Source organism: Centroberyx gerrardi, chromosome 6 (genome assembly GCF_048128805.1).
Source record: "Centroberyx gerrardi isolate f3 chromosome 6, fCenGer3.hap1.cur.20231027, whole genome shotgun sequence".
Taxonomy (NCBI): Eukaryota; Metazoa; Chordata; class Actinopteri; order Beryciformes; family Berycidae; genus Centroberyx; species Centroberyx gerrardi.
In genome coordinates this window covers 22,611,930-22,756,108 of record NC_136002.1, presented here as the reverse complement: position 1 = coordinate 22,756,108, position 144,179 = coordinate 22,611,930, and the positions used below count along the sequence as shown (strand labels likewise).

At 40.9% G+C, this 144,179-nt stretch overlaps 7 protein-coding genes across 8 annotated transcripts; 2 read left to right on the top strand and 5 right to left on the bottom strand.

Moving 5' to 3' along the window:
* Positions 1–6,532: 6,532 nt before the first annotated feature.
* Positions 6,533–20,992, top strand: lrfn1 (leucine rich repeat and fibronectin type III domain containing 1). Of its 2 annotated transcripts, XM_071912865.2 has the most exons (3): positions 6,533–6,557; positions 16,163–17,501; positions 19,172–20,992. In XM_071912865.2, exons 1-3 carry the CDS (start codon positions 6,533–6,535, stop codon positions 20,070–20,072), a joined length of 2,265 nt encoding a protein of 754 aa, XP_071768966.2. In that variant the 3' UTR covers positions 20,073–20,992. The 2 variants fall into 2 exon arrangements, with proteins under 2 accessions (XP_071768966.2, XP_071768965.2); XM_071912864.2 differs by lacking the exon at positions 6,533–6,557 and having other exon boundaries at positions 16,126–17,501.
* A 1,971-nt stretch (positions 20,993–22,963) lies between these two features.
* nkapd1 (NKAP domain containing 1) lies at positions 22,964–27,404 on the bottom strand. Its single transcript, XM_071912873.2, has 6 exons — positions 27,324–27,404; positions 26,873–26,949; positions 26,408–26,496; positions 26,118–26,258; positions 25,935–25,988; positions 22,964–24,864 (listed from the first exon to the last, which is right to left on the bottom strand). Exons 2-6 carry the CDS (start codon positions 26,939–26,941, stop codon positions 24,402–24,404), a joined length of 816 nt encoding a protein of 271 aa, XP_071768974.1. The 5' UTR covers positions 26,942–26,949; positions 27,324–27,404; the 3' UTR covers positions 22,964–24,401.
* Positions 27,405–33,809: 6,405 nt separating this feature from the next.
* On the top strand, positions 33,810–42,610 carry dixdc1a (DIX domain containing 1a). Its single transcript, XM_071912868.2, has 15 exons — positions 33,810–34,368; positions 36,570–36,727; positions 36,870–37,015; positions 37,721–37,810; positions 38,067–38,120; positions 38,223–38,273; positions 38,544–38,648; positions 38,775–38,828; positions 38,923–39,015; positions 39,126–39,203; positions 39,424–39,585; positions 39,729–39,795; positions 39,999–40,107; positions 40,399–40,507; positions 42,146–42,610. The coding sequence occupies exons 1-15, from the start codon at positions 34,346–34,348 to the stop codon at positions 42,227–42,229; spliced, it is 1,383 nt and encodes a 460-aa protein (XP_071768969.1). The 5' UTR covers positions 33,810–34,345; the 3' UTR covers positions 42,230–42,610.
* Positions 42,611–43,324: 714 nt separating this feature from the next.
* pih1d2 (PIH1 domain containing 2) lies at positions 43,325–45,187 on the bottom strand. Its single transcript, XM_071912859.2, has 5 exons — positions 45,005–45,187; positions 44,427–44,553; positions 44,083–44,319; positions 43,617–43,894; positions 43,325–43,459 (listed from the first exon to the last, which is right to left on the bottom strand). Exons 1-5 carry the CDS (start codon positions 45,185–45,187, stop codon positions 43,325–43,327), a joined length of 960 nt encoding a protein of 319 aa, XP_071768960.2.
* A 484-nt stretch (positions 45,188–45,671) lies between these two features.
* Positions 45,672–51,183, bottom strand: tmprss5 (transmembrane serine protease 5). Its single transcript, XM_071912858.2, has 13 exons — positions 51,163–51,183; positions 49,745–49,892; positions 49,216–49,296; positions 48,317–48,430; positions 47,797–47,932; positions 47,439–47,552; positions 47,288–47,331; positions 47,015–47,177; positions 46,685–46,869; positions 46,496–46,594; positions 46,251–46,393; positions 45,967–46,119; positions 45,672–45,825 (listed from the first exon to the last, which is right to left on the bottom strand). The coding sequence occupies exons 1-13, from the start codon at positions 51,181–51,183 to the stop codon at positions 45,817–45,819; spliced, it is 1,410 nt and encodes a 469-aa protein (XP_071768959.1). The 3' UTR covers positions 45,672–45,816.
* A 7,096-nt stretch (positions 51,184–58,279) lies between these two features.
* zbtb16b (zinc finger and BTB domain containing 16b) lies at positions 58,280–74,067 on the bottom strand. Its single transcript, XM_071912874.2, has 6 exons — positions 72,887–74,067; positions 69,824–69,921; positions 67,291–67,377; positions 60,497–60,667; positions 59,174–59,341; positions 58,280–58,509 (listed from the first exon to the last, which is right to left on the bottom strand). The coding sequence occupies exons 1-6, from the start codon at positions 74,062–74,064 to the stop codon at positions 58,280–58,282; spliced, it is 1,932 nt and encodes a 643-aa protein (XP_071768975.1). The 5' UTR covers positions 74,065–74,067.
* A 5,951-nt stretch (positions 74,068–80,018) lies between these two features.
* On the bottom strand, positions 80,019–119,923 carry ncam1b (neural cell adhesion molecule 1b; the record flags this gene model as incomplete). The annotated part of the gene is made up of 22 exons (XM_071912857.2): positions 80,019–80,139; positions 81,035–82,177; positions 82,991–83,107; positions 84,439–84,637; positions 87,032–87,212; positions 87,351–87,475; positions 89,534–89,566; positions 90,932–90,946; positions 91,925–92,053; positions 92,954–93,124; positions 94,566–94,662; positions 94,993–95,180; positions 95,833–95,983; positions 100,329–100,358; positions 108,770–108,793; positions 109,593–109,735; positions 111,078–111,238; positions 113,830–113,947; positions 114,268–114,405; positions 116,511–116,654; positions 119,327–119,536; positions 119,827–119,923. Coding segments are annotated over 22 exons (3,735 nt in total), but the record flags the coding sequence as incomplete, so codon positions are not given.
* Positions 119,924–144,179: the final 24,256 nt, after the last annotated feature.

The window sequence follows — 144,179 nt, the reverse complement described above, 5'->3', positions numbered from 1 at the left end:
TAGCACTGAAGATTTTTTTTATCTTTTCACTTCATGTAAGAGCCTGGAGAGAAAAAAAGAGAGGTAAAATCTTGCGGCTGCGACAGGAAAATGGAACAGGGGAGTGGAGTGTTTGATACAGTGAAGGAAAGCTGTGTTGGAGATTAAGTGAGACGGGTTCGTCCTGAGCTGACCCCGGACTTATCACACTGGGCCAGGTGATGATGTGATGCTCGGAGACTCCGATAATACTGAAAAATCAGTTGTTAAGCCATTGTGGACAATTGAAGGACATCTTGTTAGAAACAAATTTACAACTTTATGCAGCTCCCAGAGGTCGCTCAGTGTCACATTACACTCACATTGCTCAGTGTCACACATTACAGGCTGACTTGGCTGCCGGAGCGGGCCACAGGACTCCCGTACACACAATTCGAACAGTTAATATGCATGGTATGATAGACTGTGGAATGACAGACCGTGAAATTTGTGACACCTACATTCTTACATTGTTTCCCTCCCTCACTCCTTTAAACCCTGACACGGCAGCCGTGACTCTAACTGGAGATGAATTGGAGAGGATAGGAATGACGTATCAAAAAGAAAAAGCTTGCATCATAAATACTTCATTGGTTGGATGAATAGCTGAAGGTGACAACCCTAAAGTCCTTCTCTGAATACAAATTGATGTAGGACTGGGAGAACCTGAGTGGAGAATTCTGTTTTCATGCATGAAGGCTCTGTGCAGACAAATGACAGCGATATGGTAATCTCTCTTGGATTGCGTGCTACCATACTGCTGGCAGAGCTGTGACATGTCATGTAGCTTGTTTTGAATTTTAAGGACAAGCGAGAAACTGAGGGCTTGTGACCTTGGCAGTCAGCACTCCCCAGTTTAAGAAAACAAGAATAAAACAAAAACGTCGAAGTAAAAATAGCCTCTTAAGTGAGTTACAAAAATGTGTCGTCATGCGTTCTCATCAAGTCCAGATATGTGTATATAAAGACCATAATCTCCTGTTAAAATATGTGGGAGCGATTTGGACGCATTAATCACCTTACGCTCCCAGTCGCAAAATTTCATCACAAGTGGAAGATACGCTGTATTTTGTTTCATACAGATAAATTCCAAAGCTCTGTCAAAATATGATAAATTTTTCATAATGCCCCCCTTTACACTTTGTTCTTCTTTAGCTACAATGATGCAGTGAAATATTAATGACAGGACACACATTCATAGTCATGGTATCTCCAACTCTGTTTTCTCTCGTCTCTCCTGCTGCTTATGCTTCTTTCCTGTTGTTTCATAATCAGATCAGCCTTCATATCGCACCCAAAGCTGCCAAGTGGAAAAAGGAGCAAGCTCAGTCAATGAGATTATGAATGTATGACTGCTCCTCTTGTGTGTTGAGGAATGTTGCACCCCTCCTCACTAGAATATTGTCTAGGGGTAGACGACAGACTTCCCACAGTTTATTTAAGCAACCCCGCTTGTGGTGGGTTAGGTGAGTGAAGTTATCTAACGCACCTCGGCTGCACTGTGTCCTAATTCTAACAGAGGAGCTGCGCGTGTGTCTCCAGGCCTCCAGGTGGCGTTTTCCTCCGATGCCAGTGGGAGTCGCCCTGCTGAAGCTCTGACTGCCAGCTGAACAGGATGCTGATGTGATATCTGCGATGGAGACCTGGGCTTGATATCTGGTGAGTGCGCTCTGCAACTCTCCCTCGCCGTGTTTTCCAAGTCGCTGCATATCGACTTGAGCAGTTGCAGCTGCACCTTACCTGGGGCAGCTCTAACTGTTGCGTTGGCATTGGTGCATTGGCAGATTGAAGATGCAGTATTACACAGATCACAGAAAAATACAATAATGTAACTACAAGTACAGAGGCGTGCTGTCAAAACTCCCACTTCATGACTGCAACTCACTGCATCTCTAACTAAACTGAAACGGGCCATAAAGCGCTCCTCTTCAAAATACTGCAGTGATATGTAACAGCAGTTTTCATGTTTCAATCCTATATTCTATAATGCAAGACTATTAATTAAAACCCGGCGCGCGAGAGGATAGAGTTAATGATCTGTGCTGTGTCTTCGGAGAGCAGTCAGCCGAGAATAATTGCGTGCATCTGAAGTGCAGTAGGCTCTACCTGTATCCCCTTAACATCTGTCTGCTGTACTTGGACTAGGTTTACATCCTGAAAATGTCACCGCACTACGCCTAGGCACTATATCTGAGCCAGTGTGTTGCGAGTAACTGTACTTTGCTGAGGGCGTAGTTTTAGGAAAAGGTCTGGATAATTCCCCTTGGGGTTGGAGGGGGGGTGGAGGGGGGGGGGGGGGGGGGGGGTAGAGTCGGGGGGTGGATGTGGATGACTCTGCTTACCTCTGACCCTCTGTGGTCAGACCCCTGTGGTTTCTGCGGTCAGGGGGGAAACTCACAATGCTGAGAACAAAGAAATATGATGGCTCCCACTTGTCCTCCTCTGGTTCAAAGGGAATGGCAGGGCAATGCTAATTAGCCAGCTTGTGTTACTGAATTGAACATAACTGCTGTTCCCTCCAGTGTTCCCCCTCCCCTCCATCGTATGCCTAACAAGCAACGTCTCCAATAGTCATGCATCCTGCATAACTCTGCATATTTTTTTTTTTTTTGCACTGCGGGACATTCTGATCTGCCTCTGTCCTAAAAATAATGCCCACATTTTAATTAATCCTTTCAAAGGAATTGAATTCACCCTTTCCTGTCAAATAAAAGCAATTTATGCTGTGGAAGTAGAGCAATTTCAGTCCATCTGTATTCTTTTGACATCTTTGCCCAGCTGTTCTTTGGAGTGCAGTTTAATCCAAGTTGTCAAGTTTGAGGGCGATAAGATGCATAACAACAGGGTTCCCCACCAGTCCATCTCTGCGCACACAAAATTATGGTAATAAAACTGAGAAAATAGTGTTCTATAAGTAGGTAGTAAATACATGTGTTTAATCAGGGATCAAGTGAGAAGAAAAGAGGAGGTCAAGTTGTTACGCTGCAACTGTTCAAAATTCCTGCACCGCTGTCCTCCCCTATCTTGTGTTCTGTGGTCTGCTTCTCTTGTCAAAGTAATCTGAGTCTCTCACTCAGTGTTTCCTGAAATACCAAGTATTGGAGGCAGTGGGGAGCAGTGTAGAATAGCAGCTCAGGGTGCAGTTGTTTACATGTTGCCATGCCAAGGTGCTATCTCAGGGCCAAATCCCTGCTATTGGAGCTCTAATTGCCCACAAAATTACTCTGTAAACTAATAGATTTTATAGTTGAAGCTATCAGTAACAATAGCCCAACATTAAAATATGGTGAAGTCGAACACAATTGCATATATGCATACATAAGTCAGACACAATAGACGCGTAGCTCTAGGGGAGCTGCGTTCAGCGTCTTGGTGTTTTCTGTCGCTCAGTCACAAATATTCAATATCTTTTTGTTAGTACAGATGCACTCAAAGTTGGCAAACACATTGAGACTGAGTCACTTAAACAGCCTTATCCGACACACAGGTGACTCACAGTCCATTGATTTCTTCATGCACATATTTTTTTTTTTACTTTTTGTTGTTATGTATAGGGAGGGATGAGATATTTGTGTCCTTTGAGACACAAATATCCTCTATGTCCCTGACTTCCAACAGCATATAATTAAAAATTCAGACGCATGTATAATCACACACAGACACAGAGGTGCAGCCGCATTGCATAAGCATCCTCGCTACCTAAAGGGAACACTGTTGAATTCAAGAATTCATTAATATCCATCCTATGGCCAAGAATAGTCCAATCTGTATTTGTGAGCATGACTAACTTTCTCCCAAAGCTAGAAATCACAGGACCAAGAGAAATCAGAGAACCTCTGATTTGTGTTGTCACGCCAATGTACAGCCTGAGCCGCTTCACTGGCAGTAAATGGTACATTGAATCCAGGGATTCATACAGTAGAATGTCTGAACTTTTACAGTCAAAGGAGCTTTAATCTAAAGTGGAGAGCTAGTTCTTAACCTAAAAAGGTATGCTTAGCCGCAGAAAATCGTCCTACTCTCAGTCCTCTTTTACATATTTATCATTTCCTTCTCTATTTGTGCAGGAGGGCATCACAAATTACAGAGCAGGACAATCTCTTCAGTCTTGTCCCTGGCTATAGGAGACAGTAGTTACTGACCTTAGAGACAGTAAATAAAAGTTCAGCAATGCAGACAGAACTATCCTCGGGCATCAGGATAACATATTTGAATACTGAAATGAAATGCTTCCCCTCCAGGCAACTCAGACCCTGAGTACACCATATCCGGTGTACTTTTTCTGGCCCTAGGCTCAACTTAATTATGCGCAGTAGTGTATATTTTATGAATAGTGCATGAATGCTGTATCTCCCAACACATATGTACAGTTTTGGAAGTGACAGTGGCTTCCCCGGTGCTTTTGTATCCTGCATGTACGACTATTTGGGAAAAACAAAAAAATGGTGTTTTAAGAGAATCACAGCTGTTCTATTAGATTAAAGTAATAACCACTCCAGTGTTCATTGAATTCAGATACGCTGTGTATGCCAAGACAGAGGATGTTAAGTTAAAACATTATTTATGAAATGCGCTCCATAGCTGAAGGGAATGACTTGCTGCTACCTGCTGTGTACAGAAATATCCCGAAATACACCTACTTCCCTTGCTCCTCTCTCGTTACAAGCGAGGATGTCTGAACATCTCATCAGTAGCTCGGTGCCCTGCTCAGCGAGGGGCTCAGTATATAATGTGGGCAGTATCAGTGTCCATCTGTGCATTGGAATAAAGAAGACCATGACAGGAGCCCTCGCCTTTCATATCATTTACCTCATACAGGGAATGGGAGTATGCCACATGATAGTGGCAGACGAATGGCTGGTTATGAGCCACCGCTCCTCCATTGTCTAGCGTGCTGGAGAAAGAGTGGGAGCCCCCAAAGAGGCCTGGCAGCGTCTCCGCTTCCATCTGCCTGTACGCTTCACCATGGAACCCAGCTCGCACCACTTGAGATTATACTCACGTCCAAGCTGTTACTGTAATTTGCATTGGCTCATGGGCAGAGGGGACCGAGGAGGAGGAGGAGCTGCACATGAGGCAGGGATGTTATAAGTGGTGCTGGCAGCACAATGAGCTCGCCCGGATTTAGTTTTATGGACAAGTAGCATAGGCAGAGCTATATTAAAGTGTAATGATGGCACTGAGCAGGTTGCTCTGCTGTTCAAGATTAAGATCTGTGTTAGTGCGCGGGGTAAATTACAGAAATATAGGCGTTTGAAATGTAACTATCCCAGTCACATTCAGGATTGGTCTGGTGTACTTTATTGCTGTATTGTTTTTCTGAGTAGATTCTCCTCACCTGTTTCCTAGGTATGAAAAATAACCTTCAGACAGAGGTACATGAAATGAATAAAATATCTGGGATTTTGAAAGGTCAGATCCTTTGTTCTTATGTATTCCACAAGTTAGTGAGCAATATGTTCATTCCTTGTAATTCAATTGGATGGAAAAAAATGTTCCCCTTACCAGTATTATTAAAACCCAGAACCCAGAGGACAAAATAGCAACGGCCATGATGATCAAAGTAATTAAAAATGGTGAGCTGTCTGTAGGCAGAGTTGCTTGACAATTAATATTGAAATTTGCCGTTTCAGATTCAGGTAACACTTTATTTGGACAGTCCAATGTTGTTATTCAAACTATCAGGTGATGAAAAACAGATGCTGAACAAAGTGTCGCTTGCCTACGTGCTGCATCTCTAGAGACTAGGTAACCTTAACCTGCCTAACATTAACTCTAACCCAGATATTGACTATCTATAAACTACTTTTCCACACTATTGTTGGAATCACAGTGATACATTATAGTCACATAGAGTTGGGTATCAGCATTGGACTATCCAGATAAGACTGTGACCCAGATTCATTCATTGTCGTTACCCGCTTATTCCTATTCAGGGTCACAGAGGGCTGCAGGCTATCCCAGCATGCATTGGGCAGAAGGCAGGGAAACACCCCTACACAGGTCACCAGTCCATCACAGGGCTAACACAGGAAGACAGACAATCACTCACACTCACACCTACGGGCAATTTAGATTCTCCAATTCGCCGTCTTTGTAGTGTGGGAGGAAACTGGAGCACCCAGAGGAAACCCACGCAAACACTGGGAGAACATGCAAACTCCACACAAAAAGGAATCAAAGTGACAGGCAAAAACCACTGAGCCACCGTGCCGCCCTCGCTGTCTCAGATCATACATCAAAAGTGAGAAGTGATCCTCAAATCCTCTGTGAGAATTCAGTCAAATCCAAGACACTGGCTGTATTTACAAACCACTTTCTGAACCGTTTGTATTGAATGTGGCCACGCAGCACCTGTTGGGAGATGTTGAATGTGTAGAATCAGCTAATTACACTCGCTGACTTCTCCTAATAAAGGGAACAAAACCGAACAGCATGTTTGCTTTAATCCCAGCGAATGTTCTCTGATGTCCAAATTACTCAAGCTTAATTTGTGCTTAACTTATTACTACCAATGATAGCTTTTGGACTGCAATTTTGTTCAGCTGCTAATTCATCAAATTTACTAATTAACCAGACAGAAAATAAGAGCAATTTCAGATAATACCACCCCCTCAAATAGGTTGTGAACTAACTATTTGTATTATAGCCACAAGCATAATGAACCAAATGAACCCAGAAATTGAACTATTATCTCCTCTACTCTTCCTCTAGCTCAGATGGGTGGTAAAATCACCATATGTATTCCATATGTTTCCTCTCATCAAACTTTTCATAATCTGTCCCAAGCATCAACACTAGCCATCCTGATCTCTTCAACAAATGGTTCTCAACCTTTTTCCCCAGTTCTAATTATATTCTAGTTACAATAAATGTATTTTCTATAGGTAAAAAAAACCGAAAGAAGTTCAAACTGAGCCATTTATTTAAACTTGTCAATGTTTAGCCTGCAGCTATTTGTGTTTACTTTGACACTCAGTAGTCAGTGGTGTTTGTCTGGCCTCAACCAAATACAACACAGTTTTGTTTTTTACAAAATTGGTTCCACTTGATTATTTTTACCCCCGAGTTGCGCCCTCCAGCAGTCCTCTGGTGCCTCCCCTGGGGGACGCGCCCCACTAGTTGAGAAGCACTGTCCTAAACTCTCGCACAATTATTCATCTCTGCGTTTGTAACATTCAAACAATAATGTTGTGAAGGCTGGGGCAGGGGGTCAAATGTCAGAACAATTTTAATTATGTTTATTTCCCTGTGGCTTGGCTGTGAGACGGCAACAATTTGACACAGCAGCTAATCTTAATTTTTTTGAATCACAGGATTTCCATTATACAGAAAGTAGAATTGGCTGTAATGTCTCTTGCTAATCTATTGACCGTGTTTCACTCCAAGTCAACTATATTAACTCGCAGCACGGCTATGAAAAATATAGATAAAAAATAATTATGTGACAGATAAGAAAGAGCTAAATGTGCCTTTCAGTTTCAAATAACAGGCCTGACAGGTTTCTGATTAGGGACCTACAAAGCGTGGCATGTGCTTGTCTACAGTCATTCTAAACATTTCAATCAGATAATTATTAATTATACTGATAGGATACGGATTAAGTACAGACCCGATTTCACAAAAATTGTAATCGGAGGCAGAAATGGTGAAAAGGATCTGATTCATAGAAATGTATGCACATCAGACTTTCTAACAAATGTGACCCCTATTAAACTTGCTGAGTTTACATTTCAATCAAGACTGATACAGACTTGGGTCATAGCTTAATCCTACTTTTAAAACCCATTGAAGTTGTAAACAATTAATAGATATCAACAAATCATACTGACACATTCATTTTAATCAACTGCATCAATTACAGTCTTTGCAAGATTTTGTTGAGGACATTTTCAAAAACCTGAATTTGGCCTTAGTAGGGTTTATGTTGATATAGAAAAAAGGAATTAAATATATATTTCCATTTTTAATTTTCTGTAATTATCCTCTTGGCTACAACTAACATTCAGGCTACCAGTGTCAATCCAGACATGTTTTTCATGTATTGCTCTCTCCTTACGCTCCCAGCACTCACGAAGCACAAGTAGCTTTAAAACCAATTAAAAATGACATATTGTTGATATTCTAAGGACATATCTATTTCACTTTTCACAACCCTGAATTGGTTTTCAAATGTGAACTGTTGTTTATGAAGGGGTGCCAGTCAAGACCAAGACCTATAATAAAACGTTGACTTAATCTGAAATTGCCCTCTAAAACTGAATGCATTTTTTTTTTTTGGAAAATGTAATAATTCAGTTAATCTCAATTTCAACTTTAACTTTCTACAAGTACACAGTGAAATTAACAAATTTTCTTGGTGTATTCCAAACGAGTAAAACGAGAGCAGGATGATACAAAACATGCAAACAAACAATGCGATGCAGTATTAACAATAGTAATGTAAAAGTGACTGTTGCATAGAATTCAAGTATTGCAGATTTAAGAGAGTCGGATAAATAAAGGAACTGGTATACTGTATATCGATGTTAAAAGTGACTGGTGCTTCAGATGTGAATGACACTGCTGGAAACAGGTAACGTTCCCTAAAGATCAGTAAAGTTCTCAAGTTCAGTATCGTTAAAGCCAAGTGCTGAAACAAAATACATTTTTGATCATCTCGTCATTAAACAGCCCTCATTACATCCCTATTTAGATTTTTATTCTTCTAATAGACCTCCTATAATTTAGTTAGCAGTGCATTGCAAACACCAATCCCATCAACAACTAATCAGTTCAACAATTTTTTTAATACATGCAGCTAACGTCTATTACCAGTCTATTATTACTTACACAATTAGACTTTGAAAATCAATTGAAACTAACTTGATATTGCAATCAGAGACTAGATTAGAGAAGCCTGTAAATCATGTTTGTGTATTTGCCAATTTTCCTGCCAAAACCCACTTTGCATGGGATTTCTTATGCGTGGTGTGTAACATTCTAGCTGTGCAGCCATTTGTTGTGTGGTGGGTGAATAGCATGAAGTCATTTTTGCCTCTTTTTGAGGTTGTAAAAAGGATTACAGCCTCAAGTGAATTTGGACCACTATCTCCTCTCACAATTAGAACTACGTGAATTTTTCATTGTTGCATCCAATTTGTACAGTATATTTATTCATGTGGCTCCAGTGGCAATTAATCTCAATTGTTTTTGTAATTAAATAATACCTCGAAACACATAATTGGGAACTCACTGCATATTTACTTTTGTATTCTACTTTAGAAACAAAATTAGGAATGAGTTAATCAACATCTAGTAATGTCTGGCTAGGAACATATACATAATTCTCTAATTTACAAATTCAAGGTAGATTTTTTCAGAAGAATAACTTCATCATTAATGACAACGAACATGTGCGTGCGTGTGTGTGTGTGTGTGTGTGTGTGTGTGTGTGTGTGTTCATACATGCATGCCTGTATGTGTGTGCATGCAGTCTTGTGTTTGAAGACAGTACAATGCTTTGTCCTGCTGTGATAGTTAAATTTGGCTTAAAGAAAACCCAAAGGGCCCAGTCACCTTCAGCTTGTCTTCAGATAGCAAGGGCTGCATGAAGCCACTATGCTAAGAAACAAGAAGAAAAAACAAAACATAAAACACCAATTTAATACACAACATCTACAAAAAGAGGCGATGCTTTATCTGAACCAAATGGAGGACAATCTGGCATACAGCTGCGGAAAAAAATAGCAACCCCAAATAAGAACATTATGCACATGCAGAACCCACATATAGAATAGGCAATCATGCAGCTATTTGTAAATAAATCTCAGCACTGAACCCTTATTTGAGTTCAAATCGACTTAGGCTAGAAATAGAAATCCCAGTCCATAAGCCGGGTGTCATTCAAAATCACTGTCTGCCCTATAAAGTGTTGTTAGCTCGCTGTTCCTGCTTTTATCATGGTTTGTTTGTGCATATTTTTTTTTTTTTTTACATATATTTCCACCGTACTGAAATTATCTTTTGAAAGGTATTTGTGAAACTGCTACCTGGAGAAAAGAATATCAGCCACACTTTGCATTACTGAAGTATTTGTTTTTCTCAGAATATAGCAGGACACGCTGCCTCCTAAAAGGATGCTGAAAAGAATTAGTTTAGACTGAACTTTTGCAACCACCAGGAGCATCGTTTCTCATATTTGAAAGATAGAGATCCAGTGTTTTGGAGGCAGTATAACAAAAAAAAAATGTATAGGTTCATTTTACACTTTATTGGGATAATGTTTTCTCTTGCATGGGCAGTTTATCCACGGCTTAATATAACAGGGAAGATGAAACAATATACGTAGTTCATGTTTATCATAACTGCTGCAATGTCCTCAGTGTAAAGTGTGAAATTGAAAAAGGCCAACTTCTTTTCTGAGCGCGGAGCTGCACAAAACCTCTCACAGCATATCTAAAATAGGTAAGTGGCCATCCTAAATAAGGGGGTATAGTGCATTGTCCTGTTTATTCCATTAATCATGGCAGCCAGCAGATGGAATGTACTCAGAGGTTTTTTTTGGCTCAGTTATTCCAACAATTTGTGCATAAAGTGGATTGACTGGAACGACACCATATCTAATAATTCCATTACACATCATATGGTCCTTGTGATTAGTGAGACCATTCCAAGGACGGATTTCATGGATCTAGCCAGAGATTTGTGCAGAAAATAATCTGTTTGTGTGGCTGTTATTGTTTTTGTTTTGTTTTTTATATGAGGGAACAATAATTTACTTCACATGGAAAAGTCCTGTAAGGGCAAATCAATATTATTTGATGTTGATTAGAGAGGTTTGACATATTCAGGGAGCGTTACATAATGCATGATGTTGTTTGAGGTATGTTGCACAAATTCTGCTGATCTCAGGAAAGAGAGATTTCAGAATAAATGGTGCATGGCTGTGAGGTAAAATTGTCTCTCTGTGCTGTGAAAGACCAGGCTGGCCAGACTTGAGAGGCTTCCTTCTCTAAGATTGCAGGCCAGTTGCTGCAGTAGACACTCCAGGTTGGCTCCACTAAGAGCAAGCCGAAACTAGCATGAAATCTTTCCTCTAATCCCTCCCATGTAATTTTTCCTTTTTGTGTGCGACTGTGTGAAATAAGTGTTAATTACCATTTCGCAGGTAACACTAAAAGGTCCACTTATAGAAAGTAACAACTAGACTAATTTTCAGTGATTTTAACCGATGTTAATTTATCAAAACACTAATCACAAAAAATGAGTTTTACAGTAATTGTAGCACTTATAGTCAAAGGTGATTATTTCAAGAAGAAAAGGTATTCAAATTAAAAATAACAGCAGTTTGCAGTGATACAAGTCATACAAATTTCATAGAAATCTCATTAAGTATTACCATATTATATCATACTGTCATAAGTTAGAAATCTGAATAAGTAAATTTTAATCAACTAGTGATATTTATGACTATGTGTATACAGTGCAAATGCCATCCTGATTTTCTCTACTTTGTTTAGGGAAGCTGTTTTTTTTTTGTTACAATGAAAGTTTATGGAGCTACAGTAGTTTGCACTTTGCAGTTCTTCTCCATTGAAAGTTTTAAATGGGCTGTAATTGAGAAGACACCTCTTTGCATGCAGACATAATTATACTATGCAAATGCTCTTCTATTTACACCCCCCCCCCCCCCTTTGATGAGATGTGACCAGAAATCCCAGGGGCTGGGGAGCTTGGTTTAGGCATCTACTGGTGGAGACAGAGTTGACTCCAATGAACTCCGGCTGTCAATAATTATGCCCGCTTCCTGACAAGAGTCACACTGGAGCAGCGAACAGTTCACTGCCTACACCGTCTAATTGGCATTTACTGTTTCCTGACAAAGTCATGTCGAGGAAATATCCTTACATTGCTGTAGCTGGGGGTGAACGTGGAAGCAGCCTGCTCTGAAGTGAGGACAGACTGTTGTGTTGCTTGTAGATTATGATTGACCGTTGTCAATGTCACATTCAAAACACGCCCAAGCGAGCTTAAACTATATGACATTTGATGACATCAGAAAATCTTGGCCAAATTAAACTAATGGCACAGCCTCAAAAATAATCTCTTATGAATAAGACTGAAAAGGGGCAATGCTGTTTCTCATAACCAGAAACACAAAGATCAACAGGAGAAAAATATGTAGCAAACTGAACACAAATAATTACTGTTACATATCTCTACTGCATTTTTAGCTGCCCAGTGCAGCTGGGAAGCTATACTCACTCTATGCATGCCATGGTCTCACAGTTACATCAAGTATATTTCACTTTGAATTAATAGAAGTTGCCAAGTAATAGCACATACAGTATTAACAATGAAAGTTTGTAAGTTATTCTCACAGAGGTGAATTAATTGAGGGACACAGTTTGCTTGGTTGATTTCATTTGGATGAATTAAAGTAGGGGGTTTATGTGCCTAATGTGACAATCTTGTGGTTCAGATTGGACAGATAAGATATTCTGAGTTGTTTTTAATTGTTAATTACATATCACCTTTCCATTTCAGCAATTTGAGAATATCCTGGAGAATTAATTGATGCCCTAGTTAAATTTCCATCCAATGTTTGATGTGTGGGTGTAATTGAGCAAAAGAAGAGGCAAGCTTTTTTTTTTTTTGGCTGTTTTTACAACTTTTAAACAAGTTGACTGCAGATTTTCCTTTAACATGACTTTCTCTAAAGTTGCACCAAATTTCAAAGTAATAGTGAGTTGCATTCCCATTCTCTCACAGATGCTAGTGCCATAACCTTTAAATTAAATGTCAGATTTTAAGAATATAGACTGTGAGTTCTTCCACCATCTGGAAAAGCTTGATCCTCTTTGAGACATACAGTGGCATCTTTTAGCTTTCATTTGATTTCTACTGCATTGTTTGTGATGCTCTTCAAGCACTTACTTATGGTCCCACGCACTCATTTTTAAGTGGCTGGCTGATTGTTCAACCTATTGCACAAGCGCCTGCCTCTGTGTCCTCTTCTGTTCCTTTGTGGTAGTAGATTTAAAAAAAAAAATCCTATTTTAAATGTGAGTTTGTGAACCATATAGACATTCATATGAACCAGCCAGATCTTGTTTATCTTTTGATACCAAATTGATGCTTTTTGTCAATATGTTTCAGAACACACGAGTACATGAGACATACCTTCCACTCCCCTGGTGTCTACATAATAAGTTAGTGGCATCACCAACATCAAGCAATAAAACGGAAATAGAAATGTGAGGCGGCGCTGCCCTTTCCTTTGAATTGAGTTGGCCATTCATACATCTGTGCACGTCCCTCCTTATCTTCTTTATATCCATTAGGATTGAAGCCTTGCTTTTCGGGCAGCTCAACATCATCTTAATGCAATTCAAAGACCTACATTCTACACCAGAGTTGCCTTGGCAACAAAGTTTCCCCCTCCCTGAGATGCTGAGAGATCAATAGAGTATCCTCGACGGTGTGGCAGGAAATGCTCTGGCACAGATGGCCCTCTGAGAAACCATGAGCTTTGTGGCCTAGTTACCATTTGAATGCTAACACAATCAAGCAAGGTCAATATTGAATTGAAATTTAACAAACTTGGATAATAAAGGTACATCAATAGTGAACCAAAGATTATAGTATTGATGAAAAGTCTTTCACCACAACCATTAAACCCATTCTATAATGTCCATGTTATATTGGAAATGTGACCAGCACTGCTGTAGCCTACTTTATTGTTGTGACTTTCCCAGCTTCTTAAAAAGGGAAATTAGGGGAATTAATTTAGACAAGCAAGGCACACTGAGCTGCCAACAATAAAGGAGCTTTGCTAAATAAATAAATTCTCTCTGGGGTTCTGAAATTTCTTCATACAGACAACCTCCTGGTGTGAAATTTTTTGCACAAAGAAGTGGCTTAACCTCAATATGAATATGACTGAATACTAAAAATAACTATTGTGCTTTCCATAGCTTGTATGAATTTCAGTCAATAAATTGCACAGTAGAAATGTTTTTCAATTTGAAGAGGTGGGTGATTCTGTTGTGATGATCGAGGTTATACAGTAGATAGCACACAGATTAAAAACAGGGAGGGGCAAAACCTGAACACAAGCCAAAAAGCCAAGCTTTGGGTCCTGCTAAAATACACTTTAAAGGTCCAGTGCAATGAGGTTTGCATTTCCCAATCTCATGGTATTATTTAACAAAGCGCATGTTAATATAAATTTACCCAGAATATTCTATTATAACTGTCAGTGTGGTGTAAATTTGATTAACACCCTTTGAGAAACTATCCCTCTGGTGGTCCGCTCCAAACTGTTGTACTTCCCAGAGAAAATTCCATCATATAAACCCAGGTTTCAATGAATGCTCTGATTGGTTGACAATATTCATAGTTAAGGAGGTGCCCAGTAGTCTGTCTGACAGTGAGTATGTGCTGTGCACCTGAGGGACAGAGCGAAAGAGAGAGAGAGAGAGGGGAAGGGCAACTTAGAAATTGCCTTGGTGGCTGGCAAGAGCAAAGTAGGCTGGTGTAAAATGACAGTAATGCATTTGCAATTTCTCGCTTCTCTCCTTATCTTGAACATGCATATTTCCTTTCATCAGACTACTAAAGTCGGGTGGCGATGATGGACAAAAACAGAGGTACCCGCTCTATGTGCAGGGGTGTGTGAGTAAGGCAAAGACAGAGAGTAGGAGGAAGACAGAGAGACTTCCATGTTGATAATAACCCTTGTACTTACTGCCTGCCATGGAATTTGACATGTGGCATTTAAATATATATAATTTGAAAAATATAAAATTTTCGCTAGGATTGATGGTGCCGTGAGCATTAGATGGTTCTGCTTTGTAAATGATGGCCAACAAAAATGGGTGGTGATAAGCATGTCAGCAGGGCAACACCGAATCAGTCTGCTGAGAATTGGCTGAACATAGAGAACGGGGCACTAAAGCAGTTATAACAAATTAGATGAACTGTCAAAAGCTGTAAAAAAAAAAAAAAAACAGACACTCCTTGCGTTAGAAATCCATAGCAAGCTCTTCCTGACTGAACTAAAACCACTGCACTGGATCTATAAGAGGACACATGGCTGTTGATGGATACATGGGATGTAAGGGGGATCAGAACCGTCACCCTGCGGTTACTGGCTGGACTCTAACCACTAAACCAGTCTTATGTCTTGAAAAGATGGGATTCTTACACAGAGAGTCACTTGTCGTTTCCTTTCTTTATCAGCTTAATAGGCTCTCGAATGAGCAGCGAAGCTTAAGGCATTAGCGATCAAGATTGATGCCAGAGAGGGCAAAACCACCGGCAATATGGCATCAGCACATCACCGATTGTGCTCCGTTGGGGTTCTTATGGTTACTACACGCGAGGATCTCTTTTTACTCCTGTCACCACAGGCGTGTGCTCTCTGAGACTGAAATCAATACTTCTAAATGGGGATCAGAGAATCAGAACATCCTCAAAACCTGAGATTCATGATTCATCCAATAACACCTTCATCGGATGGATCACTTTTTGTTGCCATGATTTACATGACAGGTTGCTGTCTAATTTTGCAGTACATTTCAGAAGCATAAGGAGAGCAGAGAGCATGAAAAGGTCATAAAAATCCTTGAGCAGTGCTGACAAGTGCCCTTTTCTACCTTTATTTCTCCATCCTGATGTGGAGTTCAGAGCAAGAAAAACACACAAGCCTTATTATATGATGGAAATGTACATGGCACAGTTACTTAATATAGAAAAACTATGCTGTGATCATTCAAAAAATTATATGGTTCAGCGGTGATTCAGCCTGGTGGCATATTATCCATGCTGCAAAAAGCATTCTGTTATTTCCATCAGAAGGGTACAGAGGCTGGGGCTTCTGACAGCGTTGGCACTGCCTTTCATCATCCCATGTGCCATTATTTCAGAAAAGCTCAATTTCATTGTGTGATTGATACCTTGCTGGCAGTCTCAATCATCCCGGTCAGACTCTGCATTTTTGCAGCATGCTCTCATAAAAGCTAAGATGTTCTTTATTAAATCAAAGATCTCTATTTTTTGACTCAGTGTCTCTCTTATTTCCCTTTGTCTGTCTCACATGTAGGATCTGGAAAGTGATCAACAATGGACCGGCTGGTTCTGTGTGTACTGCTGTGTGCAGCTCTGGTGAAGGGATACAGCTGCCCCGGCCGCTGCATCTGCCAGCACCTCTCCCCCACTCTGACTCTGCTCTGCGCTAAGACTGGCCTGTTGTTCGTGCCCCCCACCATCGATCGCAAGACCGTCGAGCTGCGCCTCACCGACAACTTCATCACCATCATCCGTAGGAAAGACTTTTTCAACATGACCAGTCTGGTCCACCTCACCTTGTCCCGCAACACCATCAGCCAGATCACGCCCCACGCCTTTGTGGGCCTGCGATCCCTGCGGGCCCTCCACATGGACGGGAACCGCCTCAGCGTCATCAAGAGCGACCACTTCAAAGGCCTAATCAACCTGCGCCACCTCATCCTCGGAAACAACCAGATCCATCACGTGGCTGCCACCTCCTTTGATGAGTTTGTTGCCACCATAGAGGACTTAGATCTGTCCAATAACAACCTGCGCAGCCTTCCCTGGGAGGCCATAGCCAGGATGACCAACATTAACACGCTCACGCTGGACCACAACCTGATCGACCACATCGGAGCCGGGACTTTTACTCTCCTCACCAAGCTGGTCCGCCTGGACATGACCTCCAACAGGCTGCAGAAGCTGCCTCCAGACAGCCTGTTCCAGCACGCCCAGGTGCTCTCTGATGCCAAGGGCTCCAATCCCGCCTCGCTGGCCGTGAGCTTTGGGGGGAACCCGCTGCACTGTAACTGTGAGCTGCTGTGGCTCCGCAGGCTGACGAGAGAGGACGACCTGGAGACTTGCGCCTCGCCGGAGCATCTCATGGACAAGTACTTCTGGTCCATCCAAGAGGAGGAGTTTATCTGCGAGCCTCCGCTGATCACCAAACATCTTTCCACTAAGCCCTATGTGATGGAAGGGCAGGGCGTTACTCTGAAATGCAAAGCCATGGGAGACCCAGACCCGGACATTCACTGGCGTTCACCAGATGGCAAGCTGGTGCATAACAACTCCCGCACCATCTTGTATGATAATGGCACCCTTGATATTCTCATCACCACTCTGAAGGACAGTGGGGCATTTAATTGTGTGGCTTCTAACGCCGCAGGCATCGCCACAGCTGCTGTTGAGATCAACATGATCCCTCTACCCCTGTTTGTCAACAACACCGGCCACATGCGCGAGGACCCTGGCCTTTCAGACATAACCACCTCCTCCAAATCTGGCAACGACACCAAGGGCTACGACAAGCAGGACAAGAGGGTTATGGTCACTGAGCTGACCTCGTCCTCCGCTGTGATTCGCTGGCCATCTGAGCGCCACATCCCTGGTATTAGGATGTACCAGATTCAGTACAACAGCACCGCAGATGACACTTTGGTCTACAGGTAAGCCGTGGCTGAGCGGTGGATGAAAGGAGGGAGGGGAAGGTGGTAGGAGAGGGACTAGAGGAAAGGTGAGACATCTGGAATGGCCATCTGCTGAATGGCATGAGGGTCGATTATAGCGGATTGACAGGTCCCACAGATGCAAGATGATTAAGTGTGTCCAAAAATAAGCAGGATCTATTTAGTATAGTTTTGGGGTTGAGCTGAGCAGTAATATTTTTTCCATATGTGAAAATGCGTTGCATAAAACATACAGTATGTTGAAGATATTCATTGTTTGCCTGTAAGTGTCTTTTTAACAGTTATGAATCACTCCATTTAGTTTAGTTGCAACCAAGCTACCTCACTTCTTCATCCTCACCATTGCATCCAAATAAAACCCGAGCACCAACTGAATATATGAATTCCAAAACCCTGTAGGACTAGAGGGCCTTTTTCTGCATCATTAAAACATAAACAATAGGAGAGCTATCTATTTTACAGCATGTAACTGATTCCATTTTAAGAGTAGCTCCTGATTGTATTATCAGTGGGTGTCTGCATTAATTGGCTAAACACACATTGTGATTAGAAGTAGTTACCTAATGACAGGCTTGGCTGCATCAAATAGATGAATACAAGAACAAGGTCAAAGTAGGCAACTGGCGGCAAAGCAGTACATTAACTACAGATACAGAAAGAATGGCAAACCTAATAACCAGTCTTGGTTACAATCGGAAATTGTGTAAGTGAAGTTTTTTGTATGGTAATGCAATGCAAAATGAGCTCAAAATTGAGTTTAATGATTCATTTTCTTTTTTAAAATGAAGCTTTAACAGCACCATTTGCAGGCCTTATTAAAATACCCCTTTGAATATGAGAATAAATTGAATGTGTTACTTATTCAATATGTGGCACACATGAATTGAATCCAGTATACTGGTATTTCAGGATTTATATATTCATAGAGTGAGTTGATATTAGTGGTTGACTTTGCAGATTTTATCTAATCAGATATAATGAGTTGCTCTCCTGCATAATTTACTCATCCAGTTTAGGCATGGACCTGGGTGTTGTTTTGTCTTAAGGTGGTACATTATTACCTACAAGTGATAACCATCAAAGTATTTCTTTAGGGAAAAGGAACATGCTTCTAATTATATTAACACCAATGTTGACCTGGGGACAGTGCCTGTCTCCTTTTTAGTTAGAGCCATGAAATCTTGCAAATGCCAAAGTTGTTTGGCCTAAGATGTTCACACAACATCAAAATTGCACATCAAAATGCCACATGATGTGGCATTTCTCCAAGGCCCTGCAGGTGTTGAGGCATATACTTTATATAGTAAGCCCCTTCTACCTTGCTTATCACCTTGCAATTTACCTTTGCGTCATTCTACGCACAAACTCACTGGAGTCATTTCTAACTGCCACCTTATACTTTAACACAGTCTCTCATAAGTCAACTTTAATGAGGTGTTATGTTTTTTTATGTTTGTTCACCAGTATGTGTGATACTTAATGCTTGTTCGGAGAAGCACTGAGATGGCCCTGTTACCTTTTTGCTGTGTAGAATTGACACCTCTGTTTGATTTAATACACCTTATGCAAAGCAGTGTATGGAGGCGTTGCAATTTAGGTGATTAATCCTCTACATCTTCACCACTCCACTGTGTTTCTTTTCTCCGCAGAATGATCCCATCTACCAGCAAGACCTTCTTAATCAATGATCTGGCCGCAGGGCGGGAGTATGACCTTTGTGTGCTGGCGGTTTACGACGATGGCATCACATCATTAACGGCCACACGTGTGGTGGGCTGTGTGCAGTTTCACACGGCAAGCGAGGTTAGCCAGTGCCGCTTCATGCACAGCCAGTTCCTGGGGGGCACTATGATCATCATTATCGGTGGTATAATTGTTGCTTCGGTGCTGGTGTTCATCATAATCCTTATGATCCGCTACAAGGCCTACAGCAGCCCAGAGGACAGCAAAACCAAGGTCAGCTCCAGCATGCACTCCCAGACCAATGGCAGCCAACAAAGGCTCCAGCGCTCCGCCTCCAAGCAACCCTCTGAGGAAGGCCACCGTGAAGCCCAGGCTCCAAAAGAGTGCATGGCTCTGGTGCTGAGGGTGGACAATGAGAAGAGGCAGGATCCGGCGGCCACTACTGCCATCCTGGAGGTGGAGCTGCCTCCGCTGACCACGGACAAGATGAAGAGGAGAACCAGCCTGGATGCACAGCGCTCTGGCCCCCCGTCCGAGGACACGCAGACGGACAGCAGCCTGACGGGCTCCACCATGTCCCTGTGTCTCATAGGCCCTAACGCCGGCACCAAGGAGGCTCCGAGGCTCAAGGACAAGAAAAGTGCCCTGGCCAACATGGGGCTGCTCCCTAATGAGCTGGCACGAACTAGGCACAGGTTCTCTTTTGACGGAGGGGATTACTCCATATTTCAGAGTCATAGTTACCCACGCAGAGCGAGGACGAGGTGGCACAAGTCCACCAACCAGCTCAACGTGGAGTCCTCGCCACTCGCCAACAGGAGAGTTACATTCAGCAGCACTGAGTGGATGCTTGAGAGCACAGTCTGAGGAAAGCAGTGTAGCCGCTATGGCTCTGTCACTCAGCCGCACAGACACACATATGAACACACACACACACACACACAAACTGACACACACACACACACAATGTGAATCCCACACATGTCTACATATTGTACACACAAGCACACAGATTTACTGTCCACAGCATACTACTATACACAAGCATATTTACACATGCAGACTTTCTGTGAGTTGCTGGAGAAGAACACAGTCTCCTTTCATCCTGCCTCCCCATCATACTCCCAGAGAGGTTTGTTGGCCATGTCATTTCTTTCTGCAGCAGTGCCTTATTCTAAAAGATGTACGAATGGAGGATGCTGCTCACTGTAGTCATAAACCTTCCTCTCTATCATTGCCTCCCCCCTGTTATGGGGAGCGTTACTTTTGATTTTTGATTTTCCTTTTTCTGTGACATGCCAAGGGGTGTGGCGTTTGGATGTGACTGTTTATCTTTTAATTGTTAAAAAAAACAAAATAACAAAAAAAACAAAAAAAAAACTACATCACACTGTAAAGTGAACAGCCAGGTATCCTGTATGTCAATCATGTTTTGGGTTCTTTCAAAAACTTTTGCACAGAAGACACGAGATACAAGGACAAGTATCACCACCAGTCTATACAATAATAAAAAAAAAAATACTAGAATTATACACATGCCGATTTCTAATGTTAGCATAGAGAGGATGGACCTGCAAACCGTGGATTCCTCTTTGATGGTTGGACTGTATGATATTAATAGGTATTGTTCCAGATGTGACTGTATATTAATCGGTACTGTATCTGGCTGGTCTAGATAAAAAGACAACAACAAAAAAGACATATATAAGTATATTAAAACATTGGTGTATGTGTACTAACTATGTAAGTAAGTAAGTCATATGTCACATGACTTTTTACAAAGCATTTGGGTGTTGGCTGCAAGTTTTTACATTAAAAACCTGTGTCATCACACCTCTCCCTATTTAGTATGTCAAAGTTTGGACCATTTATCCCTTGCAGAGGGTATTAAATTTTTTTGTGTGGGTTAACTGTACCATGTGTGTTACCAGTGGCATTTTCTTCCTGTGCACCAAAGAGTGTCCCTGCTTTGGGCGGGTCTGCGCGATGAGTTGATTAATATTTTATTCTCAAAGACTATTTATAAGGCTTGCACTTCGGTGGAGCTGTACAACTACCAGGGGTGGAGCGGGGTGTGGGATGATGAGGGAGATGATGACTGAATGAAATACTGAATTCAAAGGAAGCCAGCCATTATTGATTAATAAGGGTGTGCAATAGGTTGTGTCCCACTAGGTGGAGACAAAGCTCAGTGAAGTTCCAAATTAGCTGCAGGCTGCAGTAGAGTTGCTTTAATAATGATGAATAGCTGTGGGCCTGTAGAGCATCTTATATTTAATGCTCGGTTTTTCTTAATCTCTAGTCATTGACACACTGAATGGCTTAGATCTTGAAAAAGGCACAGCAGTGGGAGGAGATTAGAGTGGGGTGGATGAGAGCATTTGTTTTGTGTTACAGAAACACGCCTTCCCTTCTGATTATGCTTAGCACTGACCAAGATTGAGCGGAGTAGTACGGGCCACAGAGAAGAAATATGGACCAGAGAGAGATAACTCAAATTGGAGGTTGTCCCTTCTCCCTTTCCATTACCAATTGCCCAGAGGACTGAGTCTGTCCAGGAGCAGGTCAGCCTCACGTTTCCTCAGCCCTTCCCAACACATTTTTAACCAATTTTCAGCTAAAGCAATGAATATATACAATGTTAACAATTTTACCAGAATTTGTATCTGTCGCTGTTAAAACATTGGAACATTCCGCTGGGGGAAAAAATATATATTTTAGTGTGTAATACCTCAGCTGTCAATTTGTGGTGCACAATGTTTTCAGTGCTCAACCTCCCATTAACCACTGAAGGTCTCCATTCTTGAAATATGCTGCTCACCATTTCTCATGACAGGAGAAATATCATATCTGTCCGCTCATATCTATAACCACTATTCATTCTGCCCAACACAAAATCTGCTTAGGTAGGAGGCTCAGACTTCACTGAGTCTTGAAAATTGGCCAGAGCAGCCAACCTAGCTAACACTGGGGTAAAAACAAAAGTGTGTTGTGTCTCATCAGCAGTTCTGAGTGGCTGCAAAGTTGTGCCTTGACTAGGTAAAGGTGAATTTTCCATGGGAGATTCCATTATATATTTCATGCATAATAATGCTGTTTGAAAAATCCAGTATTGTATCTGAAAACACAGTACATATAAAATCCTAATAAGTCTTTCCCTACTAATCATACTGTATACTCTAGTATGCAGTGTGTGAAAAATCAATATACTTCATGGCAATTGCAACCAACTGTATTCCAGCTATGCTGAAGGCCAAATGCTGATCCAAGTTTAGCGGAATGTTGTTTTTGTTAATTTAATTTTAAAAAAAAATAGTTTACTCATATAATTTCTAGTTTTACTTTTTTATGAGAAACTCAGAAAACAGTATATCCAGAATATCCTAGCATTGTCTATATGCTGAGAGTGAGGTAAATTGAGCCACTTTTTATATCATATTTCTGTGGAGAGGGAAAGTTTCTACTGGCTCTAGCAAAGTGTTCCACTAGTAGATTAGAGTCTTGCAGATGTGTGGAAACAGCACTCTTCCTGTGAATGCTGCCATTTTAACCATATGACCAGACATACAGACATTCATTATTTTTCTGCCGATACAGACTTTGCGTTAGGACTAAGATTATATACGTATTGTAGGATGGCTTTTTGAGTGGAAGTTTTTTGGTTCCAGTTGACCCGTTGCCAAATAAGTTATCTAACCCCTTAACAATGTATTTAACATTGTGTCATTACTGATTTGATTAACTAAATGTATAAGTGAGATGGTAAAAACTGACCAATAGCAGAGAACATTATGTTAGATGTGACTCAGCAGTTGGACTTCAGTATGGTTTGAACATTGCTATTTTTGTCAGCTACTACTCCACAGTTGGTATGTTCAGTACTGTTATGGTGTTACCGAGTCACCAATCTAGCTTTTTTTTCCTCAGACGCATCATTCACCCAAAGCACTACATTATCTCAACTGTAAAGACCAGGGATCACAATCTGACGCTCTTGATTACAGTAATGTGTCAAACAGAAGAGGGAATCTGCAAATCACAAATTTAATTTATTCACTTTCATGAGTAGCAGCTTATTAAGTATATGTTTTGCAACATAAAAAGACTGCATGTTCAAACTGGGACAGGACTGCAGCAAGCCCTCTGATCCATGATGGCCTACAGAGAAGAAGTCTTCTGTATATTTTCCATTACAAACAGCTTGGCAAACAAATCACAAGGTTTGAAGTCTGAAATGAAATTTTCCGTATGCCTGAGATTATTTCAAGGTATTAAAGTATAAATAATTAACTGAGTTATCTGGATTTACACTGCCAGCGCATTACATTTTTCCACTTTCTGTGTTTGGCTCTGAACTGATCTATTTTGTTGTCTAAACAGATGGGTGGCACCACCGATCCCAAGCTTCTCTGTGTTTAAACAGCAAATGAAAACATTGCATCGACACAAGTGAAAATGTAAAACATATTTGACCCTTCAGGCAAAATTACTATTTGAATATCAGCTACTGTGAGCTATGACCATCTAAGTGTGGATGACCAATGTTAAAAAAAAAGAAAAAAAAAGTGTTTCATGAAAAACTTGTATTCCATTGTTAAATTACAAAAACTTACAAAACCAGCAAAATAGATGTTTATCACCTATGCCATTGTGTTGCACACAAACATGAAAGTAATTTACAAAAGTTAAAAAAAACAATACTGAATAAAAGCAAATGCTAATTCTGTCATAACTGGTGAGGAAACTTGCATAATCTGCCTTTGTTTTTGTTTCGTTTAAAAGTTGTGCCACCAAAAAAAAAAAGGTGGGCATTTCAGGACATAATGACTCCATGTGAAACAGACAGTCTGAGACAAGAGTCAATAATCAATCAATGAGCCCATTGCTGACAGAATACTTCATGAGGCAGGAGGTGGATCCCCCACAATCCCTCCTGGTACTGCCTGCAGAATACAGCTCACTCTCACTACAGCTCTCTAGTGCTCCAGGTCTCTGCAGAGGTGATGAGATATTGCTACGAAGAATGCCCACGGAGAGGACTGACAGCACAGGTTTGTCGATGTCAAACAGAGTACAACACTCAACAGCACTGCAGAGAAAAGCCTTCTGTGCAGATAAAACGAACAAAGGAACCTACAGTCGTTTTCCTAGTCATTACCTGAGCGCTGTGTGTGTGTGTGTGTGTGTGTGTGTGTTTCAGTCTCCAGAGCTATCATCCGAGTTCTCCTCGTTTGCTCCTTTCCAGTTTTTCCTCCTCCTCTTCTTCTGTGAGTCCAACCCTGAGTCTGAGCCTTTGTGGGTGTCCTGCTTTCGTTTCCTGCGAGAGTGTGTCCTTCTCTCCCTTTCTCCCTCATCATCGCTTTCCTCTGAGCTGCTGTCCTCTCCTCTCCCTCTGTTCCGCCCAGTCTTCTTGTTTTTATGTTTGCTTTTAGGCCTCTTCCTCCCCTGCTTGCATCTGGCGGCGTTGCTCTCATCACTGCTGCTGTCACTGCTCGAACACTGCGCTCTCTTTCGCTTTTCCTCCTCGTCCTTCTTCTTCTTTTTCTTTTTCTTCTTTCGAGAGGATTTTTTCGAACGTTTGGATATAGCCGTTTCTGTGCTGGACTTGGACTTTTTCATTTTGTGCCGTCCTTTCTTTTTAGTGCCACTGGCTTCTTCACTAAAAAACAAACAAAAAAAACAATATAATTATGTAGTAAGCAGGACATTGGGAAAAACTGTGCCTTTAAAATCTGAAGCACACACAAACTTTAGTCCTGATCTCTTGATAACATGGGTGCAGTCCTGCAGTCTATGTTCTGTGACCGACAAACAAATGCAGCCAAGTGAGAGACTATGTTCATGGATCCAAATAATTCCACTAATAGCCTGATAGATCTCATACTTAACCCCTTGAACTCAAGTAGCTTCAAAGTTAGAACTAGAAATAACCGCCTCACGGTTGTATGCCTCCGCCAATAAACTTTGTTTTATCATTGCAAGGACAGTCTTTATTTATTGAACATATATAATTAATGTGATTATTAGGTCAACTTAAAGGATTTTGGTGTCTGCAAAAGTAAGTGACAGCACTTCCACCGTTTTTGTAGAATGACCCAAGATCGTTTTCTCAGCTACAGTGGTAAGCAAAACATTATGATGTCACAGTGAAGTTGACCTTTAGGATATAAAATGTCATCACTTCATCATTTTATCCAATTAGACATTTGTGTGAAATTTTGTCATAATTAGTGTATGAATTCTTGAGTTATGGCCAAAAACGTCTTTTGTGAGGTCACAGTGACCTTGACCACCAAATTCTAATCAGTTCATCCTTGAGTCCAAGTGGACCTTTGTGCCAAATTTGAAGAAATTCCCTCAAGGCGTTCCTGAGATATCGCGTTCACGAGAATGGGACGGACGGACGGACGGACGGACAACCCGAAAACATTATGCCTCCAGCCACGGCTGTCGCCGGCGTGGAGGCATAAAAAACAAATCATTCTTTCCCACACTGTACAACAATGTCACATACATTTTCTGTGTATTTTTTATGGCTGCACCATTACATCAAATGGAAAAATCTAGACGTCTTGTGCATTATTTTATACACATTTCCATGTAATTCAGCATAACATATTTGGTATCTTGGCTACAATAAAGTTCTGTGGGTTTGAACAAAACTTGGGCGCACAATATGCGTTTCCCACCGGCAGGGTTGAAGAGGTTAATAACAAAATATTTTCTTACCAATCACTTTCAAATTCCTCTGGGTAAAGCTCCTTGAAACCACTGTGTCCCCATCTGCAGTGTGAACATAGAAGGAATCAAATTCACCTCAGAGATTTATCTCTCCGACACTCATATGTACCTTATTTGCCCTACTAGTACAAGGAACTGAAAATATATCTGGATGGAGATTTAGCCATGTACCTGTCAGGATCATTGGCCTCAAACTCGCACATTTTGCGAGTCCAGTACCGAGTCTCTCTGTCATCGTGGCCTGAGGCGCGCTCTCTACTTCGACTTTGGTCTCTAGGAGAATCTGACACTCGATCACAGTGCATACTCCCCCTGAAAAACAGCCACTATTATCAATAAAGCAACAAGCCAACATAACACCTGTAAACCTAGGCTACAATATGAAACATGATCCTAAATAAGCTTTGGTGATACTCGTGTCCAGGTGGAACAAATAGAAATGGGATATTCATTGTTCAGACCTCATACAATCTGTGGCCGACACATTTTTGTGGTGGGATGTTTGCTTCTCCCAGTCTCTCATTTTCCACATCTCCGACTCCTCCTGGATCTGCAACGGGTCAAACAAAAGTAAGTACATAAATAAACAACTGCTCCAACCAAACTATCCGACACACACAAACACATAGTTACACTCTCACACTCTCACTCTCGATTCAATATGCTTTACTGGCATGAAACTTAAGAACCATATTTATAGTATTCCCATGATGTCACATGCATTTCCTACCATACACACAGCTCACTGGCTGTGGCTGTCATTTGACAATAATCACCTGTTATTTTCCTATCAAGATAGCCGTGTGTTGATGTAACAGAATACTATGAATAGCCAAAGCATCAAGATAGATATCATACTTGGTATCACTGTGTGTATGGGTATGTTTGTGTGTGTGTCTCTCTCTCATGCACACACACATACACACCTTGTTGTGGGCATCTGTGTGGCGGATTACATTCCACAGCAACACCTTGCCCATCGGCACCCTTGACATGGTGACACCTGTAACGTAAGATGTATTAAAAAAAAAAAAAAAAAAGTACACAGGCATTTGGTAGGAAGGAAACAATGAACGGATAGACAAAAAAGTGTAGCGCCAACACAAATGACCTACTAAATACTAAATATTTTAGTATGTAGTATTAATAACTTAGTTAGATATTATATCTCTGTAACATTAAGTTATCTCTCTGGCCAACACACATCACTGTTTAGCTTGCTTGCTCGCTAGCTAAGACGTTCGCTAAATTGTCCGTTGGTCATCCAGATACAAGAAGGAAATACAAGCAACAACAATTAACTTATTTGGTATTCTCATAGTTTCCAACAAACTGCCAAAACACAACACAGAGGCTATTGTTGGAATACTTCCTTACCAAGTCGCTGGAAGACTGGATTTGTACCAAAAATAACAGCATTCAAGAAGAACACAACATGGCTCACGGCTTCCACCTTTACTTCCGCTTCCTCTGCGTGACGTCGCCTTACGCTCTGCGCCATTGGCCCGACGGAGTGTACGTCAGAAAAATCAGAACTGTGATTGGTCCAAATGTCCGTCAATCATGTGCTGCGGGGGTAGGTTGCGGACGGGCAAAGCTTGTTAATATAGAACCTCCTTGTGAAGAGGACGTGAAAGCAAATTAACATAAACCAGATGGCGTTGTGTGAGAACCAATGAAACAGCATGCAAATATTGTAAAAAAATAAATAATGAATGCTTATACATACACCGAAAGTGTGTGTGCAAACTAATTTCACATCGATTCAGTATAATTACATCGCTGCCCAGACATCGGCTTATTTATTTTTTGAGTGAAGACATTTCTTTCTCCCTTTACGATTTGATTGGCAGTTAGGCTATCCAGTATGTTAAAGGCACAATGTGATGAGGAGTAAATGTTCTTAATTAAGTGATTGGCTAATTGGTGTATGAAGCTGCATGCTTTCATATTACCACTGCCTGGGAAGTTGATTTTGTGTGCCCCTGTCTCATAGACAGATCTTGCCCCATTACCCTGCAGGGATCATTAAAGTTTCATCTTTGGCAGCAACCTCATTTAACTGCCTGCTAGGCAACTTTGTGCCACAACTGCATCTAAAGCTGACACGGAATGTTTTACACTGGCAAGATTGTGTCTTATAGCATGTGCACAAGTAAGCTAAATCCAGAAATACAATAATTTAACACAGTATGCCAGTGACACTGAAACGCCAGTAGCACTATGCATTTCACCACCACAATGGGTAATGTTACATAACTACCGTATATCATATTTTCCTTAACAGTGACAAACAGGGATGTAGTGGAAGTATAAACCCACCTATACTCACTTTACCCACTTGTTTATTTGCAGAATGTTTTTAATTCTTATGAAGCAAATTCATAGTAGGTAGGCCTATTCCTCACAGTAAGTATCAAACTGATCTAAATTAAAGGCTATGTGGATAGGGTCTTTTAAGGAAACAAAAAACATGAATTAATGCTTTTCTGAAAATAGATTTTGTGTGTATTGGCAGTTGTTCATTTTGAATGTAGGTCATGGACATGAAAGATCTTTTATGGTCTGTTTTAAAGTCTGTCTCTTATATTTGGACACCAGCTAGATTATATAGGCCTGATGTTTTATTTCTTTTTTGTATACATCTGAACAATTTCTAGTTAAATAATATTATGGTATGGGCCATTTTTTGATTTCGTTAATTAGACTGTCTTCATCCATATCTTGGTTGCTTGTCAAGATGGTTGATGAAGGCTTATCAAGCTCTGACATCAATCACTGTAACCTACTTTTGACAAGAACATCCTGATTGAAACATGCATACTAATATGGCGATAGCATGATAATTAGCAAGCAGACAATATTTCCTTCTAGGGGGAAAAAAATCTATTTAAGTTCTTTTGTCTCTGAATATATCCTTGGTTCTTGGCTTCACAAACCACCAAAATAGCTCTTTTGATCTCTGCTGATGCTCTACAATTAAACCAAGTTGGTGCAGATGGGTCACAGACAACTTGATGCTTTGAGTAAGTGTTGTACCATTGAAAACAATTGGAAACATTTGAAAACGTGCATGAGACTTCCAGTGTGTTTCTGCCTTTAGATTTAAATGGTAGATTTGTGTCTTGTAGCAGTGGTTCCCAAAGTAGGGTCCAGGGCCCTCTAGGGGTCCTCAGCAAAATGAAATGCAGTTTGCTTTCACTATCACTGTTATTTAATTCACTATAATTTAGTACAACCGGAGAATGACTGACTGAAAACAGCAAATAACTTTTGATCATATTTCACTATACACTGTTATCTCCCCAACTATAATACAAACAGTTATGCATTTCTTTTCTAAATCATACCTGACAACAAAAATGGACAGGGATCCCAGAGACAAAATCTTATCAAATGGGGGTCTGTGGTGCCTCATGCATATTTGTATGAGGGTCGCTGACATAAAGAAGATTGGAAACTCATGTTTATTAGCATGCACAATAGTAGGTTACAATCAGAATCTAAAGTCTAATACAAATAGAGAAGGTTAACATGCAAACAAATTGTTCTTTATGAGCAACTCATTTGATTCACAAATGCGTCGTCCCTGCGGCAACCTGACCTGCTAAATCTTCTTCTACCTCTTTTCTCCCCCGTGGTGGAACGACTTTCCCATCCCACCTTGAACAGCAGAGTCACTCGCTATCCTCCTGCATGAATTAAAAACTCTTTACTTCCCCAATTCCCTATACCTTCCTGGCACTCTGCCAAATCTTCATCCTCTACTCGTACTGTACCTGATCTTGCCCATATTTTTTTAATATTGATGGAAAAAGTAAAAGCAAAGTTGTAAAGCATAGGAACCAATAAAAGAACAAATACATGTAGGTTGTTTTAAAAAATATATATATATATTAAAAGAAGTTACCAAATTTTGCGAATCTGATCTCATAGTTCCACCGATTGTTGTAGCTCCGCCCAACAGTCTTGCTCTACTATTTTTTTTTTATTTTTTTATTTTATTCTTCGTCAGGTCTTTTGATGGAGCAAGAATGTTGTTTGGACCTACTTTGAGTTTTGCAGGTTAATCCTTGCCCGGCACCAGTGAAAGAGGTGTATGTGCGTATTACTTTGATTTACTCAGTGTCATTAAATCCCACTGTCTCATTCTCAACTCACAGAAATAAGGTGTGATACTAAATAAATGGAAGTGCCCTGCAAAGTAGAAGCGGACAAACGAGTGTGTATTTAAAGGTTTGAAGGCCTATACAGGGGTGTAGCTAGGAGTTATGGGCCCTATATGCAAAGGAGGTGACTCTGCCCCCCCTCCACTTTCCTCTCATCCCCACACCACCATTATTCCATCTTTGACAAACATCTGACATCAACAACTCAAACACACCGCCACACATTCATTTACTAATCAGTTATCAGACACATTCTTAATTGAAATGATGTGTTTTGGCTGCTTCCCTGATAGCCCTAATTGGTTGCCATAACCAACTTTCTCCTGTAATCCCCTTTCAGAATATGTCTAGTTTTAGTCTGCACAATTTGACATGTGTACATACAGTTGATGCATCATATCTTTTGAGAAAGTTGTATTTGTTTGCAATTTTGTAGATTTGAACCAAACCCTGTTTTAAAACCAGAGCAGTGTGAAATCAAAGTATGAAATATTCATGAATATACACATGAGAACCACAAAATACATTTTAGTGCAGACACTTAAGACACTCCCTCAGTTTGGGGCCTGTGGGTAGTCAATAACACCCCTCCCCCCCTCCTCACTCATCCACTCCCCCCCCAACACACACACACACCCCCCTACGGCACCCCAGGGCCCATAACCTACCATAATCATCAACTTGTTACGCATTATATTGAATGAAGTTTGACTGCGCTAGTTACACAAGGGCCTGACTGAGCTACACTGCAAAAATATCTCCATCTTAACAAGTCATTTAGTCTATTACTGAGTCCCCGTAATTTTCTTAAAATAAGTGAAAAAAGTCTGCCAGTGGGGTTAGATAATTTCACTTGTTTCCTATACAAACCAACTTGTTTCAAGAATTTTGTAGAATCAAGTGTCATTTTCTTGATAGTAGTGCAGTGATCTTATTCTGACTTTTCAAGATACTGACACTAATTTCTAGAAAATTCCTGAAACAAGTGAAACTGCATGGAAACAAGTGGAGTTATCTCACCTCATTGGCAGAATTTTTCTCTTGGTTTAAGTAAAATAAGATCTGAAGGCTGAATATGAAACTAAATGACTTGTTAAGATGGACTTTTTTTTGCAGTGTACATCTGACTACAACATCAGACTCTTGGCTCCCACAACAACATTCCTCAGCGCTGAATCAATAAACAGACATTTGTTAACACTTATGTTTTTCCAGTTTGTGTCTTCGCATACGGAGTTATAGCTCAAGCATGAATATTCAGGAACTTATCATATCTGTAGGTATGGCAGACTGAGGCTGCTTGTCACACTTTTTAATGATGGGTGTGTTTCTTCACATCGGCTGTTTACACTTGAAGTTTCCTGTAGGCATCATTTAGCTGATCCTGTTATTCGGACCAATTTAGTCTGAGTGCAATTTTGTGACATCCAATTTCTGTTGTGATATACAGACTTAAGTCTTTCCTAAAAATATCATTACTTTTTCACATCTCATTGCAAACAAAAATGATTACAGATTTAGAATTTAATTTTTTTACACATTGACAACCTGTGAAATCTTTCCCCAAAGCAGAGAGTGTTGTGACTCAGTTCAGGGCATTTTGTCACATGCTAATTTGTGCTGTTAAGAGGAATAAATAGAGTAATTATCATTCCTGAAGAATTCTATATTTATAGCAAAACAGTTATTCAGATAATTATTCATAATTCTACTTGGTGTCAGTAATTTCAAAAGACATCCTCTAAATGCTTAATAACTAATATGACACCTACTTTTCCCCATTTGTCCACTGAATAGAGACAAAATCGATCAATCAAATTAGTTTGGTACCACTGACCCTTATGTGACAAGGATTATTAATTTATATGACAATGATTATTGATGACTTACACTGATCAAAATGGATGTTCTGAAAAAACACATGACCCTCTAATTCCCACACTTAACAAAATGGTATAATACTTAAATCATATTCTGGATAATACATAGTGGAATTAAATGTTTTTCTATTCTTTATAAACACTAGAGCACAAAAACATGGTGTTTAATATCATGCAATGAAAAATCATCTCCATTTACATCATTGTCTTATGTGACTACATGCCTCACTGTCAGTGTGACACCTTGATCTGGCCAGACTTTGAAATGTCCTATGAACACAGAGTTGAATGTTAGACGGTATGATTCACAGTACGACTTGTATGTTCTATACCAGTGATTCTCAACCTTTTTCATATCAAGGATCCCTAATTTAGTCCACATCAGGGCCACGGGCCCCAATCTATGAGATATTTTCCCTTTGACCCAAATCTGAGAATATTTTTATTGTCAGATATGATTTTGTCCAGAATTCCATGACTATCTGTATTGTAGGTAGAGAGATAACACCGAGTAAGTTCTTGTAAATGAAATAATGGTGAATTTAACAATTCATCGATTTGCTGGGGACCCCCTGGAACCCCCTCAAGGACCCCTGGTGGTGCCCAGACCCCACTTTGAGAAACACTGTTCTATACATTAATAAACATTTCCAACAAAAAGATTTCAAAGATTTCAAATTTTCACTATCGGGTGTCCAAAAAACAATCATCACCTAACAGTCATGTCATCTAAGACTTTATAGACTGTTGAAACTAACATAGCCTCTATATGAAGAAGGCAAATATTTGTAGTTTCAGATTAAACGTCCCTGTGACGACTAGCCTTGGCCTCTCCAGGTTGGCCTATGTTGGATCCTAATGGAGCCTTTGCATTTCATTGCAATTAATAAGTTGCATTAGCCTGATGGGACCACAGATTTGCACGGCTCTGCGTTATCACTCTACAATAAAGTAGCTTATTCAAGCATGTGCTGATGGTGCTCATGCAGAATTTAAGACACTGTCATATTGTTATGGGCAAAACTGCAAGCTGCCACATAGAAAAAGTGGCTGTTATTGTTCACTGATGGCGGGTTACACATTCTGCTTGTTTATAACACCAGTAACATTTCTAACGGCATAGATTATGATAGTCTGTGTAGCCAAAAGAGCACTTACCACTAGCAGTCCATACAAAAGCTTTTGTTTCAAACCAGGCAGCTGCCGCTCACTCTCACAGTTTGGTTTAATCTGATGTCTCTCGTATGTGAATGGAATCTCTAAACAAGATTTTTCAAGGTTTGTGCTTTTATAACTGAAGTCAAAATGGTTATTCATTGTGCACATGACAATGGCTAGATTTGAAAGAGCTGTGACTGAATGCCGACCTCTGCATTTTATAAATACCCTTCTCTGGTTGTTCCAGTCATTCCACACAAACTTCCCTCTCTGTGTGAATATATCATTAACGCTGCACACATGTTTCAACTTGCTTGGTGTGTCGTCTTCGTGCAAGGCAGTGATTTTTTCAAAAACAAAAACAATGACTTCCACCACACAGATCTTGAATAACTCAAGCCATTTTCATGTGTCTTTTTCTATCTGTATGTGCAGGATTGTGCACCGTTTCAGCTACAGTGACATACACAAAAAACCAGAGGGAAAGAGAAGAAGAATGAGAAGGAGAGAATCCCCCTCCTCCTTCACACGAAAGGGGAGACCACTGGGGAAAGGAAGGAGGAGGGATGAGGGAGGGGGAGGGTAAACACACCCAGACAGAGCCATGTCTGACATCCTCGCTCAGTAAAAGAAGGAAGGACCGATACAAAGCCAGTGCGACAGAGAGGAAGAAAGAAAGGGAGGGTAGAGGGAATAAATGCAAAAGAGAGGCGGGGGGGGAAAAAAGGGCGAAAAGATGCACAAGAGCTGCATCAGTTCTTGTCCAGAAGGAACAAAAAACATTGTGTTCGTGAATGGGAGCTCGTGAGCTCACCCACAAGGCGAGTGCAATGAGAAACCAGGCAGAATTCAGACGCTGGTGTTGCTGAGCACCAATCCTCTCTCTCTCTCTCTCTGTCACCACAGGCTAGGATTGAGCCTTGCAGTGATTTAGGGAAAGCTTCAGGGCTGTTGATTAGGATTTGGAGCTTTATGTTTTAGGGAATATGCTGCTGGAGAGGATTTGAACGTGCTGTTATTGCAGATTGAACACAGCGTGCGACGTGGAGACTCCTCCGGTTCGCTGTCCTCGGGGCTGCTCCCCTCCCTGCTGCCTCTGGCTCTGTTTGGGCTATGGTCCTGACTGAGAAGCAGGGCATCACCCAGATGCAGGGCACAGACTGTATGGGAGGTTAAGAGTGTAACCACCAGAATGGGAGCCAAACAGATGAAATGGTAAGAGCCAGTTTTCAAAATATTCTAATTATTATTTTAACACCATGTCACTCTGGTTGAACTCAGGAGGCTGTTGTTTTCACCAACAATGCATGTGCCTTAGCAATAAAAAATAGGCCTGTAGCCAGTCAGGCAGTCGACTATTGATAAACATGTCCAGTCTTGACAATCTCACTGTTAGAAAGATATTGGTAATTACAGCATAAAAAACAGGTATTTTGTGTCCTAGTTCTGCAGAGTCTTTTGTTCCGCTGTGTACAGTAGGTGTGGGTGTGTCCCTGTACCAGTTGGAGGTGGCTGTGTGTGTCAGTGTGAGCCGAGAGCCTGCTGCCTAGCAACGGCCATCTAACTTCAGTCAGCAGATCATCTGTTCGGTGATCCTGATGAAGACCAGAAATTCTAAATTAAATTAGAAAATCACATATTGACATGTTTATTTGTCATATGAAATTGATTGTCCTAGAGTTAAGTAATGCTTGCTTTTAGAGAGTGAATCATTTTAAAATGCTAACCTTTTTAGCTACTTTTGGTATTTACCAGACAAGGAAGTAACTCTTTAAAATGACATGATAAATAAAAGCCTACATACTGTACAACATATATATTTTTCATATAAAGTAACAAATGTGACAAAATGCCCACATTAATCTGTTGCAATGAAGCTCATCTCTTGCAAATCCCAGTGCTTAATCTTTGGCTTATCTCATATAGTTCATATCTATTTGTATGTTGCCTGTGTTGATGCAACAGATCAGCAGGGAGCATCTAAAAGAAATTAGTTAGAGTTTATTGAACTAAACCCTGAGACAATGATAGAGGGTATCTTGACAATGTCATCATCTGCAATGACAAGATTAGCTGGAACCAGCTGCTTTGGAGCTGCTTCCCTTTGGAGAAACACTTAGGGAAAATCACAGCAGCTTCTGATAAGAAGCTCAGTTCATGTTTTTTTTTTTTTTTACGTGACCCAGTGCAATTACTGTTTCTCAGAAGCTAGGAGGAACTATCTAACTGAAGTTGCTCAGAGTGGTGAATGTTGCCAATGTACTATCTTAACAAGGATCAAACATTTCTTTCTGTTTCATCATTAAACTCTCCTTATTTAAAGTTTTAAATTCAAGCAACCATGATGGTACTTCTGTTCACACCATTTCCAATTAATCAGTAGCCTACTTTGCAGCTGACAGACAGGACATCAGTGACTAGGCTCACATCATTATAAGTTATATGTACAATGCAAAAAACATAATTCCATATAGTGGCAGTGTGAACTCAAAAGTGACAGATACCCGTGTTACTGTTTACAGTCTTACTGTTGCGATTTAGCTTGCACTGAGTAATGCTATTAGATAAGCAGAAAATCTCATCAGCTATAATCTAAATCTTGCTGCATATGTATGCTGAGGACATTTTAACCGTGAAAATGCATTCCTTCAGTACCTTCCAGAGTTCCACAGTTTTGTTTTTTTTCCTTCGCAGCTTGGTTGCCTGAGGAGCAGAGTGATGAATAGTGATGCTTTTCTATCCCTTGTCTGGCATAGAGTTTAGGTCTGACTCCACAGAAGCTGGGTTGTTTTCCCACAGACACAAAGGGAAGAGAGAGGATGTATAATGCCATAGGTCACAGGTCACAAATAGCTGTATCCCATTTCTAAAAACACACCAGAGTGAACATGACAAGCGGCCTGAACCTCAGGGTGCTGGAAATGCACTCAGCGCACACAAAGATCACAAAACACATACTAAGCAGGAGCTGGAAGAAAACCAGCCATTCAGAAACGATGAAAACGTTATGTTTTGAAATTATGGCCCAAGGGGAAGCAAACTATGTAAAGAATTTCCGGCCTGAAAAATGACAGACTTGCATAAATTCTTGCCCTGACTGTGTATTTTCTCATCAAGTTTCAATCATTTTATGTGATTGTCTTTTAATGAGGTTTTGTTATTGGTTAAGTAATGTATTGGCAGATAGTCAATGATCTTTGCACTATGGGAATACTGTCTGTATATGCTAACTATGGTCAAAGTTTAGGAATTCATTTTAAATGTTTAGTCCAGATGAGATTAATGTACAGTGTGTGTACTTGGGGAAGAATTTATGTCTAGCTTCCTTTTATGTAACTAGGACTATTTATTGCTATTTATTTGGCACAAGAAATGCAAACGCACTCATTCCTGTCTTTGCCCACCATCTGTTCCAGTCTCAGCTCAGCCAGTCCTGCTCACTCCCCCAAAGAAGAATATGTTATCACCCAGTCCACTGACACCCCCAAAGAGGCAATAGTCAACGATCAGTCTGCGGACCAGGGGGAACCTCGGGATGACAAATCAGAGCTGACAGAGAAGAAATCTGTTACAGGTTGGCTGCACATCGACTCTTGTGTAGCAAGATCCCATGCTACTTATCCCACATACAAAGAAAACGCTCCCATGCCTAGTCTCCCTTCTCCCTCTCTCCCTCTCTCGCTCCATCTCTCTCTCTCTGTTATTCGCCCTTTCAGAGGAGGTCTCTCTGTGTGGTTTGTGTCCTACCATGGGGCATGATGGGCAAGAGGAGGAGAAATCATGGGAGGAGCAGCTGGACGCCCACCAGGAGCAGCTGGAGAAGGAGATGCAGGAGGCCAGGAGGATGGTGTTCCGCCTACAGGTAACTCCAGCTGACAACACACACTCAAAAACAGGGTATAAAGACATCCAAAGAAGGCATACGCACTACAGATGTATCTGGGGCAGGTAACAGCTCAACTAGAGGAGAGATTTATCGCTTAAGTTTTATCTAATGCCTGACTTCTATAAATCTTTCAGAGGTAAAATCAATATAAAGCTTGACCAATGTAAACATTATGTCAGTGGCGAGGTGATGGTGCGGCTCCGTCAAATCAACGGCCAAACTGTACAGTACTTTAGGATAAAGGTGTGTAGAGACATTTTATAGATGCTGCTTCCATTCAAGTACCCTTTCCTGCCCTCTAAACACATGATACTGTCATGTACTACACATGTCCAAAGCGAGCGCAATGCTCTCGGCAAGGTGTCCAGTTCAGGTTGAGGTTCAGGTTCATTAATTCTTAGAGTTTTCTTAGAGATTTTATTGGACTTTTTGGTACAAAGCAGACACCATCTGCATACATTTCCTCCAATACAAAAACAAATATATTAATTCTTAGAGTTTTTGTTGTGACTCTGAATATATGTGTGCATATGTGGATGTGCATGCTTGTATATATGGGTGAGGCCAGATGACTGAGATGGAGAAGTCTGTGCCTGTGGACTCCTACAGGCTTCTCGGCTTTGTATATTCAATTATGAGCGTCTGTTTACAGGCCTTGTGTGTGTGTGTATTTCTCCTCAGGCTTTGCTGCTGCATGGCTCACTCCCTGAGGAGGACCAGGATGGATCTGTGAGCTTCGGAGATAGCCGGGCTAATGCCGAGCAGCAGCTGGTACGGTTCCCTCTCTCTGCTAACTTGATGAAAACAGCTCTCTCTCGCTTGCCACTCTTGTGTGAAGTGCCGCTGTCAACCCGTCTGTTGTGACGGTGTTTTCACCGTCACTCCACTTGAGAGTGGCTCGAGAGAGCACGAATGAATCTTTCTGATCTGCTTATAAGCCCGCCGTCATGCAGGCCCACTGCCTCCTCATAAGCTCTGACATTTTTCCATTCTCTAATTATGCTGCTCATCCCCTCTCCCTTTGAAGGTTCTAATCCGCAGTCGTCTGGACCAAAGCATGGAGGAGGCCCTTGATCTCAAGGTACAGTAAGTAAATGTAATTAGGTTTAATATAGATGAGCTGCCATATGAGCAAAGGGTCCCCCCCTTCTTTAATGTCTGTGCTTGTTTGTCTGGTTTGTAGAGGGAGCTGCTGAGACACAAGCAGGAGGCGCGCCACATTCAGGCCATCAAGGTAAACCCTGCCAACCTAACCCTCTTACTCCAGCTCGGTCTGTTGTGTATGAATTAAAGGATATAATTTAAGATATTCCACTCTTGTACCATCCCCAGACTGATGGTTCTGCAATTTCTGTAATACACAATGGATTTTTTTGGTCGCATTTCATGTAATTTAAGAAAATGTACAGGTGGGTGTGTGCTATCGATAAGGCCTACAGGTTCAGTGTATCTGTATGCAGGTCTCCTCTGGAAGTTTCTTTGATCTCCCCCTCTCTCTCATTAGGATGCTCTGCAGCAGCGCATGGCAGTGCAGGAGGATGCTGTGCTGCAGCTAAAGCAGGAACTACTGAGGTGCAACATGGCCAGAGATCAGCTGGAAGGGGAAAATGTGAGACAAGTGATGATTTCCTTTTGACACTATAAATATTTGACCTGCTTGACCTGTGGCTCCCATTTATGTGAAAGTGATACAGCACTCATATACAGTATCAAGTGGATATATTTATGTTTTCAGGTAGAGCTCAAACGCAAGTTGAGTGAACGGAACAAATTACTCAGTGAATATGAGGTAATCTCTTGATTTTTTCTTACATTTGAATGCATTACTTAAATATATGTATATACAATGAGTTTTAATTTATTCATCCTTCATGTCACAATAGCAGCAACTTGGGAAGAAGGACAGACTACTGCAGCAACAGCAACAAAAGCTAGATGAAGCTCAGCATAAAGTACATGAAGTCAGCCTTGGACGGGTATGGATTAAGAAATGTAGTGCCAATCGATTTCAAGTATACTACCATTCCTTTGCATTTCAAAAGACCTACTAATCTGTACGTTGTATATATTGTTTTCCATTTGACAGTCATTTAGAAATGAAAGCAGCAATTACAGTAACTCAGTGGCTTCAACCTCTCCTCCAGCATTTCAACACAATGCACCGGTGCGTCTAATACTCAAAATTATTTTTTTCAATTTCAATCAGTGTTTTAAAAATAGCATTACTTGCTGTTTTAATAATAGCATTACTTGCTGTTTAACATGTTGATGTCGATGGCTTATTGCCATAAAATGATAAACAAACTACATTTACAGCAATTGTAGCAAGAAGCTTTATGTCACAGTTTTTGTGTGTGTGTGTGTGTGTGTGTGTGTGTTATCAGGGAGAAGAGCTGCAGCTAGTGAGGGAAGCCCTGCGTAGTTTGAGGGACAGCTTCTCTGGTCACGACCCGCAGCATCACACTCTGGACACTCTAGAGCAAGGTGTGGCCAGTCTCATGGACCGCTTACACAATGTGGACACCCAGCGCAGGCAGGACAGAGGGGTACACACTCTCACACACACACACACACATACAGCTATGCACAGTACATCCACACGCTGTATCACATCGGGCACCTGATGGTTGATGAATAAACAACGAATGACATTTGACTGATTATGATGAGTAATTGCTTCTTCTGCTAGGAGGAATTCAAATCACCGGGGCGCAGAGCCAATCCGACAGACCGGGACTCCTGGCCACCAAGCTCAAGTGAGACAAACAGAATCCTTGTTTTGTTTAGTATTCGTCATCCTCTGACTGCAACATTACTAATTCTCAATTCTCATTGTTAAATCTAATTGTGGAACTCCATTACACTGGGATATATGAGGGGCATTATTGGCTTTAAGGCTAGAGCCATTCTAGACTCTGGTTGTGAAAAACTTGTTTGCTGTTTTTGTATTTATTTCCAGAAATGGCACACTCTCACAGCAGCCCGGGGTTGGACACCGCCGTCTCCACGAAAGTGCTCTATTTCACTGATCGCTCACTCACACCGTTCCTGATTAACATCCCGAAAAGGTGCAAAATACATCACTATATATTGCATTTGTATTACAGTGTTATTGTGTGTTCCTTCAATGTAGCATGCGTGAGTTTAATGCAAATTGTTGTTTGGATCTGTATGTTTTTCAGTGGTTGTGCTTAGCAGGCACATGATCAGAACTATATATAAATGGTTAGATGGCTATACTGGTTAAATATGGCTATTTGGGATGGAGAAGGTAAGTAAGTGTAGTGGTGGTGTTGCTTGAGCGTGTGTGTGTGACTGTGCAGACCAGCTCCCATGTGACTGACAGTGTATACTTATAGGTTGGGCGAGGTGACACTGCGAGACTTCAAGGCTGCTGTGGACAGGCAAGGCAGTTTCAGATACCACTTCAAGGCCCTTGACCCAGAGTTTGGCACAGTGAAAGAGGAGGTAGGCGTGGCAGTAAAATTATAGACCCCACTTCCTCTCAACTCAACTTCACCAGGGAAAGACCAAATGCCAACTAGACGATGCAGTTTCACATGGAACAGTGTGGGCCGGCTGAAAGCGCATGAAATGTTGCATTAGTAAATACATACATACATGTATGCAAGTCCAAATGTACACACATGATCACCTAATTACATACCTACATGCATACTGACGCATTGACGTGCATAAAAATACATATACACACACAGATATGTATACAAACACCAATTAATTTAAAACACAAATTAACAAGAAAGGAATGATTAACTGACACTGTAGCCTATAGAATCTCGTAGGAAATTGGGTTACTATCTGATAAGCCAAAGCCACATTGACAAATCACAATCAAATTTCATATATAGACTAAACCTTTTTTATGGCTTGACATGTATGCTTATAGTACACTCTTGCACATATGCACCAAGTGTAATGATCATAGGTTAACAGCCAAATGATATAAAAAGATCTAAAAAAGATATAAAAAATTGGGTAGGCTACATTCATTTTTGTATCTTGGTCTTCTGAAGCCATGTATCCATTTTTGTATCAATAAGTCAAAAATTTAAGAAGCCTACTATAAAAACCTGTTTTTCAAAATAACAGAAAATCTAATATGCTGGACCTTGATGGTGTAAGAGGCAAATTTGTAGAACAACAATAGCTGGATGTGTGTGCAAAGTGCCATGCCTCTAGGACCAACGGTTGCAGTGTCCTTTTGAAATGTGTACTTTTGACCAGTGGTTACAGCGCCACCATCTGATATATTGCTGTTTCATAACTGATTCTGCACATCTACACAAGTAGCTGCACAAGTTAAAGTTTGAATGGAGTTGAGTTATGTAAGTCCAAACTTTTGGGTGGAAGAATAAATAAATAATTACAGCAACAGAGGTGTGCTTGCTTTCAGCTAGCCCACCACTTAATAATTTTAACTGTTCCTGCTCTATACTTTAAAACACTGTAGGGTGGCTGACTGATTTCCATCACAGAGAATCAGAAAATTCTGAATTGATTCATTTTCAGTGTTTGTCTGGACCTTTGTACATTATACTGTATATGCAGGGGTGAAAGGGGTACTAAAACTTTAGTAAAGTATTGTTACTTCGCTGATATTTTAAGCAGAAGTAAAATTACTGGTGTAAAAATCTACTTAAGTAAAAGTAAAAAGTAGCTAATTTAAAAGGTACTGAGTTACCTTTTAGAGAAGAGAATGTTGTTAAATGTGATTTCTCCATGCAAGGTTAAAAGGACAAGGACCGAGTTTAAACTAGATTCTTTTAATTGGAAAAATTAGAAATTACAAACTTAAGAGCAAAAACGAAGTAAAGCCAGATTACTCTTCTCACTGCAAATGGCTCCACAACTTGTCGATTTACGTCGGTTCAGTTTCTGTTCCTTATGGAGAGCCATAAAATGTGTTCCCTGTAATGGATGATTTAAAATGTAGCAATACTGTAACAATACTTGGCAAAAAAGTACACAAAAAAGCTACTCAATTACATGTAAATTAAATGTAATGTAATTAGTTACTTCTTGTATAAATATGAGTCTTTCTTGGATATGTAAAGGTTTAAAGGTTCTGCTCTGGCTCTCCAGGTGTTCCAGGACGGAGCGGTTGTGCCTGGCTGGGAGGGGAAGATCGTAGCCTGGGTGGAGGAGGACCATGGAGAGAGGAGGTAGAGCTCCAAACCACAGATCACCACTACAAACCTCAGCTGCCACTGGACGAGGACGCCATTGAAAAATATTGTGATTCCATAGTAGAGAGTAGTTGTACACAATAAACTGGGACCAATGGATCTAACACCGTTTCAGTACAAAACCACGTTTTCAAAGTGAATGTTTCATATGAAGAATTTGACTTGACATTTTTGGTACCACTTTATTTGAGCGAACACATATTAGACACTTTTTTTTGCAGCTTATAGGTGTGCATGTAACTACTTCAAAGGTAAATAACGAGCTTGCTGTGGGAGAACTAGCAATTAATGGTCAGTAATGTAGGCCTGTAGAGTATAAACATACTGACTAAAAACCAAGTATTTACATTAGTAAGTACATTGATTTAGAATTCATAACACCTTATAAGCTGTGCAGTTATGAGCCGTAATTAGTGCTTAGTATGTGAACCTTAAAATAAAGTGTTACTGACATTTTTTCACAAGTTCTACATTGCCAAATTGTGATAGTTGTTCTGCCTAAATTCTGATGTTTTAATAAACATGAATTATTGCATGAATATATTTTTTTGTCAATTATTCCCACAGCATACAGTAATGAGACTGAACACCGGCTCCTCGCCATTATACCTCCACTCATACACCCACATATTCATAAACAAAACCCACAGATTTTCCATTGCAGTCAATTAATTTTTGGGTTAAGAATTAAATCTGCTGTAGCTAATCAGCCCACACGGCACAAAAGAGCATAGTGGCATTTGAAATATTTTGTTTTTGTAAAGCATCATTTTGGTTTTGGAAAAGCATAATTTTACAGGGAAGTTGTTTGTTAGCCAGGTTCAGAGGTACAGCCTGTGTCCCTCCATGACATAAAGTGTGTTTAAAAGGCATTTCAGATTGCCTAGTATCAATTCAGCCTCTCTTGTTCCATTTACTTTGAGGTACCTTCAGTAACAGAATTTACTCCTACCCCCTCAATTTCATCAGTCCATTGCCAGCAGGAGGACTAATCACCTCCTGGGTGTCTAGGTGTGTTGCTCCACTAAGGAAAACAGTTTCAGATTGGATGGTTTTCCACAGATCATTTGATGTGTCACAGAACAGCCACTCTCAAAGTGAGGCTTCGTTTCTTCTTGTTGAAGGTGGCGGAAGCACTCTCCTCAATTACAATTTCAGGGAGCTGCAAAAGGAGATGGTACACATCCTCCACTTCTAACAAGACATCATCCTGCAGAAGAATACATTCAGCACATTGTAAGACTCACAGCATTAGAAACAGGCCCACTATGTAACCTTGTTATGAGAAATAAGTACACCCTGACACACACACTGGGCTCTAAAATGGTTCGTAACAACTCAGTCAAAGGGAGGGTGCAACCACTGACCTTGGAGATGCTAAGCTGACACTCTGACATGGAGCAAACCTTTGGCAGTTGCACTGTCAGCTCCACGCTGCGAGGGAGGCCCGCAGCATCAGTGTTCACTTCGAGTTGGTACTCTGGCTTCTGTGGCTGCGCTGTGAATGAGCTGGAAATGACCTGGATCAAATTCTTCTTTCTGTGCTCCGCAGGCCCAGAGATGAGTTGGGCTGCCGGGTCTTCTTCACTTTCCTCCAAACGAAGAGAGGAGATCTGCTGTAGGAGTTCAACTGGGGTCTGAGTGACTGTAAAAAGGAGATGAGCGTAAGGGAGACCAAAGGTTGTAATTGAAACAAATCTCCTTTCAGCTACACATTTTTACAAACTAGTTGTGGTACAATGTGAAAGGTGATAAAGCATCTGCATCAAACTAAAATGACAAAATCGCTGAGACTTTACAGTAGCTTATCAGGGGGCTAGGTCTTGTCACTACCTGTATCAGGTTGTTTGCCGCTGTTGGGCTGCTGGCGAAACTGAAGGCGGCGGTACAAGTCCTCCAGACTACCCTTCGGGCTACAGCTGATGACGGTGTACTGGTGAGATAACCTCAGCCCATGCTGCTGCTCGGTAAAGCTGAGGGCCAGCATGTAGACCTGGTCCATCTCCCTCCTGTCCTTACATTCCTGTAGAACTGCAGGGCTTAATGCCACATCCAACACGGTGTACCAGTCTATGCATAGGGAAAAACATAGGAACAATATATCAGTTTCCCTGTGCAAAATGAAGGGGGAAATGGGCAAGGCAACTGAAACCTTCCAATTCAGGAGTCTCTTTTACCTCCACCTTCATCTGTGCCTGTTTCCAGTTTTCCTCCACACACAGGTGTTGCTTCACTGGGATCCTGAGGTGCAGGCACACGTCTCCAGCCACATATATTGATGTACAGCAAACCTTTCTTTGGTTCCTGTTACAGACACAGATGTATTGTCTGTCAAGCTGTCAAAACCTCCCTCACCATCACTAATTAAATCATGCACAGACACAGGTGTGATAGCTATACTGGGACATTTGTGATTGACATAAAAGTCAATTATTTTGTAAGCAACTGTGAGGTGTGCATGTGAGACAGAGGGGGGAGGGGGAGAGAGAGAGAGAGAGAGAGAGAGAGAGAGAGAGAGAGAGATAATGTACTGTTTTCCTTTCTTTCGTGTTTCTTGATGAGCAGCACTGTCAGTGACAGTGCACATTTGCTTATTGTTACAGAGCTGTCATGCCATTAAAGCTTGTTGAATTGAATTGAATTGAGAGAGAGATAGAGAAAGAGAGAGACAGACAGACAGAAAGACAGACAGAGATAGATAGCACTCAACTCAATGTAATTCAGGCTTGCAGAACATTAAGCTGCTGTTACCTACCAGTAATTCAGTGCGCAAACAGGAATTCAGCTCGGGTGCTGCACTGAATTCAACTCCCTCCTTCATCTGTTTTTCAATGAACCTCTGGTAGGCTTTGGGGTCATTCTGAGAAAGATCATCCAGCATGGACCAAAACTGATTGACCTGCTGCAAAACATCCTTTGGACAGCCGACGAAGGACATCCTAGGTAGGTTAACTGACCGTTTTAGCAGTAGCTAACGTTAGGTTAACCTAGCTGTCCGGCAAGACAGAGCAGCTGGAAAGTCGTTGTTGTGTATGAGTTAACGCTAGCTAAGTAAAGTTAACGTTAGCTCGAGAGAACTAGCGTTAGCTTGTCGACAGTTTAGTTGTAACTGAAAGCGCAGCTAATAACTATAGGAAGAAACTGTAATATATTAAAAATACTGACAGAATAATATCACAGCAATATTGCAATGCACCTTGGTATCAGGTACTGACAAAACCAACTTGTGTTTTTCCCTGTTGCTATGGAAACTAGGTGAGGGGTTAACGTTACACAAATGCCACCTGGCGGGGAAAAGGAGACAAGAAAGAGCTGTCTGTCAATAATAAAACTGGACACAGTCTGTTTAGAGGCATAATTTATATTCAGTACATGACAAATATAACGTAAAAATGCTTTTTAATCTCTGGAGTATGTGTGGTATCAATACAGTACATGACAGACATTTATAGTAAAAAAAAAAAAAAAAAAAAAAAAAAAAAGATTGACTATGATTTTCAAATGTCTCAAATAGGAAGTATCAGCAGCATCCTCTGCTTATATGTTCTTGTCCTTCACGATCCCACCTCAGTAATTCTGCAAAGAGAAACAATATTGTCCATGTAATAGCACTCAGTTATTTGGCATCATGCAATTTCAATTGAGAGATGATTATAGGGCCGTCTGATATTTCCATTCAAGTAAACATATTTGTATGATTGGATCATGTCTGTTCACCTCAATCATGTCATAGATCCAGCCCAAGAATTCAGCCACTTTGGTGTAAACCCCAGGATGGTTGGGCTCGGCACACCCTGTCCCCCAGCTGACCACACCCACCAACCTCCACACGTTGTCCTCCTGGCAAACCAGAGGACCCCCGCTGTCCCCCTGCAGGGGGAACAGGCACAGGATACATTACAGAGCGACAGGCCTTCATTATGTCATCAAAAACAAATCACAGAGAAGCAGATAAATCTTTAAAATGTATCTGCAAGGAACTGATGGTGCATTCAGCTGACCTGACATGCATCCACTTTTCCCTCAGTGTATCCAGCACAAAGCATCCGTGGAGTGATCTCTCCATTGTACATGCAGGAGCTGTTGCACTTCTTTGTGCTTATTAGCGGAACCGGCGCCTCTTTCAGGGTGTCAGGTATGTGAACTGAGGAAGAATCGCACATGAAGCTGCAGTCACAGATTGTGTCACCACACAATCTGTCATGATGTGTGAATAATTTTTTACAGCAGTGCAGCAATGCCGTACCATCGTCAGGCTGTGTGTAGCCCCATCCGGAGATCCAGCACTGCATCCCTCCTGGAAGATCATAGTCATACTGAGGCAAGCACACAGGCCTGATGGTATCTAGAACAAAAAACAAACATTTTAATTATTATAAAACCGCTTCGAACTGCACTTTACATGCAAAGCTGGCAATGAGGCTACCAGACTGACCTGAGAAATTCAGAGGGGTCCGCAGCTTCATTAGGGCTATGTCGCTGTCATGGCTCCTGTGGTTGTAGTTCTTGTTGTAGATGATCTTCTCCACAGCGTATCCAGTGTGCTGAGTCATTTTAGCCGAGCTGCGCGTCACAATGCCGGCATAGACCACCCAGCTGGACACCTGAGGTAGCCTGTAGCTGACATTTGAGGAATAAACAAAGAGGAAGCAAAGACCAGTGAGAGAGAATCCTTCTCTGTTTGATGCGATTCAGTTGCTGATAACTGATTACTCTCCTTCGCGGAGTCTGTAACCTCTGACCTTTAGTCCTGGTAAGGCCTTACTTGTGCACACAATGGGCGGCTGTGACCACCCATTGACTGTTGATGATGGAGCCTCCGCAGGTGTGGCGGTTGCTGTAGTAGAGGCTAACTTGCCAGGGCCACCTCCCCAACGTGGCCTCTACTCCCCCTATTATCCTAGGCAACTTGGCTCGTGTTCCACACTCTACACAGAGATAAATTAATGTAGCATTTTCCTGAGTTATTTATGGAACTAGGGCTTGGTGTTAAAGTAGCTTAGGTGCAAAGTCAAACAAAAAGTTATGTTAAACTTACCAAAACATTTCAAAGCTATAACCTTCCCTGTGATACAGCTCCCCCTAGATGAAAATAAATGAGTTAACTAATGATGCATGATTCATGTGTTAGTAGCCATAATTTTCTCTGCATCATTATGAGTATTATGTACTCAGACAAATTGCCTTACCTGAATTGCCACATATTTTCCAGATTGTTCTTGTGTTCTGAGGTAATTTGTATAAAGCCGTCATTATAGTTTGGCCCAATATCAGTTAGATTCACTCCTTTATGCTTGGTCAGTCTGGAAAGAGAAAGTATACAAATTGGGTGGGAGTCAGTAGTAAGATAATTCAGACCCGTGAGGCATGAAGTGAGCTTGTAAATATTGTATTAACAGGCCATAAATAAGCCAAGCCATCAACCTTGGCAACGCAGGCTAAAGATTAAACTGTAAGTTATTGAGTGGGCGCTCGGTTCTCAATCAGTGTCAGGGGCCGAGAGCTATGGGGAGGTGGTGTGTGATCCTGTCAGTGGAGCAGACCAACCTCAGATAGCCCAGCTGACGGCAGACCAGCGTTCCCAGGGAGGAGTTCCACCTCTCGTAGCACACGGGCAGCCAGGTGGAGAGCTTCTCCAGCTGGATCTCCAGGAGAGAGTTCTCTGGGCTGATTCTGTAAAACACTGAACCTGATTGATTGAAAATCCCTCCAGAGACAAGCTCAGTCAGCAGTAATGAACTAGCCTCTTGTTTGAGTGGGAACTGAATAGGAAAAACACTGGTATCTATGCTAATGTAGTCAAAACAAACAGATAATTATGTGTGATATTTTGATGTCAGTCAATGGGCATATCTCAAGAGTGACCAAAGGGCTAGAAGAAACAGCTGTTGCATAACAATTTTGTCACTATTCAACTTTAAACCTCTTCAGATATGAACCATGACTCCGTTGACTATGATTAAGTACATAGTAGCAACCACAGAATTTTGTCCTGCCCATTTACTCATATGACAGTGAAACTAGGGCATACTTCCAACGAACACCAGAGACTTAAGGTGACACAGACCTTTCCTGGGGTCGGACACAGAGATGTCCTCAGTCACATTGCAGAAGGACGTCTCCTTGGTGTCTCCCAGCCCTGCTGGACTCTGGGAGGAGGAAGGCCTCAGCAGAAGTCTAACTATATGTGGAACAGTTATAATGAATTTGGCTGTCAATCAGCCAGGTAGGCAGGCGGACTTAACATGTTCATTCGCCACCTCAGAAAATTTAACATAACTGATGTTACAAAAAACTCCAGAGTATCTCTTACAGAATTAGCATAAAGAACAGACAAACCCTGTCTGGTACAGTAGCAAAATACTATCAAGTAGAGGTGGGAAGAATACTGAAGCAGCACTGCTGCTTAATTTAAATTTTACTCAAGTAAGAGTGAAAGCAGAAATAGCTCAAGTGAAAGAGTAGCTCACTAAAACAATACTCAACAAGTTTGTTGCTTTTGAGCAAAAATCAAGATGTGCAGGTTCCAAAATCTTCCCTCCACAAATTAATGGATTACCCATGGTCCATCAATAAGTTGATGGACCATTATCAGCCAACATTTTGGGGATAATTCCTTTTTAACCCATATGGGAGGTATGGTAGGTGAAGTCCTGAATGTTTGTTTTACTGTAAATGAGAGATCTAATAAATGCTCTCATCACACTTACATTTAAAAATAAATCTTACTCCAGAAAAAGTAATGATGAATATTTAATTTATAAAAGATTCAAATAAATACATTTTGATGTCCACAAATACTGAAGTAAACGTTTAAAAACACTCTGAACACACTGAAAAGTAGCGTTGACCTACAAATGTACAGTAGCCAGAGTTGTTGTAACTCGTTTACAGTTTAGTTTACAGTTTCCCGTTACCTTACTGTTAGGCCCATTTAGTGATTCTTTCATGAGCACAATAACTCACCTAGAAACCAGACACCCACAGCTAAGCCTCCCAGGAGTCCGACTGCACACACCGCTGCCAGCAGTCTCACCAGTCTATGAGCTAAGGCAATAGAAGAGCTTGGATTTAATGCTATCTGATCCCAGATACGAGCTGAAAAGAATGTTAAATGTCAGCTGATACATACAGTACACTGACACACAGCAGTGAGACAGTGGCAGAAAATAATAAGCCGCACTCCATGCATGCACCAAGCGAAGCACGTGAGCACACTGACAATATGCAAGATAAGAGACAGAGATGGATGCAATACGGTTCACAAGCTACATACATGCTGCACAACAGCATGTATGTAAAGAAGCAGTGTCATACCTTCTGATCAATGCACTGCAGAGGTAATAGTTTGATGAAACAAGTCATACTGCCTTGTGTTTTTTGGACTGTGTGTTTTCCTAGCCAGACGGTGTAGCTCACCTTGGTTTGTGCACAAATAAAGTAAGATTCCTGCTATATTGCCTGTGGTTTGACACCCATCACCACTGGGGCTTACCGTGGGTTGTAGAATGAATCCCCTTTATCCAAGCATGGCAGCCCTGGACTCCCTTGGCCCCTCCCACCTCTGCCGTTTTCTCTGAGTGGAAAGGATGACTGACAGCTGCAGGGTTCTCAATCACTGATAATGTGTCTCCATCAAGACTCTGTAATGATTATAGTAGGTTGCATTAGATCTCATTTTCTCCACTAAAGTTTTGGCAAGTTTGCCTCACAACAACAACAAAAAAAAACAAGACTTTCCTTTCACCACTTGCTCCTCAACAACAGCACACACGTCAGACTCTATCAGATTTAATTAGGAACATTGTAAACCTGGATATTAGGCACATGACTGACCCGTCCAGATGTAAGGAGTCAGAACTGTAGGTGTGTACAGGTGTATGTGTCACATATCCCCAAGTGTGTGAGGCATAATGAGCGACCTAAAATCCCTTACACGTCAGTATTGCACTGTGTGTGGTGATGAATTTTCATATGGGGGTAATTTTAAAGCGTCTGATAATTTTTTCAGAATGTTCCTACTTTTCGGAAATGTTTTATCACTCTGGATTGTGAAGCCTATGTGTTTGTCGGGTTAATTCTCCGAGAAGCAGCTGTTTCCATAAGCAACGCTGGGAGTATTACAGTAATTATAATAAAGCTATCTATAGATGTGCAATACAGACTTGGTATTATACAATTACAAATTCTCTCTAAATACCATCTGGTCCCATGTCTTAATACTGTAGCACTTAAAGGTACCTAAACATGTAATTTGGGTCTCTACAATTAGCACCAGTTGGATAAAGCAGAGGAGCCATTTATGATTACACATTCAGTACAATTATACAGCATTAGGTCATACAATGTACATGATCTGAATAAAAAAACATCTGATTAAAAATGTAGAGCAGGTTACTTAAAGTTGTCACTGCTGAAAAAAATAGGTTATACAGCTTTGCAGCTAATACTGTATGTGTAAACAACATCTGTTACCATACATTCAGAAGGTGCCATTGAAGGTGACAATGAGAGAGAGGTATTGTTGTCGGTATTGCATACATTGAACAGATGGAGGAAATTGTAGCGTGGAAGTTGGTGTCTCGTGTCTTACCATGTTTTCCTTGTGTATATTCCTGAGGAGAGAGCGGCTCTTTAGTGTTCATCTGTAGGCCTGTGCTGGAGGTAGAGGTCTGGTCCGCTCGCCGGTGGTGGACCATTTGCCATTTAACAGAATGCAACTCTGGATTTTCCCTTCACAAAGAGACAATGAGGTCAGCAGTGGTGCAGAGAATGAGGCTGTTGTTTGTCCAAGGGGGTCATGGGGCCTATGGAGGCAAGCTGAACCAGGTCTTTGTAGGGGGGAGCATCTCCAGAGATACCTCCAGGCCGAGCATTGATAGGACAGGGGGGGTTGCTAGGTAACACCTTTACCTGTGCCAAAAGATTGTCCATTTCACCCAAGAACTTTATTACCTGACAGTTTGTAGGTTCTGAGCAAAGGTCATAATTGCGGATTGTTGAAAAGTCTCATATCATGTCAATCCCAGTCATTTGGAATCCAAAGGTATCATCTCTCAACGTGGCACTCAAGAACAAAATGAACTCTGTTCTGTCTACCTGCCGACAGATGAGACTTTCTCTTTTTTCCCCTGTCCTTCCTTTAAGTAATACGCTTTTCTTCATTTCAAATAGCCTTTTTTGTAAAAGATAGATAGGTCTAATTGGGTGGCTTCTGAAAAGGAAAACATGAGTTTAATTATGGCTTTCCAAGAAATAACAGATGAGATAGGGATTTGAAATACAACAGCACATGCATTATTTGCTAATGGTGATTGAAACGGTAAATGATTTTGAACTCACAGGGATGGAAGGAGGTCAAAGCCCCTCTTCTTGTGAAGTTTTCATCTAATTTAATTTCCCTGTTAGAATTTGGGTTAGCCAAAGGTACCTTTGATACAAGAGTATGTATCTCCCATACTGTATGTCTGGTATGGGATTAGTCAGAGAGCAGGTGAAGGGGAAATCTGCCAGGAAGAGCATTCCACCTTGTCTTACTGTCAAAGCAGATTCCCAGAAATGTCCCAGATCTATTTGGCCCATCTAACCAGTGTCATATGGAATTATTTGGAAATCAAACACAGTGTAATGAGCATTGCAACAGTAGCATGAATTGCATTTGACAGAGAAACAGCTATGGGCTGAAATTCATATTACTGGGTTTATAATGATGGTTGATAATGTTGGCTTTACGCTGAATTGCCCTCCTGCAGAGGAAAACAGAAGAGGTAAAATAGGAGAGTGTATGGTGTGTTTGTGTTTGGTGATTCCACTGTGGTTAGATGCCTCCCTCTAATGGTGAAACACTGTTGCACTGAGATTGATTTGTTTTCTGAGACAGCCAAGTATGATCAATAATTTACTTAGCTGCCATTTCACTGAGTTAAATGTGTTATGGAATCACAATAGAATAATTTGGGGAAGATGAAAGTCGCCATTTTGGTTCATGGATACATGTGTACCTCATCAGTTCTTCCATAAAGCAGAAATCATTTAGTTATGTATGCCATAATCTGTAGTTCCTAATTATCATATAAAAAAAAAACTTTTTAGTACTGTTTTTTGTGGTGACTACTGTATATATTTTCAGGAATCTCTTCTTTCTTTCTTCTTTGTCTCTGACGTTTGATATTTAAATTATATTGTAAAGCTTGATTGCTGCTTGTTTGTCTGTCTAAATGCTTGTATATTGCGCTGCACCAACCTCACCAAGGCAAATTCCTAGTATGCGAAAATTTACCTGACGGAAATAAATGTGATTCTGATTCTGATTCTGATTCTGATTCTGATGAGTATACAGAAAAATGAACCAGTGTCACATTTTCCACTGTCTGTATGTATCATATTAGCCCTATAGGCATACAAACCTGAGTTGTGGACTGATCCCTCCAACATGACCACAATTTCAAATCTATCACCTTACATGGGGCTGTCACTGATGCCCCAGAGTGGACTGCATTCGTTCATTCATTCATTCATGTACATTGATCTGAGGCTCCAGCCAAGTTTGGACCTAGATCTATCTCTCTCTGCTCTGAGGGGATGCACTCGCCCTCTTTGGTGTGGTGAGATTTGATCAGCTTTGCTCTTATCTCAGCCATTAGTATGTGTGCCTCTTCCAGGGTCCAAACCTTGAACATCAGATGCAGCAGCCTCTCATCCCTCTCTGAAATCCCACAGTTCTGACTGCGCACCGGAGAGGGAAGCTCCTTTTTTTTTAGGCCTGGACAGCTTTTGCCAGAATACAGCCCACCAAAAAGGCATTTAAAACTGATTCATTGATGTGCGGTGCCATCATGAGGATTGATGTCATTGATGCAGTTGGCTGTGACCTCTCGTCAGCGGCTGGACTGTCCGCAGAGACAGACGGGGCAGAGTGGAACCCATCGGATTTTAATTGATAGTACGGTCATTCCCATTCAAATCTACACTGTTGAATGATCGTTTGGCTGGTACGCTTACAATGGCTGCCACAGAATGTTTGATAATGTTGTCACGAGAGTCAGTGTTGATCTGGCGCATGAGACTCAGACAGCTGATGTGTTACCATGGCAACGGCATCTTTTGCATGAGCATTCCAGTGGCAGTTGTGATGAACATTATAACTTTCTGTGTCTAATGTCTACACATGAAACATTTCAATTTACATGACAGTATATCCAAATTCTGTGGAAGTCATGTTGGGGCGTATCAAAGGAAATTACAATGATGCACCAGGAAGAGTCCTGCCTATGCAGTGGAACCTGTTAACGTTCCCAAAGCACGGCTGTGACTGCGGGCTCTGCATGTGTGCCTTGTCACGACACAATCATCATCATGATCATCATCATCATCGTGTTCAAGCAGTAAAGCCCACTGAAAGCTGTCACAGGGTGAGGGCAAAGATCTGCAGGGATGGTCATTAGATCAATCCTGAAGGGGCTGCAGAGTAACATAAATTGCGGCATACATCACCTTTTGGGCGATAGTATTGGCAGTAGTGTTGAATTTTCAGACCTGTGTACCTCCTTATATCGTCTCTATCCTTAGAAAATCTTCAGTAGAAAGAAAGATGGTTTGCACTCAAAAAGAAGTAGGTTTTCCAAACCTTGTATGTTCTCATTATGCTATTTTTTTTTACGTTTTTATAAATGCAAATACAAAACGTCATGCACAAACGTTTCGGCTAGTAGCTTCGAAACTGAAGATATTCTACTTGTTTTTATGCACTCCTCCTACAGACTCTATTCTTAGAAGAGAAAGAGGCATTTCTCTGCTTGATAGAATACCCCCTCTCTCCCACCACAGTGCCTCTGCCTGGCTCTCCTCTGTGCTTCGATAAGTGTGTTCCTTTGCTGTCTGCCAGTGGGCTCTGCCTTCTGTGGAGCCATAAATCCCCAGTACTGAAGCCATGCCTGCAGTCTGGGGTGGAAGGCAGCTGTGGTGTCATACTGACCTCTTCTGGTAGACTTGGATATTTTTTTTTTTTTTTCAAATCTGCTGAAGGTAACCTTGCTCTACAATACCTGCAAATAGGAGCAGTAGATTTTGGTGTAATTATTCAGCAATCCTATGTTCAAACACATTTTAAAATAATAACTTTAAGGTGATAGTTTGAAGGTTTGGACTTTTTCCTCCCTGGATGTGTGGAATGTGTTGTCATCCCATAGTTGCTCTCCATAAATTGCCGCAGTGTCGGAGGTCACAGTTGATAACATAGCTGAAATCCACTTTGATGAGTCTCTAACCATAGGCAATACCTGAGAAAACGGGACACACACTATTTTGTAAGAGCAGCTGCACCGGACAGTATAAGAATGGCTTTTATTGTGTTATTCTAACTCTGTTATTCAATAGTTAACAAGTATCTTAGGTTTGGAATTACAGTATACACTGTAATCGAATGAAAAGACATTTGTGACAGGCCTAAGCATGAGTATGCCCTGATTACATCTGCTAAATGGTATGCAGTTGTGTCTGTATTGAATGTGACAGGATGAATAAATAGCTGTCATGTATGTGTTTGTGTCTTGTCTTGTCTTGTAGAGGCTAATGATAGTGAGGGTGGGTAAGAGCAGAGCTGCTCCCCACCAGATGGCGGGTAATGTGGTTTGCTTTAGCTGCCCACCATGCTCACTCTAATTAAACAGAGGAGATTACATTAACACTGGCTCCTACTCAATCTGCTACTCTACTGAGCATGGTCTTGGGCTGAAGGAGGGGTTGGGTTGGATTGGGTCGGGGGGGGGGATACAGAGGAGGAATTTTTTTGCACCGTCAGAATTAAATATACGGTATATTTCTACATTCAGTTCTCATTATGGAAGTGAAGGTTGGAGAAGGTTAGAAAGGAAGGCTTGAGAACAGAAGGTTGCCAGTTCAATTCCTGGATCAAGTGGAAACATCTGGGATGAAGTCAATGATAAGAGCTCTCCCCACCTTCAGCAGCTACTCTCTAAATGCCCTTGAGCAAGGCACTTAACCCCCATCTGTTCTGGCAGTATCAGTGATCAACAGTATATGACAATGGGTGTACTGTAAAGGTCTCAGGTGAGCGTTTTAGAGCTGTGTACCTGCTGCTGCATGAGCAAGAATGAACCCTATAGTAGTTAAATAGTTTCAAACATCAACAATGTTAAGGATTGCCAAAATATTACCGCAGTACCATTTACAATTTTTTTTTTACGACTGAACAGCAGTGTAAACATTGTGAACATGAATTTAGCTGATAGGGTTGAAGTCATATAGCTAAGATGAGATGAAACTTTAATGATCCTCGTGGCAAAATTGGGTAAGCTAAAAAAGTCATATGGCTAGGAAACTAGACAGAGTGTAAACATTGTGAGCTGGAATTTAGCTATTAGGGTGAAGTCATGTAGCTAGAAAATAGGTTACACAATTTACAAAAGTCTACAGCTTACTCAGTGGCTACTTTATTGGGACAAGATGATAGAAAAAAAGGAAATCTAAGGAACCAATTCCACTGGCATGATAACCTGTTCAAGCCCTTGAAGCTTTTGGCAAGCATGAAAACCCAGAAACACACATTTTTGGTAAATGTTGCCATCATTACCTGTAATGAAGAGGAGCGGCGTTGTGTTTGCAGTGTTTCACCATAGCGTCGCTTTCACTGTGCTGTCACATGGGCATGCCAGTGTACTGGCAGTGGCAGGCGAGATATACTGATGCTTAGCCCCTTCCACATCTGGAATAAAACCCAGGCCAGCTGCGCCTCTGGAACAGTGCCATCAAAGGTCAGCAGAGTGCTTGGAATGGCTCCAGCTGGGCGCAAGTTGCCCAGATGACACATAAACAACTTGAGACTGTAAAGAGCTGTGGCAGGAGCCAATAAACTATAAGTGGGCTCAGCAGCATTATGGCCCTTGTCCAACCTAGGGGCAAGGCTATAAAAGTGAGATGTTCTGGTTGATTTAAGACTGTAGTAATCATAGATAGGGAAACATATTCGGGTCGTCCCATAATCCATTTCAGTGTCTTATCATTCAGACACCAGAAGTTGTGGGGAAATGAAACAGAATGCATAAAATAGTAAATTGTTTTATTCTTTTTTCACCATGCCACAGAACACTGACGCGTACAGAGTTGTGCCTGAATCCACACTGAGAAAACACTTTCACACACTGTGTTACAAAGCTGTAATGAAGAGGGATTTTACTGCACACATGGCAAGAAGAACAACCCTGATTGGATGCCAGGTCGAGCTTTGATCTGGTCCTGAGGTAGACAGACATTGACATAATCTAAACAATGCTAATCACATCCTTCTAGAACACACCAAATAAAAGGACATCTGCATTATCACAACATAGAAAGATCAAAGAAAAACCATTTTCAAACAAAAGTGCTCTATTTCTTTTGGTCCACCGAGGAAATCCATTTATAGTGCATGTTCATGTAGAATACAGTGAATGTGTGTTTTCATGGCACTGAGTGTTGTTGGCTACTTCAGAAGGCATTGGTAATGCCCATAGATGCCAAGATTTGCTATACACACTGTTTTCATCCAGAGATCTCAGTCCATTGTCACTTTGAAGGGAACAATTTGAGAGAAGCGTGTACTTTTACATCAAAATTGCTTGGAACTTGCATCAGAGTATCAGTCACTATCACAGTATGTTGCTTCCAGTTGCAATGTTCAGACAAGTGGATCTACATGGCAGTCTATCTTTAATTAAGTAACAATAAACAAACACCCAGAAACAACTACCAATAGCACAAACCCATGTACTCAAGCACATCAATGCTCTATTTATAAAAGAGGCACAAGGGGGGGATCTTAATCAAATCAGAGACTTATAAAACACACACATTAAGATGTTTCTCAAATCATACCAAATGTAAACAGATAGCAAATTACTGTAATACAAAAATACAACGTTTAAATCTATAAGGCCCGTGTTAGGCTCACATAAAGGAATAACATACCATGACAGTTTGTACATTACAGCTACACTACAATTGACAATAACCTGCTTATAGTGATTCAATGTCAGAATTTTCTTTTCATGTTTTGTAAAAAAAACAACTTGTTTTCATGTTTTCTTCAATTTTCTTCTAGAAAATTCTGATTCTGTGATTTATAAGACATCTATCTATAGTTAATGATAAAAAACTACACATAAAAGCCATTTTGAGGCCTTTAGCATTTTTTTTTACACACTATTTAACCATTTAAATTAAATTTTATGTAGGTATGCGTTAGAAAATTAAAACTACTGATGAATGAACAAAGAAAATTTGCAGTAGGTCTAAAACAAAAAGTGTAAAGTGTGGAGGTAGAGCTTGCTCCACTAGCAATCAGCCTAAGAGACATAGACTGGGTGATGAAAATCAGCACATATTTGGTAACAAAACCCAACATATAAATAGCAAAACCTATTACATTGCAAAAGAAATGCAAATTGTGTGAGCCAGCTACCTCAAAATAATATCACCCACTGCAAGAAAGACAAGGCAATTAAAGAGATCAAGCTTATGAGGTCAAAACATGGCAGCCATTCAAGTAAAACATGCAGAAAATAAACAACTCCAAAATAAACCCAACAGCAGAAAACTGATAAGTCACAGGAAATTAGGAGAGGAAATGTTGCTAAGTTCAACCAATCAAGCCTTGGTGGAATTATTTTCAGCATCTACTCTGCACAATCATAGAAGATGACTCGGGTTGTTTGATAGTTTAGCAATCGCTCAAAAAGCTACTGCTACACATACAGGTCAGCAGTTGCAACCATTGTGGCGTTGAGTTTAACCACAGTGGATCCATTAGAGATACAACTAATATCAAAAGGTGTGAGTGTGTGTGTGTGTGTGTGTGTGTGTGTGAGAGAGAGAATGTGTCGTGTGTGTGCACAAGTGTGTCTGCATGCTTGCATGTGCTTGTGTGTGTTCAGGTGTTTGTGCATTTGCCGTGTGCAGCTATGTGTGTGTGTGTGTGTGTGTTTGTTTGAATGTGTGTATGTGTCAGACTGTGTGCACTGGGTCTAAGTCCTGCTCAGACGTAACAGACATAAAGATAAGTCTTTTCTATCCTCCAGTCTGGCGGCACATCCTCCGGTTTGTGGCCCTTCATGTGCTTCTGCATGGCAGCCAAGCTGGGGCAGAAGTCCTGGCATATGGTGCACTGGTATGGAGACGCTCCGTTGTGAGTGCGCAGGTGCTTGATCATAGCCGAGTAGTCTCTGGACCGCTGGTGACACAGCTTACACTCAAATGGCTTCTCACCTGAAAAATTAAACAATACACATTAACCTTGTAAACCCAGAGCAGAGACTCGGCAGGTGAAACGGGAATCATCCTCTATTTCAGTCCACTGTATCTGCTGTTGTGGTGTGGTGTGGGATCTCTCTCTGTGTGTGTGTGTGTGTGTGTGTGTGTGTGCTCTAGGGTTAAACCGATATATCAGTTTGCCTTATATAAAATATCAGATGGAGGTTCCTCCCTGATCACAGCTACATAAACACAGTCGGTAAAACTGCAATGCAATTTTATTTTGTTTTCACATTTTATAATGTTTTTTAAATTCAATTCAATAATGTTTTTTGTAAGTTAATTCTTCATTTAAAGGCAGTAAGTGAGTTTCTCCTACCATTGAATAGGTGTTTTGGGTCACCCTGCCTTAAAGAACTGCTAACCAAACTAAAAAAAATTAAATTAGTCTGGGTTTGTGTCTCATGATCTAAATGCTATTTCCACCCTGACAAGAATAACATTCTGTGGGAAAACACTGAATACTTGTTATTTTTGGGGCATAAAAATTATAAAATTTTAAGATGTTGAATAACAGTGCAAAATCAGCAGCTCAAATACAAGAATATCGGCCTTAAAAAACCCATATCGGTCAAACCCTTGTGCGCTCTGCTGTGTGTTCGTGTGTCTGAGCTCTGACCTGTATGAACACGGTAGTGTGTCTCTAGCTGGTGTTTGAGGCTGAACCTCTTCCCGCAGCCGTTGCACTCATAAGGCTTCTCTCCTGTATGGATGCGTTTGTGGCCCCGCAGCGTGCCGTCGTCTCTGAAGCAGCTCCCGCAGAATTCACACTCGAACGGGTGATCACCTGAAAACACAGCCATGTCACAACAAAAGCCTGCACCGCTGCAGCCCGCTTCGAGGCAGCCCATTATCACGACCAGCATAAAAGGGTAACTTTATCATTGGTGTGACATGTATAGTGCATATGTAGCTGCACAGGTCAAATAGTCACATAGCCCTTTCTGCACATGCATGTCAGGCTGGGGAATAATGTGCTTTCAGACGTGGATAATGTTATGACATGAGGACACTCCTCTTGGCTGTCTGCTAATAGCTAATAAAAGTCCTCCAGCCATGTGCTGCTCTGCTCTCTATACTGTAGTTAATCTATTTCTCTCCTAGGCTGAGGCTTTGACTCATCTCCAATGACCTATGTGCCTCATTATCTCAGTGTCCACAGCAACAGCCAAGTCGGAGGATACATTGCTCTCCTCATTACAGGCTGATTCTCCCCAATCCCCCACCCCACTGTGGAGCAGATGACATTTACAAAATGTTACTTCCAAGCAGAATGGCATACAAACAAGATACGCTGCCATGGCCAAAACTCCCTTCACTTCTGTCTCTTCACATCAATTATGTATTTCTCCTGTCTAGACATCAAGCCGTCCTGACAGCTGGGAGTGTTATTTAAGGTAAAAGAAGAAAGGGGGACATCTTTTCAGTAAATATCTCTCCGTCTCCTGCGGCACTAAGACTCACCCTCGGTAGAACACACAGACAAGTCATTTCCATTTGCTTTTCCTTCAATATTTATTTGGGTTTCCTCTATCATTTTGGGTGAACCACACTAGAACTGACAGCCGTGAATTGCAGAAGCCCAAAGGCTGTCTAAGAACCCAAAATATAAACAGGATGAAATTGCCCAAAATATGCACCGGCCATAACGGTACAGTGCTGTCATCAGAGAGGTGAGTCATTTTATAGAGAAGGAAAAGGGAGGGTGGGAGAGCGTGCATGCAAATTAACTAAAATCTTAAAGCCAGTAACTGGAACAAGGAAATTACCCCATATACAGATATATATATATACAGTATATATTATGGCCTTATTTGTGTCTTTTGTAATATATGCATGCTTTTAACACCACGTATTTATTGATCATTTGTGACTGTGATGCTGCAGGAGATAACAACACTGACGATGATGATGATGAGAATGAGGATGATCCATCTCTTACCCGAGTGAGAGCGCAAGTGTCTTTTGAGTGTGGTGTGGCTAGGGAAGGGGCGCTCACAGTGGCTGCAGATGTAGCTGTGCATGCCTGCATGGACCTCCATGTGCTGCTGCAGGGCCTTCTGGGTCTGGAAGCGCTTTGCACACAGCAGACAGAACACCGCCATGTCAGTCCCTGGAGAACGTACAAGACACAGACGCACAGTTATTTCAGTACCATACACAGACAGGGCCTTAAGTGGGGAAACTGGGTCACTTCAACTTTGTGTGAGTCCTCTGAGGGAAAAGCTTCTTTCAAAGAGCAAGTGCCTCTACCTAAACTAACTCCCCTAAAAGCCCAGAGGCACTTTCAACTGGAGTCTTTATACACTCTATTTTAAACCCTGAAAGTCATTGTTTTCTTTAAGAATTTCGAACACAATGCACAGCATGCCAATCACACAATCAATGGCTTCTTCCTGGTGTGTTAGATGTGTAATTATTCTCTTCATTCCCCATCAGGAGTCAGCTCCAGCCTGTGAAGTCCTCTGTCTCTTTGCTCAAAGAGCGGCTGATAGTAGCTCCACCCTAAATGATGCCTACACTATGCGCTCTGTGCAGAATGTTAAGTAGTGATATCAAGCCATTAAAGGCAGGACTGCAGGAAAAAACACAATCCAGTTTAATCCTGTGTGTGACCTGGCATCACTTTGGGGCTGCTTTCCTGTTGCACGGCGTGTGGAGAGGAATACAGATAGGGAGTCGCAGGCAGGGTAGTTTAAGTCAGAATGGCTCTGTGAAGAAGATCCATTGGCTGTCATACAGTCAACGCTTGATCTACGGGGTCTGTATGCCAGCTCTTAACACCAATCTAGCACCCTTACTCACACTCATGCAAATTCATATGTGTGGTAAGACTGAGGAATTGGTTAATCAGTTGCACTGGAAATAATGTGCATGTCCTGGAGAGTGAAGCTTTAATGTGAGATTATGAGGTCCTTATTTCTCTGTCTGCTCAGGTTGCGGATCATTTACAATGCTAGCAGGTCCCATTGCTCCTGACTCAGATTCAATCAGACATCTCCAGCGGAGGATCATTAGTAAACAGAGGGCTGTGCCAGCACTTCATTGGAATTCAAGTGGGGTTGCTGTGTCGCATTTAAAATGCAGTCTGATGAGGTCCACTAAATCAAATCATTTGTTACTGTTATTGAAGTGCCTTGAGGCAACTGGCAATTAAATTGGAATTAACGCAGGGAAAGGGATACAGCACACTCATACTAAGAAGGAAGAGTGTCAGACACTTGCTTTAGGTTCAATCAAGTTAACAGACAAGCCCGTTCAAAGTAGAAAGACAAAACAAAGCAAACAAATTCACATTTTCAGGGATAAATCAAACACATTCAGTGTGTATTGTTTTCTAATCCACATATCACAATTTGCTCAAACAAAGCAAAACGTTTTTTAGTCAGTAACATTTCATGGATGAGCACAATTTGACATAGACCCACAAAGCCTTTTCTTTGTGAGGCTGCATCTGAAATTATGATGCTTTTCTTTGAACCTCGTAAAAATGCTCGCTATGTGGAAGTTTTGAAATTCCCCCCCAAAATGCCACTAATAGAACTGATCATTCGTAATCATTAACAGAAAGAAGACAGGATGAAAGACATTCCCCACTCTTAACAATCCTGCAGAGAGGCGATCCAGTGGAATGAACTGCACCTGTTCAGAGGCTTTAGCCTGTGGCCATTTACACAAAGGACACACAATGAGGTTCAGGCCCTCATTGACCAAGCCCATTAGTCATAGGCTCCTCATGCAACTCCTACAATCCCTGTCTTTATGCTGTCGCCTAATGACCAAGGCCCTTTCTCACCCACGGATCACAATATTTTAGTAGAAGACAAAAGACCCTCCCTCCTCTACGCCTCCATACCCTCCCCATTCCCCTTATCCACTGACCATACAGGAAAGCCTTTCACTGTCTAACCAGCTTTACTTTCTGCCTTTGAGTCATACATAACTAATCCCGATGCACTGGGCACTGTGCAGCAGTGAAGTCTGGATAATGATCTATCTAAAAATGGCTAAAGACATTTAAAGAGCACAAAATGCATTCTCTGCGTGGTCTGTGATGTGGAGCCTTGATCCATTTTAAGTGTCGACCAATTCAGTCGCAATATTTGCTGCGGCCAGCAGGGGGAGCGCTCTCCGCTTCAAAGTGTCCAGGTTACTTAGCTGGAGGCAGAGCAGAGCCCTCAACTAACTGAATAACACAGTATCCACCCTCTGTAGACACTTCAAAGCTATTTTAATTATCCTCTCTCCACAGTCTCTTTATTAACTATCATATATTTTAATAGCCTGTTTCAATGCAGCCTGCATACTTCATTCTGTCTGCTAAAAACAACTTAAACAGTCTAGTTTCTTTCTTTGTGGGTGTAAACCATTCCTGCTCCCTGACACTTGCAAACACTCACTGATATATTCGCATCCTACTGTCATGAAGAATACTGAAATACCTTAAGAAAGAAATGTCACAAATATTCTGTCACAATAATCTTACTCTTGATCTCAGGCTGACATCCAGCGACAACATCTCAGCAGTAGTTTCGATTTATTCTGCTCAACCAATGCTGAAAATAAAAATAACAAAACAATATCCTAAAGTGTAAACAAAACATTCGGAGGCTAGGAAGTAAGTGTTTGTATGTGTTAGCGGTGGCATTTCGTTGGGCTGATCACTACCTGCTTCAGTGCACCCTGTTAACTCTTCAAACAAAAAGGATTTGCTGCTGTAGTGTTTTCCAGTAGGCTTTGGTCCCAAGAGCAGAGCAGCTTCTCTGTGAGAGAGTCGGCCCTAAAGTTGGCTGTCATTGCCCCCTGCTTTCTCACCCTTAACCAGACAATGGGCCTGGGATTTGGTCTTAAGGCACAGGATGACCCCCTGACCCTTGGCCCTCAATGGGGTAAATACCATGTAATCAATGGTATTCCTCAAAGGCCGGAGAGTTGACTGAGCATTGTGTCTTGTGGGAGGGAGCCGGTTAGGCTTTCCAGTGGGAATGATGATTTACTTTCAGCTAGTTCTCTTATTAAGCACAGCATATACAGATTTCATGTGTGTATCTGCATTATTGAGCTGCTTGTATGATGCACAACTTGACACAAAGCGATTAAATCAAGACTAGTTGAGGTAGTTGTGCTATTTCAGCATATCTACACCAAGAAGACATGTATGGTCATGTGATTAAGCACAGTTTGCCTTCATACATCTGCCACTCATTCAGTCCAACTGAGGTGGGAGCCAGCCAGGCTCTCACGCTGCCTAAGAAACAAAACCATGTGTCTAGGCAACCAGATAGGATCATGGTCCTTGTTGGGGTGAAGTGTTCAAGCTAATCCCTTCATTCACAAATAAGCGCAGCCTGTTTCTTTTCAAATGGCAAACAAAAGTTTTCCCACCCTGAGAATCTGGGAGTAAACCCACTGCAAATTGAACAAGAGATTGCATTCAATGACGACTGCAAATCTGTATAAATTCTACTGTGTGTTCATATTATACACTAGGTTTACTTTAGCATTAGTGTCCGGTACCTACCTACGTCAATTACATTGATTGGTTTGTGAATATGCCTCTTTACATTTGTTAAACTATATGAAAATTACACAACATCTAATTCTTTCTGCTATTTTACAAAGGAAGGACAAATAATATTTGTATTCGTTTGTAGAATGAGTAGATCTAATCATCTGAGTGGTAACTATCAGGCATTTGTTTCAGTAAATTGTGAGCTGCGGTTTCAACTCAAAGCTCGAAAACAAATCCCCCGCTACTATCAAAAGAGCAAGGAATTTCAAACAGATTTCACACTTCACAACATCGCATCACGGGCGAAGTCGTGTACACTCAACATAGCAAGACACCAGTCACACAACTCACTGTGAAGGCACACTAAGCTACGTCCTGTGGCACAGTGCAGCGTATACAGCGCTCTCACTGTCTGCCAGGTCACTGATATGACCCAGTTAAACATACGCAGTCACGGAGGCTACATTATGTGCTAGACCTCATATGACCCGGTGCATTCATGCTATGCGTTTACTCAGACGGCTCCCTGTAGATGTGATGGTACTGGCTCTGGGGCAGTAGAACCACATACACACACACACACACACACACACACCACGGTACCTTAAACGACCCCAGGCACTCGTCAGTAGACTGCTAATCTACCCGAGTGAGGAACAACCGACTCAATAATTAATGCAACAAGAGATACGTTGCTCCTGTTTAACCACCATTCCATGGACCAGTTCATTGAGGTCACACTCTGTTCCCCATCTGAAACTGCCTTGATCCCTAGAATGTTTAACATATTTTCCCAATACACTGTAGTTCACTCTACATTAAATAACAGGGCATGTCAGGGCGCTGTGTGTCACGACAGTCAGTGCAAACAACCACTGGGGGCACAGTGGCCAAGTAGAACATAGTTCCATTCAGTTGAAGGTCTGTGTGAAATATAACCGGGTATTAACAGTAACCTATGCTGTATCTGAATGGACTACAGCACTGTTTAATTAGGACTGAGACAGAAGGTGATATTATTCACTTGATGAAGCAGCCTATAATGCGTGGAAACATTGCAGCTGCTGTAAGCACACAAAGACAGCACTCTTTACGGCCTTTGCCTTGAAGGCAAGGTGGCAAAATGGTTAGCCAGCGTGGTCTGCAGCATATCCAGTCGATTTCGATGCATGCAGTAGATTAGCTACAGTCTTGGGTTTTCCAAAACTCTTTAAGTAAGATGATAGTTAAAAGCCTCGTACCCCAGAGCCTTGACTTGCTCTGATGAAACAAACCCCTTTGTTGTGAGAGCAATTCGGAGACAGATCCATTCTTTTATTTTGGGCACTGACAAGTAGGTCAGAGGAGACTATGACAGTGCTGTAGTGAGAAGTAAACAGCAGCACATGATGTTGTTTTCCTCTGAGTCCTGGCATCCAATGCCACCAGCAATCCACTTGCCCCCAGGAAGCCCCAACACCCCCCACCCCCTTCCCTTCCCACAGTCCACCCCACCCCCAAACCCCCTCCTCCCTTTGATCTCAAACTTCAGCAACCCACGGCCATTCACCTCTGACATATCAAAATGGCTAAAGAGACTTTCACTGTAAACTAGCCTTGCAGCCAATGCTGCCAAATTGCTTAAGAGAAAGGTCTGCCTAAAGTAGTGTTATTTTCCCTCCAGAGGAGGTGGACGACAACATTGCAGCTGCTGAGGTCTGACAAGTGTTAATCTGCCAAGAGGAAACTCATTTGGCTCACTGGTTATGCCGCATGGCAAAACAAAGCCATGGTATCACCATCAGCACTCAAGCATTGAACGATCCCATGTGTTTCAGGAAAAGTAAAATACAGTTAAGGTTTATTAAATATACATTTTTACATGGAGTTGTGAGCAGTATCTAAATTCCCCCTATATCCATCACACAACCGATTGAATTACTTGTACCTCATTTCAGTGTAGGCTGTGAGGCCTACAGTAAGCGTCAGTAAAAAGGGTCATGCGTCACACTAGACCAGGCTGAGATCATGACAAAATGAGAGAGTAATGCCCTCCTGTACCCTGCACTGGATACACTGCCAAGCTGAAACTGAGCTCTGGATGTTTACAACTTGGGGAGATGAGGGTAGAGACTTCTGGGCATCGTTAACACCCCTCCATGTCCACAGCCATTAACTATTCATACTGTGTGTGCCACCTGGAGTTACAGTTACATGCCAATGCTCCTGAGAGGGTTATCACCTTTCTCTGACAGTAGCAAAAAAGGTGTGGATTCAGACACTGTCAGGCATATGTTCTGTCTGCCACAAATAAAGCTTTCTGGGTTCGAGTGGATTGAAATCTGGGAGTCAAGAACTGGTGCTTAAGACTTACTGACTTCTGGGTAATGTGGCAATACTCCAGAAAGCTTCGATTTATACTTGGTTATGATATAATACTTGGTAATAATACTACTACTAATAATAATAAGAAAAATAATAATATAAAAGTCTATGAAAGTGAGTTTTAAGAGCTGATTTAAAGGATAATAATGATTTAGCAGCCTAAGCTCCTCAGGCGGGCCGTTCCAAAGTCTAAGAGACCTGCTGACAAATCGCCAACCGCCTCTTGTCTCTTGTTTTCAATCTGCATTTGAGGATGCACCATCTAGGTTTGCCCAGCTATACTCAGCTGGGAGATTACTTCCAGGGACACAGCTCTCGAGAAAAATATTTGGACCCGTCCTCGTCCCGAGAGCTAGTGCCAAACATTTCCCATGCAAGAAGAGGGTGTAATACAAACATTTTCTTAATGTGAGACTGCTGCAAAACAAAATGGGTTCATCTAGTTGTTGAGGGGGAGTGTGTGAGTGTAAGGTAAATAATTCCATGGCCGTCACAAGCAGGAGGTGAGGATAGTATATCTGTGAAGCTGTAATGCGCTCGCTGTAAAGGCAAGGCTGCGGTGAAGTGGCTTGCACTCGGTATGGATGCCAAGAGATATTAGTGGGTGATATGTGAGAGGGCCTCCCACCTCGCTGTTGATAAATTATGGAGTATCATGACAGGAACAGTTTAACCCAGCCAGCATGACAAGCAAGTTTATACACATGATCAAAAGTTTAGACGTCACGGCTTACGCTACAGCTCAATGTATGCTGTCCAGGATCCATGTTGAACATAGTGTGTGTGTGTGTGTTTGAGTGTGTGTGTGTGTGTGTGTGTGTGCGTGTGTGTGTGTGCATGCATGCGTGTTTGTAAAGTACCTGTGTGTGTTTGCCTGTGGGCTTCCAGAGCATCCTCTGAGGAGAATGTTGCTCCACACTGATCACACACCAGCGCCTCTGCAGGAGCTGGAAGAAAAAAAAAACATAATTATAAGAATGTATCTTTATTAGACAATACACGTAATGAGCATCTGTATTTGAGATTACAGAGTACGCGAATTACTACAAAGCCGTCCTATTTTGGAAGTCACTAAAGAGCCTCACTAGTCAGACACTTATGCTTTCAGGTGTTGCACAAGGAAGCACATACACAGAGTACAATGGAGCAGAGGAAACCGCCATAAAAACACAACTCAGGCCAAACAAAAGCACCAGACAGCGTGCAATGGCCCCTCTCTTCACAAAGAAGAGCAGAGCTGAAGAGTTTTATTTACCGTGGCCTGTTATCAGTCTCTGAACAGTAAGCAGACTGTCTGCCTGAGAGGCCACAGAAGGACTGGGTGTTCTCTCTACAGCAGACGCTTCCCGCCTGCGGCACATCCCTTTATCAAAAAACACTTCAGAGTCAACACCCCAAATCCCATCGCATACACTGTAACTACAGTTCCCAGTTCACCTTTGGAATGCCCTTGTCTATTCTGATGAGGATATAAAAGAGACAAGTATGTATACCGCTCGCAGAAATGTTGAATCCTTGTTTTGCACTCGCACCTGCACAGACAGACGCATAGACAGACACGCATGCACGCACACACGCAGGCACACACACTCACACACACTGGCACACACACACACACACACACACACACAGCTGTTTGGATGTGGGTTGGCTCTCACAGAGATGTAAATCGGTTGCAGATCCATACTGGCCCAGGGCTCATTCACTGATCTATTTTCTGCTCAGCTGGCTTTAAACGAAGTTAAAATGACTCATTAAAACACCCACAAGCTTTGGGAACTCTGAGCGCTACAGCCTAAATGTGGTCCTCTTTCAACTCTTACGATACCTCTATATACAGATGCTGCGCCACTGTTCCCAATGCTGCATACAAATAACACAGAAAACCCCCCCCATTATGTTCAATTCTAAAAACAACATTTTTTGGAAAACAAACTGTTACCGTTTTGGAATAGTGCTTTTTGTTACATGGGAAGAAAACTTGGGAGAGACTAGTGTTATAGTAGTAACACTACAGCAGTGTTGTAGATCCTGATGTTGTGTGACGCTGTCCAGTGTGGTGTGTTGTGTTGTGTGAGATTGTGTGATAAGGGAGGAAGAGAACATAGTGCATTGTCTTGTGCAGTCAAAGGCACGGAGTGTGCTCTCATCCATAAACCATCAAACTGTCTCCAGACGCGGCTGCAATCGTCCTCCATCAAAACACTTTGTCTGGCATACCAAAATAAGAGCCAGCATCGAGCTGAATACCAAATCAGCCCATTAGAGCGGTGGAGCACTCGCTCCTTAGCAACCAGCAGGATCTAAGGCTGCTATACTGAAATACACAGCGACAAAGAAATAAGATCCACATCTTTTTTGTAGTATTACGGGCTGACACGTCGGGATGGGGCGAGTGTGTGCGCTTATGCAAAAAATTCAAATGAGGTGAAAGGTGCTGTTAGATTTCGGTGTGAATTGAAAATCAAAGGGTCGTGTCGGGGTGCAACAGCGATACAAGACAATGTGTGTGTTTAGGGTTACACAGGAACGCACCGTGAGGAATAAGCACGGGCGAGGGACGGCTCAGGTGAAGTCCTTTATGAGCGCTGTTTGGAGAGAGAGACGCATTCTCCCTCGTATCTGTCAGCAGTATGTCATCCCCGAACAATCCTCAGAGAGCAGCGGGGAGAAGACAGGGACCGAGCCTTGTCTATCCTCATATTCCAACTGAAGTTACTGTTTCTGTTTTAGTTTCATTTTTAGCCCCCCCCACCTCACCCGACCCCTCCTTCCCCCACTCCCCCCCCCCCCCCCCCCCCCCCCCCCCCCCCCCTCCACCCCCCTCTGCTCCTCTTTCTCTATTTTGGATAAAGTAGCTGGGAGAGCAGTCAGGTCTGATTAAGTCTGCATTTGGGTACAGTGTGTTCCTGGACACACATCTGCGAGCGAGCCATCACACACGCTTCGGAACACTGGCAGAACACCCAGGCCTGCCGGCAGCTGATGATGTCATCACTCAGAAGGGGCAGAGCTGGCGAGCTGCCAGAGTCTCCAAAAAAAAAAAAAAAAAAAAAAAAAAAACACCAAAAAGATTCAACAGAGAGACTGGGGAGCGAGAGAGAGAGAGAGAGAGAGAGAGACAGAGAGAGGTACATAGACCTAAGCATGGAGAAGCATGATCCTAGTATTCGGAGCAGCACAAACTGGAAGGGAGGCGGGAGAGGGAGTGTGTGTGTGTGTGTGTGGGGGGGGATTATCCAAACACACTAAGCAGAATCAGCTTTTCTATGGATCTTGTGGCTCCTGTAGTATGAACAGGTGCATGTGAGAGGCCGCACTATCAAGAGGCTTCATAACCAAACTGAATGGGTTTTTTTTACTCCAAGACGAGAGCCTGACAGTTATAATTACCTGTGTGAGACAGCATGTGCATCCTCAGCCGCACGCTGTCCTGGAAGTGCTTGCCACAGTATTCGCAGCCGTGGCCCTTCTCGCCGTTATGCAGCCTCCTGCGCAAAAGACAAACACGAAAATCTATGAGCGTGTAGCAGAAAAGAAGGGAGAGCGGAGTTATGATAATGAAAGTGCTGCGTTTCTGTGCCGTTTGTGTAAGGTCTTCCAAAGCCAGCAGCGTCATTGTCCTCGTAAAAGAAGAGCATGTTTTCATTCCGGCAAGAATCCCTCACTGAATGCAACATCATTAGTGTAAGAGGCCCTTGGAGTTGTGAATCACAACGCATGAATGCTAAAAGAACACAGACAATAGGATATCTGGCTAATTTCAGAGTGCAGACATACACGTGCCTCCACCCGCCAGCGCAGCACGACGCTGGGCGCACACACAAGCGCGCCGCACACACACATGCACGTAAACACACAGAGAAACACACACACACTTCTCCTGTAACTGCTATGAAAAGGAGAAAAAAAGAAAGATGATTCGCTGAAGCTCTGCCGGCAGCAAAACCCATCATATCATATCACACACATCCAAGCATGCAAGGCATCTGCACTGTTATCCTTATATCCCCCCTCCAACAGAAGAACAAATGACCTAGAAGGAGGCCGTGCTTAAACACACTCTATGGTCAAAATAAATGAGTCCTAAAATCTCATTTAGCTAACACCAAATCAATGAGCTACATTACCATATTGAGCTAAAAGAAGGAAAAAAAATGTTGGAGCTGAATGCACATTGTCAGTGTCCAAGAAACCCTGTTGACAGTTTGTCCCATTTTTAAGTTTGAAGATTCGAGTTACAGCTTGCATCGTCTCTCACATGTAGAAAACAATTGTTGACTTTTGGCCAGTTCTTTTTTTTAAATATAATGCCTTACATGGGTGAGGATAAAAAAGCTCTTTTTGGAAATAGGTTTTAAAAGGTTACTGATGACATGTAAAAATGAAGAGTTCTTTTCCAAAATGCTAAATTTCTGTTCTGGAAAAAAATAATATTACCTGAAGTTTATCATTCATTATCCCTAAAATACAGATCTAGTCTGTTAAAGTTTCAGTGTTTTGTCAACCAAGGATCTAAGTTTCCTAATAACCTCTAAAACGTACCACAATTTGTGTTTTAATTTTGTGGTATCGATCATTTTACAGGCATCATTTTTTCAAATGGTGGATATCTAATTTCAGAACAAAATTGAAATGTTTCCTAATCCTTTGTGTTATCTCATTAGGCACCACTAGGATTAAGTATTTAACCAAAACAATCTAAAAAAATACTTGCATTACTTGGGAATGGGACAGTATATCGAAATTCAATATATCACAATACAAAAATGTGACAATACGTATCGTGGGGCAGAAAATTTAATTGCGGTATTAGCTATATTTTTATTCTGCTGTAGTAATCACAAATGACTTAGCTTGCCCATCACAATTTCACAAGCTCTCCATTGAAATTATATTATTTGCACTTTGTAATGACATTTTAAAATTGTTGTTTACATTCTAGCAAGCCAATGCCATTGCTAGAGAGATTTGTGGCACAGAGGTACACATAATTCTGCACTCTGTATTCATTGAACTTTTATTTATTACATCGTATCGTGGTTGTATCGAATCGTGAACCACATATCGCGTATCCAGTCGTATCGTGAGATAAGCATATCGTCTCATCCCTATTACTGCTATATTTCTGTAGTTTTCAACAGAACTGTGCCAGGAGAAATTTGTTTTAAAACACTACAAAATGTCAATCTACAGGCCAGGTGTATGCTCAATGACCTGGTTAGAGACCTGGAGCAACTTCATTACATCCTCAAGCGGAGCCACCGATGGGACTCCTTCAACCCGCGGACATCTGCCTGTCTCCATGAGTGAGCAATGAGCATCACCAAATATCCCACAGGATGCTCTGTTTCACTGGGCAGTGTTGCTACAACTCTGGAGTGGCACAAGGCTGAAATGTCAGCCACTGGCGCCGACGGGGAAAGGGTAGAGGTTGGCGCTTCGATACTAATCCTGGGTCGGTTGCATCAGCAGTGGGACGTGCGGATTCTCTTGTTTGTAATGATTAGTGATGACTCAACGGCTGACAAGTGCGCAAAATTATAAAAAGGCTATAGTAATAGAGTTAATGAGAGTTGTCACTGAGCTAGTTGGTAGGCTTTGGTACGTTTTTGTATACAAAATAAACTGACAAGCTAAAAAAAAAAAGAATAATAAAGCAGCAACACGGTGAGGCAAGTTATCCATCAACCAGCTGAAACGTCCAGCCTGGTCCCTGTTGAGAGGCTCTTCCCTGCCGATGCAAAGGAATGCATATCAAATAGTCTGGGAGACAGCCTCTCGTGTGAGACGCACGTCTGTAGCAATAATCAAACAGAATTTAGAAAAAGCCGCTTTGTAAATAGCAGCATTATGCGACACCAAGGCCCCTTTATATTAAATCCCTAACAAAGACCTAATTCAAAACTTCCCGAAAAGTCTCACTGTTAAGACATGAGTGCAGGTGTCTCTGAGAATAAATTAACATATTTGCTGTTGCTCCTTACGGCTTTTCACTCTGATAGTATTTTAACGTGTTGGGGGGGGGGGAAAATCAGAAGGACCAAAATTCTCAACCGTTCAATTCAAGAAGCATGTGACTCTTAGCTTACATGCACTCACACATTCCTCCTGTCTTTTATTAGACTTAATAGTCTTCTTACTGACACTGTTAGCAGTGTTGCAGTGTTTTTAATTTCTCCAGCAAAAACTATTTAATTAAAATTGTAACCACTTTCCTCTGGATTTCACCACTGATTATTAGACTTGCCTTAGGAATTGCACATACATGCCAACTCTCTAAACAGGTACAGGCAGTTCAACAAATTGCTAGTCCAGTAAAGCACTGATCATCATTATTCATTCAATTTGTATTTTTTTGATTGATTAATGGATTAAGATACTGCAACACATTTACAGTGTAGGATAAAAGCTTCATTAAGCAGAGAAATGTTGACAGATGTCTGGTGCTCCTACCTGTGCTGCTCCATGGCCTGCCTGTTGTGCAGCTGAAGCCCACATTCACCACAACACTGTTGGCCTTGAGCCTGGCCCTCGCGCCTCATCCCTGCCGCAAACTGGCCCAGCCGGCTGAGGAGCTCCCTGTGGAGCAAGCCTTGGTGCAGCAGGCCGCTGTAGGCCCTCGGGTCCAGCGGCATGCCCAGGGACGGGGCCACCGACACGGACACTGGCATCATCCCCTCCCCTGTGTGGTTGGAGGGCATCGAGTACAGGGAGGCCAGATGTTTCTCTGCCATCCCAGGGAAGCTGTCAAGAGAGTTCCCCATTTGTCCTCCGTCTTCCTGGCCTGAGTGCAGCTCTCGAGCACTGGTGATCACGCTGCCCCGGAGCGGGGTCCCCGGGCCCTCGTCTCTGGGCTGGTCTGACACGCAGCTCCCCTCCCCCGCGCTGGAGGACCTGCCCTCGCAGCCGTTGGCGTCGTCCACCTGCATGCTCTCTGACTTTATGCTCCTTGCAGGATCCAGGGACGAGGCCTGGGCCAGCTCTGCACCTGGACTGCGGTGCAGGAGCTGCTGAGGACTGACGCTCTCCATGTCGACCTCTTTGTCCAGCCTGGGGCTCGACACAGGAGCCCCCTCCGGTTCTGGGCTCCTCTCAGCCATGTGGTACAGCGCCAGGTGGTGGAGAGCGGTCGGGGTGGTGCAGTTGGTTCCATCCTGTATGGAATGCTTCTTGGACATCAGCATGTGCCTCCAGTGCCGGGCCCGGCTGTGGTCGCTGTGGTCTCCGGAGCCGTGGTTCCTCACCGCCGCCTCCTCGCTCTCCTCTGACTGGATGGTCTCCAGCACCTTCAGGCACTGCTCCTCCAGGTACTCGATCTCCAGGATCTCGGCGGCGTACAGCAGGTCGTCCAGGTCCTCCGCCGTCGCCTGGAGGGAGGCGGTGTAGGCGTACTCCAGGATCTGCTGGAAGGTCTTGGGGGACAGGAAGTCCAGGGCGTAGCGCAGGCTGCTGCGGTGGAACAAGATCTCGAACATTTTGCTGGTGCAGGCCAGGACGGTGCGGTGCGCCGGAAACTCCTGGCCGTCCACCGTGATGATGACATCACACAGCGTGCCCGCCAGACGCATCTGATTGGCCCGCTGCAGAAGCGTGCTGGGGTGAGTGGGGTTGTGGAGCTGGAGCACACCCATTTTTGTCAGACCCGTATCCGCTCGGACCCTCGCTGAGCCCACGCATGAGGTGTGGCTGTTCCACTTGCCTTCACTTTGTTGCAGGTCTGCGGTTCGGGTGGAGGGGGAGGGTGGAAGATCATTAGTGTCTGCTTCACTTACAATGCACATCCATTTAACTTACAGGTGTAAAACACAGTGAATTAGCCTATAGTTCAGTGCACACTATCATTTATGGTAAATGATAAGGAATATTTGAAAATAATGTGTTATAAGATATAAAATGACAATATATATTTTATAAAATATAAAGCCTTACCTGATATGTTGAAGTGGTACTGTTTTATGTCATGTAACCTACATTTATTTACTTATTTTAATTAAAAATCACGCACAGACAACAGGTCGATACACACAAAGCAACAGTTTCCATTGCAGGTGATTAGTCTGAGGTCTAGTTGAGAGCGGGCACGTCGCTGTAATAACGTCTGCATACTGAGAGGTGACGGTTCAATTTATCAAGCGGTGGACACACACACACACACACACACACACATACACACAGTGTCGATGCCCTCAACAGGTAGGTCTACCATTAAGAAACGCCTCGAGGGGCAGATTAGTTAATGTACACGCGCATTATGGGTTGTGTTAAATACGATGAAGATGCTCCGCTCAAATGATGCAGAGCCAAAAATAAGTTATCAAACTATCAAAATGATGAAAGCGTGGAAATGAAGCGCGATCACGGCTCCCGAGGAGAGTCACTCCACGCACATATCCAAATGATTCCTGTGACTGTCTGAGTGACGAGTGGGTCCTCTGGTAAATATATAATCTATATACTGTTGGACCACTCACCCACCGCCGCTCGAGTGATGCTGACAGGCTGCATCCTCGGTCCTGAACTATCCGCAACATCAGAGCGCATCAGGTGCAGACGCGCAACCCACCTTTAGTCTAACACAAGCAGACAAATCCTCGCATCTCGCTTATTTACTGTCCGCATAGTGTTTAAGCAACATGTTATGCCCGAAAAAGGCATTTACCTAAAAAAACAAACAAAGATATCACAGCGGGAACAGACCGGGCTACAATATAGTCTGGGTTTAATCAAGTTTGTAAAATCTCGATTCAGACTGTAGGCAAACTTCGGCCGATTTCTACATTTGTTGCCTTAGCCGAGGCGAACTTACAGCAGCCCACCACGAAATTGAGATTTATATAAAAAATTAATTATTAAAAATAGTCTCAGTCTGAAAAGTAGTTCATCAGATCAGATTCTCCTGTGTAAAATAATATGTACTGGAAACACTGACGAACAAGACAAGTAAAAGTATGAGCTGTCATACTTCTTCTTACCTCTATTTCCTAACGTCCTCCGCTGATTATCCAGGCAACATCATGGTTAGGCATTTCACAGTACCCGCTCCAAACTCAGTGCTGCTCCAAGTAAGCAAATCATCACCCAGGCACCAGTGTCAAGCCCGCAAAACAAAAACACACGTCCGGTTAGACCTTTCAAAATAAAACCCATCTCGAGAACCACGTGTTGTGACCAGGGTGGTTTTAAGAGGGGATACTTTCAAAAGTCTTTCAATTACTCCAATCAGGAGCAAGTTAGAAATCCTATGATCAACTGTGTAGGTGTTCCTTTCAGTCCCAAGCCCACATGTGTAAAAGAAATAGGCTGTAAATAAAACTGGCAAATTTAAAACCAAATTTAAATTTTTTAGAGTTTTTTTAGCTAAATTTGTTTTTTGGATAGCACAGTTTATGTGACTGTCACAATTATGGAACTTAGATTAAGATAATTGACAATTGATATTTTATAGGTAATTATCATGTGGGTATACTAATATTACAATATAGTATTACACTGTGAGGCTACACTAGCTAGCTGTTTAATAGTTGCTGGGGTTGGGGATAGTTGTGACAAATAGCACTGTAGTAGGATACTACAACTTAACTGAGTTAACACAGACACGCACACAAATTCACACACACACACACACACACACACACACACACACACACACACACAAACACACAATTCTGTTCAAAACAGAGGTCATATTATGTGCACATTACATTTGTTTGATCTAACTCAAATGAGCAAGACGATATGGACAGAAATGTGAAAAATGTTACAACCATCCCCAGTCTCCCCTGATACGAAGTACCAAAATGACCATAAAGAATATACAAGGATTCAAAAGTAGGTATACAATTTTAAAAAAAAAAGTTGTATAATAATTCAACATTCAATTTGTACCTGGAAACAGGAAAAAAGTATTTAATAATGCAGTGAGTAGGCTATTAATAATGTATGTAAAACTCTATACCTATTTTTGAAACTGGCTGTATTTAGGGAGGAATATGTTTTTAATGAATAAGTCATCAAATAGTATTTTATTAGCCTCAAATTTACCTGCCAATTTTTTTTATCATAAAATACCAGTTTAGTTTCTATATTACACCTAGAGTATACCTCTATTTAATTTAATGATCCCCCTGGGTCTGTGTAATGCTGATTAGTTCAATATTCTAATTCAAAATCAAATGTGAAAAACAGGAGAATTGAGTGCAAAATTCAAAAATTTCACTTTCGATTTAGGATTTTATTTTCTGATGTTTGATTTTTGTCATGCTTCCTCCTCCTCTAAGATTGTAATTCAGGAGGAAGAGTCCCACAGATCAATAAGAAGCAAGTCCAGCCTCACTTTAGTCTTCGCATGCCAATCAACACATGGCATGCTGTTGAAATGAAAGGCAGTTCATTTTTGTGATTGAGACAAATATTTCAATTGCCTTTTTCCAATAAATAACAAATAAATAGATAGACTGAAAAACAAGCCCAAATCACCTAAATTTTGTATTTATACAAGGGGCAATAAATTGAGATTTCAGAATATTCTTGTTGTCTTTCCATTTTAATCATTTGAATTGAGTATTAAACTAAATATTAAATTGCTAAGGGTTACACAGACCTGAATTAATATTTCAAGTCGATTATTTATTGCTCTGTACACCCCAGTACTTGACACTTCTCTTTTTCCATAAACGACTAATTTCATTGTTTTATTTTGAAAGCAGAGCCGCCTCACTTCTGGTGTCACCCTGCCTGTCTGCGGCTAGCTTGACGCAGCTGCAAATCATCACCCGGGCGACGTCACGGCTTTGAATGATCGTCCTCTGTTCCTTGGCTGAAAACAGAGACATCTACAGGGCATCTGAACAACCTGCCAGCAGAGACGGAGAGGGGACTGATAGACTGGGTTATGACCAGTTTGGTGCCCTATCATAACAGGTAGAAACCGATCTGATTAATGCTTTCTGATATGAAGACCAAACCAGTTTCTATTTATAAGTGAACTGAAGAGAAAACATGAATAAACCCTGGCAGCTGCAACAGAGCGCAGTGCTGCCTGTGAAATAGGATGCCATGACAGGTCACAGTGTTGGCCACTTTGGGTATTGACACACACTGTTGGCAGCGCCAGTTTCAAGTCACATTAGCCTCGGTGCTTCAGTGTTTACTGAAGAAGAGTGATCAAACACAAACAGGGGTATTGAAGGTAGCTGATGTTCTGCAGCCCAAAATATCAAGTACTCACTGTTACACCTAGGCATTATTATCCTAGCCTGAAAATATTAACTTTGCTCTTGGACAAACATGCATGATGTAAGACTTATTTATTTGCTCCCGTCTGTCTGGGCATTCAGCCCAGAGAATTTCTAACCCACCAAAACCTGTTTGCAGTGTAACCATTCTGTAAATAATCCTGTGTGAGTCCATGACATGGCGAAAACAAAGGAACTCCAAAAAGGTATTTCCTGCCACCTAGTGTTGAAAACATTGTACTGCAGGCACGAAAAAGGAAAGGGGGAATCACTAAAACTAATGAGACAAAGGGTCAGAACAATATTAGATTCAGAAACCATGTTTTATTTTGTAAATGGGTTGGCGCTCAGGCTGTACACAACAGATATTTTCTGAGTTTGACCCAATGAAACCAAAAGGAGCCTCCAGAGACGAGGGGAACAAGGTGGTCTGGTGACAACTGGAGATTACAAGGTAAGTAAAGCCTGTAGTGTCGTTTTGATATACTGAAAAGCCTTCTTCACGCCACTCCATTTGGCATTACTGTACATCTACTAGCACTGCAACTACTATCTAACATTTTAGAAAAATTCGTCTTGTGTATCAGGTCGACCACCCTGCTCCCTGCCACTGGTATCCCAAACTTGACAAGCAGTCACTCCTGGTGAGTGATTTTGTACAAAAGACAAAAACCGAAAAAGAAATTCAAAGACCACATTACAGAACACTTGAATAACAATCAGGGGGAAGAAAATAAAAAACATTGTGTGATTATGCCAGAACAAGCCCAAAGGTAACACTCATTAAATCAATATGAAATCTAGTTTGCCCCAAACAAACATGGGCATGTCTATCTGCATTGTAGTTATACGTTATGAAGTACTGACTGAATTCATGCCAAGACTCATAACGTCTCCCTTCACTATAGCTGGCAATACATAGTGCTGTGACCAGAGACGGACAGTTTCATACACTACACGTGTTATAATGACCACATTAGTCCATTTATTGTACTTTTCTTCTAAAGATACAATATAAAAAAGAATAGGCTAAATCTCTCACAACAAAGCTATGCAGATTATTATAGAAACTGATGACAAGACAGTCTATTGACACACAGGCACAGTGCACAAGCTTGCAGGCAGGAATGGAAAATAAATCTTTCTAGTTTTAAATAGTACAAAAAGGCTTTTTAAAGTTTTTTTTTTTTTTGGGGTGTTTTTTTTTTTTTTTTTGCTTTAAAAGCACAACTGAAATTATGAAGCCAGGCATTTGATCTGCTTTTCATGTGAAGAAGATAGCTATCAGTTGATGCTCGAAACAAAGAAATGGCATATTTAGCTCAAGATTATAAGACATTCGCTCGATTCGAGGTTCTCCAACCCTTGGATGACAATTAGTAGTTCTGTTGGGATTTGTTTTGTCTCTTATCTCTGAACATTTGTGTTCAACGTGTACAATAGCTATTATTTTATTTAGAGACATGTTTATTTTAATTAACACTGTGGTAATGCAGGTATCAGACTGACTAACAGCTGATCCCTCAACCAGATCACTATATGGGCCAACAGTTAGAGGAAATCTGATCTAATCGTAACAAATCTATTGTAGTGGGATTCTCTTTGATTCACTTTCCCCCTGCAGCTGACTGTGGGTTAATAGTGTATTTTTATGGCCATAACACATGTGGTTATAATTAAAAACAATGAACTGAGGCCTATGTTTAATAAATGACAGCATATCTGTGAGAGATAAAACATCCCCACAACAGACAGAGTGAAACAATAACCCTTGCAAACAAAACATTACAACCACTTGCAGGTCAGACATGCAGAACAAGCTATTCAATAAGACTAGCCCTCAAATTATAATTTAAAATAAAAAATGCAAACAGTTTTACATTTGAACAGTGTAACCAGAAAATAAAAAAAATAATTTCTATATAGTCAGTTTTTTTTTTTATATATATATTTTCCATAATAATTCAATGCTTATGTGCAACCGTACTTCAAACTCTAAGCACAACAGAAACTACAGTCTAATCTCATCTCTTTACCAAGCGATCATTATAATAAGAGTTTGTTCTTAATTGTCCTGACTGGTTAAATAAAATAACAATAAAAAAATAAAAGTAAATCTCTCATGACCTCAAGATAAACTAGAACTCCTTGGGTGTAGCGAACGTATCTTAACTGAAACCAGAAACGACAGCACAGTCACTCTGTGCTCTAATCAATCTACAAAGTACAAGTGTATGTTGTTCTGAATATGCAGTTAAGGGCACTGGAAATCAAAACTCCTGCAGTGTTTCTCGCTGTTGCTGCTGCTGCTGCTGCAAATGTTTTGGATGGGCTGGGGTTTCCCTGCCCCATCATGCTTTGCTCTCGGTGATATCTGTCTGTATGACATTGTTGTGTTCTGCCGTTTTCTCCATCAGGGCATTTGATAATTCTGTCTCGTCTCCTTTACCTTTCTCATCAGAAAAAATACTCCTGAAACGGGAAAGGGAAAAAGAGGCAAAGTTAAAAAAAACCAATCTGTTCACCCCTGGCGAGAAAACAGAAAAATACAGGAAAAAAAACAACAACAACAAACCGACACCTCTGTTGAACACAACCTTAGACATTTCTTCACTATGAGGTCTTCGCCAAATATGTAAGAAGACTTCATACATATTTATGAGTCTTCTTACATATTTCTTCACCACCTTGACAACACAGTCAGATAAAAACTGAGCAGACAGATAATGAGATACCCTTATAGTTCATCCTGTATCATTTATATTTTAATATACACAGCGTTTAGCAAATACTATGTATTAATCAGTTTAGTGCTACTTCAAAGAGACTGTGATAGGACAGTAAATGAGTCCTGGGCTGGTAGCTGTGGCAGAATGTGATATTTCTGTGCATGTTAAAGCGGTGAAGCGCAGTTGCTAGATCCTGCCTGAAGCTCCTCTGCCTCCTAGGCTTCAGCGCAGGGCAAATACCAGTATCTGGCCTCCCTTTGATCTCTTTAGTAGAGCTGTGGAATTAGTGAGGATTGAGGCAACACTCAGAGGCACATACTTTAACTTACTGCCCGTCTGAGACAAAATAGTGTGTCATTAAACTAATTAACTGTGTAGCGAGTGCTGCAAAAGTAAAGAACCGCAGTGGGGAGCTGTCACATACAAGCACAAAAAACAGAACCGTCATACCTCTCTTCCATCACAATCCACAAGATTTCTAATTATCACAATGTCATTTACCACAGTTTACCATTACAGTGTTTCGTATCGTGTGGTCAATGGCAAGATGCGGTGGTGAATGAATGGGCATACATGTTACACGCACACACACACACACACACACACACACAGAGATAAACCTCTAGAGGGAGCCGTACTCGTCGTTGACAGGAGGAGCAGTCTTGGCCAGACTCTCTGATGCCTCCAGAGCTGGGCCTGAGGGGGGGAGGTCTGCTCCGTCTCCGTTGGGCAGAGAGAGGGGGCTGTCCAGGCTAATAAGGTCTGGTGGGGACCTCCCTATCCCGTTTGGCATCTCTAGCTCTAACTCTGCATTTTTGGGCCCTGTGACGTGAGGTGCGGTCAGGTTCGAGGACTGGAAGGCGTACATGTCGGCTGTGAGGAGATCGTTAGAGAGGGGTGCGTCGAGGCTAGCTGCAGAAGAGGCAGGGACGGACAGAGGGGCACTTGGGGCGGCGGAAATGGGAGTGAGGATATTTGCAACTAGAGGAGCAGATCCTTCAGCGTCCAGGACTTTACGAGCATTGTGGACAACTGAAGGAGAGTTGGTGGCAGTGGGAGCTTTAGGGGCAAAGGTGGCATCTTTGGCAGGAGCTGCATTATTGTCAACAGCCTGGTCAATAGGTTTATCGGCGCCAAAGGGAGTAAGGCTAAGCCCGCTGGTATCCGGGGCAGTGGTATTTGAATCAGGGTCTGGTTTAGTAGTGGCAGTAGCTGCTGGAGTGGAGGCAGTTTGCACTGGTGTCTCGGTGTCTAGGGCTACAGCAGCTGGCTGGGTGGGGAGCTGGGTGACTGGGGGACTAGGAGCGGGTTTCTTGGTGTCTAGAGTGGGAGAGGCAGATGCAGAAGACGTAGCGAGTGCAGATACCGGGGAGCTACGGTTAGCCTTCAGCAAGGCCAGTTTGGGAGAGTTCCTACGCTTTGGTGGTATTGGTGTGGCAGACTTTTGAGATTTAGTTCGTTCAGGGGTACAAGAAGGAGTGGCCATTTTCTCCTCTGCTTCTGGGGCGCTATTTTCTCTTTGTTCCGCTATTCTAGCTGTGACAGCAGAGGTGGAAATGAGGGGGTTTGGTGGGGCAGTGTTTGATTCTGGGGTGGGGGCCGGGGCCGGGACAGGCGTGGGTGAGGGGTCGTTGGCCGGGGTGGACAGGCTACAAGTGAGGGTAGTGGTCTCGCTACAGGGGCTGTCCTGAGCAGGGTCAAAGGTTGCAGTGGCTGTGTCAGAGTTGGTGGCTACGGAGGAGAGGGTGTCCAGTGTCAGAGCAGCAGTGTTAGCCGCCAGCCTGAGAGAGCAGGGAGAGAACAGAGACACACAGACTAGACACCAGGGTGACTGTGGCAGAGGAAGGGTGGCCAGGAGAAGCATGCAGAGGGTTTAGTCGGGTTTATAGATTTACACAAACGTAGACAGAGCAACCAAAACGACTACTAGGCCTAGTGACAAAAAGAAAAAAGAAAAGACACAAAGGGTTTCATGCTGTGAGTGGACATTAAAGGATACAGCCCATACACACACCAACATGGAGTACATTGAGCTAGGAAAACTGTAAATGTACTAAGAAGCACCAGTATTCCTGCAGAACACTACAACACCACGCATAACCACCTGTAAGGGTTGAACAGTACCAGTGACAATCTCCTTATAAAATCTATTTTTTTCTACAACGCTGATATGAGATGTGGCTTGCTGAGGTCGTCAAATCATTTAATACAAGTTGACCACACTCAAGAGGACAAAAGCCTTTCCATGTCTTTAGCTGGTATTGCTTCAACCTTGATACAATGAGACAAAAAAATCTCCTACGGCTGGAGAAGAAACACATATAAAGTGCAATAATCCCTGCGAAAGGGAATAAAAACAGATCACCTCAACAGAAAGCAACACAAATTCAGTGGACTCCACTCAAGAATCACCAACACATGAACTTTTACAAAAGTTCAGATTTCCTTTGCTGTATTAACTCAATGGATGAGGGTCAAATTGTAATCCTGTTGAATAATATGAGAACTGTTCTTTAAAGTGGAGTGCAATGTGCAGCGGCTAAAAAGACTTGAAAGGTAAAAAGACTGTGCGCTGTATGTCAGCTTTTACTCACTCTGGCTCTGTGAGGGGTGTGGTCTCATTGGGTTCTGTTGGCCCTCCTGCGTTATGATTGGCTGTGACCTCATCGTCCGTTCTGACTTCCACTATTGGCTCTTTCGACTCATCCTTCCTGTAGGACATAAATATTCTGTGACAAATATCTGGGGAAAATGTCAACAGATTCTGTTATTTCACAGAACGGTTGCTTCTGCTGCAGGAAAAAGTGATGCAAGAGCGGTACAACAGAGTGATTATGGTTACAGAGAACTGAGAATGGAGGAACTGTTCACATGTAAAGGGAGTCCATGTGGCTTGTTGTTTCCATATCTACACCATCTAATCTTCTAATCATGTCCTTCTTTTAGTGGAATCTGTAGCGTAAAATGTCATATAGATGAATGCGTGATGGAAACTTCCCACTCCAAATTGCAACAACAGATTTTAATTTGTCATATCGCATACGTATCGCATGAGTGTGTGTATTTGTTCAATGCATCACTTAAACCCAGCATCTTTTATTCTTTCATTAAAGGAAAAATCCACCCTAAAATACTTAACCACTGTTAACAACAGCTACTGGTGATGTATCTTGTATTTCTGGGTTCATTTTGTCGTTTGGATGGTGTAGGCCTATTTTACTTATTCCCATTGATAACTGGCCAAACATAGATGATGTGATGTTACATTTCCAGTGCAGCTAGAATGGAGTTTAATAGGGGGCAACATTTCTATTATCTCAAATATCAATGGTTTTGGTGTCAGTCCCTCAGAATCAAAGAGCAAGAGCTTCTTTCTAGACTCATCATTTTGCACCAATGCTCAACAATCATAATAGTAGAAATCCATCATAGAAGAGGCAGAGAGACCAATTTCTCCACCAACAGTAGCCTCAGTAGACCAGAATGCAAAGCAGCCACATTTTGCGTAAGGGGCGAAACTCTCGCTTTTTCTCAACTGTAAAAAATCTTGCTCTGCAATCTGTTGCTCTCTCCACCCGCACTCAAAACCCACCGCTGAAATGCTCAGGCACGTTCGGGAAGTTCTCTGGGGGTTCTCAAAAGGCATTCTGGGAAATATAGGTAATCACTAACTGAAGTAGAAGAGGCAGGCTGAGGGAAAGTGGGTATAACAAAAAGGTGAATTACAACAGTTCATTATAAAGATTGATTGATGATACATAACAGTGTGAGAGTATCTGAGGGTGGAATTTTCCTTTTAATGATTTGAGCAAACAATCTTCTGCATCTTGGCATTCATCTTTAAAATTGAAATCATTTAACTAAATGGCTACATTACCTGCTTATGTGTGGAAAGAATACATGCGCCAGAGTTCAAAAGGGCAGCTTTAACTGGACCTTAAAATTTTCAACCTGACCGAGGCTGATTGGATTATTCAACTGTGACTGACGTGTTTATCTGAGGTTTGCCAGGCTGCATGTAAACGTAGCCTGTGATACTCACATGAAGGCAGCCTTGCCCTCTTCCATGTTGTGTCCTTTGGTTCCGGTGCCTGATTTGCCGCAGAGGCACATGATGAGGCCACATTTGTTCACAAAGAAACAGGTGACATCCACAGCCAGGAGCAGCAGTACAAATACTACAACAAGGATCCCCGCCCATAGGATGATGCCCATAGAAAGAGCTGTCTCATCACCCAAATCTGCCAGAGAAGAGACAGAGAGGATAGCACTGAGGACCTGTAGCGTGACGCAGTTTAATAGAAGGAGTCATGAAGAATGTGCGACTGTAACCGCTAATGGTTTCGTAAAACAGAAACAACTCACCTGCTACGAACACTGCCATTATGTTCTAGACTGTAGGTCTCAGCGTGTATTGAGATGCAATGTGGTGTATTTGTGTGTAATGTTCTGTATCACTTCTACTCAATCACTTATATAACTTCATTTCAAACATGAGGCGTGTTCAGGAATTAAGTGAGCCACCAGCTGTCCTTAAAAATAAAATAAAAAACGATTCAATTATATTAAACCCATTTATTTGGTATTAGACAGAAAGAAGAAAACCAGAAGAAAGCTTGCAATACGTTGCTATGTCGCTAGTTACCTGGCAATGAAAGACATTTTGTAAACAAAATGTATGTGAGGCTATTTCACATATCCCAAAAGGCTATGATGTGTCTTCACTGTTTGTGTCTAAGTCATCTTGGCCACCTTGTTTAAAGATGGATTCAACTCTTTAGATATCAATAATCAGCAGGTAATCAAAGTCTACTTTAAGAATAAGATGCAGTTGAGAAAAACCCAATCAAATTATAAATGATGTATAAAAACATAGGTACTTTTGAATGAGACTTGATATGTATTAAATAAATGAGATATATCTGGACATTTTCCTTAGTAATCAACACAAGAAGTTGCAATTAATTGCATATCAACACCACCTATGATAGTTCTGTATACAGCTTGTCAAACTGTAGCAATATTAATATTATATCAACACTTGGTATTCTGTTAATTGTTTCTGTTTTCAATCATGTAAAAGTTAATGTTACAAATCTTTACATACAGTACATATCATTTTGTGAGTGATAAAACAATATAATACATTGTTTATGTAAACTGACATGTCCAGCACTCAGCATTCACTCAGTGTTCTGTGCACAGTGCTATTTTGTTTTGTTTTGTTTTGTTTTTTAATATAACCTCATTTGAATTATTGTTCATCACTGTAAACTGGCACTCCTTTCTGTTGTCTAGTACTGATGACTAGCTGTGCTATGCTGAGCAGAGTGGATCTGTAGGAGACAGAGGAGTCCACTGCCTTTGGTTCAGTACGTCTGTCTGGTCTGTGCTGTAGCTACTGAGCACCCTTTTTCACCCACTAACAGAGACACATCTGTCTTGGACAAAGTCTGCTTAGGGAGTGAAAGCATTCAGAGAGACAGCCAGGCCAGAGAAAGGCAAGCTCTCCTCTACAGTAATTGTGTGAACTCCCCACGAACTATGAAAGCAGGAATACAGTGATGAGGGACAGGATGAGTGATACCAAAGTGTATGTCACAGATGAACAGCCCTGAGTGGCTGGGGACAGCACACCCCGAACCACACCAAAATACACACAGGTCAGGACGAAAATGTTCACGTGGTCCACCACACCAATGTCCAGGACCAGGCAAGAGTGCAGGAACATTGAGAGAGGGATAAAGAGAAAGGGAAAGAGAATAAAGGAGGGGGGAAATGAAGGGAAACAAAGAGGAAAGAAGGGTGGGGAAAACGGAGGAAGAGAGAAAAGTGAAAATGTGTCAGGTCTGAAAACCAAAAAAGTGAAACTGAGGGAGAAAATAAGGAAAAAACAACAAAAAAGAATACAACAACACATCAAAGCAAAAGCACAGCACAAGGGGAGACTACACCATTATCGACTAGATGGTGACTCAGTGGTGGGTGAGTGGGATATGCTTTAGATTGGAAAATGAATTAGAAAACAAAAAAGACCAAAAAACAAAGTGTGAAGAAGAGATAAGGGTCTGCTGCAATGTTTCAGCAAAGCACTCTGTATTGTCTAGAATTTTTAGGGTAGTTGACAAGCTGTGTGGTTTTGCTAGGGTGGGTAAGTTTTAGTTTTAGTAAAAACCTTCAGCTGCTAAGACCTCAAGCTACGAGTTAATCTGTTGTTATCAAGGGCCAATTTAAAGTAAGTACAAACAGGCTGCTTCCACACGGGGACAAAGTATCCAGTCAGTAACTGCTATTAAACACTAAACAAAGCTGAAAGAAACACTGCAATAGTTCAGGGGAAATCGTTTTATCCTTCGTGGAAAGTGCCTGTCCCAGTTCTGCAAGAGCAAACTCAAACTCATTTAGCAAGGGCTGTCAAAGACGACTTCGAAGTGAGTAAAATCAGCCGGAAAATCATTTCTGGCACACCACTGTCCAGGAAATCTATTTTTTTTCCTGTGGATTTATTTAGTTGCCATTCACCTTTCAGAGCTAGAGAGCTGAAAATAGGACCCCCTGCTCTGTTCGAGCTTTGAGTTTGGCTCCTCAGGTTTCTGTGTGCTTAGTGCCGGTGTGAGCGGCCTGGGGGAGGGTACCTGGGATGGGAGCTGGCTCTGTGAGCGTCGTGAAGGACAGCATTCCTGGTTGGGACTTGCCCTTCTGATTCTCTGCCACCACATAGACACTGTAGTCCGTGTTCCACTCCAACCCACTCAGAACCACGTACTCGCTGCCGCTGGGCAGCCGGATCTCTGGCTTCCACTCGGACACCTGTTTCTGAGGGTGCACACATACACATACTTGAGTTAAAGTGAAGGCTTGAACACTGCAGAACTAGACTAGAATTGTTCCCCTTTAAATAACATATCTGGAAATGGCAGCACTATAGAGCTTGGCTAGAAGCCCCATACTCACTGGTTTGTAGCGGACGAGATAATGGAGGATGGGTGAGCCGCCGTCATCCTGCTTGATCCAGCTGACTTTGATGGAGTTGCCTTTGGGTTGAAGTATCCCTTCGAGCTTAGGAGGATTTGGCTTCCCTACAAGCACACAAGAGCAATATATGGGTTATTTAAAGGTTCATTTAAAAGATGCAGAGAACTAGAAGTCAAGTTATTGTATTGGGAGGAGCAGAGGCAATTCTGTGATTCCACCAGTACCTTTAGAATTATGGGAGGAAAAAAAACCCTTGGTTAGAAATAAAAGAAAAGTCTAACATTTGAAACTGGTCCCTCTCTTTGTTGTTGTCCTTTTAGCATAGTTGCCCTTCTTTTATCACTTGCCTCCAGATAGTTTGTCTCAAGTCAGCCTAATAACCAAATGATGCACATGGCATGCTTATCTGATTCAGTCTGTAAGTTGCTGAGTGACATTCAATTGGCATAAAATTGCTGACTGACATTCACCAGTGTCATGCAAGGCTTTCGGGAGAGAGTTATTTGACTCATTGACTGAAATGTTTTTGTAGGATTTGCATTTTGTAGCATAACAAATAGGCTCGCCTGCAAAGACGATAAGCATTTGGCGAAATGTTTATGCAATACAATCTACTTGAGATGGACTATGCTAATGTTTGACACCTTTTAACTTAAATCAGTCATTTAAGTTAAAAGGTGTCAAACATTTAAGTTAAAATGTTTGACACCTTTTAACTTAAATGACTGATTGCAATAGTCTACGTTATATTAAATAATTCAGTTTTAACACACAATAATTTATTGATGACTTCAGTGTGGGGTGACTCATAATATTGATGACTATTAAGTGTGGGGTGAATCGTGCAAAAAATTGATTTGCAACAGAAATACATCAGACGGCAACTGCAGGACAACAAACAACAAGAAGGATGTGCATGGTGGTTAACCCTCATAAGCTTAATCATGTCACTGCTTGTCATTATAACCTTGTGTGATTGGACTGGTCCATGTTAGTTGATTTAGCCTGTAGGCTAATGCGTGGAATTCAGGCTAAGGTTAAACATGATAAACAACATGAAGACATAATGACTAGGTTTCAGATGGGCAGAAATTGATTATGATTCTCTTGTGATTAGTGAAAAATGGATTATTACATTGTTGAGTTACAGTAACACATCCTATAAGGGGGAAAGGTAACATCAAGCAGGTACTGGTACTATCTGGTTGATGCAGATATATTATATAACACTCCTGACTCCTCTTAAATCACTGTGAAGAAAGCTCTGGGCCTCTTTCATTTATCCAGCTGAGGCAACTGTCTACATGACTGGTTAACAGGAATGAGGCGGACATGTGTTAAACGTTTGCGTATAAGCAAAGAATGTGTTGCTTAAATCATTAGTGGTAGGATTCTCCAGTAAAGTTAGGATTCTTCTTGTAAAAATCTGGAACATTGAGTTACCTTCTGCAGAGTGGAGGAGATCATCAGCACCATGCAAGCCAAATAACAGTCACATGAATTGCACGCATGTGATTGGTTGAAAGGAAAGTGGGAGAAGTAACATGAAAGATATAATAGACAACAAAACATGGAGAGGGAAAACAAAGTTAAAAGACCTGCAGACAAACTAAAACAGAAAGACATGGAATCACAAAAAAACACTTAACACTAATAAACACAACAGCACAGACAGGTTTCCTCTGTATGGGATCAGTAGGTGGGAAGTGCAGGAGACATCGGACAGCTTTATCTTCTCCACTAAGACTATAATTTGCAACGCAATTGATTAATCAATGCTGATGGCTATAATCCAAACATAAACCTCCCCTAGTGACATCAAAACAGCTGAAACCAGAGGGAAATGTGCAGCGTTTGTAATGCAGAGATATAGTATTAAAAAAACAAATCACATTGATAATGAGATGCATATCTGGATAACTACGCTATCAACTCATGGGTGATTTGGGTGAAATAAAATGCACATTAAATAGGCACAGATTAGTTTATATTCATAATCTGGCCATACAAGGCCATATTGTTCCAACAAGAAACATAATGATTTGCTATGCTACGTCGTCAAATAATTACTGGTTCAGCTAAACAGCAGGGGTGATGGGATTGTCCTGAGGATACAAGCAGCTAGTTAACTAATCATCTATTATCTCCACTACAGAACAAACCTGTGTCTTCAGTGAAAAAATGAAATATGCCATCTAGGAACATGAAAGAAAAGATATCAGGCAATCAGAATCAGTGTCTTCACAAATTAAAAAAAATTGCCTTTATCTCTATAATAACACTTCACTGAGGCATTTAACCGGGCCTATTCCTGGCAAGACTGGAGAAAAAAACAGCAAAGGAAAAAACAAACAACATTTCATGATGGACACATTTCAGGTGTGGCTCTATGCTGAGACAGAGATACCAAACTATGCGAAATGGAAAGACTGTTATGATACATTGCTTTTAAAGGGTAAAATATTTAAAAAAATTCCTTTCACATACTGTTGTGGCTAACCAGGTTTTTTAGATGTTGCTGTGCAGACTGCTTTCCCTCAAACAGTATCTGAATTAACTGAGCAGAGATGAGTATCTCTTAAATGCAACAAATTACATAATTAAAACAAAACTCTGTGGTAGTCCTGAAATTGCAATTATTGCAACATCAACCATAATATTTATTTGCTAGTCACTAAATAATGCAGTTTTGTACACCAAATCAGCAAAATGCCAACAGACACTATTTTATTGACTTTGCCGTTGGTTTAGTTTTGATCATGTCAGACATATTATTTGTTGCCAGTGAGCTTCCCTCTAGCCAGTAAGACAGAACATGTCAATAAAAACAGAGAGACAGGGAAGCTTGGACATGTTGATCCAAAGCAAAGCTGAGATGAGCAAGATAGTGCTCTAAAAGCATCAATAACTTCTACTGTATATGAGCAATAAAGTTGAAATAAATAAATATGTTTATCGCAAAAATGTCAATCATGGTGTGCCAGGCATATGCCCCCCAGTGGGTGCAGTTCTCTGTTTACTGGGTATATTTCATAGCATGCTGGAAGATGTGTTTTTTCCTCCTCCTTTCCACTGCATTTGACAAACAACATCTCCTTCAGAAAAACTCACTGAGAGAATGTAAGTGTGTAGGTGCTGAAAAACATTTCCACACAATATTATCTACTTCTACTTTTAGTTCAAACATTTAAGCTTCTGCAATGTGTCTGCCGTTTTTTTCCTTTATCACCTTAAATTTTGAAGTCCCACTGTGGTGTTTCCATCAGCCATGCTTAGTCATGCACAGGGAAGAGAGCATCTCCCTCATTCAAAGTGATTTGTCAAAGTAATTAGAGTTTTAATGGAAGCTATCTCCATCTCTCCAGAAACCAAGAGCACATATCAGTGACTGAATCTTTATTTGATTAAAGATTAAATCAGGAGATAATAGAAAGGCTTTGTTCTTTGTTTAAATAAATACTGATGAAACAGCAATTCAAACCTCTGAATAAATAAAAAGAATATTATTCTGAAACACCACTTAAAACAACGGTTCAGGCAAACAGAGATGAAGCACTTACTTGTGAAAGAATATCCTGATGGATACAACAGAAACATAAAGAAATGGAGGAAAAGATGGGTGAAATAAATTATAAAATGAAAGATATGAGGAGACAATCAGCATACGACTCTTAAGGATGTCCAGCAATAAAAATGGGATTGATTTGGAGTCAACATGCACAATCCATGCTAAACCAACAACTGGCAGCAATTTCTCCTCCTGAGACATACATACACAACCATTAGAGGGGGCTAAAAACTAAGTAATGCGGGGAAGATTCAATTCAAGGTTGGCTTTTATAGATAGAAGATAGATATAGATATAGAAAATTACAATCGATCATTCTCTCCATCATGATGAAATGTGCCTAATACAAGCAACACAAGCAATGGATCCCAAGTGATTGTGCAATGGGACCCAAATCTGACCTCAGTGATAAAATCTGAATCCAATGTGTAAAATAGCAAGTTATTCTCTATGACAAAAATGTTTCTTGAAGCCTTTTAGATTTCAAGGCCTCCCTAACTTGTGACAAAATGGTGCTCTATGAAAAATACATTAGGATCACAGAAGTAGTTCAAAGGTTTTTTTTTTGTCAGTTTTATTCCTAGGAGTCATAGTAAACCAAAATGTCAGGCGAAAATAGGGGAGGGAATGGGGACAGTGTCACTTTTAATGAGCTCCAAATCTGTGTAGCCTACATCTGAGATGAGATCTGAAATGTAAAGATAGACTGAAAAGAAAGACGCCATCGCCTGATGCGTTTGCAACACCCTGACAACAGTCTCAAACGCTCACTTTCGGGTGTTGCAACCCAGCAGTTGAGAAACACCACTCTTGATGAATTTTCATAACTCGATAATGGAATGGACAAACATTTCTTGTGTTATTGCAAGACAGAGAAGAGAGGGATTCAGGTAATGCGTTAGTTCAGATAGGTGAAGAAGGTCTGATAGAGGTTTTATGCTGTAAACTGTGTGTGCGTGCGCGCGTGTGTGTAGGTGCAACTTACGGACAGGCTCTGTCTTGAAGAACACAGCGGGACTGCCTTCACCCTCACCCTTGCCGTTAACGGCTGACATCTTCACTTCGTAGTTGGTCTCTGGTTTGAGGCCTGTGATAGTCACCTCACTGAGGGAGCCTGTCACAACATCAGAGGGAGAGCAATCCCTACTGAAAAATCCCCCACACTTTGACGAGCAGCAAGCCAGAACTGTCTCCTGTCCCACACACACACCCGCATAATTCATTTCATCACAAGTAAACAGTGATAAGCTCAGTTCTCATTAGGAATGGGAATATTTCATCTCGTTTCATCCATTTAAATTACGTTTAAACAACAGATAAGAAACTATTTAAAGGTCTAAGATGGTCTAAAAAGGTCTAAAATCAGAAATATACCAAAACAAAATTAATTGACGGCTGTTTCCCAGGCATTATCTTGCAGTGCAGATGAAAAATGTGTTTTTTAAATGAGTTCTTACACCAACGTAGGGTTTAATTTTTTGGCTCTAATAATAACATCTATTATTTTTAAAACTAGTTTTTTGAGTATTACTTTCTATATCTACTCATTACTCACATTACTGTACTCTGTTTTATTCTTACACAACCCGGGTTTTAATTCATGTATTGTTTTTTATTGCTTACTTCATGATTTGTAGTCATAATTGTTTTATTGTTTGTTCAGCACTTTGTAACACTGAAAAGTGCTATATTAAATAAAGTGTATTATCATGATCTATTATTCCAGTTAGATTGTGCACTTACATTATATAACAATAAGAGGATGAACATGAGAATTCAGAAATATGGACAAATTAGCCAAATATTACCATAATGCAGAAAGGCGAGAGAGATAAGTAAATTAAGGAAAAATGCTAAAAATATACAAGTGTTGGGGTGTAGAAGGCAGGTAAATGATGAATTTAATTGAAAAAAGAAATATATTTTCAATGTTGCTTTCTTCTCTCTCTATGGTTGTCCATTTTCACATGTTTCCCGAGACAGTAAAGGCATATTTTGACAGAAGTGTTTGTACCTTCCTGGATGTCATAGATCCGGTGCGCCCAGCTGCCCCGGCCCTGCATCCTCCACTCAGCTCTGTATCTGAGGACAGGAACCCCTCCGGTGGCTTCAGGCTCCTGGAAATGGACCTGCGCTGTGCTGGAGAACGGCTCCACCTCACCGATGGATGGAGCTGATGGCACCTCTAGTTAAGGGAAGAAATGAAGTGCCATTACCATAAACGCTGTGGGACTGCAACTCACCACAACTCTCAGACTGTAAAGTTCCATCTAGATTCAGAAACAGTTTTTTCCCTGGGGTCGCATAACTCAACTCTGCCTCCTGACAACAACTCCCCACTATCACACTCCCCCAACCCCTCACACTCCCCACACCCCCTCTATGGCAAATAAACTGTGCAATATGATCAGTGCAATATGGACAATATGTTACTGATCTGCTATGTGACTGCTCTACTTGGAAAATGTCTATTTTTACTACTTGAGTTCTTACCTAACTGTTCTTAAGTTTTAAACAAACTACTCTTAGGTTTTTTAATTTAACTACTCTTAAGTGAACAATACACTTTGCACACTGTGTTTTTGCACTCAGTTTTTATTTATTTTATTTTATTTACTTGTTTATTATTGTTTAGTTTGTTATGCATCAAACTCAGGGAGCTGCAAATGCTATTTCGTTGTACTTGTACAATGACAATAAAGGAAATCTTGAATCTTCCATTGTGTTTACATTTTACTCTCAAATTGTAAGTAAAAACATTGGAGCAAATGACATTTCACATTCTGCCTAAATATACTACACTTTAACCTCATCATGTTAATGCTTACTCACCACTTAAGAGAAATGTCAATTCAATGACCTTGCTGCTTACAGGATAATACTGATGTCATCAAGTTTTTTACCCATCATCAGTGTGTCAGGTACTTTCCATCTATCCGCAGCACCTTAGAATTCATCCTCTGCCTCCACAGAAACAGCAGTGAAACTGACTTGGCTCACAGCTCCCAATGCCTCCAAAGTGCATCTAAAAACCTCTCCAGAAACTTACGTTTTCATCTGTATAAGTAATGTGTGATTTGTGACACTAATGTCGTTTCTCTTGCACTGAATACTGCATACTCTGACATCAATTTAGAAAATACATTTGGAGATAGGAAAAAACGCACCAAAATGCTGCTATAGCTGGCTGATCCCATGTCAGCCTTAACTGCTGGTAATTGCACACCCTCCAAATGCAAACAGTGAGCAGCCTTGCTGGACCTTTCCGAAAACAGTTTCGAAAGGATGGAATACCAATGCAGAAAGAAACTGAAGACTCTAATTGTTTTAGATGCACATTTTTAACACTTGTGATCTGTATTGCAGTCAGTGGGAGCTGAGGGGTAAGCGCAACCAAATACTAAAATACAAATTCAGGATGTAAATGTCCTGAAATAGTAAACAGCTGCCGTTTGAGGAATGAGACAGGCAAAGAACTTTAGAATCCCGGCAAGATAGATTAGATTTGTGCAGAAAACATAAAACACCTTCCCGTCATCAATAAACCTTCTAATTTTGATCAAGCTAAGAAATCAGGGTCTATCTAAATGCATGGCAAAATGAATTGTGGGATCATGATGACTGACCAGCCTGAATGAGGAGGAACTCCTTGGACTCTGTACCCATCTCGTTTGAGGCAGTGCAGTTATAGCTCCCAAAGTCATTCTCAGACTCGGGGGTTACCTGGAGGAGAAAAAAAAAATGTAGCAAATATATGAAGGGCAGTGTACCAAAACAGATGAACAGACCTCCGTGTCAAACACTATGAAGGTGACCTTTTTCTTTTGTTTGTCCATTAGAGTTGCCTATTTTTATTCGTTGCTCTGAGCTTTCCTTCTTCTGAATTATTCATCAGATTTTTTCCACAATGGAGTGGAAAGCAAACCCTTCACTTCAAGTCTATGCTCATGAAATCTTGATGACAAGGAGTATGTGTATGGGTGTGTGTGCATGTGGAAGATCTATGTGTGTGTGTGTGTGTGTGTGTGTATCTTAATCTGTGTATAACTGCACCTCCAGGTAGCTGGCTGAGGGACTTTTGAAGATCTTAATGTTGGTGGTGTTGGGGTTGGGCAGCTGCAGTCCGTCTCTTAGCCACATAATAGATACGTCACTAGGGTGAGCCTGGACCTCACAGCTGATATTAACAGCATTCCCCTCCCAGGTGTACACTGCCACTGCGCCTTGGATCTTGGGGGCATCTAGAAAACAACAACAAAAAATGATTGATAACAACACAGACGTTCTGCCAAAACACTGACGGTTTCGTGGTTTTAACAGTGCCTAGTAACAGTGCCTTGTAAAACAGAATTTATGGGCTTTGTATGATGAGGCAATGCCCATTTGGTTCAATTAGAAGGTGGATGACAAGCAATGCCGTTTGTAAAGTGCCACTGCTCATTCGGTTAAGAAAAATAGATCTGGGCACCCACACTCACTTGTACATCAAATTCAAGAGCACTTCAACAACTTTCAAGATCTTGTTTGGTGAAATTCGAGGACTCAAAATTGGCGTGTTTTGGGATAAGACATGACATTGATCAAAATTAGACGTAAGAGGCCTCACTTATTACTCATGATCTTGTCAAGTCAAGAACTCATAGGGAAAGCCTTCATTTTCAAGCATCTGCTATATTAACACAAATTTCCATCAGAGGGTTTTCACATTGATCCTAGGAGAGAAGAATTATGCTTTTGGATGCTACATTATAATAAAAAATCAGGTACTTTCAATGCCATCCACATTTAAGGCCTTATTTTCTCAAATCCGCAAACTTTGAAGGATTCTCAAGGCCCATGGGAACCCTGATGTATATTGTATATACTGTATGTATTAGAGGAGGAAATTCTTACAGCGGACTTCCAGGTAGGCTGGCTGAGCATCCTCTCCGATGGCACTGCGAGCCGTGCAGAGGTACTGGCCGGCGTCTGTGTACTTGACATACTTCAGAGTGAGGGAGGACACACGAGCGTCGCTCCTCACCACTACGTTCCCATCCAGACTCTGCATGGGAGCAGAAAATCCACGGGTTTAATTTTGAAAGATCACGACTGCCAGAACATCACGTTAATAATATAATTATACTTCTATTCCAAGACCATATTGCACATTTATATTTATACGAGAAGACAAGATCAAGGCTTTGTAGAATCAAGTGCTTTCTGTTGCTGATCTTTCACAAGTAACAAAACAAGCTGTCTTTGCGTTAACTAAGACATTGTGACCTGAAAAAAATAAAAAATAAAAAATAAAATAAAACGCTTTAGAAAGCCTGCATTTAATGAAAGAGACACAGACAATCCATTAAAAAAAGCACAGACTCCACAGTGTAAAGACATATGGACACAGTTGACAGTACAAGGGAGTTTATCAATAATTGATGAGTGAAGGCACTAGAAACCGTCTAGGGCTTTTCACACAGTGGGCTCACCAACTCATGGAATATGCTGATGCATGGCGCTGGACAGCAGAGCATAAGCCTAGATGCCATGCTTGCACTTTTACAGTGATGTTGCTCAGTGCTCAGTGTTATTGCACAAATTGACATTTTATAATAAATTAAGATTGTAAGTTGATTATTTGTGGTGGTGATTTGGATGTAGAAGGTTACAGTGTTCTCTGCACCCACATTCTGGTAATATACAGGACATGCCCTAGTTTTCACTGATGAAAAAAGACAAATGCCAAGTCACAAGCATGTGAAACCAGGGAATAACATCAGAGATCCTGCTAATGAGATGAGTAAATGACCTTGTTACTCTAGAGATACTTGGTTTCGTGAACTTGATATGCAGAGTTACAGCAACCAACCATAAGTAGCTTCCTAACCTTCAGTGTCAGGGTCAACAACTCCTTGTTGTTGTGGTTGTTGACATGTGACACCAAGTTGCCTGGGTCTGCAACTCTGTGTCTACAGTTCCAGACAGACCAAATGGCTCTTTCTAAAAAGGGCATTTCTCCCTTAAGACTCTTTTTAGGTGTAGATGATTCTCACATCACAATGTTCCCTTTGACCTTTAGTTGCATATTGTAGATATTCAGTTGTAATGCTTTGTAGTGATTGGAATTCCTAAACAAAATATTGGTTATGCTCAGTTTACTGATTTAAAACCCTTAATTTTCAATCATTAACCCTCACTGAGGCTTTGGCCCATGCTTTTTTTCAACTAATTGAGCTACTAATGACACAGAAAATGTTAAATGTCTTCTAGAGGCAGCATTTCTCAACCTAAGTCTCAAACCAATTTAAACAGTGCAATACAATCTACAGTTTGGGGACACATGTGAGGCTTTCTTATACAGTATGTAATGATAAGCTTTGCTTTCTTTTTGTGAATTGCCCTTTTTACAAGGTGCTGCAGAATTGAAACTTAAAGGACCCCTCTTGGATAATTTGCATGGCTTTGATCCAAGTTGCAGGCTAAACAATGGCACGGATGCTTCTGCATATATTGAATTAGGCCCCAGTCTGGGCAGCCATGTAAGAGAAAACCTCATTAGTTTGTATTCAAATTCAATAGACAAAGCATGTCTGGGGCATTCATTATGCATGACGGGTAGCAGGACCAGGGAAACACTTACATAACACGGTACCCTTTCATTCTGACCCCTGGACACACAGCCTCCCCCCCTCGACCCACACTCCCTGTATTACAGCTTCTGACTGCTGCATCTGCATGCCACCTGCATACCATACTATGTAAAACAGTGAAGCCCAACTTAGTCCTTTAGCTTCAATATTGATATCTTCTTAATGTAAAATATTGTGCTCCTACTTTTTCGGACAATATAAGGTCAAAAGGTCGCTAGAGCTAATTTTCATAAACACAGACGGACAATTTTCTCGGGGGCTACAGCCCCTCGTTCCCTACATGAAGCCCATAATGAATATCATCCACTACCAGAGGAAAATTGTCCATTCATTTGCAATGTGATATTGGTGATTCATTAAACTTTCATAACAATGGTTTTCAGTAAGGAGCCAGAATGAATAATGCAACAGGGTGGTTGAGCCTACTGGAAACATTCAGCAAATTCAGTTTTACTTGATCATTATTTGTTGACTTTACTGCCTATAAAAATAGGAGTGAAACCACCTTACATGAGTATGTGAAACTGGGCACAAAATAGATGAGGTAGGGGAAAAACAAATACTTGGAAACATAAGATTCTTTGTGGTAAGCTACTCTAATAAATCAAATCTAACTGATAGCAGAAAGCTGCAACAGTTTCTATACCTTTAGCAGCAGAGGAGAAAGGTATTGCAGGAACAGCAGAGCATAAAATTGAGAGTACATTGAGTACATGTCAGACTCGAGTCTCTCCAAATCTCCACTGGCCCGGCATACAAATTGAATGTACCTTCCCTTCCCCAGCTTGTCTATCAAACATTAAACTGCCTACTCACATCTGCAACAAACATGCTCAACATGCCCCAACACCTATGTGTTGAATGTGACTTTTTGGTAGGGATACACTGCGCAATCCTGAGCACAGTTGTACTACAACACCATATCGTATGTCGGAAAGAGCGAACATTATTATTTGATCTGATCCATCGATGTAAACCAATCCACCCACAAGCAGTAACCATAAATACAAATATGCTGCTGAGATGCAATTTGTCAAACGGTTGTTAATTAAAGTATATTAGAGTTCATAAAACGAAGTAGCATGGCATAATTCCATTTTGTAGGCCATATATTCCTTCCTCTTATGGAAGGAGTGGTGCCTTTGCTTGGGATCATTCTTATCCATCTTAAAAAAGGCAACAACATAAAGTTGGGAAGCTTAGGGAACTAGAGATGCACCGATCAGATTTTCTGGGGCTTTCGATTTTGTAACATTGTGATCAGCTGATCATTGATCCAATCACCGATTAAAATGATGCATTTTACCCAGACTTACTACTACATCATGTAAAAGCCCACAACAAGCATAAACAGTAAAATGTTCAATATAGCACTATATTTAACAAATGGTTCTTATGGCTGCATGATATTGCTGGCCTAACCATGTGTAAATCATATTCTTTCTCCAAACAGTTATTGCATGCTAGTGTGTGCTTGAGGAGTGAAGTGCTGACTCACCTCCTGCCGCGGGTAGTGCATGAAACGGTATTTCACTGTGGCAGCATATCATTCTGTCCAGTACATTAAACGGTTTGTAATGATATAGGCTATGAAATTCATAACACAGCTTCAGAAATTATTACATGTGGGCTGTCAATGAAAACAATAATCAGTCATGATTCAGTCAGTGAAATGAAATGACCGATCCTCTCTTTACGCTGTAAAATATAATCAAAAGTGTTCATTACTGTCAAATGGTACATGAGCATGAATAACAAATGTACCGCTATAATGTGATCAGGCAGTCGAAAACGGTGATTGGACAATCATCAATGACCTATTTAGAACATCTATCAGCTGATTGCAATCAGTAGCCGACTGGTCGGTGCATCCCAAACAGTACATCTGTGTAGATGTAAAATGAGTCTGTTTCAGATCTGTCCTCGGTGTTGGCATTGTGCACTCAGAATTAGTATTGGAAATGACAAAGTGGTATTTGTGATCAATTTTATTACAGGGAAAGAAATGCTGGAAAACACGTTAGGTTCTGAAGTCAGCTGGAGAAGTGGCCTTGTATTATAGCTCTGTTTTGCCAACTTTCACTTTCTTTCAGAGAGAAAATTGCAGAGGGCTTGGCGGCGGCCTGGAGTATCAGAACCAGGATACCCCAGGCCGCCGCCGAGCCCTGCAATTTTCTCTTGCTATCTTTGGTGAAATTAGTAAAAACTGAAAACATTCACTTCTTTCTAATGTCACGAATGCACGTTGAAGTCAAAATCACGATTTGGCATAGAACTGGGTGAGAGCTGGAGATGTGGGTGTGGGAACAGAGAGAAACTCTGTACATGAGAGACAGAGAGGTGTCAGCTCTGCCTCTCATAGCGGACTCAGTTTTTGAGAGAAAACAGGCCTACAAACTGCATGTAGGTGTGCACTTCACAGAAATGTTATACAACTGTGCATCAAATCTGTGAAAATGACAACAGAAGTCTCCCTATGTTCCACAGTTTGATTAGGTGTATATCTTACATTCATTTATTTCCTAGCAGGTTGGTTTAATGGTCAAAGCCAAATATAAGCTGAAGTAGGACATAGTATGTTGAGTTTATACAGAAATTAAAAGTAAATAAATAAACAAAAAAAGGTAAGGTTTTCCAGGTTTACATTGGTCCTGACTGTTATTTGATCTGGACTTTTGATCCGTGTTCATCCAAAATTGAATTTGCATCCTTTGACATGAAAGGAATAGTAAATAGTCATGCATTTAGAGGCTATACCTTGTGTTGCTCTGGCCGAGTCCATGATGCCTGTAAAGGACAGAGACAGAACAACAAACAAAACAAAAGGCAAAGCAATTCTTAGAAAGGAATCCTCATCCTGGCAAAGCTGGGATGCTGCTCATTGCATGCAACTAAACAAGCGCCCCCAATTTATTTTCAATACATCTACCTTGAGTGAAATTAGCTTATGTTAAAGGTCTACTGATACAGTAATGGTATGGTTTGAAACACCCTGCCTGAGGCGCTTACACTGGCAAAATCAGAGACAAATTTTAAATCACACCTCAACTGCCTTTAATGTAATTTGTTTGTACATATTTTCCCATTATTGTAGTCTTATTTAAACATGTTTTCATTCATGCCAGGCATTTTTATTGCTTGTCTTTTGATTTACTTTTATTTCTTATTGCTAATGGCTTATGAAGCACTTTATAACATTTCAAAAAGTGCTATGTAAGTTATTGTTATTATTATGAGGTGACAACAAAGGTTACTTGGATAATAAAGTTTTTAGGATCTTACTGGTGTGTCAAAGTGTTCTGTATCGCATGCTGGAACAACACTTACTATCTCTAGCTCCAAGAAAGTCAAGCCTATTGGCATATTGATAGCGCAACCGCTTAGAGTCGGTTTATCGGGAAGGTGTGACTGCTTTAGGCCAGGAGAAATGCCCTCTTGTTTGACAACGGCAGTACGATAATTCTTGACTTACTAGCCCCCGTATGAGGAGCAGTCCTATCGACAGAGCAGAAGCACATACGCTTAAAGCCACTATCAGAATATATAAACAGAATTCACTGCTGGACTGGTGAGTCTAGATTAGTGCACAAACAAGTCTCTCTCAAATCAAGAAACAAGGCAGTCGGTATCTTAGTCTATCATGTCTTCGAGTGACACGCTGTGTTTTTCAATAAGTGACGTGGGGTTTAAAAGAAGCAATTTTGCTGCAGCTCTTCAAGACTCCATGTGAGATCTGGGAATAAATATTTGCCTACAGGTAGCCTATGATATGTTCACAGATTTCTTAAGTGAACTGCGTGGCTCTGAATGTTAACAATATTTGTACTGATGTTTAAGCTGAGGCGTTTTCATTGATGTGCTTTGATTTTATTCTAAGGCGGAATATGAAACAAAAATGTTATTTGCTGTAAATAAATAATTCTAATAATGTTTTTGATGCATTATGGTATCTCTGTGTCAGTAGACCTTTAAATATCTGCATGCATGTCAGTTTTAAAAAATGTTGCCGTTTTGTTGCCTTGATTTTTAATAATCTATAGGTATGGCTGACTTGAAGATTCACTAACTAGACAAAACTGTATTGTTTCAATGTTGGCAACACAATGGCTGTATTGTATTGTACAGAATAACTTTGCCTTGTGATATATAAAATCAAACCTCTGAATCAAATCGTTTGAACAATAATGGTGGTAACGTCCTATATCAAGTTACATCACAATGACACTGAAAAGCCCAACTCAATATGACAAAAAGCTTTTTGGAAAGCATGCTATATGGATTTCATGATGCTGAGGAAAAATGTGAAGCATGAATGGAATGTGATGACTCAGCAACGGACAAAGTATTGAAGCGTAACAAGCAAAACAGCAAAAGGCTTTTTCATCAGATGCAAAACCAAGAAAATGTCAAGAAATTGGAAACAATCTGCTAGAATAACTGTAGGACAAATTACTTTATCAACCCTTCAATAAATTCACATCTAACGTTTGCCCCATATTATCCTTTCTTAATTAATGCTGGAGGCCTACCAAACACACAAAAACATGCCGGTATGTGGATTCATCTGGCTTCACAGTACTAACCAAGTACCACTGACAAACCTGCTTCAACGTTTACTACAAAACTGAGCAGGCTCAGAGATGAGGAGGGTAACAGGATGTGAGGGTAAAGTAGTTACCAGGCAAATCATAAGCAAAGCCTGTTGTATGAGTACAATTCCATCATGTTTAAACAGCACAGTAACTCCTCTACTGTCATAGACAGTGAGCCCACTGGGTGAGCCAAGACTTCCATGGGAAGGGCACACCCAGCAAAACACACTGTGTGCTCTACATGATCACAAACAGCAGTTGGCTGCATACCACCACAGTGCTGAGAAGGAGCTGCAGCCCAATTAATACAGGCAGCCTAACAGCCTGGAACATCACCAGCTCATATACACACACACACTCTGTCTCACAGCACAGCCTCTGCAGTAAGTGAGTTGACAAGCATCACTGTCATATCCATGAAAGGTGTTTGTTTAAGACAATAGGACAATGAACAAAAGCAGATGCATGCGTGGAAAACTGAAAACACCATAGGACAATTACTTCTGAAAGCAAACACACAGAACAATATGTTAACGTTTCCCTCGGGACTAATCATTTTCTAGCCCATTCTTATTCCCTTGCGTAGAAAATCATCCTCCCTCCTTGCTCTGACATGAATTGTAATGTCAGTGTGAAGATGGTGCTGGGAAGAAAAAGGAGACATACTAACAGAAATGCACTAAGCACATAAATGTACAGAACTCTTGCAGTGTTTCATTCATCCAATGAAACACTGCAAGAGACTGACTGGTGATTATGCACTGTCATTGTCCTGTATCATTAAGCACTGAGCCCAGAAAGCCTTGCCAATACATCACAGAAAACAGACTAGCATTTTAGTGAAGAAACCCCCACATCACCCCACCACTGACCTGGCAGGCATACTGTTATAAATAAGTAGCCTATTGTGTTTGTACTGTAGCAAACAATGGTCTCTCTGCATTAGCACCCGATGCTTGGTAAAGCATGCCTCTGTTCCAGACCCCCTCCTGAACCATTGCAGCAAAGCATTCATTCCAGTGTTTCATTAAACATCTCATTAGCTATAATACAATCATGGTCATCTATTCTCAAGTCTTCAATTTCTAACTGGCAATTTGGATATTAGACAGATCAAGTCTTATTGTGCTTTGAAAAAAATATAAGCCTTTGTTGATAACAATTTATAACAACTTTCATTAATTAAAGTCATTAAAAATCTTTAATGGCTATAAACAAATCATTAGTTCGTATTTCATAACTTACAGATGTTAGTAAATGACGACTTGTGTATTATGTTTATATCTTTATTCACATTTATAAATGATGGGCAGAGTGATCTCCAGTAACCAGTCAATGTGTTGCTTCATCAATTAATGATGAGTTGTATAAAATCAGTGAATGTTAGCAGATTATTTATTGGTCTCAAGGGAATTGTTTTTAGATTATACTGATGACAATGCAGAGACTATAGACAATCTCTACATATACACCATTGCCTTTATGACTCCTGTATCCACCACCACATCTGTCGAAACGCCAGGACTCAGTTGGGAGACTGAAGGGGCATGAAAGAAAGGAGGCCTTGGCGAGTACAGACTGGACACCTGTCTATGAGGCAGAGAATATTGACACCAAGGTGGAGATTTTCAACTCCACCATACAAACCGCCTTAGATGTCTGTAAGCCCTTAAAGAGGAGGAAGAAGTTAACTCGACAAGCCATGGATGACAGAACAAATAAAGATCACCATCAGAAGAAGACAAAAAGCCTTCAACAGATGGGGTAAGACACTGAAATGGAGGAAGAAAAGAAATAAAGTGCAAAGACTCATAAAGGCTGCAAAGAAAAACTATTATAAAAATGAAATTCAGCATCTGAAGAAGGAAAACCCAAAGGAGTGGTGGGACTTCATCAATAAAGGTCTGGGACAAAAAAAAAAGCACTGAGGGGAAAATACAGTTTGATGGTGTGGAAGAAAACAAGGTCCAAAGCCAACATCCTCAACAGCTACTTTGCAGAGGCCTGGACTTGCAACACCCCCTCTCCCCCATCAATCTTCCCATTACCACTGCCTACTGGAGAGACTGACCTGTGCAGTATAGGCCTCATGAAGCGAGCCCTTACAGGGCTTAACCCACGAAAGGCCTGTGGGCCTGATGGCATACCATCATGGCTGCTGAAGGATCATGCTGAAGATCTGGCCCCTGTTCTCACTTACATTGTGAACATTTCCTACGTGCATGGAACAGTTCCAGCTGCATGGAAGACTTCAAATGTGTGCCCCATACCCAAAACTTCAAACCCCAGCACTCCTAGTGATGGAGGCCCATCTCATTAACGTCATGCTTGGGAAAAATACAGGAAAGATTCATCATAAATAAACTGATGTCAACAGTGATGTCTGAATGTAAGAACCAACATGCCTACCTCCCTAGGTCTAGCACCATAACTGCCCTTGTTAAAGCCACACATTCTTGGTTAGTGGCTACAGATGTAAAACAGCAAACAATGGTGAGGGTGCTGCTGGCTGACATGTCTAAGGCCTTTGATAGGGTGGACCATGCCCAGCTGCTGCAACATCTGGCCAACACAGAGCTGTGCCCTAGACTTTTAGCCTGGGTGCACAGCTACATGACTGGAAGAAGGCAGAGGGTGATGGCAAATGGCACTTACAGTCCTTGGTCAGAGGTTACGTCTGGGGTCCCCCAAGGAGGCGTGGTCTCACCATACCTCTTCCTCCTACACATGTCCACTCGAAAGACTGTCTTTGACAACACATTGGACATTGGGTATGCTGACGACATAGGACTGTCTCGGGCTTTCCCTTAACAAATATTCATAGTGACACCTCAATGGCGATGGAAGCCCAGCAGCTGGATAAATGGGTGCATCAAACAATATGCTGCTCAATGGAGAAAAATCAGTGGAAATGAGAATCTGCTTCTCCAGAAACCCACCACAACCTGCTCCTCTGTTTCTCGGGGGACAGGAAGTCCCGGTCGTGACCACCACCAAGTACCTAGGCTTTCACCTGGACTCTGACCTCAGCAGGGACACTCACATTGAACAGGTAGTGAGGAAAGTCTCTAAACGGCTGCACTTTCTGACTGTTCTAGCCAGACACGGCCTACACTGCGAGGAGATGGTTACCATCTACACTGCTGCGGTCAGCCCGTGTCTGGAGTATGGCAGTGTCCTTCTGGTGGGGTGCAATAAAAGCCAGGCTGCACTACTGGAGAGGGTGCAAAAAAGGGCCCTCGGGATCATCTCCAGAGGCTGCACCCCACCACCGCAACTCCCAGGAGGGAACAGGCAGCCATTCAGCTGGTCAAAGAGATGACACACACACAACATCCACTCCATGACTTGCTCCCACAGACAAGAGCAGATAATACAAACAGACTGCTACGGAACAGCATTTTTACACACGTCCAGTACAGAACAAACAGGCTGAAAGCAGAAACCCTGCCTACAGCAGTCAGACTGTACAATACAGAACTGAATGGAACAAAAGATGGATAGCTGAAGTCTTTGGGGTCTGTTTTTGTTTGTTTGTGTTTTGTGTTGTATATTGTTATTTTTTATGGCATTTTAAAATGTATGCATGGTTGTATGTAAGTGTATGGTTGTATTTTGTAAATGCGTATGTATGAGTATGAATGTATGGGTGCATGTGTGTATATAGATATGTATAGTTTTACATTTTTATGATGTACAATCATGTATAGATATATTTCTATTTTTATTAATGTACATTCTGCTTCTATTCAGTTGTTAACTGTGAGCATGAATACTAATAAACTCAAACTCAAACTCAAACCATTAAGTAAGGATGGACAGATTCAACTTTGGATTTGGTGCTGCAAAAAAGGTCTACAAATGATCTATAAATATTTCATATTACCTAATGAATTATAAACTTCTACAAACCTAAATAAAGGCTACACGTTTCAACTTTAGATTAGGTGCTGAAAAAAGGTCTATAAGTGATGAATAAATGTATGATAATGATGAACCGAAGATACTCATATTTCATGCAAAAGACATGTAAGTATTCAGCTACCAACACAGAAAAGGCTATCATGTAAAACATTTACAAATCTTTTACCACATAACAACTTTATAAAACATTAAATACTCATCCATTGAGAGACGTCACCTGATAAATACACGTCTTGCATTGTCATCAACATAATCTAAAAATTATTCCGTGGAGACCAATAAATCATCTGCCAACATTTACTAATTTACACATTATTCATTGATGAAGCAAAACATTGATAGGCTACTGGAAATCACTCTGCCCATCATTTATACATGTGAATAAAGAACATAATACATTAAGTCATCATTTACTAACATTTGTAAGTTATTAAATACATATGAACTAATGACTAAATAAATATGAACTAATGATTGTAATTGAACTACTGTTTTGTAAGTGTATTCATGGCTATTAAGAATGTGTTAATGACTTATTAATTAAAGTTATTAAAGTGTTACCCCTTTGTTTATGTGTAATTGTATCCAGGAACTAGAAATTGTAACAAAAAATACAGAGACACTGAAACACAGACTGCCATCACCAAATCAACTCGCAATTATAATGTGCTTTTGAGTTTCATAATTAGTCATAGTTTGCTACTACTTCCCACTATTTAGTTCAAAATATTCCTAGATAATTACAGCTTGAAAACTTTGTGCATCAAGCAGAATGTTTAATATGTATTCAAATAAGCAAAACATTCATTATGTAGATAATGTACAAAGCATGGATAAATACTTCATTTACATTTTCAGTTATTAAACAGGCGCACTTATCTAGAGCGACTCAACGAACGCATTCAAACAAGAAGACCGAAACAACCAAATAACACAAATAGAGTTAATGAAACTTTCTTAAAAAATAAAACACTTAACTTTAATAGCAGTAGCAACAAAAACAAAACTATCCCTAGATAAGTACCAATTTGTGTTTGAAACATAATTCTAAGCAGGCATACACCCACATGAGTGTGCAACCCTTTTATGAATATATTCTTTGTGTCTTGTCCCTTTTTTGTACAGTACCTCTGCTATTGTATTTTATGATACAGTAATCTCCCTCAATCCTCATATTGTGTGCCCTCTTACTCACACGTATCAAACAATGTATTTGTCTGCTGACACGGTGGATTTTGTGTACGAGGATATTCAGAGTAAATCTGCTTATTTTCGGTATTAACCTTGAATACCCCAGACCACAGTACAATGCAGACAAAGTTAAGTGGAGGCAGAGCAAAGATTACCTTACCCATAGACAACAATAATAATAATGGATGGCTAATCCAACATAGCTTTTCAGCTGTAACATTCAGAGGAAAGCAACACATGATTGTTTATATGATTTTAAAGAGCCCCAACATGGATAGTTTAACAGCTCTGGTTTCCTTCATGACCGAAGATTAGTATCTGCAGTATCCTCTAATCCTGATCTTTTGGTCAAAATTGCAATCGTTCAAATAAACTGCTAATTAATTAGGTCTGTACGTTATCACCACACATCTACCATGGGACTGTACAGCATCTGTACTGGTTTTGTGACCAATAGAAAAACTAATTTCATATCAATATATTAATGAGGAAATCCTACACTTAGCATCTTTAAAAGTTCAACCAAGACATTGTTGTACAATGGCATCAAAATTTGTATTTCCTTTAATTTTAGAAAAAAAAACAAAAAACAACACAATAGTATTATTTTTTTTTTTTTTACCATGCCCATCCCACATTTTCTTTCATGTTTCGTTCATTTGTCTCATGCCCAACCCACATGAAACACAGCTGTTATGATGAATACAGATAGCGTGGCAGACAGATTACAGATGAACAAACAAGACAATTAAACAATTAGCAGCCATTTCCTCATGCATTCCTTAAAGCCCCACTACGGAAATCATTTCCCTTGCTGATAAACAGAACTAAAAAGCAAAATATAAGCAACCCAGTTTCCCCTGATTGGTCTTTAATTGCTATTGTAGGCCTACCACCTCTATTCTTACTATATTCCTTAGTGATTCAGTACGGCTGCTAATCGTTTCGTTGCATACAACTGAAGAGATGGCCACAGAACACAGAGCATACTGCAGACTAAGGCATTTTGCTTTTAGCTTCAATCTTGACCCAGTGATAATGGCATAAATGATAGACAATCTACTATGGAGATGACAGACAGACTGAGCTAGGCATGGATCCAAGCAACCTCATGCCTCCATGTGAAGTTTGAAATGATCGGGCAATGTCGACACAGAAATGGTATTTTTATTATATCATTTAAACAATTTTTCATCTGATCTCATGAGATGAGCCAGAGGAAAAAACCCAGAGTTTCTACACCCACCACCTCCTTTTCTATGACAAGATCAGTGAAATTTGCAGGCTATATTTGGAAAGCATGCAACAGTCGAATCAATTTCATGAACTCCGATAAGATCATTCCTTGAGGTTTTTAAGAAATACTGATTTAAGGGCAGCTGGGAAAATTCATTGAAAAGGATTACTTGATTCCATCAGGGTTTTGTCAAATTTGGGCGCATACTTTGCAACACTGGTCTAGTACATTTCTGTGCCACGCTGATTTCATACCTGATAGATCCTGTTTAGATGTGCCTGTAAGGGAGAAAATGCAGTGCATGTAATGGACTGGCTCCGGCACTCCTCCATAAACTATAGTGTGTCTCTTAAGCATTTCCCCCCCTCATTACCTCTCAGTTGTGCCAAGAAACTAAGACCACTGAGAACTAGGCCATATGGGCAACAGATGCATGAGAATTCCATGAAGTCAATAATCAATTGACTTCATGGTGTATTTTGATTGAGTTGTATTTGATGGTTTGCACGTGGAATACTGTAGCAGACATTAACAGGGAAACATACTGTCAAGGATGGAAGGATAGATTGTACCTCTCAACTGTGGTGGTGCAAAAAAAAATAAAAATTCTAAGCCGCAGCATATCAGTGATTGAAAATGTCACACAAAGCCTTGATCATTCAAGTGCTCTAGCAAACACAATAAGATGACTGGAAAAATAATATCAACGTAGAGGATAAAGTTTGATTGTTGCTTCCAATTGTATGTTTATCAAGTGAATGTCATCGTATTTTTTCTGATGTTGATTCTCTTAACATTTGGGAAAACGCTCGAGACAAATCTGAGCTCACTCCACAGTACTGGATGAGAATCACTGAGCTGATTACAAATGAGATTCACCGAGCGAGCCCACAGGAGCTGCTAAATTGGGGAAAATAATCAGCAGTACATAAATCTTGTTGAGGGCGTTTCACAATTAATCTGCAAAAGACCTCCACCTGAACGTGATCAATAGACCTCTTTGAGTGTATGTACACTTTAGGTATTTAGCCACCACTGTCATCCGTGGCGCCTTAGCGCTTTCTGCACATATTTTACCTGCTCTCCCTCAGTGAACACACGCACACCGTAGCTCCAGTTGATGGTGGGGGTGGGATCTCCTGACGCCTCGCACGTCAGAGTTACCTGCTCCTCCATCTCTGACGTGCTTTGGTTTACCAGGTAGGTGATCTTAGGCTTCACTGTAAAGCACAAATACAAAGTCATCACAACCACAGTAGCGTAGCAAGGCAGACAGGTGATTTGGTGGCCTGTAAATATATCAGAACTCTGTGGATTTGGGAGTTCAAAGGGAGGATGAGGATCACTGGCTTGACAGGTGGGGGGGATTTTTACAGCCGCAAAACTGCATTTAAGGTTTCCCAGTCACAGCAGTGGCAAAGATAACCATGTGCATATCCAAACTTGATTCATGTACTCACTTATTTAGCCTATCTCAAAGGAACCTGTCTTCATTTTGTTTACATTTTAGCAAGCTGTCAAGGTACACCTGAGCTAACCTGAAGGCACACCGGGGTTCCACAACTATGACATGTGAGCAGAGCAGAGCAAATTGAAATGCGGCTCCCCAAGCATGAGGCTTTGCATGCACTCCACGCTGTCTCTCATCTTGCTCATTCCACTTCACTCCTGAACCACATTTGCCTTCAGAGTTTGAAAGCTTATTTGAGAAGGTTGTTTGTTGAATTACTTTAGGCCCAGTAAGCATACAGAGACGAATTGCCAAACATTGTACTCTAGCAAAATTACGCATGGATAAAGCAACACATTGTTAACTCTAGGCCTATTCAATATAGTGAATATTTTACAATATTCAGCACTATACAAGATAAAAACAATCGCATCCTTATATGAAAACAGTGTTCTTTAACCAATATTAATTATTTAATCAACAAAGGAACAATTATCTTTTTCAGTAATGCCATGCTTCATATTCATACAGTTATGTACATTCAAACCTGGGAGCTGCGCAGTACAACTACAGTCTTCTGTTGTTTGGGGGTTCAAAACAGCAACCTTCCAAACATAAGCCCACTTCTCTAACTTTTAGGCTAAACCTAACCCTAACCACCACCTTTAGGCGTCATCCTTGGTTGCAGCACAGGCGTCAGCTATAGCCTACTTAAAATGAAACATCTCTACAAAGGAACATTATGGTCAGTGTACATCATTCATACAGTTTGTTCCCAATGAGCAAATGTTGTGATATTATGGTAGCCACTACATGGTAATGTAAAGAAACTAACAACACAGCGGGCTAAAAATAAAGACAAAACTGGGCTTGAAACACTTCAGCTGAGCCGATTCCACCTGGCCTGTTCTCCAAATCCTTAAGCTCCATCCTTGCATGGAATAATCACAACCCACACTGAAATAACACTTTGTTTTGTCTTGTATCCATTAGAAAACAAATGCATAACCATACCAATTGTTCTTCCCCCACCTACATACTCTTATACAGTACCTCATCCCCACACACTTCAATTCTGTCTCAATTCTTGTATATAAAAAGTTTCTCCTTACCAAACACTCTCAGACTGAGTTCATGCTCACTTTCCCCAGCCTTGTTCTTCGCAATGCAGGTGTACTCTCCTTCATCCAGCTTAGTAACATCCATTATTGTCATTTCCGAGCCATCTTCATTAAAGCTGTACTTCTCTCCTGCCTCCAGAACCACTGAGTTCCTGCAGAAGATGAGACGGCGGCAAGACGCACACACATGTTGAATATTATGATTCCAGAGACACAGATATCTAGACAGGAGAAAAACATCTGCTAAAGCTAGACGTGAATTTTTATGTAACATAGAAACATTTTTTCTTACTGTGAAATGGACCAATCAGACACTATCTGAATGCACACAACTAGTCCTGTTTAAGTGAAGATTAAATGCACCACATTTTTCCAGCACATCCTCAAGAAGAAAACTTTTTCTTGTTGATGACCCGCAGGTCAAGGAAATAATTGAATTGTAGTTTCTAGAGTCTTGAAAGGCAGAGTGAAAAAAAGCAAGTGATGAAAGTAGAGCATTGCAGGGAAAAAGGAGAGGTGAAAGCTGAAAAACTCAACTGGCCAAGTTTCAGAAGTGCTTAGCTCAGAAAATCCGTTTGGAAAATGAGGGGGATAATGAGCAAAACTGTGTGTTTCTGCTGTAAGCCTTTTGACATTTGGTGTTATTGTTCATGTTTGCTTAAGACATGGGAAAATATGGTGTAGTAGAACAGTAGTGAGGAAAGTGATAATTAGACTGATCGATCTCAGGCTTACCTATGTGAATGGATCAATGGATGTTTGTTTACCATAATGCTTTGCCTCAAATTAAGAAAAAAATATGTGGCAAGATTATCTTTTTTTTTAATTAATCTGCTTCTAAGGGGGGAAATTCAAGTTGACCAACTTTGTTGAACGGTTTTCCATACATGTTCAATATAACAGGTATATTGTGTAGTGGAATAATGTAATGCTAGCTTGCTCATTCAGAGATGCCATTTCAGTCTTTAATAAATCAAAGCAAACAAATAAATTCTTGACCTTAATGTTTTATCTAAAGATGTTTGATTCTTTTCTATTTTTTATCTGTATCACCTGTAACACATGGAGCTGGATTTCAACTCCTATTCTGACGAATGTTTGGAGAAGTGCAAATCATGTTTGTTGTTGTATGTTTTTCAGATGGTGGAATTATTCATTTGAGTTTGTCACCGCCCTCCAGTGCCAAATGTTTGTTCATAAACATTTGCTGTCATAATGTTATCTAATCTATTTGAAAAGACTCATGTATTTGGCACCATCATCCTAGGTGTAAAATTGAGTGTCATGTTTCACCCCCTCTCCGTTCCTCAGCTCCAGGTTTGCTAAGAGGGTAAAAGCATTTGGAGCAAAAAGCTGAACTAACATAAGCTGTTTCCATGTACAGATGAAAAAAAATTGGCAGCACATCCAAAGAATAAAGAGTAAGGCAGAAAACTTACATTTCTCTGATTTACTTTGTAGCAGCACATCAATGAAGCGTGTCAGTGAGAGAAGTTCTCAGTGAAAAAGTTCTCTGCCTTACTCTTTATTCTCTGAATGTGCTACCACATTTATTCATCTGGACAGTATATTTTTGCTCTAAGCACCCCACACTGGAAACCCTTTTGTTGAAGCCTGAAGCCTTTCCTGCCCTGTTTACATGTACCTTTGATACCCTGCGACATACCTTTGAGACCCTGTTGTCATGAATAAACTAATTAACAGAATATTCCTATCCACCTATGGTGTCCCGCCCACAGACAGAATGGCCCACCAGCAATATGAATAGCTGCCAGCCATTCCCTCCCTATTTGACTGAGGTTACTTCTATTTAGGGATGGGAGAATATAAGATTTTATCGTTTATCGCAATAAAAACACTCAAGATAATTTTATCTTGGTGAATTTCCATTATCGGGATAATCGTGAATATCCTCACATGAGCGTGAATATCCTCGAAACAAGTTATTCATTTACTGTGCATTTACAATACATAACTAATTGAACCATGTGAATGCTTGGATATCAGGTTGTCTTTTTATTAATGGATTTTTTTCTCTCATTGTGATTACCTGCTGGGTGTTGGCGAGAGTCTGAATCTGTCCTTGTTTGTTTTTCACTAAAAAGGATGTTCACAAAATAAAGATATGTGTCCTATGATGCAATAAAAATATTTGTTTCTTCACAAAATGGTAAGGTAAAGTGATTCCAGTATGTTTTAGTGCCATTTTAAGTGTTTTAAGCATATTTTGATGATTATCGGGATAATATCGTGAATCGCAATTATTTTGGCCAGGATAATCGTGACATGAAATTTTCATATCGTCCCATGCCTACTTCTATTACAGGGGGAAGAAATGATGATGCCTATAGTAATAGTATAAGTATCTATTGCTTACCGCCATGTTTTTTGTTCAAAATGTACCTGCTGTGTGAGTCTGAGTTTGTGCAGATGGTGAAAACCAAAAGTGAAAGGAGTAAGATAGGCACATTAACCGGATTTCTCATAGTCAGAGTTTCACATTAACCGGGTTATTCTAACCAAGCTGAAACGTTTGAATGTGTCGACCCAAAACCAGGTTTCATGAGGAACCGGGTTAACAAAGAAATGTTCTGTGCATGTAAACACTACTGTTTCCATGATTAATTCACCAAGTTTGGACCAGGGCTGAAAGGATCAACTGTACAAATGTAAACAAACACCAAACCGATGACACTGCAAATGTTAAAAGCATTTGTCTCTGAAGTTGCTAGCAGAGGCTTACCTTGTCCAGGTCACCATGGGTTCAGGATAGCCGTCGACAGCACAAGTCAACATGGCAAACTGCCCAACATCTGCTGTGGCATTCACCTCTGACTGCCACACCCTGATGGTCGGGAGCACTGAGACACACAGAGAGAGAGAGAGAGAGAGAGAGGGACAGAGAGAGAGAAAAAGACACACACAGTGGAAGAATTTGAACACGTACTTTATGCATATTCATTTGCTAGGATCAGAAGTTGCAGGAAATAGACTTCATTAGGAGGGAGCTGCTTTAATAAACGGTTGCTCTGGGCAACCATTTCTACTGTGATGCTGAGCCTGGTTGCTTCCAAGGATTTACAGCTTATTTAAGTGTCACTGGACACCTGCCACATAAAAACATGCCAAACAGAACAAAAATGAAGAAGAAAGAAGTTGAGGGAGAAAAAGAGGTGCTGACCATTGACAATGACCCTGATGACCCGAAGATCAATCTCGCCGCGGGTCATGAGGCGACCCTCGCAGGTGTAGGAGCCCTCATCTGTCTTCTTTATGCCGCGGATCTGAAGGTGATTGTTGCTCAGTAGCTTAAACCGAACTAAAAGGAAACAGAAGATGAACGCACTGTGAGTCGTGTTGCATACTTGAAAAGTCTAAAACGGGCTCTTGTCACTCACTATGGTACAGTACTTGACCCGTTACTTGGTTAACAGCTGCTGTTTTCCTACCAAGATGGTTGCGTGGTGATGTAATGGAATACGATAAATATAGAAAGGAGTCAGTAACATAATTTTGGTATATTCAGTTGACATCAATTGCATATCACATTTTATTTAAAAAAAAAAAAAAAGGTCAACATTTAAAATACTGATGTCTGATTTTGTCATTGACATCTATGCATCATTTTACACATTTCATGTTATATGTATGCATTTAGGTACAGGGCCATAAAACATTTTTCATGAATGGGAGACAATTTGTGTCTATTGCAGCAAAAAGAAAGATAGAAAAAATGAAAATACAACTTTCTTTTTTAGGGACACAGATTGCATGTCATTCTTATGACCTTAGATAGTTGAATTAATATCTGGGAACATGAACACCCTGTACTAGCAGCCCCCCAAAAATATGACCATAGCCCAGAAAAACTCCTTCAGTTCGTGATGAAATGTGAACCGAATAACTTTAATCATGTAGTGATTCAAAATATAAAATATTATTACAGCCCACACACACTGCTTGTGTGTTATTATTTTCCAGTGAGCAATAACAAGAATACCCTACACATTATGATATTGCTCAGTGTCAAGGGTGTGTGGGGGAGACTTCAATGTTATTTTCAAATTCAAAACCCAATTAATATTTCACTTCAAAGCGCAGGGTAAACTCAGGAGATGAATGCCAACCGAAGCACGGCATGAACAGCAGAGAAAATAATTTTGTAAGTATCTCAAATAGAGAGATATGCTCTTTTCTTTTCAAAGCTGTTCCAGTAAAACATAATTTTCAATACTCCGACTTCAATAGTGAATGTCTGGCCAAAACCACAACACCGGTAAAGTACCATGCATATGCCTGAAAAGCTTTTTGACTGTCTAGTCTTCATAATGGAGGAGCTATAGAATTACATACATAATAAAAATAATGGCCATGACTTTCACAGTTTCTCATTTTAGATTCTGAAGTATTGTTACAGCGTTTGTTCCCTACAAAAATAGAGCTGATGTGTATTGAATCCTCTACTAACCTGTAAATCTGTCAACAAAGATGCTTTCTGTCTTACTATCTTTATTTATTTGTTTGTGTTCCAAGTATGTTTTCTTGTTGTTGGTGCTTGTTGTTATCTTCAGTGCTATATATTTGTTCTATTCTTATTTACCGTATATCCTTCTACTTGCTGCTGCAACGGCCCAGTTTCCCCTTGGGGATCATTAAAGTTTCATCTAACCTAATCTAAAAGTGAATTCTTAACAGCAGAATGGAAATTCCTATCATTTTCATTAAATGAGTGATATAATTATGATCTTTAATGCATCTGTTTCTAGCTTTGAGAACTTCATGTTCCAACAATGCAGACTGACTTATGAATGCCCATATGAATATTTAGTTTAGTTAGTATATTCAGAATTCTGCTTTAGGTTGGATTTTTGCTTTAAAAATGCTGTTTGTTATTTGTCATGAGAGCTTGGCCTCAAGTCTGTGTTTGCCTGTCCATAGTATCTACAAATATTGCTCCTTGGTCATGTTCTGGCCAAATAACGTTGTTACACACAAGTACCATGACTAAATACAAACTCCCATGATAGAGATTTACAAACATGAGATTACATTTCTTGCTGTCCATCCTCTAAACCAGTTTTTGAAAGCAGCATAACTAGGGAAATTAAGTGTTTAGTAATGACTGGCTTTTGACAAGAGGATCTACATTCATCGATCTCTCCAATTTGATAAGATTTTAGAGACATTTCAATGGACAAAATGTGACAAACTGCCTCTGTAAGCAAACTAAATATTCATATACAGTAGGTATTCATATCCATCAGCTTTCATTGTCAAAGAACTACTGAGACGGAAAAAAAAAAAACCCTGACAGTTCAGAAGGGAATAGTAAGAATGGCTGAGTGAAAACAGATGACAAGGGCTGGCACAATAGCAGATGAAAGAGGAGAACAGTGATCCCCATGCTGACTAGTGATATCTTACCGTCTTTCTCCATCTGGATTCTGGCCCCTTTGTGTTTCCAGAGGACGGTTGGAGGAGGCGAACTGATGACATCGCAGACAATGTTGGCATTGTCTCCTTCGTTAAACTCTTGGGGTGAGGGTGCATTTGTGAAGGTGATTTTTTCTGGAAAATAACATGCAAAACATTTTTTACTCAGTGGCCTAATGATCATCATCAAAACACCATTAAAAACAGTTTTCATTTAGTATGATTCTTGGGCACCAGTATGATTTTATAATGATATTGGTTTAGGTCAAAGATACATCAGATGTGGATGTGGAAAATTGATATTGTGATATTGTTTAGCCGTTTGTTTTTGTCTGTTTTGCTGCACTGGTGCCTAATGTGCTCCAGCTTCTTTATGTGACCGCATTGTGATTCAATCTTCTGAGCAAGACCTGATGGAGCCAGCAGTCTTTGTCCTTTCTGATAGCTGGTGGTTTGTAAGTAGCCTGTTTATTTTCTGACTTTTGTTTTACAGCACTTTGTAACTTTGTTCATAAAAGTGTGTATAAATGAAATTATATACTGCTGCTGCTACTACTACTACTACTACTACTGCTACTGCTGCTACTACTACTAATAATAATAATAATAACAATACTAATGTTAAATATAATAATTAGGCAGTGGTCATACAGTTGCTTGGCAATGTAAACACACTGTGTTTATATCGATACATTTGTTTTGTTATTGTTTATTTGTTCCTGATTAAATTTGTCACAAAAAATTAAAGGCCCAAAATAATAAAGGCTTAATTTTAATGTATTATAGGCCTAGTCTGGGAGTTAACACTCAGGGTTTCCTGTATATTGATTATATTTTGGATGGTCTGCCCAGGTAAATTAACAGCAGCCCAAACAAATTTTTGTTTTAGATTGATTTCGGGTGCCATGATGCACTAAGCTGGCGTTTAAGCCTGGCGTTTCTTTTCAATATAGTTTCCAAAAAAAGAACAAACATGCTGTCAAGCACTGGAAGCTTGTTAGTGAAGTACAACAACTATAATTCATTGCGCCTATGACACAGCACATGCTGTTAGTCACAGGAGCGCTCAGTGCTCACTCGAGTGGCGCTCTATTTGTAATTAGCTGTATGTTGTATTTGTTTCACAAAACTAGGGATAAGAAAATCGAAGTATAATAGTCAGCCAGTGTTGCAGTGGCAAGTTAGTAAATTCTAGCCTCATTAGCCACATTATGTATGAAATGTCAATAAAAACACTGAAAATATAGCCTTGGATATATACACACAACTGAATAAACAACATCAAGTCCAGCATTATTGGAATAGTTTGAGCCCCCCAACCCCGACCACCAATCCATCAAACTGACAACCTGTGAGAAACCTGTTTATGAAATTACAGTATTACACTGTATTACTGTATTATAGTAGAGGTGCACTGATAGTATCTGTAGAATCTGGATCAACACTGATCCAGCTCCCAAGTACTTCTACTTGGATCAGCCAAGGAAGCTGTCCTGACAACAATACTTTAATTGCATGTGCTTTGGGACAATATCAAACTTTTCTGGTGGGAGGAAAAATGTCTCCTGACAGGTGAACGTAGTGAAATGCTGCTATTTTTGAAGTTCATAGGCACAGTACCTATTGTTTATAGAAGAGTCTCAACTATGCAGGCTAAATGCCATTCTGTTTTATTTGGTGAAACCTACCACACTATGATTTATCTGCTAACCTATTCTGAATAGGCTGCTTTGAAGAGTCTGTCAATAAGCTGTTTGACCAGTGAAAAGAGGAAAAAAGTTGAATCCTCTACTCTGTTATGTAGTATATTTCCTTTTTTATTATCATTTTTCATAATTATTTACTTTTTTATTTCATTGTGGATAGTTATACAATGGTCAGTGAATAATTTGATCAAATGAATACGACGCAATGGATGCACTTGTTCCTGTAATTATTTTTTAAATATCCAATAATACATGGCATGAATAACTGTATTGGCCAATCTCCTTGATAAAGTAATCAATGCTCATATTGGATCTGAAAACTCAGTGCACCTCTAATTGGAAACTCAGTGACCTCTAATTGTATAATAATATCAATTTTCAGTGTGTTTGCCTCTTCCCCCCAGAAGACATCTATCAATCTTTCGATTTCCTTTTGCAATCACATCCTCCAGCAACCAAAAGCTCTTTACTGTTGCTGTACAAAGTGACAAAACTAAATAAAAAATCAATATTTACAAATAGTAGAATTTGTCCAACTTTAACATTTGCTCTAAACACTTTAACATTTACTGAACCAAAATGAAATACTTTCCTGAAAAACAGCAAACCAGCCACTGAAATTGCTTTCTTCTTTTGCAACAGTTATATGAAATGGATTTTCATATGGAAATCCTAAATGGGTGCCCACTTCGTCTGATAATAAACCATTTTCAGCTACAATAGGCGCTGAAATAACACAAGAAAGTTCTTTTTGGAAATTCAAAAGATTTCATCTCTGATGGACATTTGCTGATGCTTGGCAAACATGGGAAATAAAAGCCATTACTCAGAAGAAATGCACAACAGACAGGATCATTAAGCAGCCCTCTAATGGTCTTCCGAGCGTTTATTGAACTGATGAAAAATCTATCCTCACTTGAACAGAAAAAGAATGATGTGTTGCCCTTGAGCAGTCAATAAAATACAACTATACCTTCAATACACCGGATATTTTCTTTCTTTTCTTCTTTTCGTATGTCAAAGTTTTTTAAAATGTACTGTGCTCATACCACACTAATTTGGAGCAGGACATGTAGGCTATACAATGAGGAAAATACTCACGGAAGATTTTCACTTTGACTGTTGACTCTGCTTGTTGGTCTCCATTGGCAGCTACACACTTGTATGTCCCTGCATTGTCAGTCCCAGCTTTATAGAGCGTGAGCGTGGAAGATGACTCATCATTACGGGTTACTGTTATGTCTGGTCTGTTTGGCTCTATCCTGTCCCCACTCGGTCCAAACCAGTCTATTTGCTTGGCAACGCCCACAACTGTACATAGTAAAAAGCAGCACAAATGAAATTAGTTATGCACTTGCTCACTGCATTGATTGATTACATAAACATCTATAAAAACACACCACCTTGACTCGGGCAGCAAGGACAGTTGATTTGATATATGAACATGATATTATTATTAGCCTACAGCATATACGGAATAACAAAAGACCTTATTCGGCCAATTGTTTCTTCTCAGCCCAAATTATTCTATGCCGTAGCATTACTGAAAGGTAGAAATGGTTTTGGGACACTCAAAGTCAGGACAGTGTTGATAAACTTACCCTCACACAGGAAGAATTTGGACTCTCCGACACTGATCTCACCGTGGCCAGGGGTGATCTGCACTTCCAGTGAAACTGAAAATAGAAAAACAGATAAAATACAAAATCAGGAACATGGAAACATGCTACATGCTGGTATGTGTTACAAAAAGAGGGCAGCACTGCTTAAGAGTGCAGCACTGCTTAAGATACTTTCAGCAGTAAGATAAGATACATTTTTTTTCAGAAACTACAAGGTATGGACACAAAACAGAGACACCACATGAAGAGACTTTAACTTTAAAGTAACTAAATCAAAAGTCTGAATCAAACTGAAGTAACTAAATCAAACATAAGGCAATTAACAGAGTTTGCAAAGCAACTAAGTAACTGAGTAATGTGGCAATCATAGCAACATATGCCAAACATGAACAAACTGCAATGGCAAAGAGGACCAGTGGTTGCAATTTCAAAGCCTCAACGGGGATAGACAGAGACTTAACAGGATAGTTGCTAAAAAATTACCACAGAATTTAATATACACTTCTGTGGCATAGTCTCAACAAAACTGTACTGTATTTATGGCAGAGTTGGCATTCAGAAACTGCTTGTGTCCAAGGCCAACACACAAAGACACATAACCTGGTCTAAGAAGCACAACACCTGGACCCGTTCGTCATATGGTGGCCAAAGAATATGGGACTATTTAACAGGACTAGGTGCACCCTACGGTGAAAACAATGTTACCTCATGCTGTTCCCATATTCCAAGATGATATGCCCCCATACACAATGCTTAACTCAACAGTGGTTTCATGAACACCAAGAAGAAGTCAAATGCCTTCCATCGCCTCCCCAATCACCAGATCAGAAACACATCACTGAACCTTAATGGGAAGTTTTGGAGCTGAGAGTGCAAAGTAGATTTCTCAGTCTATCTCAGTCATAGGATGAATTTACATACTTTAAAAACTTCTACCTGGCCTTTGTTTTCAGCCTGGCTGCATCTGGCTGCTCTTTTTGGCTACTGCTGAAGTTGCCTTCGTGGCCTGAAGTAGGCTCTGACTACAAATCCCAATCTCCCTAAATGAACTGGTGGTGGATGTGGCTACAAATCATCCAGCACCCAGCTTCATCAGGGCATACTCTGGCTTCCCAGCCTTGATGCTCAGCCACTAGCTCAGTGTGTTTGTCTGTCTTTCTTTCACATGCCTCATCTACTATGCATTCCCATGGCACAGTAAGCCTTACAAAGTCAGCTGACCCCTGAGTGTAACACCACAATAACAGATAATGTTGGTGTTGAGTCTCTTTGGTGGAACTGCAAAGTGTTGGCCTACCTCTGCTTGTGTTTCCCAATCCTTGCCCTAGTTGGCCTAATTTGTGCCTATTCAGTAACAATCCTTTCTGGACTTGTTCTCCTTCAGATCCAAAGCCAATTTGATCTCTTTCCTAATGAGTAAAGAATTGGTTTCAATTTATTTACTCTCAATTGCTGCCAGCAGACACTTAAACACTTGATCATGTTGCCAAGTATATCAATCTTAGGAAAGAATAACTTTGCATCCTGACACGACTGTCTATGTATTGCTCTGTCTGAACCCAGAGGACATGCGGGGTGTTCCGTCAGGTACTAGTTGAGGTCTTGGGATAATGGCAGCAAATCATAGGTTGCTCCAATAATGAATCTAATCCTCCTCAAGATAAGTTTGGGTTATAGGCATGATTTAATGGAATGTATAAATCAGCAAGGCTCAGCAGCATTCTATCACACAGAAAATCAAAAAGTGAGGTTTAATGTGAGACAGTCGGCCTACTGACTTCCCTGGCTGCATATTAGCCCACTAGGCAGAGCTTCACCACTGGGCTCTGGCTCAAAAATTGAGCAAGGATGGACTGGCTCTGTCTTGAAATGTATTTGCATAACAATGCCTATTTAATTGCTATTCCCAGTCCTCAGGGCAGCTACTGGAAAATCTGAGCCAGTGCTTTTCCAAACGGTCAGAGTTTTAAATATCAAACTCATAAAAGATTAAGCCATGGTAGTGAGTGCTTTAAATTGAAGGAGAAATGCACTGAAAGTATTTGTGAAAACTGATAAGTATGTTAAATTGCATAAATTAGCAAACTGATGTTTTCATTGCATGGCACTGTAACAAGAGCAGATAACTGACTGCTACACGGGCTACGTCATATCGGATTTACCGTATATACTAACTGCCGACTGGGAAAAAATCTTCCCTTCAACCTCCTGGTGGGCTCCAATATCTCCTACTTAGCACCACAAACTGTGGAACTGTGTCAACTCAAGCTGTAAACAGCAGGGAATCCACCGATGACAGCAGTCCAAGGTAATGAAAAAATCTAAATTATTATTATATTCATATTAATACAATCACCCTACTTATGAAAAGCACATCTGCTGCAGTTGGTTTATGGTTTATTTAAAATTCATAAATAAAACTTATTTTGGATGTGGGCATTCCAAAAAGTTAAACATGTAAACGCTTTCCAGCAACGAAGCAACAAAATGCCATCCCCTTCTTCCGCTTTGTGGAAGAAAATTTAACATACATGTAACAGCTTAACTGGTCTCCAAAGGTTACAGTGAGGTAACCATTCATCATGAAACAGTGCATTCCCCGAGGGAGACCAGTTAAGCTGTTACATGTATGTTAAATTTTCTTCCACACGCTTCTTCCAGTATGATGTAAATACGGCAGAAACGGCAGCCAGCAGAGTAACCAGGGAGTGTGTGAGCAATGCCAACTGCATAAAGCATCTAATGGACTATTATAGCTGAAATGTATGATAATTGTTCAACCACAGCTATTTAATGACTTGTGTTATTGTGTTGAAAGGGTGTTTTAGTCACTTTTTGGGTTTGACTGTTGTAGTTTCCCTTGGCCCTGTTGGATTATATTGGAGAGCAGTGCTCCCTGCAAACTGAGAGATACGTATAACTCTACAGTGAAGTCATTTTTATCAGAATGAATCGGCATGATGGCAAAAACTAGGAAAATAAAACCCTGTTTGAAAATAATCAAAATTATTATGGATTATCCAAAAAATTATCCAAATGATCAAAGTGATTAATCTGAGAGGCACAAGGCTAGTACATAGCTAAGACATTAATCAGCCCAAAGAAATGCTCAAAATTGTGAGCTTCTAATATTTAACACAGTCATGGTTGGCACGATATCAGATAGAAAGCATCCAAAACCCTAAGACAAATGCAACAAAAATATATTTTGCACAGAGACAAATAGCCACAATTTAAATATAAATCAACAAAAAATGCCAGTTCTACAGACTTTGAATCACTAGTCCTAAAAAAGCTTTTATTCCATGTTCAGCACCTTGGCAGATCTGGACAATATTACAAATTCACAACAAAAATGATTCTAAAACACAGTCATGGAGGCATTCCATTTCACAGAAACCTGTCTGAATACTCCCATACATCATCCCCATGATCCAGTGCTCCTGACTGGAGAAGACACAGCCTGAGGGCAGTTTTAGTCTCACTCACTAGCCATTTTACAATTCAGATGAAAGCTGCATGACTGGTGTGTGTAGCTATGAGACCTGACTGTTCTGAGGCTTTCTCCACCTGCATTAGGGGACCTGACACGGTGGAGCCTTAATGGCTTTGTCTCCCTATCTATTGATGGATGGCTGAAATGGGGCATACACTTGAAGAAATGGCCTTGGTAATGAATAGAGGGAATAGAGATAAATGGCGAACGAATATGTGTCGTCATTAAGCTACAGTATGCTGAGCAATCCAACTTCTTGTAGTGTAAATGGAAAGTCCTTTGAAAGTACTTGACAGTTCCTTTTGTTTCCTTGCCAAAATGTAGGAAATATAAAACACATAAGCCATCTCGCTGGTTCTGTACTCTACTGATCCCCGAGGGAGAAGTTCTCTTTCACCAGCACCAGCACCAGTGGAGCTAGTATGGATTCAATGTCTTGCTGAAGGACACTGCACCGATGAGGACCCTGATTCTTGCTGCTACAAGGGCTTGAACCGGGGCTTTCTGCTTGAAGGACGGCCTCCCTAGACACTATGGCACCTTGCTGCCTTTATTTTTGTTTCTGTAGAAAGATGATGTCATCAGCCAGTTCAAAGTCAGTTACTGACCAAATCGGCTCACATTGTACACAGAGACAACAATTAGGCTATCTACAGACCTAGAATGTCTCCAAAACTAATTTACTGGCTGACTAACCCTTGTTTTTATCATATCTGTGTGCAAACATCAAAGCTTCATATGACCAGATGAGTATTATTATCCATTTCCAAGAGGATTAGTTTCTCCAAGCATGAAATCTCAAAATAGACAGTATCACCAAACTGGAATCAGTGCATGAAAGATTAGATATGTGCTGAAAATGTATCTCCTACTAATCAGTGTCGTATTCAGATGATTGCACTGTGCAAGACGTTTTTTATTCCTACATCCAGTCATTCCTATGATGACCTTGATGACGACAATGACAATGGTGACTGAGTTGGAGTTGATGCCCTGGTGCCAGATTCAGACGTTCACCCAAGCGTTCTTACTGTGTTCCATCTTGTTATCAATATTTAATCTTGATCTACCCACTCTCGGCACCCACTGCACGCCTGATCATCCTGGAAGGGGAATCCCTCTCTGTGCGGCCCTTCCCAAAGTATCTTCCATTTTTTCCCCTAATGAGGCTTTCCTGGAAGTTTTGCCTTGTTCTCATTGAGGGTCTAAGGTTAGGAGTTGTCATTTCTATTTATCGTTTTCATTTATTGTTTCATAATGTCGGCATTGTGAAGCCCCTTGAAACTATAACTGTGATTAGGTCCAAACAAATAAACTTGACTTGACTGTATCCCTGGGTGTGCTGCCCAACTGTAATCAACATACGGGAGACCCTCTTACGGTTGACCTGCTGGAGTCATGCATTTTTAATAAAGTGTAATATGTATCAGCAAAGAGAAAAACATCATCTGACTGTGATATGTTAGCCATGTTACCCAGTTCTGCAAAATATAATCCTTGTGGCTGTATGCTTTCAAATAACTTCAAAAATACACACATCAACATTTCCACCACCATGGAAATGGCAGTGCAGGAAGTCTGAGGAAAACACTGCACATACACACATCACAGAAAGTCCCAACAAGAGATGGACTATGGCAGCTTTGGCTTTAGCAGCCCTAATTGCCAAAAAAGACAGACCCTATTTTGCCTGCAGTTTTCATTCTTTCCTCTCTACAGAAATAAAGCCAACACCGCCACTATACAGTTGACTTGAAACTACAGTAAGTAACAACCAAGGCTGTACTGCCCATGTGCATTCACAAATAAAACATTTAAGACGCTTCACACATTTCTGTGAACTCATGCTTGTCAGCCTGGCAAGATGAAAGCAAGGTATCTTTGTCAGTAAAGGACTGCAGCACTACATCAAAGACTGGATGAGAAAGACAATCCAGATTTGTGGTTTTTGACATTGATAGTAATAGGGTCTAAAAAATGTCTACACTCTGTTTTGCTTAATTAGTATACAACTTCAGTTCATTGGTTCACTGCATGCAGGCTTGTTAGATCGCCTAGTAACTTGCTGGGAAATCTTAGCTATGTAAAGTGCTGTCAAAAATGTGGCACTCAAAGAAAATACACTCCACAAAGACAAAATAATTGGAGTGGAAAATAGGGCTGTCCTCAACTAAAAAATACAAAAATAAAAAATAATAGGCTAATCTTAAATATAATATGATAATAATATTATAATATAATCATTTATCAATCAATCAAATGTCCATTTAAAGAGTACTGATGTACACCATTTTCAGCCTCTCTAACCCTAAGCCTAACCCTAAAACACATTTTGAAAAATGCGAATAGGCTATTGAGAGTGACACTGACTGTCACGGCACTTAAGCCACTGAGAGTCATTTGAGGTGGAGGACTTGTTTCTTTCAGAATCCTCCCCATCTGATATTAAACCAGAGGACAGAGGAGATTTGGAGACTTATCAATTTGAACTGCTAGCTGTGCCGTCTTTAGCTCAAGCCCCTGGGGCAGCAGCAGAGCCTTTAGGGGGCAAGGCTATGGAGGTGCAGGAGAGAATGGAAGAATGGAGTCAAAATTCATTATTTCGTTGTGGCTTGGGCTATAGTTTGGGCAAAGTGCCAACTGATGCAAACTACTCATAAATGTATTAATTTGCCTGCTATTTATATCTTGATAGCAGTACACTCTGACAAAATCCCAATCTTGGTTGTAGACTATGGCTGTGTGAATAATAAGATTACAAACATACGCAACAATTGAAATACAGCTACCTAAACTAAACTATCCCAAACCTTTCAACACTAAATATGAACAAACAAGACTAACAAGGAGCTAGAAAAGTATAAACAATGCAGGCTCTGTCACCCATCTAGCACCAACTAGTGCAAGTTTGACCAGGATAGTCGTCCTTGCATCGATGGATCAATCTCTAGTTGGGGTGGCAACAATTTTCTACTTGAATCAGATTCAATGCACTCAGTGCAATAGCACCTTGGTATTACATCTGGTATCTGGTTTTACATCACAGATTGGGTAGGGCCAGGAGATCAGCAGGGTGTTCAGTTTGAACCCATGGGGGACAGGAACACTATGATTTTCTGCCTTAAAAACATCTCCATGATATTGTCTTGGAAATAGTGAACTCTTGTCGAGGATTCACATGGACAATACAAATACATACAAACAGGTATACAGCTCAAAACTGTGATTTAGGGTTTGATTTAACAGGTTTAACACATCTGCAAAATTGTCTCCCCTGCATTGTTTCCCCAGCAAATACATGCAGTCATGAAAATCTTAAATCTTGCTGTTTTTCAAAATACATATGTATGAATATTGACGCCTGAGATGTACTCATCATTTTCAGAAAATAACTCATGCAGTGTGGAAATGTTTACAATTCACTGTCAAATGTGAAGCTAGCTAGACGCTGACAAGTAATTTCAGAACTAAATGACTGTCTCCCCGAGAATTTTTATCCAGAAGCAGTGTGCACACACGCGCACACACACACACACACACACACACACACACCTGTGTACTAAGACCATGACTAAGATCCAAAACTTAAAGCTGCATTATGTATATTTTCCATGATAAAATAAAGCCATATTTTCAATCTAAGTTTATTATTGCATTCTATTGTTTATTATTGCATTCTAGCCCCTGTAGTCGGGAATGACCAGTGGCGGGAAATCTTACATATAAGGTAAACAAGGAAGAGAATTACGGCACGATCAGCAGACTGTTTTGGATTGTAGTAGCCGCAGTGTTGCATGGCAGAAGCAGCTCCTCAAGATTGGTTTCACCACCTCCACCTTCAGAAACAAGTCTTAACAGCCCCGCAACGTTGAATCTTGTGATAGCGTCTCTGCTGAGAATGGATCTCCGGTCTCCCGCTTGAGAGTCTGCAATCTAACTACCTGCGGGCCACGTGACCCATAAAGTGGTGAACCGACTGATCGACCAACCAACCGACTGACAATACCATCCATAGAGCATTCCATTAGATCTTTGGAAAACCTCCAAGCAAAATAGATGAGTGGTAAGCAGTGCAATAAAACAAGAATAAATATCAATGCTGCCTAATCAATGGAAAGACCTCAAGGAACAGCAAGGCAACAGAACCGATGTAGCAGCAGAGACAAATACATTTTTTTTAATTTATTTATTATACACTCTGAAATTTTGATTACCATCAATGATTATTAGCAGTATAAATATTGGCTGTAGCCTCATTACTGCAGTTACCATAAGGATATGTTGTTAACCTGGCATTAGAAGCTAAGCAGTGTAGTTACATATGGGTAAATTAGCCTAGCACCACATAGTGTTGTTGGTTTCTGTATGTGTTCAGCATCTCTGCATATGGAGAGGTTGCGTTGCTGCAGAGAGAGAGCTGCTAAAGCTCCAGAGAACAACAGTTCCATGTGGTGGCAGCGTTAGCCTAGCATTACCAACAGTAGTTAGCGGTTAGGCCCTGCACCCTATAGCACAGCACAAGTAAACTAACCATAGGTAGCCAGCAAATACCAGGCTACAGACATCAACACTCCAATGGGTTCAGACAAGAGCTATTTTTAGGGCTCTCTCGATTGCCCACATTTTAGTCCATATGGGCATTTTAGCATGTGGAGCCAATTTAATGTAGAACGTGTGTTTGTAGAGTATCATGTGATTTGATTTTTTATCTAAAAATAAATGGTGACAAGTCTAATGGTTTTTGCTTTCACATCTTTGTCTAAGGATATGTCCTGATTACAACAAGGAGATGAAGCATAATTTGGAGAGAGGCCCTGTCAGATGTACCAGCATGTGCAAACCAGAAGGGTGGATACATTCCCGCTGATTGTTTTGTAAATAGTAATTTGCTATTGTTTGGAGTGTGTGACTTTTTATCAATGCCTTTGTTTTCTTATATGCTGAAGTGCCTCTAATAAAAGCAATAGAACTTTTTCAGAGGGATTTTACACGCACAGCAAACATCATACAAAAATGTTATTGCACAAACAGAAAATCAATTCGAATACAAATACCAGTCATATACAAATTAAACAATGGGATCCTGAGGATTAGCTTGAGTAGTTCTCCCTGAAGGTGCAGTGTAATGGCCATGACCTCTACATCTCCAGACAGCTGGGGACGTGCAGGCCGTTCTAGAGCCTCATCACTGCAGTCCTATGACAGTTAGACGCACACAGCACAGTGACAATTACAATGTAAAAGTATGTTGGTTGTCAGTTTCAAACACTGTTTTTTGTGTGAACAGATTGCTGCCATTGTCCCCGAAATAAATAAGTATAACCTATATCCTTGGCAAACAAGCAATGTCGTAGACTTTTGCTGCAACCAGACAAGAAGCAATAGACTGGGACAAATATTGGATCCTATGTATAAAGCTGTGTTCCTCACGATTCATGTATCTTTACTGAATCGTGTTTACACGGCTACATGGCAGTAGTAACATCATTAGCCTAGGGTAGCTAGCAAGCTTTCCTTAGAGATGCATTGTACAGAGTTAATATTCATTCATCAGTGTGACCCACTCATTTCTAATTTTAGCAAGAAAGCTATTTTGATGTTTGTGGCCACATTAGCATTGTATGACCATAAAGGAGTTGTAGGCCTACTCAAATGAAAAAAACGTATTACCTGGCTTGAATACATTTCGGACTATTTCTGTAGATTGATGACATCACTATAAAGCAACAGGGAGGGATACATGGCAATTGGAGGCAACTGGAGGCAAAAACAACATAACAGTTACCACTCGCAGCCATGGGCACAACCAAAATGCAAAAGTTATAAAGTGCAGCTTTAAAGATCTGCAAAAATGTATTTTAGTGTTATCAGTGTTTATTCTTGTACTGACGCTCTAAATAAATAAAATAAATAGATAATTTCCTATGAAACCAAGGAAATTGAACATAAAGAATAAATGAGTCTGTTAGATCAGTGACAATAATCTAGCTAGACAATTAGAGAGCATAGTTACCTCTCTCGTTTGCTGATAATTCCCCCCTCTCTAGCAGGCTGTTTTGGGTGAGCTACTTTGTAAATTTACCTCAGCTGATCTTGCACGCCAGCTGATTCCCCGCTGTTCTCGCAGACCAAACAGCAAACAAGTTCCGTCAAAGGGCATCCAATGCGCAGCTGAGTTAAAAATCAGACGGGACCAATATGGCGAGCGATTCCAACAACGACCCCTGAAACATCTATTTAATATATCAAAATCTCTATCCACCAAGATACATTTATATGAGGAAGTGAGATTGATGTGAACTCATTATCCCACGGCAGTTGCAGTGTAAGGTAAAAGCTTATGTAGGCTTCGAACAGCACATCAGTTTTCAACATCTCTGCTGTCAGATCATCCCCACCCTGACTGAGTCAATTTAAAGCACATACATGGACTATATATGGCTGGACGCATCACAGTAATTCCGTTGTTTGAAGTCTTTTTAAATGAGCAACATTTCATTTTTGTCAGCAGCAGATGATGTTCAAAGCAAAAATAAATTAAACCCAAGCAGTCATTCAGTGTCATGTTCTGAACAGCTTACAAAAGAACAATGCTGATTCTAGTGTATTATTCTTATCTATGTCACTAAGGTTCGTGAAGCATTTTGGCCATTAATCAAAATAGCTGGGTTCCACATGGTTCCACTCATTCAGATGGTCCTAGAATGCATAAACAAAGTGCAAAGCTGTGAACACTTCCAGGTCATTGTTTTTGACCATCAAGATGTTTGTGACAGTTATACCTATATGACGTAAATACAGCACTAGTCTGCTGGAAGAAGCCACACAGTGCCGTCGGCAATGATGCAATATTTTGTGCCAGACTGCAAATTATTATGTTCTTTTCGGCTGGCTAGCTCATTATTTAGCCTCTATCCAATATAATATTGCAGCTACACTGCTGTACATGTTTAGATTTGTAATAAATTTCCCATCTGCTAACACCTTTTTAATCATCCTTGAAGTAGGACACTATTAGCTATTAGTACACTATTAGGGCTATTAGCTTCAAATCAGGCAGCTGCGTAGGGCACAGATCTTTTCTGATTGTGTGATTGGCCAGAAGCTAGCTAGGCTTGTAGTAGTTGTCATGGAAATGTCAGTGTCTGAAGGTCTTTACCCTAGTTCATACTGTTTAGAATTGTGTTGGCTACGTTTGGTTAACATCGGGAAAAAAACCTCTTCTACTGCAGTAACCAGTGACATTCCAGCTCAAGTGCACAAACTTTGATCTGATCAGTGTGAGCTCTCAGCTAATGTCATAAAATCTCACTGGAAACTAAGAAACCAGATTGTCAAAGCTGTCAGTATATGAGCAAATTATAACTTCCTCACAAGATTGCTTTTCTTCTATTAAAACCAACAGTGCAAAACCATTCTAATATCCTCCAAGCAAGCTGACAAGAGAACGATGAGAGACCCAAAGGGAATTCCATCACAAGATATCCCTCTCTCTCTCTCGCTTACCCCCCCCCCCCCCCCCCCCATGTTCTCTCCCCCTCTCTCTCTAAATATTGTCCTCCGTTTCTCTAGAATGCTATAATGTATAATGTAACTGATAAAGGCCTTACGAAACCAGAGCAACACACCTGCTCGGTCTGGGATTCTTCCAACAGTTAAATTATTCTCAAGCCCAAACACTAATTGGTTCTCTCAGATCGGAGACAGAGCCATGGCTCCTCTTCATAGATTATGAACAAGGCATAGTAATTGCTTTCTAACCAACAGCTCACTTTTCATAAATTTAAGAAGTGTCTAACAAGCTACTGTAGCTGGAGTCCAGTTATAGGGCAGAGATATTTTCAAGGCAGAGAGTGACCAAATTACAAGAAGAAATTGCTTAGCTTAGAAATTTGATCTTAATGGGGATCCCTTATGGCCATTTCCATTTCAAAACCCAAGTAGGCTGTGACAGCACAGGGCTCTCCAAACCGCAGACAAGTTAACAGGAGTATGCACTTGAGGAAGAGGGGGGAGTATCTTTAGTGGAGAGTCATCCATACAGTTTTGCAAGAATTGCATAGTTTTACTGTCTAGTTTTCACCTTGATTAATTACCCTCAGTGTTTTTCTTCAGAATGAAAACTGCATCCTTGCCTGTAGCACTCATTTTAAAATATAGCTAGCACAGCCTGATGGAAAGGTTTACTTTATTGTTAAATACACTTTCTTTGACTCCCTTGATTCTGTTCATCCCTTTAACGGGCAGTGTCTCATTTATGGATAATTAGTTCAATAGTGCACACATTTCCAAAAGTTTCTGATATCTTAGGTTATGGCCCCAGTTTAAATTGCTACCCAGCTTCCACATCTTATTTTAATGTATGATGGTCTTTCTGCTTGGAATTAATGTGGTAATTACAGGGTTCCCCCAATGTCAATCATCACTGGGGGTGTAACAATACATGTATTCGTACTGACCCATTTAGTAGAGGGCCCACATGTAGCTACATCAAGTACATGGAATAAAGATCACTATTCTACTCTAACTACTTTATTTTTTTAACATGAGATCAGGCAAATAATTTTTTTTTTTTTATTAAAAGACATCGTACAATCCGTTGTTATGGTTTGGGTTATACATAACCAACTTAACACCCCATCAAAGGGATTCCTCCACAGAAAGAGAGGAAGGCTGATATAAAGCACAACTTTATCAATCGTAGCAATATAGGCTGCTATATTACAGATAGTATGTAATCCCCAAGTAGCCAATTAGCACTATCTGTGGGCTTACAGACACAGTTTTAGGCACATGCGAGTTAAAATAATCAAGATGGTTACCAGCTGGTAACTGCTGCCAAGCAGAAAAACCACAAGATCAAAATCACATGAACTGTCAAAGGCATGTTCTGTTGCTCTAACCACAGAGAGCTGGACATCTACAGCTACAGAGAGCTACATGATGATAACAGCACAGTATATTATGGTTGAGTGGGAGACAAACAGTCCCGTTCTTCACTGAGAGTCACAATGGTCAAACCATGGGAGAAGAGCTGACCGAGGCAGTGGTAATACAAAAGATGGAGAGAGTTAATGTGACTATTCCTGTGACCAGATATTGCAAATGCAGTTGGAGTGGGTGGACCGGGGCCACAGATAGGATGCTTTGCTCTTATTATTACTCTGACATCCCAAAAAGCATTGGCAGGGAACTAGATTTTTCACCTCCTAGCAATAACCAGGAAAGTGAATTCCTTTCATAAAAGCACTGCAACTGCGCATGCTTTGAGGACCGCAGATGCTGCAGCTTCCAACCCACAAAACTTGTCCAAGATGTCCCCACGAGATGGAATTCAAGCCGTGACATGCATGGTTCGAAGATATCTTGAGCAGTAGGCTGCTGTGTACTCTGCACTGACAGACAAAGCAGTGAAGAGGACTGTCAAACATATTGTGAGTCTGTCTGACAACGATGTAACAGTCGTTGTCAGAATAATCAAACTACTGAAGACAGTGGCCCCCGTGATGTGCAGTGAGAGCTCTCCATCTGTTTCCATGGTCCTGCCTATGAAAACTATAATGCAGAATCCACGGCAATTCAAGTCATTGCTACGCCTGGATGATGCATTTCATCTGAGAGCCTATGATGAGTTCATCACAGAGAATGTGAGCAATGAACAAAAGGTATTGTATTATTTTTTTAATGTGACTATTACAATAAATAAGTTGTATACATGCATAATATACACTGGATGTACAAACTATCAGGGACATCTCCCTGATATCGAGTTGCATCCCCTTTTGCACAATCTACATCTCATTTGTCTCAAAGCTAAAAACCCCTTCTCTAACTCGTCTGCTTCTCCTTATCTAGCTACATCTCCTCCTCTGTGATTGGTATCAGCTCCAATAAAGGGAATCAATAAGGGATAAATGCTTTTACCTGGATTCACCTCATCAGTGTACTTCACTGGCTGAGACTGAGTGTACCAAATATTTCCTACATTCAGTGAATTTCAATTGTCATAGCAGAGCATGATATTTTGTCCTGCTAAAAGAGAGTAATATATTTTTTGTTATTTGATTCTGCAGGGTCAGGCTACAGACACCACGGGGGCCAACACCTCCCCAGAGACAGCTGACACACCGAGCATCATCCCCTGGAGAAAATAAGTCTGCGATGTGAGCTGTTTGGAAAGCCTTTCATGACCCAGGTGCCAGGGACCAAGTCTATGGCAGAGGTTACTGAAGAGCAGGTGATCTCATACAGGGCAGCGGACTGTGTTCACCTGGATGCTGATCCACTTAAATGGCAGAGGGCCAATGATACCACATGGCGTACAGTATATCCCCACAAGAGATGGTTTTGTCCACTGCAGGTGACAATGTCACAGTGAGCCAATATGTGCTCTTTGCAGGTAATGTGGACAAACTTATTTTTCTAAAAAAAAATATAAAAAAATTTGAGTGAAAGATTTAGTGAAACTATCTGGTGGTGCTGTTTTTTGTTGAAAACAAAATTGTTCTAAGTGACCATTTTTTCTTGTTTTGTTACATTATGTTACAGTGTTACGTTATCAAGCACTGCCGTTTCTTGATGCTGTTTCTTGTTGCCATATGCTGCTGGGAAGCCACCCTAAAAACATATAACTCCATTATGCTCATTCCAAAGTGTCATTGCACAAGGAACATCATATTTACTTAAAAAAAAAAAAATCAAACTTTATATTGTTGCATTTTAATAGATGGAAAATTAATTTCTTCTTTCTTGCCATATTGCAAACATAGCAATTGAACTGAACCATGAGTTTTGTGAACCATTACACCCCGCATCACCATTAAGCACCATTCCTAAAACTCAAGCATACTGTATGCCTGCAGGTGGATTAAAGGGTATTCCATGGAAGAAGTTTAACTTTGTTATGTATTAAATAGGGAACAAGCATTCAAAAAATAAAAGGGGGGGAGAGAAAGACAGCCCCGAGAGCATCAGAAGGTGCTGTGTACTACTTTCTTAATTGGCAAACCCAACCTTGGGCTTTTTAAACTCGCACACAAACAGGGATAACATGCCCAACCCTGTGGTATGCTTCCTGGTGATGTGGTAATGCAGAAGTTGTTAAAGCCCTCAACACTAGGCTGGTTAAGAGACCTACTGAGAAATAAACAATTCAAGTAGATAGAGTGACCTAGTTCTGGGAAAACATGCAATCCTCCCCGCAGTAAAACTTGACATTCCATATTGAAATGTCTCTTCTGACTAGGACTCTTTTTCCAAAAATGTAGGTCACTTTTTACAACAAAAAAATAAAAAATTGAGCTTGAATGAAATCTGTTAAAAAATATTTAAAAATCCCCTCCCCATCAAAATTACCCTGTCACAATAACTAGCATCAACTGCCTGACCATTTTCTGGCCTGCTGCCATATGATAGAGGTCCCACAATGATCATAGTATATATCAATTATTTCATGGAAGAACAACTGTTTTAACAATTAGATGAACAGATTTGGTAATACAGTGAATTAATGCATCTCAGATGATCATGCAAATGCTTCTTGAAAGAGTTTCTGTGACAGGGAAACAAGAACAAATGGAATTTTCCATCATCAAACTTCTGTCTGAAGATTTTCGGAGAAATTCAAAGAAGAGGGATAGTCTTAGCTTCCAATTCACATCCAATACTTTCATTGCAACGATTGAAAGGGACAGAGAGACAGAGAATTAGACGGAATGATCTCAATCTCTGAGACTTTATTAGCCAATTAGCATTGTTATGGATGGAACTGACATCTGCTGCCAACAAATGGATGAATAAGTCTGGTCTGTCCCAAAATCCGAGCAACAAATTAACTCTTGTTTACAATCACACCATGTTTGCTGACTGAAAATACTTGACAGATGAACGGCTGATGACGGCTCGCCTAAATTTCACGGGCTAAGATTCTAGCTACCAAGCATGTTTCTAAGTACGTTCTTCAAAGAAAGCAGTTATCAGTAATTCTAGCTGCTGGTGGTGAATTCTTCTGTAAAAGGCAAAACTGAATGAAAAATGGGATCCTTGGCACTTGACAGTAGCAGTTCATTTGTGATGTAACAGTTAGCCATGGGGAATGTCATATTTGGATGCAGCCTGATCAAGACTCGAGGTGACAGCTGGCAGTGTCAATAATTCATGTCTCTGTAGGTCATCAACAAAGCTTTGGTGTTAGTAGTTGTACAGCAATCAAATGGAATTTATAGCACAATGGGGTAGAATAGCATTTTATATTATTATTATTAGTAGAGTATCATTAGTAGTAGTTACAGAGCTGGTTACAGATTTCTATGCTGTTTCTTAATGCAGGTCACTGCATGATACAGCAAAATGCAAAATACCCTGTGCCATTTATTTGGCTGTAACTGTAGTTTAGGTCCCATGAATGACTGCACACATTCCAATTCATAATATAGTGTACTCTCTTCTTCAGTGGTTCTACTTAAGGGGCATGTTTCATGATGCCTGCCTCTGTTAGTACAGCCATGAGGGATTACACTGTTAGTTGATAGCAGTTTGTGTACATGTGTGTGTGTGTGTGTGTGTGTGTGTGTGTGTGTCTGTGTGCATCTGTGCAGAGATGGTGGTGGAGGGGGGTATTCATTTATTTCATGAATGAATTATGTGCATTGATATCCTTGGGCCACAGTAATCAGTGGTTGCTGGTGGAATTCCTTAAATAACTTCTCTTACGTAGCCGAGCCCCAGCTTTCTCCAGCCTTCCCCAGCTTGAGATGTACCTCCATTTAAAATTCCCTGCAGGAGTACAGTGACTTTTCCACACAGTTGTGTTGAAAATAACTGATAAGATATAAACAGCAAGGATATCATATAGATGAGAAGCTCAATTTATGCAGAGCTTGGCCTCTTTTTCCTCTTGCCTCTGTAGTTTCCTCTTGCCTCTGTAGTTATCTTAGAACAACACCTCGGGTGCTGCAGCTTGTGCTATTGGGATTCAGTAGTAAGCTTCCACCCAACCCGCGACTCGCTTCACTTGCTGTGTGGGATTATGCTCATTATCTATTCTGCCTGCCTACAAACACACACACGCACACTCACTTAAACTTTAAGCCTGACAAGTTGACAGTCACGGGTCATATGGTTATGAACCTGTCGATTTAACTATATCTCTAATCTACTAAACTCAACAAACGAATCAGATCAGCCCTTCATATTAAAGGTATGGCTAGCTAACAAGCAGCTGCCAGTGACTCACCCACTCAAACCCATTTATGGCGTCTATTCAAAGCCGCCTAGCTCATTATCACACAGACAAAACATTGTAATAAACATCAACATGTCACAGGGGCTTGCTAGTGTCATTCCAAATTGGGCTTTGGAAACATTTTATAGTCTTTTTTGTTTTATGACAAGTTCAAGTCTTCTCTCGCAGACACATCATCAAGAATATTCAGGTCTGCAAAAGTCCCACTATTGTTAAGGATAAATCCAAAGCTTAAACTGATCACAGCAGTTTCCTCTTTCTAATGATTCAATTTATCACCATCTCGTTTGGTTGGTTCATTCATTTTAAAATTGTGGTAAATTTTGCAGCAGACACCGGCATATAATTAAGGTGTTAAGCTGCATCTGTTACAAAAAACCCACTGATACAGTTTCAATAAACACTAGCAATAAGAAGAATCACGCATTATTGGAAATTAACTAGCAAGCGTTCAACTCATTTTCTTAAGAACAAATGCTTGAAATACAGCGCTGAAATCCCAATCTTAAACTAACATGGGCCACCAGACTGGATGCATCTAGGAGCTCAGTTTTAAGGAACAAGTCAGCATTTGCTTGCTGCTCATGCCTCTCAACCACAGTTATACTCACTGCTACCAGTTGCTATGGAAACGTGTTTCCCAGCTCCTCTCTCTTCGTATTTTGACATCACTTCTCTCTCTCCCTCTTTCTCGCTCTCTCTCTCTCTCCCCTTCCCTCTCTCCCTCCCTCCCCCCGCCCCATACTGCAGTCTGATTGGATGCACCAGTACAGCCTCCAAGGAATGGATTTACATGAAGAGGGTGTCACTACAGAGCACACAACTTCATATGAACATCATCATCACCATCAGTGGCTGGGCCATGATGACGCACCACTTGACCACATGGCTATTGCACAGTGAAATCACATGATGTTTAAGGAGCAAAATTTTACACTTTATTTGAGGCTCAGCTGCAAGCTGAGGCATCAATATCTGCCAGGTTCAAAGACACTGTATGGCATTTCATTTGTGCATTGCGAAGATGACAGGACCGCATAGCAGATGGCCAGAAGCTTCAGTACATCTGTGCTTCAGGTTTAAAGTAACGGTGATATGCCAAACCCAAAAGGAACCACCCCAGTCTCCCCAGTACAGAGATACTGAGATACAGAGATACTGAGAGTAGTTCTTAATTATTTCTTATTCAAGGCTTTCAATCCTTATCCTTAAGGATATCCTTAAAACCTCAAATTTAAGCCAAATCTTCTTTCTGTGGCATCTACAAAACCCTAATGCTGCTTAAGATGCAATTCCTATTTCTTTAAATTCTTAAAAAAGAATTATATTTACACATGAAAATACCCAGATACAGTATGTCTTTATTCCAAACACAGTCAACGGACAACATGATTTGTTCTGTGGCAGCAGAATGGTGCATGCAAGTGAACGAGGGCGTAAAATATCACTTGAAACACTGACATAACGGGCATATTTATGGGTTATGTAACAGGGCAGTGCACATTAGAATAAAAAAAAGGCCAAAGCGGCAAAAACTGATCTGCCAGAGTGAAGATGATTCAGACTCCTATCTGTTGTTTAAGTGTGCTTGTGTTTACATGTTGTTGTTATATTGCAGTATCCTGTATTGTCATATGCCATAAGATGTTTTTTTACACCATGTTACCTTTGTTCTTTCTTTGTCATACGCCTAAAGGATGATCCTTTTATAGCCATGTAGCTTAAATGCATGAATATATGAGGGGATTTCAATGCTTTATATGCATTTTGGAAAAATGCTTCTACCTTAAGTCCATCAGTCTATACTTCAAAGACACATAAGATTATATCCTTAAAAACATAACTATTTTGAAAGCAAATTTCTTAACATGACTCATAACAGCTCATAACAGTAACCCCTAAAATGCTTTATTTTCAGGACAATAAATAATTTTGAAAGAGGTGTGTGTTATTTTGTTTCACCAGTGGTGGATACCTCATTCTGGAAGATTCTTCATAACCTCGGTTTATGTGCTATACTATAAGTCTCTTGAATAACATCATGACCCACACTGAGGCCAAAAAAAAAATGAGTTCAAATAAACAGTCTCTGAATACTTGGTATCTGCCTTGGTGAGCTATTTCCTCCTCCTCTCTTTGTTGAAGATGAGCTGTGACTCAATGAGCAGCGGTGCACTCCACTCCAGTAGCCAACAGAATTCGCCCTCATTCAGGCAATTTAGTGTGAGTGCCCTTCAGCATCTGCCTCAGCTGTGCACCACACAACAAAAGCCCAGGGAGGCGGAGAGCTGAGCGTCTGTGGCCCATCATGCCATGCTGCGCACTCCTGTAATGAGTCAGTATTTAGGAGGCTGAATACAAGGCCAGAAGAAAATGCAGATATTGTGCTGGCAGGGACACTTAGAAAATAGGGGAGTGAACGCTTCTGGAAAATAACAGGAAAGAGATTCATTATGGGCTATTAAATAAATCGGTCAATTCTATGAACACAAACCAAGGCTACCATAATCCAGGGTAAGCATGTTTTGTCAGCTATGAGAAACAGATATTGGATGCTCTGAAATTGTAATGATAATAATTACGTCAAAACTCCCAGTTTGATTTTCATCCAGCCAAGTGCTCTGGTACAGCAAAACAACCTGTATATTAAGTGAAAGAGAGCAGTCTGTCAAGCTGTCTAAAAGAGACGTGCATAACCAGTGACATGGAAAGATTCAGAGAGGCTGAATTCTGGGGTCTGAGCAAGGAATTTTTTTTTTTTTTTTTCAGCTTGATTCCTGTGTGGCAACTGCATACAAGAATTGGGAGTTACTGTGGCATTAACGATAATTGAAAAGTTAACATCTTTGGCGCAAACACGATGAATCACCAGTTTGTGGCAAAAAAACAAACAAACTCATTCTTCCAGATGAATCACTGCGGTGGTTCTCCAGTGACTTCCCTGCTAGTGCAAGTCACGACGCACTCCCATGGCAAAACAAAGCCCACAGTAACTGCCCTTCTTTCTACCAGTGAGATAGCCATTAACGTTTTACAGAATATAAACACTAAGGCTGTGCAAATTGAGCAGACTTCCATGCACCCCTGATAATTATTGAAATAACAAAGAGGCCGAGCGGGAGCTAGGGAATGAGGGAGGGAGGGAGGGAATGAGGGAGGGAGCCACAATGACCACTCAGCCACAAGCTGCCTGGGACTACACTGAACCCCAAGCCTGGCACATGCACACAGCTCTCTCTGTGTGTCCATTCAGAAGGCAGACAAGCTGGGACGAGCCGGATAAGCCTGCCTGTGACTCCACCAGGAAGAGGATCAATAGGAGGGAATGTACTATTTCAGATGTAGCCAGACAGAGTTAGGGGCAGGGAGGAAAGACAGAGCAGCACTTGAGTACTCATTATGTTGTGTAGGATGACACAGTGTGTGCAGCCACTTATAGTGTATTCTATGAATGGAGGAAGGAGATGCAAATCCACGAGAGGTTAGGCAGGCTACACACTAATTGGATTAAAGCACTAATGAAAATGAAAACCAACATGTGCCTTCATCAGGCTTAGAGAGCTGAGAATGTAACCATGTACACACTGACAGCAACTCCAGACACCAGTTGCCGGAGGCCCATTCCTATTCTATGACCAGAGAAATGTTGGATGATCCCCATGGTCCCATCATTTCCTTGGCTACAAAGTCCACTACAGCTGAACTTTTGCACAACCATCACATATATCAGTAGTCAATCACATACTAATGTCCCGCCTCACAGACTAACAGGGTCTGAAATTAGCACCTGCCAACCACTAAATGCAGGTAAAATTTGTCTTGCCAATAAATCAACAAGGGTCACCCACCACACTGGCCAGTTTTTTGAGATGATAAAGCCTCAGTTGGTCTTCGCCTGTTCTCAAATCCTGTCCCTGCTGTCCACCATACACTCTCTCTGACTGTGAGCCAATCAAATCAAAGCCAAACAATGGCTATGTATCAAACAGGCTCCTGATTGGCTGCTTGTTATGCTGGCTCTATGCAAAGCGGTAGTGGCTAAACTTTTGTTTCTCTGTTGCCTAGATGGATAACTAGCCTAACTGTAGTTGAAACTTAATGTTGTTCCCATGTGGCAACACATAGCAGCTGTGAGGCCACCACAACATCAAGACCAAGACAAAAAAAACATCCATTGTAGAAGTATGTGAACAAGTTTTAATGAATCTGCTCGTCTCTTCATTCAATCACAGTATCTGACTTTATACATGAAATAGCATTGAAAGCGAATAGAATAACATATTTCTATTAAAAATGTATATTAATTATTTTGACCGATAAAATTATTCTTGGCAGGTAAGTTTATTTTGTTTACCAGCCCTCGGCAGGTGAGCCAAAAAGTTAATTTCGGACACTGCATACTAATGTTCTGCCTTTCACTGCAACACCATCAGTGCTACAGCTCACAGTCAGCTCAGATTGGTCATCAAACAGCAGCACAGCGATATGGTTGCCTGCAGTGTGAAAGCTAGAGAATGAATCCCTTTTATCATCCTAATTGCATGATCAGCGCTGATCACACGTATAAGGGTTTATATATGATATATTCAGCTCAGGTGTTTTCTTATGATTAAAGTATCTGATGTTGGCACTGAATGTATAAACATTTTTCAGTGCTCAGGAGTATTGATTTGGTCGATACAGACAAGACAACGAATTTAGATACCTTGCTTTATCAAAGAGCATTGTTCAAACAGCTCTTTATCTTTTTAAAAAAGGTTCTGTTTGAATACAAAGAAAGGAAACATCAATTCTATAATTGTGCTCCTCACTGATAACCATTTTATATTGCAGTTCTTATCAATTCTCTGTGGTTCCACTTTAAGAAAGGGCTAATTTAGTAAAACACAATAGAGCCGTATCTGTGTATTGACCCTATTTTTTACAATAGTCAATTGTAATACCAAAACAATAACCCAATGTCACTTGTATAAGCAGCCAGCCCTGTGGAAGAAATGAACAGCATAATACAGACTTCAAATTTGACACCACAGAATGGGCAATGTCCTGCCTTCCTGCCACACAATGTTTCCCCCTCTTAGTGGATGAGACAGTGTTGCCAGCACTAGTGAAACCAACCTTAGGCAAGGAATCTCTAGCTATCTACACAGACAGGAGCCACCTTAATGACTTCCAATTCTTCTCGCTGTGTGCATCTACAAGCCGTAAAATCTGCTTCTCACTGACTATACCAGAAGAAGCCCCTTTGATCATGACACAAGACTCATCTTCGCTCCACTGTAAAAGCAGTTCATTTCTCCTATTTCATTTAAAATGCCATGATTAACAGAAAGGCAACACTTAAAATAAGCAGCTCAGAAAAAGACTGATAGCTTTGTGATGTTAAAAACTTCTTCAGATGTTTAAAGAAAAATCTATGATTAGTAGTGCTAAATATATCACTTTAGCAGCAGCATGCCTATAATATTTGTGCTCGGGGCCATGCTCACACTCAATTCCAATCTCAAACGGAGTATCAAACTAAAGCTAAGACTTTCAATAAAGCATGGCAGATTTCTCTCATGGTTAGAAAACGCTGTTCTGGCCCTATTGACAATGACATGCTTGATACTGCGGTAGTATGTTAGACAGCAGTGTTATTCAAGGCCATCCCTGATATCCCTCATTAATCCATGCCACATCTAATTGTGCTAAGCCATAACAGCAGGCCATTTGCGTTCTTAAGCAACAGAATCGTGCTCTTCCAAAACATTTCCAGGTCCTGACTAATTAGCGATGCCGCTGACAGCCTAGATGGAGCTGGGTAGCACCAGTCAAGCCTTTCAGACAAAGCTGTGCTGGCTCAGTCTTGCCCTGTGGAGTATTTCAACACTTAATGCTGTCATGTTAAGAATGACACTGTGGAACAGATTTGTGAGTATCAGATTAGTTGAAAAAGAGTGAGCAGTATGGTTGGTGTACTGCATACTGCTGAAGATATGCTGACGCTGAATGTTCTGATCTCATCCCCTTTTGTGAATACAAAATGACAGAATGGTTAGACAGTAAGCAGTTATGCAAGGCCAACAGATAAGACTTTGTCTTAAACCTACAATACCAATGCTTTCAAAAGAAAGTAAGGATTGGTACAGGAAAAAATTGTATACATAGATTGTATACATAGAAGCTATGCCATACAGTACATGATAATAATAATTATAATGAACTATTTACTGTATATTGTAGCTTAGCTTTCAAAACAGAATGACAAAGTACCTTACAAACTATAAAGGACTAATAAATAAACGGCACTTCAGTTTGAAATATGGGCTGAAAAATAAATCAACTGTTTGTAATAGTTGAGCAAATTACAATTATATGAATAATAGGGTATTAGTTATATGATATTAACTTCCAGGACACCATTTCAGTCAAACAAAAGTCCTTTTAAATGAACTGAGCATCTTATCTGCCACAGCTTTTCCTAAAGTGATGTACTTAATGTAGACAAGTCTTTTAATTGGTGTATAGGGTTTTACCTTTGTCTTTACTAAGATATTTTAAACATCCTATGTGGGACTAGGGTGGGGTTGGGGGGCTGAGGACAGTGAGGTTTGGGCAGCAGGGCAGTTAAGGGAGGACAGGGTTAAGTTCTCACCTCCAATGTCTATTGCATATTTGTTAAGAATAAATAAAAAAGCATCATTCTCACCCTTTCAGTCAACAATGGTAAGTATTCCTCTATGATCCTAAATGTAATCATCCAGTCACCCAAGTCTGCTACAAACTTTGTGATTCAGTCATAAGACACTTTTGGTGACGCAACACATTTCTACTCTCACCAGACAAGAAATGACTCAAATGTTCAACAACCTGTTGCTAAACCTGCTAGGCAAAACTGTTCCCATCTGCTGTTTGTGTGTAATGTTAAGTTGACATTTTTCTGCAAATTCAAGGCACTAAAGCACAAAGTGGGCAGGTTAAATACATAGCCCTATGTGTTTACATTTATTGCAATTTTAGTGCACTTGATCATAGTGCATCAGCAATGATTCCCTTGAAATAATATTAAGTATTAAAGAAGACTGTTTTGCTTTCATCAAAAGACGACTGGTGTTTTGCTTTCATCAAAAACACTAATTAAGAAGCTGAAGCCTACTGTCTCTCCATAATCTTGATATGGCTGTCAGTAATAAACAGTAAGGAAAGCCCAAGGTTATGCTTTGCATTCTCCGACACAGTCTGACTAGGCGTGGTCTGTCTTCACAAGGGCTCCACTGAGGGCGACAGATGGCACACAGGCACCTTATGACACAACATGAGCTCCCACACACACCTTGCTGGCCAATCAGAGGCTGGACAGTAAAAATAGATGTTGGGACAGGGCTGGCCTCCAGAGATTTGAGTACTCTATTCCACTGGGCTGGAGTCTCCTGACACACCGCCACAGAGAGGGAAGACTATCACGGTTAATATCAACACTTACAAAGCATGTCAGTCGGATTGGATCGGTCTACCACATCTTTCTGTCTCTCTTTCATTCTCTCTCCCTCTCTGATTGCTTGCCCATTATACAACAGTGTTCTCAATATGTGCCAGTTACCAGCTAATTGG

What these genes read in the sequence shown, in the direction of transcription:
- lrfn1 (XM_071912864.2), top strand. Translation starts at nt 16,126, where the DNA reads ATGGACCGGCTGGTTCTGTGTGTACTGCTGTGTGCAGCTCTGGTGAAG. An exon ending in GATGACACTTTGGTCTACAG is followed by an intron (nt 17,502 to 19,171) that starts GTAAGCCGTGGC and finishes TTTTCTCCGCAG; the next exon opens with AATGATCCCATCTACCAGCA.
- nkapd1 (XM_071912873.2), bottom strand. Translation starts at nt 26,941, where the DNA reads ATGTCAAGGGTGCCGATGGGCAAGGTGTTGCTGTGGAATGTAATCCGC. An exon ending in ACACAGATGCCCACAACAAG is followed by an intron (nt 26,497 to 26,872) that starts GTGTGTATGTGT and finishes GACCCGTTGCAG; the next exon opens with ATCCAGGAGGAGTCGGAGAT. An exon ending in GAGGAATTTGAAAGTGATTG is followed by an intron (nt 24,865 to 25,934) that starts GTAAGAAAATAT and finishes TTTGTTTTTTAG; the next exon opens with TGAAGAAGCCAGTGGCACTA.
- dixdc1a (XM_071912868.2), top strand. Translation starts at nt 34,346, where the DNA reads ATGGGAGCCAAACAGATGAAATG. An exon ending in GGAGCCAAACAGATGAAATG is followed by an intron (nt 34,369 to 36,569) that starts GTAAGAGCCAGT and finishes CATCTGTTCCAG; the next exon opens with TCTCAGCTCAGCCAGTCCTG. An exon ending in CTGATTAACATCCCGAAAAG is followed by an intron (nt 40,108 to 40,398) that starts GTGCAAAATACA and finishes GTATACTTATAG; the next exon opens with GTTGGGCGAGGTGACACTGC.
- pih1d2 (XM_071912859.2), bottom strand. Translation starts at nt 45,187, where the DNA reads ATGTCCTTCGTCGGCTGTCCAAAGGATGTTTTGCAGCAGGTCAATCAG. An exon ending in GTTTGCGCACTGAATTACTG is followed by an intron (nt 44,554 to 45,004) that starts GTAGGTAACAGC and finishes TGTCTGTAACAG; the next exon opens with GAACCAAAGAAAGGTTTGCT. An exon ending in CGGCAAACAACCTGATACAG is followed by an intron (nt 43,895 to 44,082) that starts GTAGTGACAAGA and finishes TCCTTTTTACAG; the next exon opens with TCACTCAGACCCCAGTTGAA.
- tmprss5 (XM_071912858.2), bottom strand. Translation starts at nt 51,183, where the DNA reads ATGGACAATCTTTTGGCACAG. An exon ending in CGTCAGCTGGGCTATCTGAG is followed by an intron (nt 47,553 to 47,796) that starts GTTGGTCTGCTC and finishes TTCTCTTTCCAG; the next exon opens with ACTGACCAAGCATAAAGGAG. An exon ending in CTACACACAGCCTGACGATG is followed by an intron (nt 46,394 to 46,495) that starts GTACGGCATTGC and finishes ATTCTTCCTCAG; the next exon opens with TTCACATACCTGACACCCTG.
- zbtb16b (XM_071912874.2), bottom strand. Translation starts at nt 74,064, where the DNA reads ATGGGTGTGCTCCAGCTCCACAACCCCACTCACCCCAGCACGCTTCTG. An exon ending in CCACAGGCAAACACACACAG is followed by an intron (nt 60,668 to 67,290) that starts GTACTTTACAAA and finishes TACGTTCTCCAG; the next exon opens with GGACTGACATGGCGGTGTTC. An exon ending in ACACTACCGTGTTCATACAG is followed by an intron (nt 58,510 to 59,173) that starts GTCAGAGCTCAG and finishes TTAATTTTTCAG; the next exon opens with GTGAGAAGCCATTTGAGTGT.